Genomic DNA, 113235 nt, shown 5'->3' on the forward strand with positions numbered 1-113235 from the left:
CCCCCAGATTCCTATGGCTTGCTCTCCCCCACCAAGTTAGTGACACCACTTCTTGCACCTAGAATAGAAAAGAACAAATTGAAAGGCCAAGGAGGCCCCATTTTTCAAGGGCCATATAGTCTCAGAAGGGGAAGAAGGCCATGTAGCCTTTTGCTTAACAGCACAGTCACTGCGAGAAAGGAGTTCCCCGAGACGGAAATGCAGTGATGAGATGATGAGATGACTGAAGCCTTTTTAAGGATGTTGTCAGTTCTGGCTGTGAAACCAAACTGAAAAGTCTCCACCTACCCATATGGCCAGCCAACTGGAACCAGTTACAGAATGCATGTGGGTTCCACAGTCTCTCCAAGGCTCTTCCCTTCACCATTATCATGATTCTCTCAGAAGCCATCTCTCCAGCCTCCTCCATGTGGAAAGGTACCATTTGAGCAAATTGATGGGGTCTGCACATGTGTTAGACTCCCATTATATATAAGGTGCATGTCAGACTATGTCTGGCTTCCCTTAGTCACAAATTCTGATATTGAATGGTCACTGCTCTATAAGGTTCCCATGACTTCTTGCCAAGCAACCAGCTCCTCCTTTATGGTGAGTCATGTCCAGAATAGCCATTAACTTTGTTGGTTCACATTTTGGAATATGAAATTAAGGCAACCCAGAAAGTTATTTGCTTTCTGCTTTAGGCAGAGAGAGCCCTACAAGTTATCGAAATATTTGAAGTCCCCCATCACTACAATATCATGCCATCACTCCAATGCTGTGATCTGCCTACATCGTGAATTCATCCATTTCCTCTTTCTAGGTGGTCTATAATAATTCTATTTCTTTGTTGACTTTCACTTAAATAGTATCCATCATGCTTCCCAGACTTCCTCATAAGTTTATCGTTTTAATGTACAAGTACTAACATGTTCTCTGCTCTCCTGTTCCTTTTAAGTGATGCACACACAGGAACATTAACATGTAACACAAGCCTTTCAGATAGCCACAACAGCCTAGTGATAGGTCTTCTGCCACCAGATCTCAGTACTAGCTGTGGCAAAATTTGTCTCCTTATTTACAGATCTGTAACATCTGTAATTCACCTCCCATATTTTGTGCATGTGTCTATATAGACATCTGACCATTAATTTTATTACTGGCTCTATTTCTTGGATTTTTGCCTCCTATGGATTTCTAGGTGCCTCTATTTTCCTTCCTATAGCATAGTTTCGATTAAGCTTTGTGGATATGTGCAGTTTTCTCCCTCTCCCTTCTTTTTCAGTTTAAAATTCTTTTGATTAAATTTGTAAGACTACCAGATAGTCTTAGCAACCCTTGTTAGGTGCACTCCATCTCTGTTCAACAGTATGTCATTCCTATTTAAATGTGGCCCAAAACATCAAAATGCCCTTCTCAAATGTTATCTTAGCAAGTACCTCAGGAACTAGATCTTACTTTGCTTCCTGAGAATTCCCCTCCACACCCCCACTACCATCAGCTTTCATGAGCTTCAAGATAGTCTTAGCCTCCCTTAACCACATGGAATAGAACACCAGAAACCATGGAAGTTTGAGAAGTGCTGGTCTATGACATCCTGATCTACTTACTAAACTTGTAATACAGTAGAAAAGGAAACTATTTGGCAACACACCTTTAGCTAGTTCCTAGTAATCACTTTTTTCTACTTACAACTTCCTGTTTAATCAACTCGTGTAAGTGTTGCAGTTAACATCAAGCTTAATGACCTTCAACTTACTCTTCCCTTTTTGAAAATGGTGATGCCCATACTGAGTTTTCTGGTATCCCTCATTCTACATAACTTCTCAAAGATTAATGACACTATTTCTGAGATTGCATCTCATTTGGGATTGAAGACAATTAATTTTAAGTGCTCTCTTACTATTATCTCACCTATGTAGTTAATTTGTTCTACCTTTTCCAGTTTGAAAAACATCCTTCTTGATGGAGAAAATGGGAATTGGGATCATTTTTGTCAAAAGTAACATGACAATCTACCATATGCCCAGCTGAATCCTATCTGTAGCTTTGACTTCTGATGGGGAAGAGAAAGAACTTGAAAAGCCCTTTTAACCTGCCTCCCTCCTCATCAATGGTTTCTCTTACTTTCCTCAAAATTTGTATCATTTATGTCTCTGGGGAAAAGGAGGACTAAGGTCTGGATGGAACAGAGATCACATACAATTCTACAAGGAAGGGACTTTAATCTACCTGGACTATAGACACATTACTGGGCTACACTGGCTCATGAGCTGAGAAAGATTGTCCATTGGGAGGAAAAAGGAGGGAATGAGAATAACCTGAGCCCTAAATATTTGGCCTGGCAGCTCTGAGCAGTATGACCCACTGGCTAGGGAACATGTTCAAAAGCTCCTTCCCTCCTGCATCTGGGGCAGGATTTGGCATCAAATGGCACTATTTTTTATTCCTTTTCTCATGAATAAACAGGCTCAAAAGGGAAGTGTGTGAAAAGAGATTATTTCAATGCCAAGGACTCCCAACCTTCAGTATTCATTTTCTTAGTCTTTCACTAATGAAGAATATACCATCATCCTTGGGAATGGCTGTCTGAACTAAAGTGAACACTCGGCCAAGAGTCTATGCCAGGCAGACCAAATGGACAACATCCAGTCCACAGCACCTTCCATTTTATTGGTTTATTTACAAACAAGGTGAAATCAACAGGGAAATACAAGGGATAAGGGTGGGGAAGTGGGGTTAGTCTGGGCTATCCAGATGTGGAATGGATCCCAGGCTAATTTCTCCCATGGGCTGTTTCTCTCCTTTTTCTTTGCATGTCCTTTAGGGACATCTCCTCTGGCTCCTTGGAATGGCCTCCTCTGATGCTCCTGGGTCCCACAGTGAGAGGGGTTGGTCCTTCCTCCATGTCGGGGAAGGGAACAAGAGGGATATGAGGGCCAGGGCCCCCTCAGTTTGTGTAAACCTGAGTTCCGATCACACGCATGATTTCCTTCTGGATCTTGGGGTCCTGAGTATTAATGTTGGCATCACCTACTTGACCATCCTCATATCTGTCAGAAAGGGGGTGGTGAGAATGAATCAGTATGAATGTAAGCATGACAGGATAGGAGTATGTGGGCATGAGTGAGTAGAACTGTGAATAAGTTATGTTTAAAGGGAAGAATGGAACATGTGAGGCACCCTGCCTTTCCCCATTCCTTCTCCCTCCTCTCAAAAAAATTTATTCTCCAGTTTGATGGGGAGTGAATCCAGGGAAATGTTGGAGTCCTCTTGGCAGGCCAACTCCCTCTCTGTACTTCCCCCTCCATATAGTGGTGAAGGCCCTAGAGCGGGTTCCCTCAGATCCGAATCCTTCATGACACAAACAGATTTTCCAAGCAGCATTGTCTCCTACCATCCAACAACCCTATTCCCTCTATAAACTCCCTGATTTACCCTCTCCAACTCACACAAAGAAGAACCGTGTACAGACATGGTCAGACACAGGGCACACCCAGATGTTCCCATGTTTCTGGAGGTCCTTGGATGTGATTACTGTGGAGAAAGGGGCCATGAATCAGATACAAAATTGCCAGAGACCACAATCTAGTCATGCCCAAGGAAGGGTGGAGTAAGGAGGACGACATGAAAGAGTAACATCCTGCCAGACAAACCACACTCCTTCACTTAGTATGATTCCCACAAAACTGCTGAAAAGAGTTTCCCTGTGACCAAAATGAAGAAAAGAGAAGAACAAGAAGGTCTGGAGGGAACCTAGGGCAGGGCAGAGTCACTCACCTTCACAAAGTGCTATACAATTCAGATTCCGACTCTGAAGGAAACGGGACTGGATGGATCTGGTCTGGAAAACAGGAAACGAATATGAACAGAGCTAGGTGACCTGGAAAGCCTTCCCTGGGAGGAAAGAATAGCAACACCAGGAGCGATGGCTACACTGAATAATCTAGGCCTGAAAGCCCCCTTCCTCCAATGACCCCTACTCACCACCACCACCACCACCTTTATAACATTAACCCATACACAATTACTTAGGTGGATAAACATGTGTGTATTTTACAATGCTTAAATATGGAAATACACAATACAGGTTGTTAATTTGTATGCATATGCCTGAATATCTTGTGTTCTTGGCAAGTACTCTGTGTCTCCATAATTCAATTCAATTCAGTAAGTATTATTAAATGCTAGGTGCTAGTGACACAAAGACAAAGCAATAAGTTTTCAAGGGCTAGATCTGTACTCTCCACACAGCCAACTCCACTTCTACCCTCTGCACCTTATGGAATAACTAACTCCTCACACTGCCCCCAAAGTAACTATCATTTGTCCCCCATATACTTATAACGCCGAACCAGCCCTAAAGGGAAAGCAGGAAATAACTGAAGTCTTTGCCTGTTTGTCTACAACTATATCACTTGCAAACACATAATTTTGTCTGATCTTGGAAACTAAGTAGGCTCAGTCCTGGTTAGTACATGTGTGGAAGGTTGAATGGGAATATTAGATATTGTAAGCTAGAGAACTATGGTATGACGGATGAAGTGTAAGACTTGGAATCACAAAGACTCTTGTTCAAATTACCCCCTTACTAGCTTTGTCACCCTGAGCAAGTCCCTTAATCTTTCTGGGCCTCAGTTTCCTCATCTGTAAAATGAGGGGGCTGGAACAGATGATGACCTCCAAGGTCTCTTCTAGCTCTAAAAGTATAATCCTATGATCCTATGAATGCTGAACTGAATTGAATTTGCTCACAGCAACATCTAGCCTCCAATGCACCCCGACTTGGCCCCTGTGAAGTTTTAGATAGATTACCTGAGGGATGGTATTCATCCGGTTGTATCTCTGGACTAGCTCATCCTTAGAAGGCATCCTGTGCTGTCCTTTTCCCATTCCTGCCACAGATCAATATACCAGGTGAATAAACCCAAGGAGAATGAGAAAATGGAACATGAATTCCTGGGTGTCAAGTGTTGGGGTTCAGTGACATGAGGGAGCAAGCTCAAGAACAGAAGGAACAAGGACAGTCTCTTTGATCATAGGATGGAAAGAAATGTCTCTGGTCACAGGATATGGCAACATCAGGTTTGACCAGCAACACCCAATAGAAGCAAGAGGAAGTCCAGTCCCATATAGGAGATCATGAAATACAAATAAATCCCCCAGCAAGCCTTCCCCCAACTCCAATATACCATGCCACCCAAGACTCTATCCTCATTGATTACTCCACTAAGCAGCCCAGTGTTTGTCCAAGAATCCTAAGTGGGCTATATATCTGAGCATCCCCCACTATAGATGGGGTCCAAATCTATGGGAATGGGACTCAACTGCCTTCAAGCTACCAGAAGGTAAGAAAATGAAAACAGAAAGAGGAAGGAAGAAAGGGAGATATGCAAGATTCTTGCTAAAGGCCCTCGGGGCCCATGTAGAACGGCTCTGAACACGGAAGGGATGGGAATGGTACCAGAACAGAATCCTACCCTATTACCCATCAAGACATCCCCATGAAATTCTCTCTCCCTCTATGACAGGGCTGTCCAAAGTGCGGCCCACGGGCCACATGAGACCCACAGTGCAATTTTATGCGGTCCACCTGTGTTTTCTACGGGGTGTGGAAATTGACACAAATGCTTTAACTAAAGGATTTAACTAAATTTAACTAAAGCATTTGTGTCTATTTCTGTGCTTGTGGTGGACACAGGCAGGCCGCATGGGGGCGCACAGCCCATGTTTTGGACAGCCCTGCTCTATGACACGAATTCGGAAATAGCCATGGCCTCAGGGGAAGGTAGAGTTTATGATATAATTTTTTGTATGTTAACAGTTGAGAGAATTTTAAGGCTTGTGAAGCCCTATAAATATATATTAGATCTTTGCAACAACCCTGTGAAATAGATACAAGTATTATGATCCTCATTTTTCAGATGAGAAATTAAGTTATCATATAAACTAACACAAGCTAACCTTGGCCAATGGATCTGTATGAAAAGGCTACAAAGGCACATAAAACTATCACTTCCATTTCTCCCACTCCTACCAAGATGCCTGACCCATCATGTAATCATAATCTGAATAGAGCCCAGTAGAACAGAAACTTCGATGGCTAGACTACCTTCTCCTTCCTCTCCCTTCAATCATCTTTGGTCATCCTCTGGCCTTTGTTATATCTAGACCCTAGCTCCAAATTTTAAAAGCCCCACTGACCCTGTAAAGCACTGCTGTTCACAAGATACACAATGACAGTAGGTCTGGGTCACAATTAATACCCAAACTCCATAGGGGTAGTATATAATGAACCAGCTACTCAAGTTCCAAGTTCTGGATTCTGCTGGAAAAAAATAAAAACAACCCCCTAAGCCCTTGCAGATCTCAGAGATTACAAAGAACAGAGAGTAAGGTCACTTAAGCCCTACAGAGAGCCTTAGTAGTGATCCCTATGAGACAAGCCAGGCCTCACTCCACAGTTCATCCTAATGCATTCCACCTGTACTACCCAGATGTCTCAAATCTATCTATGATGTTTCTGCCAGTTCCACCCTCCCCCCTCCCCACCCCAATCAAGCCATGAAAACATGAAGGCCATTTTATTTAATGTTTTGATTCTGGGACAGGCACTGTCAGGGGTCCCCTAAACAGAAATGAACATAGCTATAGATGTAACAATGTAAACCTATGGTCCTGTGCTATTTATATTCCCCAAACCCCATATCTGTTCATATTTCCTTAATCTCTAATCTCTAGTATATGCCCACATAAAATGGCTAGGTCAGCAAAGGCTCCATTAACAAATAATAACCCCTTACTCCCACCACTCTTCCTATAGTAAGTGAGGGACCAAATAGGCTTTGAACTGCCTAAGGGCATAGAATAAAAATAGAATAAAAGAAGATGGAGGAAAGAAGGACATGCAAGTAGGAAGTATCACAGTTTGGGAAAATGAACATATGCCCTCGTATAAATCATTTGTGGCAAACACAGTCACAGATTGTGCTTATGTGCAATGGTACTGATAGGTGGAGTGGGGGACTGAAGGGCAGTGAACAATGCCTTCCTGCATTTCTCCACAAATTATCATAATCTCAGGTTATAGGTGTAATACCAGGAATCAGTGCTAAGAACTAGAGAGCCTGGACAGAAAGCAGGTCAGGCTGGACTACAGGCAGAAACTAGAAAACTAGATATGGAATAATAAAAACTTCTCAGAGAGAACCATGTAAAAAAGGAATTGGTCTAAGAAGGAAATGAACTAGGGGACAGAAAAATCTAGGAACAAAATATCATTAAGTCAGATTTCTCTCCTGAGCTGGACAAAACTAGGCTCTATATCTCTTCTTTATCCTTGAGATTGCCTAAATGGATAGAATCTTTGCCCTAGTCACTTCCCAAGTTTGGAAGAGAGGGGGTTTGCACTTAGTCACAACCTGAGAGAATGTGCCAATAATGAAAGTATACAGGAAATAAAGTAAAGGGCTATGTTCCTGTTCCTATAATCATCACAAAGAGACCTTGCTTTCAGGTGGTAGGAGAAAGGTGAAAGAAGCCCATATAACAGCACAAGAGGTAGATATTGCTGGAAAACTACCCTTCTTGGTATACAGGCACAGAGATATACTGTTATCACTGATACATATGTCTCTAGGAACAGAGCTTCAGGAGAAAAGCTCACTTAGTTCCCCACCCACACTCCTCAGGAGCTCACTGGTTCAAAGCTGGGCCTGTTCAGCATTCCCCTGCCTTAGGACCAAAAGGAGTGGAAGGCAGAGGCTGCCTAGGGATGAATTCATTGGAAAACAGAGGACCTACATTTTTAAAAATAGATGACAACAGATCAAGTGCCCATAGAGAGAACAGATGACAGATTGTGTGTCCATGGAATAAAGCAGGAGTGACACCACAGACCATATGTCCATGAAAGGGAAACAGACATGTGAACAAAGCTCAGGCAGCCATAGAAGGAGATGGACTACTTACCTGAGTATCCAAAGGAAATACTGGAGATGGGGCTCAGGTAGATGCCTTTGCCATACGCTGCTCCATGCAGCTTGCAGGGAAACACCAGGGTGAGCAACATAAACTGCCCCTCCCCGCAATGACTGTCCAGGAGGGAAGGACCTCCAAGGGTAGCTATCTGTCAGCCACACAGCTCATCCTCCTGTTTGTCTCTTTGTCTATCTCCTGACCCATTCCAGACTTACAAGCACCTGCTTTGGTCAGGAGTTAATTTGGTTAACTTGGTCAGAATAGTTAACCCTTCCATGTCTTAGGAGACAAGGATAGAGTGAATGAAAACACCAAATCAGTCTATGTTCCTACTGCGGACACTATAAGGGAGTAAGGCCACGGTTGAGGCAGGTGAACAAGAAGAAACAGACTCTATGTAATGATTTCCCAGAGTCACTGGGGGCAGAGATTTGACCAGTTAACATGAGACAAGTCACTGCTGAATAAATATACATAAAGGGAAAAGTTCTGTCACTTAAGGGTTTTATCACCTGCTACAGAAGTTTAGCTCATCAATCCCCAACCCTAGAACACAGTAATATTCTTAATACATCGATTTCCCCAACAGACTCTGCTTTGGATTGAGTCCACACCAGCCACAGCCTCTGTATGACCCTGACCTCCCAAATCTCTTGGATGGATATGCTGAGGCACCAAGAAAAATTAGGGTACCAAGGCTTCAATTTGGGAGTTAGTAGAAACAGACAGGAGAGTACTCTAAAGCTTCCCGCCACCACAAAGCAGGAATGGTAGAGGGGGGAGAAAGATCCTGCTCTTACCTGGAGTTTGGTGTAGGATGCATTGACCAGGCCATTGCGCAGGATTGAGTGCCAATTTTCAATGTGGGACCCACTGGAAGGCAGAGGTAGAGGACACAAACCCCCACAGTGATAAGGTCCTGGGAACAGCCCCCAAGAGCTAATAATGCCATCCACCCTCCCAGGACACACAAAGAGATGGACAGATTCATATCCACTCGTTGAAAAACTCACATATTACCAAGGCATCAGCTAGCACCTCTTTTGCATTGCTCTAAAATTTACTTCTCAACCTCCAGCTCAGACCCATATCTCCCACTATCTGCTAGACATTTCCACTCTAATCTCCTATTATCACCTGAATCTCATGGGGTCTAAACCAAATGCAATATGGTAGAAGGGAAAGAATGCTGGACTTGGAGTCAAAGACCCTGAGTCTGGACCTCTACCACTTACTACCCATATAATCTTTGGGAAGTCATTTAACTCATCTATAAAATTACAGGGTTGGACTCAGTGACCTCTAAAGTCCTTTCCAGTTCTAAATCTATGATCCAAAATCTTGATTTCCCTATTTCTGATAATGGTTCCATCATTCTCCCTGTCACCCAAGTTCAAAATCTCTAAGTTATCTTTGACTCCATCCTTTTAAACACCCCCCCAAGTCCCATTAATTCTTCCCTCAGTCTCTGCAATCTCCTTTTTATTCCCACTATTCCACCCTAGTCCAGGTCCACTTTATTACCTCTCAACAGTCTCCTAATTGATCTCCCAGTCTCTCCCATCTCCAAATCCATTTTACATACCAGACTCACACTCCCTTTAAAAAGTTTTTATTCCCCTACATTTCTGCTCAAAAATTTTTCAGTGGTTCTCCACTGCTAACAGAAAAGTCCAAACTACTTAGCTTCAGGAATTTAAAGTTCTACCACACTGGCTCCTATCTACTTTTTCAGTCTTATTTCCCGCTACTATCCCCAAAAGAACTCCCTCATCCAGCCAGACTGGTTTTCTCACTGATCTTCAAAGAAAACTGACAAGTTTCTGCCTCTGTGTTTTCACTCAAATAGTTCCAGTCTACTGCAATGACTTCACTCCTCTTCTATGCCTATATAAATCCAACCAATATTTCAAAGACTCAGGTTAAGCCCCATTTACCTTTGTGGAGCCTTCCCTGACTATCTCAGTCTTTAGTGGTCTCTTCCTCTTCTAAACTCCTCTAGAACCTGTCTACAGCACTCATTTAGCACCATAATATTATCTCTAGATCCTCCAGCACTATAGCTATATGTCTCATGTCTCCTCAACTAAACTATAAACTCCTTGAGAGTAATGACCATACATTATGCCTTGTATCTTCTACAAAGACAGCACAGTGCTTTGTATGTACAAAACACTTGGTAACAGTTTGATTACCTAGCTGATAAATCTCATGTACAGAACATATACACATATAAATAGAACCCTGACATCCATGAACCCAGGGGACAAATGTCCCCTAGTTCCTCCCCCGACCCTCCACCAGCCCTCCCCAGCCCCTACTTCCTCTCCCTCACTGGAAGGCGAAGGTGCTGCCGTAGAGTTTCTTAGCCGTCCGAAACCGGGCCTCCTTGGCAGGGGGGCTGCTCAGCAGGAGGAATTGGTGAGAGGTGTGCATGAACTTCAGCTGCTGCCCGGGGTGGGGGGAATCAGGGGAGACAGAGCAGAGATTGAGATCAGGGAGGGAGGGATGATGGGGCCAAGAAGTAAACAAGCCAGGAGCATAGACCTGTACTGATTTCCATAGGATCAATAAATATTCAGGAGCCAAGATGGTCAATGTGAAACACAAAAGACCATTGATTAAGCCTGGAGCTACTAGGATCACTAACAAAAGTAGAAGTTCCTTAACCTGCCACTCCCTACCCCATCCCTCAAACAACTTAGAGGGTTCCAAGAAATTTGGGGAAAGGGGTCGGGAGACACTTACCCTGCTGAGAGGTAGCTTGACAATATGTGATCTGTTGCTGGAGATAATCCTGAGGAGAAATAGAGATGAAGGAAAGAGCATGGAACAAGCATGGAGTCTAGGCCAGCCTAAACATAGCAGTAAAGGAGGTATTCCCTCTAAAATTGATAGGGAAAGGTACCCAAGCAAAAGATCATCTGGAAATTCAGGTGTTGGTAGCCAGGTTTAATGCATGTGAATAGTGGTGCTCGGAGGTACTAATAGGTCACACTGAAGCTATTTGATAGGCCACAGCTAATTTAACTCTTATGAATGGCAATAACTCAAATACATTCATGTGTAAAGGAGAAGCCATCAGCCAAGAGACTAACTGCCAAGGAGCTAACAATGAATGAAAGACAGACAAATGGGGTAGGGCTAAAAAGAGCACAAGAAAAGGAGGTGTGATCGGTTGGCTAAAAAGGTAAAGTTCAAGAGAGGCGACTTTGTCAGGCTGGAGACCTCTTAGACCTAGGATTCAGACTCAGAAGCCCAAAGCCTTAGGGACCATTCTGCCTCAGTCTAAATGCCTTCCACATAATAGATGTTCAGTGGATATTTACTAAATAGATAAGTGAGCCCAGGAAGAAGAATGAAAAATCATAAATTAACCTGTTCCCTTACTGGCAAACAAAGACTGAGAGAGAACAATAGCCTGGGTTAGAACTAATGGAAAGAGAAAACTAGAAAGACAAAACAGACTTTTTTAGAAATTTGGAGAAGGGTCAAATTGGAAAAGGAGCCAGATAAAAGTATCCAGATGCTTGGTATCAAGCATACCAAGAATTTTTGAAGGAGACTAGTCTCCTGAGTTAAATATAGCTGTACTGTTTCTGATCTGTTCCTGTGATACAGTCTCAGATAAAGTCTCTTTGTGATCAAGGAAGAAACTAATGTTGTACTAAATTGTGCTACTTTTGAGGAGAGGAACAGGAAAACAGGGGAGATTAGGGAAAAACACTAAGTCATTGTGGGCACAGACCAGGAAGGAGCTCCTAGGCTTTTGGGGATGTGTGGTTTTTCACAACCAGTTCTAAGTGATGGAATTTGAGAGAACATTGACTTGTAGGCCCTTTTTTAGAAGGGAAGGAGCAGCATCATCCTGAGCCCCTAGACACTCTGCTTCATACTCCAGCATTTGGGGAAAAGGCCTAGTAGGGGAAGAAGAGACCTGTGATGAGAGGGTGAGAGGGGAGGGAAGGGAGGAAACATATACCTCTCCAAGTGTGTGGGGTCTTTAAATATATGTAGTAAAGAATATTCATTTCTACCCGTAACAAGTGCTTAAACACCTATCATGTACATGATTAGTTTCAGAACTGTTGACAGCCTTTGGGAACTTATAGAAGTATGTAAGTTCCTTGTAAGAGCTAAAGTTTTGTAAATCAAACGGAGATAAAAGTAATATTTGTGCAAAGCTGGGAGCTGTCCAGTGTCGGAAGAAAAGAAAATGTATGTTTATGCTAGTCCATGAAGAAAAAGTGACCTACATCCATATCCACACCCACACCCCCAGAAAAAAGGAAATGACCACCAGATCCATCCCCCCCAAAAGGGAGTGGTCTCTGCTCTCGTACCCCCCAGGAGGGAGTGGTCACTGCATCCATACCACTGCAGGAGAGGGTGGGCCAAAGGATCCAGCTTGTCCATCTGTTTCTTGATTTCCAGATATGAGCCCTATAGAAACAGCATCCACAAGATTATCTCCCAAGGAAAGGGGAGAGCACTTCACACCAGTGAATCTATCCATAACCATAACAGAGTGATCAGTTCTCTATAGGCAGGACCCTGGGGTTGACATATGGGCAAGGAGAAATATTAAATGACAAATAAAATATATATGTTACGCTAAGGCTTTTTTATGAAGAAATTTTCTTGTAACAACCTTACAAAGTAGATAGTACAAGTACTATAATCATCTCCATCTCACAAATTAAGAAAATGAGACTAAAGTTAAATGACATTCCTAAAAGAGGAGTTAAGTTCAGGACAGAGGCTTCTGCTTATGCTTCTGAGGGTACCCTGTTCCCAAAGGCATGGGAAAAGGGCCTAGGCTTGGATCTATCTAAACTTCTTCCCTCTACCCTAAGCTGCAAATTACCCCTCATTTTCCCTAAATACTCACAGGATAATTCCATCCTTCCATTCCCTATCCTGAATACTCCTAGAGCTATGAGGAAAATGAAGAACATATAGGACTTTGAGGCAATGGAAATTATAAAATATAAGAAAAGCTGAAATAGAGCCAACAAGGCAGAAATCGAGGAAAGGCAAGGCGATAGCAAGAGCTAGATGAAAACAGTACGGAGCAATGATGCATGTGAACAAAGGATCAGGCATACCTGGGTCATCTCCCGGATGGACATGACACTGTCCAGGGCTTTCTGAAGCCGCTCATAGTTCTTCTTCTGTGAAAGTCAAGGAAAAGGGAAGAGCCAGATGTGGGAGGAAAAAAAGAGAACCAAGTGTTGGGAAGGGAAAAGTCTCAATTATATTTAAGTTCCTTAAGGGCAAGGAAAATGTTTTAGTCTTCTCTGAAGTTCTCTCTCCATACCCGAAACTGAGTGCCTACATAGAACAGATACTTCTGACATAACAGTTATCATAGATTTAGAGCTAAAAGAGACCTCCAAGGTCATCTGGTCCAATCTCCAGTTTTAGAGATGAGGAAACTGAAGGCTAGAAAGCTTAAGGGGCCTTGCTCAAAGTCATGTAGGTAGTAAGTAAAAAAGATGCATTTTACATTTGGGTCTTTTGATCCAAATCCAATCCAAACTCTTTCCACTACACCATACTGCCTCTTCAGAAGAGTTAGACAAATCAAAATTATATCCTTTTATATATGAACATATATTTGTAAGACTATATACACACATATATGTATAATTTATATACTATAACTGATTAAAGAGGAGAGTCAGATGTTGGGAAAATACCTGGGCTGTCCACAGTAGCCCAACCTATTCATTCTATGAAGCGGTTAAGCCCTGGAGTTCGAGTCAAATCTCCTCCATGGTGGGATCTGGACCTCAAATCGCATGCCCTCCCCCATGACCAGAAACATATGAAAGGAGCCGTCCCTTACACTTGCCCACTTCTGTATTCTCTTAACAATGAAGAGGCCAAACCCTCTCTCTCTCTCTTTCTACCCCCTAATGCTCTAGCAACATGGCTCCCTTAGTTCTTATGTCTTGAAATTAAGGGCAAAAAAACTTCTATCCTCAGATCCTTACACCCTGATCTCCCTGATACCCCCATGCCCTATTTCCCTCCATCTTCCTGGACACTGGATCTCCATCCTGCCCATCTCCATGGTTCATGGTCCTTTAATCCCTATGTTCCCTGCCCTGTCTTCTCCTGTTTCCAGTGGCATTTACCTTGGGATTGAAGGCGAGAGTCTTGGGGTCACTGGGATCCACAACAGAGGGATAAGGCTCAAAGATGATGCTTTTTCTGGGAGATTCTAATGCTGCCCGGCACATAGCCACCAGCAGGTCCACCACCTCAGTAGCAGAGAGAAAAGAGGGCCAGACAGCATGGGGTAACTTTTCAATATTGGGAACCACATTCCATTCTTCTCTCCTCTACTCCTGTTACATAACCTCCTGTTATTCTTTACCTCAATCCCTGTTCCCACCCATTCCACCCTTTCCTACCTCTGCTCCTGTAGCCACCTCCTCTGCAGCTCCGGACATAACTCCCAGTGTGTAGAAGGAGAAGACACAGAGCTCCCGAGTACAAACAGCTGGCTAAGAGAGTAAGGAATGTGTTAGGTAGAGATGGGGAGACTAAATTAGGGGAGGTGGGGTTCCTAATCTTGACTCTGGAGTTGGCTAAGAATTTGGAGTTCTTTTAACTATCAGCAACAAGTAATCAATAAATGGGTACAGCCATATTTAAATGAATGACTCATAGTCACAGTTCAGAAGGAGTGCTGCTGAAGGGCATCAGATGTCTACTACAATGCAATTTAGGGCCCAGGTTCGTAAAGACATATCCCAATTTAGGTCCCATTAAAACTCTGGACAAACTAGCTTCTCCAATAAATAACAGGGCTTGGGTGGGAACAAGGAACAATATAAACAATATTTGTGACAGCTCCAGGATGGGTTCATATAAGTTCCTCCAGAGACTAAAAGGTCCATTCTCAAATCCTAAAGTCCTTAGGCCAGGGCTCTAGAAGTATGTTTAGCGACATTTGTCCAAGGAGAGGGATGCAGCGCAGGGGAATTATAGAGAAGATTATACCTTGAGCATAGACCCATTCTGGAAGACATGCTGCTCATCACATACTACACAGTACTCATTCAGGGTTGGAATCCTCTGTTCAGCATATTTCATAATCTGCAGGGTAAAGGGAGCAGAACCACATCTTGCTAAGGCACTACATGTCCCTTTGTAGGCCTAAGTCTGTACATCTATTCGTGCATTTACACATTTGGGAAACAATCTGACAATGGAAAGTTTTTCTTCTTCCCTGTTTTCTACACTAGCACAGGGTCTCACACCCAGGGTGAATAAGTCTATTCCCAGTAGAGTGTTTTAGCATTTGCCCTAGAAGCCCAGTTCAACTTTCATGGGGAAAAGTCAATTTGTCTCTCCATCAGTTAATATTAAGGACTGTGACTCCCCATGGACAAAGAACTACGCTAAAAACCACTGTGGGAGAAAGCCCCATACCTCAGGAAGCTTACTAAGACAGAAGAATCGCCAAAATGTAGAGAAATTCCTTCCTCAAATTGCTTCCATAAATGCTTTTTACTTTAATGTTGCTATTCCTATTAAGAGCACTTTTCCCAAAAAGCAACATACACTGACTTCATAATTTCTGTGAAAGACTATGGCATGGAAAGAGAAAGGGGGCTAAATTTATTTAAGGAATTGTTGGATACCTACTAAGTACCCAGACACAAATTTGAGACACAAATCCTTGTCCTCACGCTATGTGCAATCTAGTGGGGGAAACAATATAATGTGGTAGAAGAAGATGTAGGTTGGAGTTCAGGCTTCCCTACTCATTAGTTGGAAAAATGAATTTGCTTCTCTGAGTCTCAGTTTCCTCACAAATAAAATGGAAGTGATAATATTTACATCTAGGTGGCGAGGTAGAAAGAGCAATGGACCTAAGATTGGGAAGACTTGAGTTCAAATCTGGCCTCTGACCCTTAATAGCTGTGTGATCCTGGGCAAGTCACTTAACCTCTGTCTGCCTCAGTAACCTTATCTGTAAAATGGGGATAATAACAGCACCTACCTCACAGGGTTTTTGTGGGGACAAAATGAGATATTTGTAAAGTGCTTTGCAAATCTTAAAGCACTATGTAAGTGCTATCATATTATTGTTGCTGTTACTACCATCTACCTGATAGGGTCACTGTATAAATCAAATGGAATAGCACTTTATTAACACTAAAGCACTATGTAAATGTACTATTTATTCCTATAGATCTGTGATTTTGTTGGTAGAGATATTTCTACCATCAATGAAGAGCATTAACTCCTTCATTCATTACTAAAAGGTCTTCATGAGTTGCTGTGGTCAAACAAAAAATTATAAGCTGATGGCAAACCTTCTGGTGGCAAGATTCTTCAAACTCTGCTACTAAGCTGGTCTTTAGATAGCTAACAGACAACTCCATCATGAAGCACATTCTTGAAGCCCTTCCAGCTTGGAAGGATCTGACAAAGCTCGCAGTCCACTAATATAATCTTTGAGAGCCAAGAGTCACCTCTACTCCATGATGAAGAATCACTAGTACTTTAGCATAGGTATATAAATGTGAGCTATTATTTATATTATTAAAAGAAATATATATATATATATATAAGTAACAGTAGAAAGCAGTACTTGGAATTAAGTATATGGACAGTGTTAGAATATTTCAGAAGAGAATGAGATCTTTTCAAGCTGATTTCCATGATTTGGAAATGGCATCTGAGCTTGATCTTGAAAAATAAGTAGAATTTTAATAGGCAGAAATTGGTAGAGAATTCCAAATAAAGGGAATAGCATTAGCAAAGTCACGGAAGCAAGAAAATTCAAAGGGACAAGATAAAAATCAAAATATGTGGCAAGTAATGATGGTTTTTGGTAAAGTAAAAAGACGCTGGAAAGTAAGGAGTCGTATACTAGCTTGTGTTATTTTCTAATTGTATCATGTGTGAGTTATGTCTCCCCAACAAAACTGCAAGCTCACTGAGAGCAAAAAAGCCCAGTACAAGAGGGGTAAAGAGGCAGGGTGGAATAAGGGGATATATAATTAAATGATGGAGTATGCAGCTCAAATATGGTAGAAAACAAGTCCAATAATGAGAAGATTTAGATGGGATCAGAGCTTGTTTACCTGGACAAGAAATCCATATTCCAGGGTGGGAATGTTCTTGCAGTGACCACTGACCTGACAATGAAAGAGAAGGTCCCTGTAAGTCCTCTCCACAGTCTAGGGTACTTACTCTAACTCCACAGAACTCCCCTTGGAACACCAGGTCCATAGCCTTAGTTCAGATCTGGACAGTTCTAAGATACTAGAGAAAACTCCAGACTTGACAGTCCAGAGAGCCTTAGGCATTTGTTTAATGGTTCTGGTGGAGAAGGAGGCATGAGCTCTACCCTTGTCCCTCTTCTAGGAAGGAAAAGATAGAAAACAGAAACCACTGACTATGAAGCTTTACCCTAATGCCACCATATAGTGATATCCTAGTTTATATCACTACCCCTCAAAAGCTCTGTCCTTTCTACCTGATAGTCTGGCCCCATGAAAATCTACCTAGGTAGGAATTAACTAGCAATAAAGATTTAACCTATTTTTCAACCTCCATGTAAATACATCCCCCACCCCTCGACCCTCTCAAACTCCAACCCTCATCATTCAATAATTCATGGCACCTCAGCAGTGAGAGATATTTATGTAGCACAAAGCCATGTGAACCTAAGAACCTTAATCCCAGGAACTACTCTCCCCATTTCCACCATTCCAACACCCCAACCAATTCCTCCCCAGACCATGTACCAAGGGAGAGGTCCGTGCTGGGGGAGGGAGGCCCACGTGCTGGGGGCAGGGGAGACCTGCCTGGGGGCTGGGAGGGTAGCCAAACACTTCTACTTTGGGGTTCTTCATAGTACAAGATATAGAGCGGTTCATGAGGCGCCCAACCCGCAGCTCTGGCACACCCAGTTTGCCCTTCAGCATGGAGTCCTGGATAATGGGAAAACTGGGGGACCTAGAGAAAGGAAGCAAAAGTAAAGTGCTACAACAGGGACCTGCCTGAACTCCAGAAGAGGAACGGAAACAATATGGACCCAAGCTGAAGGTAAAATTTGGCATGACAAATATCCCAAAGTCTGAACAGAGCCTCACTAAGTCTGAGACAATCATATCCATCTATGTCACACATATATCTTTGACTTACGTGACTATATGAGTTCATATGTCTCACACTAGAAGCCTAGGATCAGCAGGACCCATGTCTAGGTCTTTACAATGACTGCCCAGCCCTAGCTAGCCCCATATGACCAAGAGATTTCTGATAATACCTGTTGCATTTATGCAGTCAATACTGAGTGTCTACTATATGCAAGGTACAGTAAGAAATACCTACACTGTAGGTGCTAAGTGTTTGCATCCCAAAAGGCTAAGTCCCTAATTTTGCTAATAGTAAAACTAAGGGAACTATATTGAACGTGATACCAAGATTCATGTGTTTATCCCCTTAATAGTCATCTCATAGGCTCCTGGAGAATGCTTGGTTTCTGGGCATCCAGAAAGCACTAGCAACAGAAACACGAGCTTGGGTACAAGGAATGGGACACTGTGTGAGTTAACTCAAATGGACTGGTTTCTATACTCCAGGATAAAAGATGAGGGTTGGGGAAAGAGATGGGTTTGAGTACCTACTCCCAATCTCTTTTTCCCAAGGATAAGGAGGATGAGAAATGGTAGAAGAGATAGGACCAGAATAAAGAGTAATGGAGACTAGAGGTGAGGAATGGAAGGGATAGACATAAGGGACAGGTGGGTGATGTGTTAGATTATAAGTGAAAGGACAACAAAACAGAGAGAAGAAAATAGAAAGGAACAGGTACTGGGCGGGGGGAGTGGATAAGTTAAAATATAAGTTCCCTAAGAGCAAAGCTTATTTCATTTTTTGTCTCTGCATCTCCCATTAGTTAGCACAGTGTCCAGCACATGGTAGATGCTTAACAAATGTTTGTTTATTGGTTGACAGCATCAAAGAAACAAAGGAAGATGTGGAATGAATAGGCCCAAGAAGTAAGGGTCATGGAAAGATGTAGGAAAAATGAAAGTAGAGTAGGTAAAAGCACAAAGAAGGCTGGAGCTTCCAGAGCTACACTCACTTGGGAATAGGTGAAAAGATGCTGAGGCCTGCTCGAAATTTCTTGATGGTGCCACTTGCCTTGAACCAACTGTGCCGCTTCTCCTGCTGGGTCTTCAGGAAGTCGTTGCTGAGATGCTTCCATTGTTGGGATGTGAACATTCCAAGGATCCTCAGGGGAAAAGAAAGAACAGCTTTGAATAGACTGAATAAAGAAGGGATGATCAAGGACTGGATGAATAACTCAAATCAATAACACCTGGATTTCCACTTTGAGTTCCTAGCAGAAGGGTCATGATCTTAACACAAGTGGCACACAGAAAATATGCCACTTACTGAGTACTCAGTAGAAAACAGAAGGACCCTCCCCTAGTAGCCCCAACTCTGGTGGCCTCTGCCCAATGGGAGCAACTTTTAGAAGGCTATACTGTTAGAGATCCCAAGGGTAGAAGTTCTTGTGCAAGACATCTGGAAAGTGGTAGCTCATACCCTAAGTAATATCAATGAGAAATAGGGTAGAAGTGAAACACGGCCCAGAAGGAATGCCTTGCTTAGTGTCTGCATGAATAATATGGACATAAAGAATAGAGATGGGAAAGAAGCTTGAACTTTACTGAAAAGTGAAGGAAAGGGATTCGGGCATGAGGACCTTTCATTATAGTACTCTCTTTTCTTATCTAAACTCCCTGGTCACCTCCCTGAGGGAAAACCAACAACTGGCATATCAATCATTTGGCCTCTAGGATTGTGATATGCTTCAAACAGCTAAAGACAAAGTCAAAGAGAAGGAATCTGTGAGAACCACAACGAGGACACAGAAACGGTCCAAGACAGACTCCACATTCCTTACTCTCTGAATACAGGAATCAGCCTTAACAACTGGGATCAATGTCAATTGAGAAGAACTAAAGCCTAACTACTGCAAAATCCCAGCAACTCCCATTGGCTTCAAGGATTAAGAAGCAGTCAATATCTGCTAAGCCCTGATTATCTCTCAGAAGGAAATCTCTGGTCAAAAAATGGTCTCACCTGTCTGCCCATCCACCTACACCTATGTACATTTGCTCATCTGACTGTCCATCCACCACCCTCCTGTCTGGCAACAACTAGAATAGGTCAGAATTCTTACTTTTTCAACTGAAGACCCAGCCCGAACCCTTCTTTATTGGATGGCTGGAAAACCTCAATTGATGGTTCTGCAAAAATAACAAAAATATTGAAAACTGCATCCACATCCTCCTGAGGTCCCAAGAACACAACTAAGCAAAGAAGATATCAAAGTACCATTAAGTGGGCAGGACTGGAAAGTACAGAGATGTGGGAAGGCTCTCAAGGCACAGCTAAGTAAAGAGGATTTTCTCAGTCACTTAAGCAAAACTGCTTCAAGGGCCTTTAGACAATAGAGAATGAAGGGAACACATCTAGAACAAAGTCTATGAGTTATCTAATCCCAAAAGAGACCGGCAGAAGGGCTGGGAAGAAGAAACTAAGATAAAAAAGTAAGAGGAAGGAACAACCTAAGAGATTATAAATGTCCCATGCTTTAATTATCCCAGGGCCTGAAGAAAGGAAAGGAACACTGTACACAGGAAAATGCAGACTGAACCCACCAAAAGGTCCAACCCAGCCCAGTAACCACTTTTACCAGGCCCATCCAGGTACTGAGACAGTGAGAAGCGTAGCCTCAAAACAATGGGCTCTGTCCGAAGGACCTTCCAAGCTGTGGAGACTTCCTCCTGGGGGGAAGGGGTAGAGAGATTGCTTTGGTCACAGCATTGATCATGGCAACAGAAGCAGTTGAGGATTTATACATTTACATATACATACATAGACACATACACACATGAATAAACTTGATATCTGCCATACATACACATGTATACATACAAATGCAGGCACACAGACATACCCACCATTATCTGCTGATAGTCTAAGGAATGAGAGACCCCAAAGCACATGCTCTGAATGGAACACACATGTGATGTGGCCCTCCCCCTTTCCCCTACTCTCAGCTTGGGAATGCTTCCCAACATGCTCTGAACAAAAAATCAGCATCACTTACATCAAGGAAGCTGATGTTGATGTGGAGGTCAATGTCCACATCATCAATGGTTCCATATTCTCTGCAGAAGCACACATGGCTAAAAGTAAGAATCTAGGGGTGGTGAGGGTGAGAGGGAAAGCTGGGGGACAAGGAAGGTGTTGGCCTAAGAGACTAATGAAAATGGAGAGTGGGGCTAGAGGGGGTGGATTCTCTGCCCCAAGTCACTCATTTGATGAAGATCACTTCCAGGGCAGGAGTTCTTACCCCAGGTTCTACAGGACTACAGAATCACAAACCTATCTATGGATAGGTTTCAAGGGTTCTGTGAATTTGGATGGGGGAAAAAATACATCTTTGTTCAAATAACTGTTTTCCTTTGCAGTACTATGAATTTTATGCAATTAAAAGCATTCTGAGAAGGGGTAAATAGGTTTCACTAGACTGTCAAAAAGGTCTATGACACAAAAAAAGTTAAGAATCTCTGTTCTAGGGAAATTATTTGAGGAAAAGAGCCCTGCCTCCCCCCAACCCCTCAGCCCACCTGATGGACACTGAGTTTTCACTATAGATCTCTTTCACGGCTTCAATGTCAGCATCAAGCTGTGGATGTCGGTATAAATCTGCCGCACAGCTCCCCTAAGTGAGTGACATACAAAGGGACAACAAGGAAGAATAAGCAAAAGAAGAAACAAGAAAATGGTAACTCCAGGGACAAGAATAGGTAGAATCTGCTTAGCAATTTAGATCAGAAGGGATATAAATGTGGCAGACCACAGATACTGCTTAACTCAGGATGTCCAGTACTCTAGATGTGCTATCAACTCTGAATCCAAGCCTCACAACATTCTAAGAGTCCCTGGTTTCCCCTCTCAGCCTTTGATCATGACCTTGGTAACTACATCTCTCTGTATGGCCCTGGAGCAAACTAGGGGAAGGGGTGGAGATATGGGGTATGTGCTAAGAAACCCAGAAAATAATTCAAGCAGGCTCTGTATGAAGTCTCTACCACTCCCATGGTCTGGACTCTATTCAGAGAAGTGATAATTTTCAGGAATTAGTAGCAAGATGATTATTGATCCCTGTAGTTAGTGACTAGTGAGAGAAGTGATTGGTAAAACATAGATTGGTTACTTCTATATGCAAATATCACATGGCTACCTCTATAGGGACTATCCCAATTCTTCTATATCAGGCTGGGTTGGGGAGAGCATGACCATATGACCACATTTCCACAGTCATGTCTTTCAGGCATGAGCTGGCCTAAGGTAGGTCCTCACCTGTACTCCATAGAGGAATTCCTCTGACTCATTGTCCCCATCTGAATCATCATCAGTCCAGTATTGGCTTTTAATGTCCTAGAATGAAGAACAAGGGTACAGACCTTGCCTATGGCCAAGAGAGGGTACAGGCACATGAGAGACCCATATAGGCAGTATGTATGCTTGACAAAAAGACTTTTATGGAGAACTCACACAGGGCAAGTGCTCACATGGTAGTCAGAAAAAGCAATACAAGGACACTCTCAAGGTCTCTCTTAAGAACTCTGGAACTGATTGTGTGACATGGGAGACACTGGCATAGGACTGCCCAGCATGGCATGCCCTCATCAGAGAAGGTGCTGTGCTCTGTAAGCAAAGCAAAACTGAAGAAGCTCAAAAGAAACACAAGATGCACAAATTTAGAGATTCCACCCCAAATGTTCACATGGACTATTTGTGCCCGAACTGTGGTAGAGTGTTCCAAGTTCATATTGGTCTGACTAGCCATAGTCAGATACACTGTAACTTGGCTCTAACATAATGATGTCATTTTGATCCTCTTCAACAACAAAGGACAACCAACCAACCCTCAGTGGTAAAGAAATTGAGCCAAAAAAAAAGAAAGAAACTGAGCCAAGAGGGAGAAGGAGGAATAGGAATGGAAGAGGAAGGGGAAAAAAAACACAGATATCTCCTTTTCTGAGGCTCATATCCAGTCTTTCTTAATTTTGATCTAACATTCCCTAGATTCCCACTGACATTCCCTAGATTCTACTACCCCCAACCAAATTATCTAAATCTCTTCTCTAATGCTTTTCTTGTCCTTGCCATTCTCTCCTCCAGCTCCCCTTAGGGCAACCATTCAAACCCTCAACCTAGTTCTTAAAGTCTCTCTCATGATCTACCCTATCTTCTATCTTCCCCCATCCTGGGTAAAGGGAAAAATAACAGAAAAGGGTCAGGTCAACACAGCATCCACTCTGCCTGTATATCCCCCAAAAAGTTAGGGGCAGAAATTAAACGTCCATGGCAGGTGTCTATGCATCTGCATTATGAAACCAGTTCCTCACCATTGGGTCAGTGGCTCACACACACTTCCCGGTCAGCACTAGGCAGTGCCCCTCCATGCCACCAACTGAGGTCAGCAAGATGGACATTCAGAAGACCATTCAGGGAAGGGGAAAGAATATTATCAGGGGCTGACTGGATATCTGCCAGGGAGAGTAGGCTCTGCTGTCACCGTGGCAACCAAGTCACTGTCCTAAAGAAGGTAGACAAGAGTTGGTTACATCACTATTCCACAGCCAGGGTCAACATAAGCAGGCATATAAATACAACCATACTTATAAGCACCTTTATAACTGTATATGTACAAGCACATTCATATGTATGCATATCAATATGTGCACTTACAGATATACTCACATACATGCAAACAACACTTATCAATAGATAGGAAATGCCTTTGAAAAATATAAAATGCAATGAAAATGAAAAACATTGTGGCCTATTTGAGCTCAAAAGACAGGGAAAGGGTCCTAAGTACACCTCTACCAGGTTAGTATAACTACCAGCTCCAGTAGCCTAGATACCAAATCCTAAGACATATATTCTAAAGAATCACCACCTTTTATAACTAACTTAAGGGTTGGGGGGGGGAGGGGAGGGGAGAGAGGAATAGGTAAGACCAATATCAGCCTCATTACTCTAATCCCTCAGTCATCTCATCCTGAGATCTTCTTGCATCTTCACTGTCTCTATCCCAAAATCTAGAGATCCTTCACAACTAGCCAGAAGATCAGTGTTCCACATCTTTTCCTAAATAAATATTAAAAATGCTATGAACCTCTTTGCAATTTAACTTATTCTAGCGCTGATCACATTGGACATCCTCTGATGAAGATGAAAGGGCCATGCCAAAAGAGTATCCTAAGCCTACCTAAAAAGATGCTCCTCTCAGACAGCAGAGAACTCAACAGTAGTCCCTACAAAGACCCCAGAAGACTTACTCCTAGTATGTAAGTATAGCCCACTGACCCTGAAGATCCTCTATGGCCTATATTATTTCCCCTATAGGGTGGAATAGGGCCCCAAGGAACTGATAGGTACAATAGCTCCAGCCCTGTTAAAACTTTCTCTGACTAGAGCAGAAGCCGTCATTTTTTTAAATACCTAGAAGTAAAATGAGGATAGAACTAGCCTTAGGTAAGAGCTATAAAGTGTTCAATATGTTCTATGCTGATAAAGGGCCTTCTGAATCAATTTCAAAAACCACCAAAAACATATGCCCTCTATCTTGAAGAATATCTCACCCCACCTTCTTCCTTCCACTCCCATACTGTATACCTCTGGTGTGTGGTATCTGTGGTATAACCATGAAATAATGTACATAAAAATACTTTTTAAACTATAAACTACAATTAAATGTAAAGAAGTAGGACTAGATCTAAATAGTGTCACAATGAAAGGGGCTACCTATGCTATTTAGAACATGAAACATCAGAAATGCCTCTCCTATCCCAATATTTCCCAAATCACCTTTGCCTGAAATGCTACCCTTAGAACTTCTTCCTTTGGCTTAAGGATTTTTTTCTCCAAACTCCTCTTTTAAAATGTAGGTCCCTCTGAAAGGAGAACACATTATATCATTCCCTCCATTTTTTGGATTACAGTTTATCAGGCCCAAAGAATGACCAGGCTATAAGACAGCATGGGTCTTTCAGGGAGGTGCTTAAAGAAGATGTCTATGTATACATCAGGTAGGCCAGGAAGATGTCTAAGTTTCTAGAATATTAGAAGTTAATTATAAGAATCCTGAAAAAATAAAAAAAAAACCACAAAAGAGTTGAGGAGGGAGTGAATAAGCATTTATATAGTGCCAGGCATGATGCATGGGCTTTTATATACGTGTATGTGTGTGTGTGTGTGTGTGTGTGTGTATTTATAGATATATAGATATATATAAATATATATAATCTCATTCGATCCTCACAGCAACCTTGCAAGTAGGGGAGGAAAAGATCAAAAGGAAACAGAAACAACCAGGGCTTTTGTTAAAACAAAACTCATTCAAAACAAATCTAAATAATGTGAAGTTCTATATATTATTTTTAAAACTGTTTTACATGAACGATTATTAGAATCTTAAAATTTAAACTCCAACAAAAATAGGGGGGATGGGCTTAAACTGCTAATAGGGCAATCCCCCCAAGAGAAAAGGAAGAACTCTGTATACCATAATGATCAAAATGAAAGAACCCAGGCATCCTAGAAAAAGCAGAGGACAGTGAGGGAGGAGGAAAAAGAAGGAAAGAAGGAAGGAAAAAGAAAGAGGAGAGAAGGTATTTATGAAATACCAGCTATGTGAAAGAACAAGAAAAATATTCAGGTGAAAATGGACACTAGGAGGAGTGAAAAATTGTTTAGGTGGCTGAAATCATATCAACGCCAAGCAGGACCTAGAAAATAATCATATATGGAAAGAGGAAGGGAAGCTATGAAGGATCCCCAAACAAGGGGGGACACATGTTCCATCCATGTCTATGCATACGTACATCTGTTAATATTCATACATGGGAATCCTAATATCTTTTGTTTTGTTTTCTGCTCCAAGTCCCTTCCTAAGCCAGCCCTATGAGGACATCAAGCTAACATCAGTCAAAGCAGAGTTCTCAGTACACAAAATGAAAAACCTGTAAAGTATCTATCAATATTTCCCTATTATTAGACTCCCTAGAATAACAGCCAACAATAGCTATTGATATAACACTTTAAGGTTTACAAAGTGCTTTACATATATTACCTCATATTAGCCAGCCCTGTGGGTTCAGGCCCAGCATTAACCATCAATACTAGTGCTTCTACTGTAAATGTTCCCTTTTTCCTAACAGTGTAGGACAACTGTACAGAACATTTCAAGACTTCTCCAGAAAAGGGATAAATGCAATCTAAGATTGCTTTGGGTCACCCGGGAGTCAGGGAAGGTACTCATCTGCTATACTCACTGTGGACCTTAGAAATGTCCTCCCTTGTTGATGACAAGTCAAAACAAGGGCCTCCTTAGAGTGGGCAAAAACAGCCCTGATCTGGATTTCTCTATATTCAATTGAACAGCACAGCATGGTGCTATACAGTACTTAGATACAAAGATGAAAAATGAGTCTATGTCCCCAAAGAGCTTACAACTCAGTAGAAAGAAGAGACAAGTATGTACGCAAAAACAAAGTGAGGGAAAGTAGACAGAGGCACAGAATTAGAGGCAAAAAGACCCCAGAGGTCATCTGGTCCAACCTCATTATTTTATAGATGAGCAAACTGAGGCCCAAAGTAAATAAGTTAACTTGCCCAAGGTCACGTGGGAAGCAGGCGGAAGATCTGGGATTCAAACCCAGGTCCTCTAACTCCAAATCCAGTATACTCTCTCCACTGCACTAAATATAACAGAAGTCAGAATGAGAAAAGCACACAGGAGAGGTGAAACAGGGAAGCATGGAGTCTGGGGAGGGAGGGATCTCCTTTCACTGGAGGGGTCACAAGAAGGCCTCCTGGAGGAGAAAGTACCTGTGCAGGGCCTTGAGAAAAGGGAAGGATTTTAACAAGCAGGGATGTGGAAGAAGTCTCTTCCAGGGAGGAAGATGCGAATGCAAACCCCTAGCCTCGCTCACCTCCCCGAGGGGCGGCCCCCTCCCATGAGCTCCCAAGCCGCCTCCCTCGACCACCCCCGACCACCCCCAGCACCCTCGGCCTCGTGCCTCCCCCCACCCCGGTCAGTTACACAGTTACATACACACACACACACACACACACGCACACACGTCCGCCCCGTCTCCATCATCCTCGCCCGGTCTCCATGGCAACCACTGGGAAGGCCCTCCTCCCCCTCCTCCTCCTCCTCTTCATCCTCCTCCTCCTCCCCAGCGCGTGCTCACCACTCTCTTGCTCCCAACGATCCCAGGCCTCGGCCCCGCCGCTGCTCCCGGAGGATAGATGGCCCAGGGGCCCGGGGCCTGGGAACTCCCCAGGCGAGGGGGCGGGAAAGCAGCGGCGCCTCGGCCCGGCCCAGCTCGGCCCTCCCCGCCCCCTCCTCCTTAGCTCCAGCTCTCGGCTTGGGGGGAAGGGAGAGACGAGAGGGGGGCAGAACAGAGGGCGAGGCGAGCCGGGGCGGGGCGGGGAGACCAAGGAGGCCGCGGCGGCGGCGACCGCAGCCGGCGGCCAAGGAGAGTCCCAGCTCTCCAGCTCTCCCGCTCTCCCTCCCCGCGGCCACCCTCCCTCGCTCCCTCACTTCGTTGTTCCTGTCACAGGCGCGCCGGGCCGCGCCGGGCCGGGCCGGGCCGCTTTGCGCATGCTCCCAGCGGCTACGCTCGGGTCACGTGGTCTCCGCTTAGGGGAAGGTCAAGGCTGGCGGGAGGCGGCGAGAGGCTAGGCGGGAGCCGCCGGCTTCGGCTGGGGTGTGGGACCTTCGGGAGTCTCATTCGGCCTCCTGAGGTCATCCTCCTCCCGGCACCAAAGAGCCTTTACCTTCGGGGTCCAGCCCCGCCTCTTTTTGGTTAGGGAGGCGAGGAGGAGCTGTGGGCTGACACACACGCGGTCCTACTTCAGGGGAGTGTTGCGCGCGCACATACATTCTGAGCATACCATTCGGTAAACCTACACTGGGCATCTCTGTGCAAAGCACGGTTGTAGGACTTGGGAGCCGGCTGATGCTCCCTCGGCTCTCTCCGCCATCCCACCCGCTAGTCTTACTAGCGCCCCTTAAGAGTTTCCTGCTTCCTGCATCTCTCCCACCCATGCACGCGTGAGCACACAGGCACACACACACACACACACACACACCCCCCACCACCACCACCCCCATCGTGGACGAGGGGCTGCCACGCCGCATGCAGCCTTATTTTTGTGTGGGGCAATTTGCACTTTGCGAAATGTTTTCCTCACAACAACCCTGTGCGGTGCGGTGGTGCAAGTATTATCCCCATTCTACAGATGAGGAAAAGAGACTGAGATTATGGCTTGCCCAAGGGTCACGGTCCAGAGGCCAAGTTCAAATACAAGCTCTCTGAGTGAATGCTGAACTATTACACCACGTTGCCTCTATGAGACAAGCGCAGGTGAGGGTCACGGTCATGGAAGACTTGATGGCACAGGCACCTCCCTCCCTAAATCAAGGGATGTTTCAGTGGATCTGGAATCTAATCTATGTGAGCATTCCCTCGATAAGTACAGAATTCAGCCGCTCCCTTGCCTTCCCATTGCATAATTCTTGTTGGTGTTCTTCCATACATCCTCTACAGAGGATCAATTCAGCACGTTGACTTTTTTCTCTAGATTATTTTATTTTTTGTGAATGTCACTGAAGCACTTATTTGGGCTATCCGTCTCTTATCCCTTGCTCACTTCATAAGACTGGCTCACCTCCTTTTCTAGATGATTTATTTCCTCAACGACTTAAATATAGGTCATCATTGAAAATATGCTGCAGCCTCCCATCATGCTTCCTTCAACTTTGGTTCCTCTGAGATAATAGTATTCAAGAATTTACAGTCATACGGTATTGCCAAGATGGGTGTTTTTGCTAGCATTTTTTTAAAATTCATGTAGTTTTTCCTTCATGTATTTTCAGGGAAGAATTATTATATTTTGGGTCTCAGTGAAGGCAGTACACTATTATTCCCAAACAGGAATATCTGAAGTACTTTAGCATGCATAGGGAATCTGGTTTCCATTTGCCCTGGCATAACATCTTCCATAACAGTGCTGACCACCTTGGGTATACATATATCTCTCTGTCTTATGCCTCACTTGGCAGTAGAATGTTTTTAAAAGAGTTGTCTCTACGGTTGCATTTACTAAGGAATTTTATTTTATCTTTAAGTGTGTATGAGATATTCCTTAATGTCTTCAAACGTGTCTATCATGTAACCAACAAACATTAAAAGAATAAGATCTTGAATTCTCTTCATCTTTTAGTAAGTTTTGTAACAATAAAGATTTGGCTTGTTAAACCAAACTATTTGTATCCTTTTGAATTTCCAATTCTACTACAAGGCATGTATTCCAAGGTCAAGGAAGTCAAAAAACAGAAACAAAGTTCTATCATATACCAAAATATTCAGAACTACAAATATTTAGTAACAAAGAACTGGAAACAAAGTGGCCACCAATTGAGTAATGCATGAACAGACTGTAATATGGCAATGTGATGAAACATTTTTGCATTAGTAAGAAATTACAACTATAAAGACTTCAGCAAAACATGGTAAGGCTTATATCAAATGGTACAAGTGGAATAAAAAGAACCAGAAGGACAATATACACAGTGACTGCAACAATGTAAATGAAAAGATCACAAACTTACATGCCAAACTAAGTAACTGAAAACAACTCCAAAAAAACAGACATTTAAACATATCTTCATATTTCCCTTTTCTCAACAAAGTTGGGGTAGGGCAGAGAGTGAACCTGCAAAGGCAAAATGTTGCCTAAGTTGTCATTATATCAACTTTTTTTAACTATTTTTCTTTGTTCAAGTGTCCAGATTTGGAATGGGAGCCGGACAGGGAAGAAAGAACAATGATATAAAAACCACAGTTTTAAGAGAACAAAATTTTAGAAGCTTACATTTTTAAAAGATATGATATGCTACAGAGATTGTGAAAGTCTCCCTGTTCCTTTCTCATATTTTCATCAAGGTTACAGACCGTACTCATGTATCTTTTACAGAGATAATGATGGCTAGCATTTATATAGCACTTCAAGGTTTCCAGAGCACTTTATAGAGACCTCATTTTACTCTCACAATAACTTTGAGATGTAGGTGCTATTATTTTTTTCTCTTTAGACATAAGCAAATGGAGACAGCAATTAAGTGACTTATTCAGTCACATAGTTTCTAAGTGTCTGAGATTGGATTTGAACTCAAGTATTCCTAACCCAGAGTCACTACTTAACCACCTTCGGGAGTGGGGAACCTGCAGCCTTGAGTCCACATGTAGCCCTCTAGGTCTTCAAGTTCAGCCCTTTGACTGAATCCAAACTTCACAGTTCAGTTTGGATTCAGTCAAAGGGTCATGCTTGAGGACCTAGGCTCACCCCTGATCCCTAGCTAGAGTAATTACTGATGTTCTTTCAATTACAATTTTTTTAGGATCATCTGTGACCCCCCCCCCCAACTTTCTTGGGGTCTTATAAAGTATTACTTGAGGCCTTCGAGTTTATGTTGTTTCCAACACAAATTCCCTCTGAGTGTACTGGTCTGGTCTTCATAAGTGCCGTTTCTACCTTTTCATAAAACCCTTTGGAGACTGAGAGTTCAAATATTGTAGTTTCTCTGTCATTGTTGATAAAAATAGATTGTTATAGAAACATGAACATATTAACCAGAATAATACCCATGGATAAAAGAAACTATGAAATGTTTATTCCATTTTATGTCCATTTGCTTTATACTGACAATTAATCCGTGATTGTTGGGGGGGGGGCAATGTAAATTGAGTTTCATGTCAAGTTTTCTGCGGACTAATTTTTGTTTCCACTATTTTTCACTTTTATAAGGGGATATTGCTCATAATCTGCCATCCTTCTCCACGTTATTTTACAAGTGGTTTCACATTCTAAAACACCATTTCCCTTAGCTACCAGCGTTTGGTTTGCTGTTTTATATGTTTCCCTCCTCATTGTCATGTGTTTTACATCTAGTTAAACTTTTATAGGAAATAATGATAGTCAAGGTCAATATATTTGCTTTTTCCCATTTCCCACTTTCCAACATTATTGATTAATTTGAATAGGTCAGAATAAAGCATCGCAATTATTTGCAGTATTTTCTTATCTTTAGTGTTTGTTTAATTTAATATTACTTTGACCTTTGTTCTGATTGGTCAATGGCCTGACTGCACACAGATGATTCTGAAATTTCTTTCATATCAGTAAAAAGTTATTTCCTGTTAAGATACAATCAATTTCATTTTTTAAATGATATTGTTGGGTGTTTCTATGTTTAACAGCTTCATACTTCTCTTCTGGAAGAAAATATTCATGAAATACAGGTATTAGTCTTCTGAATTATCCACAACCTTTGGTCCCTTTTGTTTCTCATATCTGAACCATATTTCCCAATATATTTTTCACCATCCTCCCCTGGGACTCCCTTCACGTTGAAGTAGATATCAAATGGAGGCATATCAGGTTAGTAGCAGATCCAGCAGAGAACTTTTTATAGTTTCTTCCCTCTTTCAGCACCTAACTGACCTCAGGCATATACATATATGCACAGGCCAACACCCTTACCCCAGGCCAGCGTGTTGACTGATCCCAAAAGTCTATCTCAATCAGGATAGTCACCAGAGAATCCAAACTCTGTCTTTGTGTCTAACCAGTCCCGGGGCTATTTTACCAGTAAGGTAACCAAGGGAAGAAGGGTTCTAATCTTTGATTCTCCACCTATTCATACTATGTAAACTTCCTAGTCCTTGATTTCTTCTTTTCCCCCACAAGTTATATTGATGTTATTTGTCCTTTGGTTTTCAAAAGGACCAAAGTGACAACATGATGTTGGAATCAACGTAGCTATGGCTAATCTGTTACATTGAAGCCTTTTGTTTTAAGGACAATCAGTTCCCCTTTATCTCCAGCCCTTTATGTCCCTTTCATTGAACCTTTGCTCTAAAATTTAAATGAAGAAAAACCTCTAAACAAAATTCACAAAAAATCAAAAGGAGTTAGTCATATCAGCAGCTCTCAAGGAGTAAGTTTAGTTATTATAATTAAGCAGAGTTGATTGTGTGTATATTGTCCCCCTGGTTCTTCTTGCTTCACACTCTTAAGTCATAGAAATCTTCACATGTTTCTTTGAATTCTTCATATTCCTCATTACTTATGACACAACAATATTTCATTAGATTGAGATCATCAACAATCAATCAGCAAACAAGAATTAAGCCCCTACTATATTCTAGACACCATACTGGGTCCTGGAGATACAAAAACAAAAAAGGAATAGTCTCTGCCCTCAAGTAGCCATACATTTGTAAATAAACTTCTAATTCTCTGTGTGCATAGAGTTTATATTATAAAATTATAATGAAAAAGGACCTTGGGGGCAGCTAGGTGGCACAGTGAGTAGAGCACCGGCCCTGGAGTCAGGAGGACCTGAGTTCAAATGTGACCTCAGACACTTGACACACTTACTAGCTGTATGACCTTGGGCAAGTCACTTAACCCCAACTGCCCTGCCTTCCCCCCTCCAAAAAAAAGAAAAGAAAAAGGACCTTAGAAGTCTAAGCCAACTTCTTCATTTTATAAATGAAGAATCTGAAGTCCCCAAAGGTTAATTCACTTGCCCAAGGTCATACAGGCATTAAGTAAATGAGAAAAAAGTAAAAATCAGGTCCTTTGACTCAAGTTCAGTGCAGTTTCCACTGAACCACACTGTCTCTGCCATGTGCCGCAATTTGTTCAACTATTCAATTCAATCAAAAAGCCTTTATTAATCATCTAGATGACAGTCACCGTCTAAGACTCTAGGAATACAGAGATCAAAATGAAAACAGTTCCTCCTATCAAGGACCTGAAATTCTCCTGGCAGAAAAAAAACACAGATTGCACAATACAAAATATATAAAGTAAATACGAGGTGATTTCAGAGCAGTAGAGTAAGAAGAAATGAAAACAACTGAAGATCAGGAAAAATTTAATAGAAGTGAAGAGGTTTAATCAAAATGAATATGGTAGGGAACCATAGGTTTCTAGGGGTACTCGAGACCCCAAAATACCGACATGCCGGTCCTGTGGAAAGAATTCGACTCAAGCCTTCTCAGCCAAGGGAAAAGACAAAGTTTATTAGGGATTCACCATAATGGGTTGTCTTAAGAAATCCCACCCTTTGTGACACCTGTTTCCACAAGCGGGCCAGATTCAACCTACTGAATTATATTGAATCTGAGCACCTTCATGGCGGCAAGATGGAGATTATATACACAAGGATTGTGGGAGGGATTGAGGGGTGGTCTGAGGTGACTAGAGGAGGGGTTTAGGGAGGGACTTGAGGAGGAGTCTAAGGAGGAGCTTGATGGGACTGAGATGAGGTCAGACTCCAGGGTGGGAAATAGCTGAAGGCTACATGGAGACATACAGACAATAGAGGGCTGGGGTAACAGAGCTAGGGTATAGATATTTTGATCAGGATTAAGGGTGGGTAACAGCTGGACAATAGAGGGCTAGGCAAGGTAGGCATTTGGGCCTAATGGTTATAGTCTCAGGCCAGATCAAGTGGGAAGATTCAAGGAGAGTTCAAGGGTTCAAGGGGTTCCCAGAGACTGTGCCCTCATCAGAAGGGGCACTTAAGCCTTGAATGGCTAGGAATTCCTATAAGCAGTGATGAGGAGGGAGAACATTTCAAGCACTACCTACCCAAAGGTAGTGATGGGAGAAGAAATATCATGAACAAGAAAGTAGGCCAGTTTGGCTAAAACATAGAGTATGTGATAACATATAATGTGAAATGTGTCTGGAAAAACAGCTTGGAGTCACATCGTGCTTTAAATATCAAATGGCAGAGTTTGTATCTTACCTTAATATAGGCTATAGGATGGCACTGAAGCTTCTTGGGCAAGGAGATTGATGCAATCGATAGACAGAAGTATAATATAACAAATATCTATAGCTATGGATAAAGAGAGAGCACACAAACATGCATTTTCTAGTTTTTTTGCTACACAAAAAAAAAAGTGCTGCTATGAATATTTTGGTATAAATGGACCTTTCTCTTTGACCTCTTTGGGGGTGTATATTTAGAAAAAGTATTAATAAGTCAAAGGGCATGAATAGTTTATTGACTTTTCTAACATAATTCCAAATTGTTTTCCAGAATCGTTGGATTAATTCATAATTACAACAAGAATGTATTAATGTGTGTACTTTTCCCAATTCTTCCAACATTGACTATTTCCATCTTATATCGTTTTTACCCACTTGAAGGGTGAGAGGGTGAACTGCAGAGTTGCTTTAATTTGCATTTCTTTATTAACTACTTGAAGTGATTTTTCTTGTGGTTGTTGATAATTTGTAATTCTTTCAAATCATTTGTCTATATCCTTTGATCACTCATCTACTAGAGAACCCTCAATTTCCTAATCTAAAAGCTGAATTGAATGAGGCAGGCGAATTTCCAGTTAATTCAGTCATGATAAAGAAGTTCTGACTGAAAGGGTTCTATTATGTTAGGGGAACAGCAGAATAATTCTGGGGTTATGAGAGGTCCTTGGGACCTCTTTGCAATATCACTCCCAATATCCTAGCCAAAGCTATAACTAGGATATATAATCTAGGATATATAATCTTCAGTTGATTAGAGGTAGGGAGAGGTGCTAAGGTGTGGCCACTCCTCTGTATGGTTAAAGTAGTTTAGAGATATAAGTCATAGGAGTGGAGAGGTCATAGGAGGTCAGGGTGTTAGAAGAGAGAGTTTACTATGAGATGGAGGAGAGAAGGTGCTGCTTCTTTTGCCACCTTTCCCTGCTGATTCCAGATGTTCCAAGTAACTTAAGTCCCCAAGAAGGTAGCACAACTGGAGTAACATGACCCAGAGGGTAAGTGGGAGGAGTGGATTCGAGATTAGTGTGATAAGACATGGGTCCCTGGGAAGTGGCAGTGTTGGGGGCCAAGTAAGGATGCTAGTTGGTATACTGGTGCCCCAGGAAGCAGGAGAGAGCAAGTCCCTCCCCCATTCATGTCACTGTCTAGACTATCAGGTTAGTGTGCAAGGGTTTAAGCCTGTGCATGTCCCTCCTTTCCCACCCCTACTTTAGGGAAAAGTCAGTGGGACAAGATGGCCACTCCTAGGTTCTGCTGTTCTCTGGATCTAATTATGGGTTTAAATTCATTCCAGGTTAGTGATCTGTATGAACACCCTTACTATTCTACCAAACCAATCTAGGGAATGATCCAAGGATCCACCCCCAAGACTTTCCCCCTTAAATCCCTTAGACTTAGCACCTTTGATCTTCTCCTGGTCCTGTCTCTCTTCACCCCTGGCTCTCTAGCTATCTATTTTTCAGGTGTGCTCAAAGGGTTCGAAAAGTTCAATGTTCTCAGGGAAATAATCTTTATATGATCTGAGAAAACAGTCTGAGAGTGACTCCCTCATAGAGAATTGACTCCCTTGCCCACACTACTCACTCTTTCTACCCACACTTGAAAGAACGTTTACTGATAGATATGGAGAATTGCTAAGAAAACAAAGAGCTTGAAGACCTCTGTCTTCATATTAGCTCTCTCAAGAGTCTAGAGTATTTTTTTTAGATGGTGGAAAGATCCCTAACCCTTCAAAGGTCCCTTTCCCTTCCCTCCCCCACCACTATTGCGAATCTATGATTTTACAAGATTTGAATCCTCCAGACACTCCAGGGCTCAAGAGAAATTATCCCATACCTATTTCTTTAGCTGTGACCCATGGCGTTAGCACACTAGCAAAATTTGATTACACTCCAACCACAAACTCCAGACCTTGGGTTCAATGGATTTAATTGATCATTGCCACCCTTACAGCAGGATGAGACCAGGACATTGAGCCTTTCTACATACTCCTATCCACTTTCTAGTCCTCCTTCTTCCCAGAATTCTCAGAAATTCAAGTAGATGATAATGCAGAATGGGAGGGGTGTTGGATTGGGGAGGAGTTCTCAGTCATAGCTTTCCTTCTCCTCCTCAGTAGTTTTCCATCCAGAAAAAATAGAAGAGAGTGAGTATGACTCAGTAAAGAGACATGGGGGTGGGGTAAGGAGCCTCCTGTTCGCAGAGCTAAATCATTTTCAAGGCCCTTCAGTGTCTCTTCTCCTCAATGAAATTTGAAATTGAGGAGCTGGGAACTTTAGGTCCAGGTTTCCTCAAAGTATAGTGAAAGACCTAGTGAGACAGAGAGGGTCCCTGATGAGCAGCTCAGAGAATTTCTACAAAAAAGGAGCTAGGAGTAGAGGCAGGCTCTCTCCAGCTCATCTGTAAAGGCATCTGCTTTTCTGGAGTCCTGGGATTTGGTCCACGTCTACCTACCACAGTATCAGAAATTCTACCCTTTGGGTTAAGACATTATCTCTAGAGCAATTCTGTTAAATTTTATTATATGAGAGAGCAAACACATGGATCCATTAGCCCACTATCAGCTAGAAGTAGCAACAGGACTAATAATAATTAGTATGGGGGTCCTTAATAGGAATCCTGGGCATTAGAGATTGGTTTTGATGAGGGCACAGTCTCTGGGATCCCCCTTGAATCTGGAGTACAGTCTCTGGGAGCCCTCTCAAACTCTCCTTGAGTCTTCCAACTGGATCTGGCCTTCCCCTAAGGTCATGGGCTTGCATTATCTTTGGTCCCAACTCTCTCTAGCCTAGCCTTCTATTGTCCAGCTGTTTCTCACCCCTAATCCTGATCAAAATATCTATACCCTAGCTCTGTTACCCTAGCCCTCTATGGTCTATCATCTCCATGTAGCCTTCAGCTATTTCCCATCCTGGAGTCTGACCTCATCCTAGTCCCATTAGACTCCGCCTCAAGTCCCTCCCTAAATCCCTCCTCTAGTCACCCCAGACCACCCCCTCAATCCCTCCCATAATCTTTGTGTATATAATCTCCATCTTGCCTCCATGAAGGCGCTCAGATTCAATCTAGCCCAGTAGATGGAATGTGGCCCTCTTGTGAAAACAGGTGTCACAAAGGGTGGGATTTCTTAAGACAACCCATTATGGCAAACCCTTAACTTTGTCTTTTCCCTTGGCTGAGAAGGCTTGGGTTGAATTCTTTCGGCAGGACCTGGTGTGTTGTTACTTCGGGGTGTTGAGCACCCCTGAAGCCCAAACCTCTTCAGTCTGGCAAGTGGTGAGGGTGAAAAAGGATCTTTAAGACAAACTTGACTGATATCATATGCTTCTGTCACAAACAGTAGCATAATGTGGCATAGTAGAATAAACACTAGCCTCAGAATCAGAAGATTTGGGTTTGGATTCAGGTTCTGCCACTACCTAGCAATGTGACTGTGAGCAAGAAACCCCTATCTCTGCTCATCTGTGAAATGATGGGGTAGGACTAGATAATCTCTGAGGGCTCTTCCAGCTCTAAGATCTTATGATTCCCCAGCTAGAAAGCATACATGGGGGAGACGTACAGAGACACTGGGGGAAATGGGGTGGGGGACAGAGAGGAGAGAAAGGTCAGAGGGAGGCATAATAATCACATGAATAACTCTCTTGGTCCAAGACTATTTTAATTCAACAAAAACAAGTTTTTATTGAGATCCCTGTCTACTCAATTCTTCGAGGTCACAGAAGGCCACATGGTCTCTGACCTCCTGATAGGACTGACTACCTTTAAGAACCAGAAGTTTAAAAGTTGATGTATGTGTGCTAGTTAATAGCATTAGGAATATATATTTTCATATATTTTGTACAAATTTTCATGAGCAAGCATGTACTAAGGCATGTTTCCTGTTATATGAAGGAATAAGTAGGAAAACTGAGGCAACAAGTGATCCATTGAGCTACCTGAGGTACAGTTATATAGCACTTAAGAGTTAGGATTTGGGGGTTTAAGGAAGGGATGCTTCATTTGGCTCCATTTCCTAAATTTCTCTGTTAGAGTCAGTCTTCCTGACTGAGAGAAAGTCCAGGCTAAGCAAAAGGCAGAGCCTGGTCTCCTGGAAAACTCAGCAAGGAAGGAGTACCGCAAAGCCATGTGTACAATTTCTAGGTGGGGGGAGCAAAGAAGACACTAGCTGTGGTAGCTGCTTTAGGAGAGGGCAGTAAGTAAAGCTACCTGGGATAAAACAGAAAGACTCTTCATCTGCCTTGAAGCCTTTTGGGGTCTGCTACAAACTACCTATCTCAGGTCATTCTATAATGATATGGAAATAGGCTTAGGCACTGGCTCTGAGGCTGTCTTGGCAGACAGATAAACATCTTCAGGGTATTCTCTACAACCTTACTCCCTCCAAGAATAGTTATCCTTTTCACATGAAACTTTCCCCTTCATGGTTTCAATATGTTGTGGGTTGGCATAAGAAATTAAATGGAAATTTGGGGGGAGTTTTACATGACTTGTGAAAGTCAGCAGACAACACAGAAAAAGTGTAGAAACTCAGAAATGCATAAAATATATGTATATTATTATATAATATCAACATATTTTATCTTTTAATACCATAATAATTCAGACTTTTTCTTTGGTACAAAGGGAGGGCCAAAAAATTTTATGCGGATTTTCCAGATCATGGGGGCACCGTGATGTGAAAGGGATAACTATATTGGACTTCAACATAGTCTACACAAGATCAATCAATGAATTGCAATCCTTTATTATAAATACCTATCACGTACTTAATAAATGTACCAGGTAATAGAGATACCAAAACAAATGCTGTCAATGAGTTTACATTCTATGAAGGAGATGCCATGTACATATATAAGCATATTCAGAAAAAAAATCAAAATAAATTCAAGATAGTTTTGAAAGGGAGGGCTTTAGCAGATGAGGAGATCAGGAAAGGTTTCTTGTAGAAGGTAGAACTCTCAGGGAAACACAGAAGCCATATAAGCTCCTAGCTCTCTGTCCTCTGGGAAGCACAGACAGTGAGCACCACACTGGGGAAGACAACAGGAGAAAATATTAGGTCACTATAGTGAAGTCATTGCAAGCCTCTGAAAAGCTAATCTTTCTTCTTCCTTTTCAGTCTCTCATAGGTTGTGCCATAAAGACTGTGCCCACTCCACGAAAATAACTTGCCCCAAAGGCAGGGTGGGGTAGCTCTAAAATATTTTCTGATTCTGTGTAGCTCCTGATGCCCAGTTCTGAAACTCTCAGGTAAGCCATTTTTCTTTTTTTTTAATGGCATTTTTCCCACTTACATGTCTAGACAATTTTTAGTATTCATTTTTATATGCATATAATCATATTAAACATATTTCCACATTAGTCATGCTGTGAAAGAAGAATCAGAACAAAAGGGGAAAACCACAAGAAAGAAAAAAAGAGAGAAAATAGTATGCTTCCATCAGCATTCAGACTCCACAGTTCTTTCTCTGGAGGTGGATAACATTTTCCATCATGACTCTTTTGGAATTGTCTTAAATCATTGCATCTGAGAAGAGCTAAGTCTATCAAAGCTGGTCATTGTAGAACACTGCTGTTACTGTGCACAATGTTCTGGTTCTGCTCACTGCACTGAGCATCAGTTCATGTAAATCTTTCCAGGTTTTTCTGAAGTCCACCTGCTCATCATTTCTTGTAGTGCAAGAATATTCCATTACATTCATATACCACAACTTGTTCATCCATTCCCAAGTTGATGGGCATCCCCTCAATTTGTAATTCTTTGCTGTCACAAAAAAAGAGCTGCTATAAATATTTTTGTACATGTGAGTCCTTTTCCCTTTTTTATGATCTCTTTGGAATACAGACCTAGTAGTGGTATTGCTGGATCAATGGGTATGCACAGTTTTATAGTCCTTTGGGCATCATTCCAAATTGCTCTCCAGAATAGTTGGATCAGTTCACAACTCCACCAACAGTGCATTTGTGTTCCAATTTTCTTCTCAAATATTTATCATTTTCCTGTTTTGTCATGTTTGATAGGTGCAATGTAGTACCTCAGAGTTGTTTTATTTTGTGTTTCTCTAATCAATAGTGATTTAGAGCATTTTTTTCATTCAACTATAGATAGCTTTAATTTCTTCCTTTGAAAACTGCCTGTTTATATCCTTTGATCATTTATCAATTGGGGAATGACTTATGTTCTTATAAATTCCACTCAGTTCTCTATATATTTTAGAAATAAGGCTTTATCTGAGACACTGGTTGTAAAAATTGTTTCCCATCTTTCTGCTTCTTTTCTAATCTTGGTTGCATTGGCTTTGTTTATGCAAAAACTTTTCAAGTTAATGTAATAAAAATCATCCATTCTGCATTTTATAATGTTCTCTATCTCTTATTTGGTCATAAATTCTTCCCTTCTCCATAAATCTGACCAGTAAATTATTCCTTGCTCTCCTATTTTGCTTATAGTATCAGCCTTTATATCTAAATTGGGTACTCATTTTGACTTTATCTTGGTATTTGGTGTAAGATGTTTGTCTATGCCTAGTTTCTGCCATACTATTTTCCAGTTTTCCCAGCAGTTTTTGTTAAATAGTGAGTTCTTATCCCAGAAGCTGGAGTCTTTGGGTTTATCAAACAGTTGATTACTATAGCCATTGACTATTGTGTCTTGTGTATCTAACCTATTGCACTGATCCACTAAACACTCTGTTTGTTAGCTAGTACCAAATAGTTTTGATGATTGCTGCTTTATTATACAATTTAAGATCTGGTATGGCTAGGCTACCTTCCCTTGCATTTCTTTTCATTAATTCCTTTGATATTCTGGACCTTTTGTTCTTCCAGATGAATTTTTTTGTTATTTTTTCTAGCTCTATAAAATGATTTTTTGGTAGTTTGATTGGTATGGCACTGAATAAGTAAATTAATTTAGGTAGAATTGTCATTTTTATTCAGAACTCTTAAATCTTTCAAAGTTGTTTGACTCATTGTGTGTTGTTACTGTAAAACTGTTCTCCTGGTTCTGCCCACTTCACTCTACAATAGTTCATACAAGTTTTCCTAGGTTTCAGTGAAATCATCCCTCAAGCCTTTCCCCAACTGATCTCCAAAGTTAATTTCTCATTATTTGCCACTTCCAACAGGGCTGGTATAAAGATTTTTGTTCATACAGGTCCTTTCCCTTTCTCTTTTATCTCTTTCAGAAAGGTCAAGGTGCTGGAATTAGTCCATAAATCAAAGGAATCATGAGATTATCCATAAAGATCATCTATTCCAAATCCCTATTTTACAGCCAAAGAAACTGAGGCACAGAGAAGTAAAGTCACTTGTCCAAGATTCCTCAAATGAGTTTCTTGAGCCAAGATTTAAACCAATCTATTGACTTCAAAGACAACCCTTTTTCCTACTAACTATGCTGTCATGCACCGAGGAATCAAAATGGGATCAAGAAAAAAAGAGGGAACTAAATATAGGGGATTGATGTGGAATCAGGGCAAGTCCTCAAGGTGTACGAATGATTTTTCATTCCCTCACAGATAGGCTTCTTTTTGTCTCCTTTTAACAGTGAAGCACTCCAGAGGGGTCAAGTCTTAAAAATTACATTAAAGTGGGAGCTGAATGCACAGTACTTCCTATGGGAGGAATGAATTCATTAAATTGTTGACAGAAAGAGGAAACCTCAAGAGGTCATTTAATCCACTGATCCATTCTATTGCCTTTGGTCAAGATAGAATCTAAACTATTCTAGGGGGAAATTGGCAGTCCTTTTCTTCAAATACCTTTCTCAGATAAAATATATTAAGATCCCCAAGGGGTCTGTAGCTAGATTTCAGGGAGTCCATGAATTTGAAGGAGAAAAAAATTAAATCACTAACTGTTAACTGAAATTTAGGATCACTTCAATTATGTATTGTTATTGTTTATAATTATTCAGAGAAAGGATCCATAGGCTTCATCAAATCCTCAAAGGGGTTCAAGATAGAAAAGTAGAAACCCTACATTAAGGGCTTCTTACCTCCTAAACTACTCAGACTCTTAATTCTCTGTGAATAATACCTAAGGGTACAGTTTTAGGAACTTAGAAAGGATTTTCAAAAGGAAATCAGAGGGGAAAAAATGTCACTCAACTGGAACAGGAAATTACTTTTCTGGTATTTCCTTCTCCTCCTCTAGGCTGCTTACTTTCTTTCTCCCAGTTTATCTGGGCTAACAGGAACCTGAAGTGATTTAACCAGAGCATGGTAATCAGCAACACACAAACTGTTGTTAGCTCTGGTGCCTGATTCTCAAATTATAACTGATAAGTTTGGGGTTTAGGTCAGAGTAAAGACCATGATGTGTTATAGGAAAGTATAGTTTATTATTTTACAATTGGGACAGGATGATGGTTAGTCCTCCATTTTATAGGTGAAAATACTAAGGCCCAGAAGGAGATAAAGTGACTTGCCCAATGTTAAAGACTTGGTTATTGGCAGAGTTGGACACATAACTTGTTGATAGTGGCAGAAATGGGACCGGAACCTAGGTCTCCTAATTCTAACTTGGTGTTCCTTTTCTTGGACCTGGTGTGAAGAAGACCTGAGACCAAACCTAGCCTCAAGACAATATTGAAAGTTAGGGCAACTCAGTGATCCATTGTTCCCAGACCTGCTTGTCAATCAGGGTTGGGGGAGGAGTCACCCAGTCTATAGCTTTATATTACCTGCTCTTTGTCACCCACCATGCCAAGTCACTCCCCCAACCCCCAAACGCCCATCCCCACTCTGTACCTGATGAAAATCATGCATAAGCCAGAAGAACTAAGATGCCATCCCTTTTGCTGAACTGAACCTATCCTAATTGTCTTTGTCTTGTTACAAAAGTTATGAATAAAAGCTGGCTCAATCTAGAATCCCTTGCTGGGCTCCAGTGATCAGCCCATCAATGTAAGTACCTTGATATAATTTTAATACACTCGTTTTAATTCTCTTTGTCCCGAGTTTTGCCTCCTTAGTTAGGGCAAAATCAAGAACAAAGAATTTTCTTTTCAACATTAGGGATATGACCCTGGGCAAATCACTTTACTTCTGTTTGCCTCAGTTTCCTCATAATAGCAGGTTGTTGTAAGAATCAAATGAGATAATAATTGTAAAATATTTACCACAGTGCCTGGCACATAGTGAAGCTATGTAAAAGTTAGCTATTATTATTATTATTATTATTAATTATTCACTATGCCATACTGCAATCTAGCTCTTTCAAATTTCAATTGAAGAAGTATTGTGAGTTCTGCTTTTGAATCAAGTTTTATTTATTCAACTGCTGATTGTTGCCTTCATTAAATACTATTAACACATTAAAATGGGTAGCATCTACTGGTGTAGGGAGATGAATTATATTTGGGTTAATACCTTTTTTCAGGGCTGACTGTTTTTTATTTCCATTGATGCATTAAAAACTCTTCGTAAGGAAAGTAACTAACTTCCTTACACCGAGAATCCATTAGAGTAATAGAATATTAGTGCTAGAAGGAATCTGAGGTTAGGAACAGAAGTGTCAGCCTATACATGTAACAGTATCAAAAATATCTATGAATTACATCACCAAGTTTTGCAGAGTGCTTTACGTATATTACTTCACTCAATCTCATTTGATCTTTAATTAGCTGCTTCTTTCAGATCTGTAGTTTGATCGGTACCAGCCCTTTCTGTCCCATCTGTGACGTGGAGATGAAGAGTGACAAAGGAAGAACACTAACAATGGTGACAAAAGACTGTAGGTTGAAGTCCAAGCTCTGACACAGCAGTCCTAAGCTAGTCATTTATAACCCCTCTGAATCTGTTTCTTCATCTGTAAAATACCTACCCTATAATAGGGTCTTAAGATTCTTTAAAAGTGCTATAAATGTTGCACACACACACACACACACACACACACACACACTCACTCACACCACCCATCTTCCTATAGCGAAGGAGGAATATTCTCTAGGTTCTAGGGTTGAAATCTCACTTCCTCACGTAGGTACAGACAGACGTGCTTTGGATCACGGCGAGGGGATCAAATACTGAGACATTACTGAAGTTGTCCTAAGAGTAAGAATATCAGTTATCAATCCTGGGCTTCAAGTTTCCTTCTGACATCTGAGAACGACCCTCAGGGTCATATTCAGTAATCCAAAAAAATCCACCCACTGGAACTCAGTCCAAATCCATACATATGAGTCACACGTGGGTCTCAGATACCCATCTATGTGCCTGCTTAGTCATTGTCCACCACCACCACCACCCTCTTCCGTCACATCCTGTCCCCCAGCATAGGGCTCCAAGTTGCAAGAGAATTCTTGCTTGGGATACAGTGATGGCGAAGGAGGGAATGGGGGGAAAGTCCACACAATCAGATTTCCTGAGTCCCAGATTAAAATGGGAGAATGAATGGATGTTGGAGAAAGAACTGAGATGTAAAATTATGCCCTTTATGAACTGCTCAATGGGAAGAAGGGGGTGGGGTGAGGATGATCAGAGCCCAAGGCGCTGAGCCTCGAAGGTCAGCATTGCTGGTGGGGCTGCAGGGGAGGAGGCAGGAGGCTACCCTAGGCTATAGAATTTGTAGTTTTGGAAGAAGGGAAATTCTGAAATGGCATGCACTGGCAGGAGAGGTCACTGGAAGGACTGAAAGTAAAGGATTTTCTCCGTCTCATTGTCCATTTACACCAGACCGTAATCTGGGTTGAATCAGTACAATTCGAAGTGTCTGCGGACAGACTGCAAGGCCGCCCAGAGCTGGCCGAGAACTGGTTCCGCAACCCAGGGACCTCCCCATTGGTTGTCGTGGACTTTATTGTAGTCAAGCTGCAACATGTCCTTCCACCAGAAAATTAAATCCCTCAGGAAAGAGCTACTCTCTTTCCCCTCCCCGCTCCCTGCCTAGCCTAGCTAGAGGACACTACCAAAAGAAGGTCGAAGACGTGCAGGGCGGTGAGAATAGGGAAGGGAGGATGGGGGTGGGGGAGGGGAACGGGGGCGGGGAATGCGGATGGATCTGTGGTGGTGCTGCGACAGTGGGATCACCTTGAGACTGCAGCGTTCGAAAGCCACAGAAGAGCTTCGCTTTGGAGCAGGAAACATCGTAATTTCAGCGCTTCGGAAGGAAACGCCTGCGCCGCGAGGTGAGGCTCCCTATCGCAACCTCCTCTTTGTCCTAACCCACACTCAGACCTGTCCAGGAGATGTATATTTTTGAGAGCCATGAGAGTGAGGGGAGGCTAGGCGATTCCCCTCGCTCTACATCTCCTCCGCCTCACATTTCCCCCCCACATCTTCTCTCCTACCCTAATTCCATCTCATTCCATCTCAACTCCTCTGATTCTTCCCTTCTGGTGTACTTCTTCATTCCCAGCATTCCTCATCTTATCTGGCGTGTGTGTTCTCCCCTTTCTTGATTTTTCTCATACTTCGTAGTGTGTCTCTTCCTTACCCCTTCCCTCCAATTTCTTTAGAGTATCTCGTCCCCCTTTCCACAACCTGCTCTTATGGTGAATCCTTTTCCCCTCCCCTATCTCACTAACTCTCTTAGTGTTTGCTCTTGGTCCTAACTCTCCCCTTCCTCTAATCGCCCTTCCAATTCTGGTGTATGCTCTTCCCCTTCCCATCCTTCTCCCGGCTCTTTCCGTCTCCGTACTTGCTCTTCCCCTCCCCCATTACCTCCCTCTCAGCTCTTTTGGTGCATGCTCTTCCCCCTCCCCCTCCTTTAATCCCCCTCCCAGTTCTCCTCATGTACGCTCTTCCCCTTCCTAACTCTTACCCATCTCATTCCCCTCCTAGCTCTCTTGGTACGTGCTTTTCCCCTCCCCCATTACCTCTCAGCTTTTTTGGTGCATGCTCTTCCCCCTCCCCCTCCTTTTATCCCCCTTCTAAATCTTAGCCATCTCATCCCCCTCCCAGCTCTCTTGGTACGTGCTCTTCCCCTCCCCCATTACCTCCCTCTCAGCTCTTTTGGTGCGTGCTGTTTCCCCTCCCCCTCCTTTTATCCCCCTCCTAAATCTTAGCCATCTCATCCCCCTCCCAGCTCTCTTGGTACGTGCTCTTCCCATCCCCCATTACTTCCCCCTTTGGTGCATGCGTTTCCCCATCCCCCTCCCAACTCTCTTGGTATTTGCTCTTACCCATCTCATCCCCTTCCCTGCTCTCTTGATTCGTGCTTTTCCCTTCCCCCTCCTAGATCTCTTGGTGCGTGCTCTTCCCCTCCCCCTTTCATCTCCATCTCTGCACTCCTGGTGCATACTCTCCCCGCCCTCCACTTTAATCCCATCCCATCCCTGCTCTCCTAGTGCACATCTTTTCCCCTCCTCCCTCTCATCCTCATCTTTGGGGAATGTTTTTTCCACTTTAGTTTTTAGTTTGGTCCCCACCCTTGGCAATCTCATTGCTGGCTACTGGCTGCTTCAGAGGGGAAGTCTCCCTAAAGCAGGCAGACAGACCTCAAGGCACTGGCAGACCTGGAGATGTGAGGCCAAGTGGCCTGGTTAATTGAGCCCTCTGTGGTCCTTGAGTGAGAACATCTCAGACTCTGCCTCAGCTTTGAAGCCTGGCTCATCCGGACCCCCAATAAATGCTCCCTGCAGTACTACCCCTTACATTCAGTCATGGCAAAGATCAGGCAGGGCTTTTCCCTTTTCTCCTTCTTGAGTTTTAACAGCCACACCAGACTATGAAGTAGTTTTGGGACCTTTTGAGTTTGTGATTCACCAGATGGAGGCTTCTCTTCTCCCCCTCCCCAACTCTACCACGTGCTGCTATTACACCCAAAGAAAGCGTCCTGTCCTGCTGAAAGTTAAAGTTGGGGATGGGAGGAGGTGAAAGGAGAACTGCCCCCGATTATTGCCGGCAATATAATAGGGTACAATTACATAATCCTTTCCGGTAGAAAAAGAGAAGGGAAGGTGGGTGTGTTTTCTTAGCACTTTTTTTTCATTAAAAGTTTTCATAATTTCCTGTTTTCTTTTTTGCTCTCTATGGAGAGAAAGCACTGAGTCCAATGTCTTGCCTCTGAATCTGAGGCATAGTCTGGGCTGTATTTACCTGGTTTGAAATTCTCCTTTCACATTTTAGCTAAGTGCTGTAGAAAGAGAAAAATGGCAGCCATGATTTGGTCGTAGCACCTTCCCCTGAAGTCAGACAATAAGGCTTTTTACATAGTGCTTAAGTAAAGGCTGGCTGGACCAGACTTCTCCATCTCTCTCTGTCCCCCATGCACGTAGCTTCTGGTAACTGCCTACTGCTGACTGGCTGCCTTAGGAAGTGTTACTCATATTTTATGCATCACTCTTCACCTCATGATTCAGAAGATTAACAGCTCATAGATTTGGAAGGAGAGTGAAACTTGTGAGGGAAGGTTTTCATTTGCGTCCCAGACAAATCTATTGTCGGAGTTTACCACACATTCTCCTTACTTTCCTTTCTCCTCTTGTATATTGAATACGTTCATTTGATGCTGAGACCTACATGCATCATTTTGGGGTGAGGATAACAAAAGCAGGGAAAGAAGATAATGTATATAACCACTGGATGCCTATCCCTAATGCCATAAAGTAACACAGTAGGTCAGAGAATTTAAATGCCGTATGATTTTATATATTTTCCTTTGCACTAAAGACCGCAGATATGGATACATGTGGTGATCCCTCTTGGTATGTGATTTCCAGCATAGTAATTAATGAGCCATTACCATTGCCCTGAGTGTGTTAACAGAGAGTTAAATCTAATGTCATTCAGAACTGAAGCTTCCATATGTGTTTTTTGTTAACTGAAGAAAAGTTCAAGGAAGTCTGTTTTATCTTCCTCTGATTTAGGGCAAAAACTCAAGCTTGAACTCACTTTCCTGGAGATTGTAAGCTCCTTAAGAGCACAGACTGTATTTCTTATCTTTAGATTTCTTTATCCTGGCACATAAGTGCTTAATAAATGCTTGTTGGATTTAAGTTTCTGTGAAATAAAGTTATTTTGGTGTTTTCTCAATTAACTGACATCTTCTGGAAACCCTAGGGGACCTCAAGACAAGACTAATCTCCTGAGCTGTGCATTGTTTACAAGGCAGCTAATAATATCGGAAAAATATCTATGAAAATTCCATTGGGACATGAATTTCTTAGTGTACCTGGCATCTGTTGGGTTTGGGCAGAACAAGAATCAGGAAGGATTTGTTCTCTTTTTAAGATTACATTCCCATAATTACAGCTTCACTTATTCCACTTAGACTGGCAAAAGTGAAATTTTACTGATTTCTATAGAAGTATTCTATACAATTCTGTGTATTTTTTCTATGATATGGTAAATTGTTATTTTATAATTTTATGTGTTTTTCTATGCACAATAGAATGTGAACCCCTTGAGGGCCAGAGCGCTTCACGAGAAAGCAACCTAGATATGTTAGGATACTAAATAAATGTTTGTTTGAATTGATTTCATGTTAGTCTGATTTTAAGATAGATTTGCCTGCTTCCATAAGGTATGTAATACAGCTTTTGCTAGTAGATAAAATGAGTTAATTGCTTTGCCCCCTACAGCTAAAATGGGAATAGTGGAGTCCTAGACCCTTCTGGTATCCAAGGGTGTGTCTGTTCCTTAGGGCACAGAAGAGTGAGGGTCTGAACTCCCTGCTGCATTGTTGGTTGCTAAGGTATTATTCTCTCTGTCACAATCACCAGAGATGACGAAATAGTTACCTCAGAGGAAAGGGATGATTTTAAAATTGTCACTATAAATTTGAGCAGGAGCAATGTTTATTCAAGATGTCTCAGCCATTCAAGATAACAGCTTATGAGAGAGCATTCTTTTTTGTTGGGTAAGTGGGGAAATTTGCACATTTAAAAGCTTTCCTCTATTTCTCTTTCAGGGAGTCAGAGTGAATTATGTTCACCTCCCCAAATCACATCTTGAAGCAAAATTGTCATCCTAACTAAATTCAACCTCTGTTCTAGACTCCAAATTCCTTTCCATGTAGTAAAGTTAGTGATAAGACAGCACAACATTTTGCCCCTGCTAGTTAAAATAGGGTGGAGGGTAGTTATTAATAGCTCGATTTCATGTAAGGCTTTAGGGTTTTCAAAGAGTTTTCCTACCACATGAGGTAGGCAGTATATCATCATTTTACAAATGGGGAAACTGAGACCTAAGTAATGACCCTCTTATTTCTACTAAGTAAAGTATCTAGGTTTCATCTCCACTTTTTAAATGGATTTGAAATCTAGAAATGATTACATTAAACCTCATACAGGATCTTTTTACATCCAATAATTCAACTGGAAAAGAGAGATGGAATTGTAGGATTTAATTGCCTGAATTATGGTATATAGATTATTAATATAGGGATCTTCTCCTAATACTATTAGCATGTACTTCTGCAGTTTGGTTGTTGCATTAAAGTGAAATGATTTGGTTGATAAAGGAGAAGTTTATTATAACTGTTAAAAACGTCATCCCTTACAGTGCATAGTATGCCTTAAAAAGTTTTAAGATACAAATCCTTACAGTACCTTGAATTGTTTGCCTCCTCTCTTCAAGTACTCATAGCATTAAAGAATCCATGGAGGGAGCCTTTAACTACATTAATTTCTCAACAAGAAAATGAGAAAGCAGATTAACTGAAGCCCATGGGGGGAAATGCTTATGCAAAATTTGACTTGCAACACCCCGCTTCAATTTAAATTTTACTTTAATCTCTCCTAAAAGAAAATCTCAGGGTATATTTGACTTAATTGAGGAGAGTTAGATAAACGTAGAAGAAAATGCTTCATTTCAAATTTTTTTTTTGGTTGCCTGAACTCTTCAAATAACCCTATTTAGGGTATGGGGAGGGAGTGTTTCAGCTTTTGTTTGAATGTCTTTATAAAAGGCACCAAGTCCAGTCTTTCATAAATGAGCTTGCAAGGTTCTCAAGGTTAACGATATAGAGCATTGCTTATAGATATCTTGAAGATGTAAAGGACTAGATAGAATCTAAAATCTTAAGGGCCTACGTATCTGCTACCCAAAAATCTGGTGTCTTATTTTCTCATGACTGTCTTTTTCCCTTTTCTAATGGCCTTATTACTGGGAAATTCCAGTTCATTGAGACTTCTGAGCAATTTAATGTGCTAAAAAAAAATTGATTTTAAAATTTTGATTTTAGACTATTTTTTGTGAGGTGCAAATTGTTCAGTGACCTTTCAGTGTCTTTTCAAGCTTGGATCCTGAAACAACAGATTGCTCTATTTTGCCTCCCAAAGAGGGGAGAGGACTGAGCAGCTTTGGAGGGTTATTTTTGGCATCTGAACTGCAGTGTGGTGTGCTGAATGGCACGTAGGGAGACTGCAGTACCTACCAGTGGCCGCAAAGACAGGAAGCCAAACAATCCAGGAAGAATTTAATGAGGGGAAAGAACAGCTGATCTGTAGAAGCTTTAAATGAATGCAAACCATTTGCTTAGTAGAGCTAGGAGGTAGACTGGTTCAGAGGATCAATTAGGCATGGTTTTAAAGACAGATGTAGTGGACTGGCTATAATGAAATAGTCGTCAGATTTCAGGAAAGAGTAAGTTACTTTATTGAATTGGGGGAGAGGGTTTAATTCTTCATAGCATACGGACTACGGGGGCAAGCCAAGGAGGCTCAACTTATGCAGATACCAAACTACCCTTGATCAAGATGGATTTACCTTCCACCTTCTTAAAATGACTCCGCTATGTGTGTGGCTTATGTATATAATGGTGTTTGTGAAGGGAAAGGAGTACATAGTTGAGGAATCATACAGCTATACCAGATGTGTTCGGGGCTCCCCAAAGCAGTGGTTGGCAAATTCCAAGGCCCAAATACTATTTTTGTATGACTCTCAAGCTAAGGTGGTTTTTACATTTAAATAAAGTTTTATTGTATAAAAATATTTTTAGCTCAGAGGCCAGCCACCAACCCGAGCTTGAAAGTATAGAGATGATTTTTCTTAATACAACTATCCCTTTTGTGTGTTATCCATGACATAATTTAAGGACTGTGGGAAGGGAGGAGAGGGGCAGTATTTTTTGTCCTTGTATTTCCTTGTGCCTGCCTTATAATAGGCATTTAATATCTGCCTCTTGTTTTTTACCTTGTTAGAAATAGGAAATCCATCAACTCAGAAGCTGCTTATTTTACTGCTATTTACTTTTTTCTATTGATAGTTTCTCTGTGCTTTGCCTTGGTAAGATCCTATCTTGGATATGATATTGTGTTTAGCTCTAAACATCAGTTTGAGAAAGACATTGATAAGATTAAGGTGACAGTGAAGGACCTTGGGCCTATGTCATATGAAAAGCATTTGAAAGAACTGGGAAAAAGAAGCTCCAGGTTCAAGTTTTTGGGCAGCTATCATAAAGAAGAGGAATTTAATTTTGTTTATTTGGGGTCAGAGACCAAAACCAGGAGCAGTAGATGGAAGTTACAAAGAATTTGCGGTATGCCAAGCACTGTGCTAGGCTCTATGACTATAAAGACAAACAGGCCTTGCCATCTTTCTAGGTGCTCATGGTCCACGGGGGCAAGCATAAAATATGTACATATTAATTTCTTGGGGATAGGAAGTGAAAGATCAGGAAAGAGAAGAGGCACTTGTGCTGACCCTTGAAAGTCTAGGATTTCCTAAAAGTCTTATTGGTGGGGAGTGAAGAGCTTTCCAGGCTTGTGGGACAACCTGTGCAAAGGCAAAAGAGGTAGGTAGGAGATGGAAAACAAAGAATTGTGAAGAGCAAGTAGGCAGTTCTGGTTAGAACACTGACTGTGAAAGGCAAAGTGAAAACTGTTTGGAAAGACAGGTTAGAACTATGTTGTGAAAGGGTTGGGCATGCAGCAGGCAAGGATGTGTTGTAATATGCATCACTGGAGGGAACTTCCTAATCAGTGAGATCACAGGCTCATTTCTGAGTCCTACATTCAGGAAATAGTGATTGGAGCTGTCCAGAAGTGGAAGGGACTACCTCCGAAGGTAATGGTCAGATCTCCTTTATCAGAAGTCTTCAAGCAGAGGCTAGATGACTACTTGCTTGTTAAAATGGTGTTTGGGGAGGGAGGGAGGGAGAGGGTTAATGGAGTGGGCTGTTAAATTCAACTCTGAAGTCTAATTCAGAATTAGGCCTTAAAATTACTTGAGAAAGTTTCCTTCTGGAAGGAACATCCATATTGCCTATTGATAAAATCTGATACATAGTTGATACATACGATTAAAATCTGATACATACAAATCCTCATTTTCTTCCATGAAGGAATTGTATTATTCAGAGGGCTTAGCCTTCATTGCCACCTATATTATAAAGTTTCCCACTCTTTAGAATAGTTCCTATGAAATAGTTCTGGAACAAAGCAGGTTTCTGTTTAAGATTAGTAAGGAAAATCTGTACTTATTCCTACAAATGATACCAGAGCTAAAGCTCTCAGTTTGTCTTCCCTTGGTGAAGCTGAGCAAAATCCAGAGCAGATCCATTCTGTTGCTGAATACCTCTGGTTCCTGACCAAAATTCTGCTTGCATCCCATTATAATAGGTTTAAATCTGGAAAAGATTTAATGGATATCAGTCTAACTTTTCCCTTTTACAGATAAGGAAACTGAGGCCAAAGGGTGTGGTTAAGTGATATGTCCAAGGTCAGACAGGCTGTAAATTTCTTTGGACCAATGATTCAAAACAGTTCCTACGAATCTCACATTTTCCATTAGGCCATGCTGGATCTCAGGTTTCTGCAAGGGTGTGTCATCCTGGTTCCTTGGTGTCCAGTGTAGTGTAGTAAAAGTAAATGTATTTTTAAGTTATCTTTCCTGTTAAAAAATATGATGCTTTGGAAATTATTGTTTCCAGGCCAGTGCCACTAATTGGCAAATGGTTTGCTTAATTTCTCCAGAAGGAAAAGAAAATTATGTCTATAGGTTGGACAAAGACTTTCTGCAAGTTGGAACCAGGATTAGCCAGGCTTGTTGATTGGTGAAGAAGGTTTTGGGACTTGATGAAATGGAGCTCACAAATAGTGAGTTGAACATTCCTCACCCATTGTTAGGTTTAGAACTTAGAGTGATACAGGATCCAAGAAGCAAAAATGCTTATAATTTTTAATAATTTATTTTTTCCCCCAACTAAACAATTTTTAACTTTTTTTTTAAGTTTTTAGTTCCGAGTTTTTTCTTTCCCCTCCCACCCTGTGCAATCGTGTAAAACATTTTTGCATTAGTCAAGATGCCTATAATTTAAAAAATTCATTCCTACCTGGTGTGCAAATAAATATTTGTGTTCAAGAACAGGGAAAACATAGTTTAGAGAACGCAGGAGTATATTAAAGTGAAGTGGCAAGTTAGCCTGTAGGATACAATGGATAGAACACTGACTAGAGAAGAACTTTTTTGCAAATCTCCTTTCTGATGCTTACTCTATGACAATGGGGAAGGCACATAACTTTTGGCCCCTTTCCTTATCTGTAAATTAGGGATTGAATGAGATGACCTTTAAAACATACATTTTCTGCAGTTTTCTAAGTATAAACCTGAAGATTTAACTACTTTAACACTAACTCTGGCCTTGTGGTAGGTATTTTCAGTAAAAATTATGAATATGTGTAGGAGGGATGAGAGTGAGTCATGAGAAAGAAAGAAATGTAAGTTCTGAACAGTACCAAAATGATACCACTTACAGCCTGGACTGAGTAATTTCTATAAAGTATGGGTTTGTAGGGGGATTTTTTGGGGTGCAGTAACCAAAGTAGCAAGTAATTATATTGGGTCCTCAGTAGTTCAGGAATCTTTGAGGGTCTACCAGAGGTTGCCAAACTTATTTGGCCTACTACTCCCTTTTCACAAAAAAAAAAAAATTACCCAGTGCCCCCCTGGAAATCTACATAAAGTTTTCTTAAATCCTTTAACAGTTTTTTGAAATTTGCATCATTTCAAAAAAATATTTTTTTTAAATGACAGCTTAAATTTAATCACTTATTGTAAATTTGTCGGGTTTTTCCTGCATTAAAATTTTGATGATGCATTTTTGCATTTGTAACTGTATAGCATCATTACAGGTACGTATTCCTGTTGATGAATCCTGGACTTACTCACAGTGCAGGACATTCTCTCTTGCTAACACTTGTTTGCTAAGTCTTGACTTGACCATTGAGTTGTAACTTGCATTTTGTATGTTTATTTGGAAAATAATGTAATCACTACAACTATAACTTACACAACAGATGAAACTTGTACAAATGGTTTTTCAAAAATTTCTTATCTTTCCTTGTGCTTCCACTGCTCCCTTATTTTAATTCAATGCCCCCCAATTGCACCCAAGACTACTCGCCCCCCCATCATTCCAGCACCCCCAGGGGGTGGTATCAATCACTTTGCGAACCTATGGATACCCTCAAGAGGAGGAATTTGCTTTTCTTTGGTCTTAGTACTTGATTCAAGATCATATAGTAAATGTTCCCAATTTTTTCTGAATCAACTAGAGATTCAGAAGGAATCTTGGCTCTATCCCCCACCTCCCCAATTCTTTTTCTGCTTCTTTCCTGAGGAGCTCTGACCCTAGTTCTTAGAGTGAGTTTTGGGACAAATTAATAGGCAGCTGATTATAGTTGCCCAGTAAGTCCCTTTTTGTTATACTCCTGCATTAACCAGTCCCATTCTTGATAAGTTATTGTGGATTAAAATGACAGAACTAAATATGATAGAAGCTGGCTATAATGGAAAAATCTCATTTTTCATAAAGGTGTCTTCTCCATGGCTTTCAGGAAGATCCTGCTGCAGTGGCACAGGCTTGGGACTAGGGCATCAGTATCAGGAAAGATTCTTTGCCATTTTAAATGTAGAAGTTGGATAACTGCTAGTTGGAGGTGGATTCTGCATGTCTTTGCCTCTTGAGGAGGGTGTAGTAATGAATGAGTCAGCTGCCTGATAAGTCATGTTGCATGTGCTGGTAGGAAGCTATTCTGAAGCCTGCTTGGTAATGGGAGAGGGGAAATTAGCTACAGAGGGAACTTCTTTGATAATGCATATTTCTGGCTTCCCACAGAACTTGATTGGGGGTAGAGGAGGCAGGCATAGGAGTGGAGGGAGAGAGGAGGATGTTGGTAATTTTTCTGTTAGAAACAGGAAAGGCTAGTTAACTACTAGAAAGTCATAGCCCTGAGGACATCCTGTAGACACATCAAGTTACCCATCTTAGTAATGACAAATTTGATAGTAATTTGTTTAGTATACAAGTGCCTGAATATTCAGTACTGTGCTAAATTATGTGGGATTTACTAAATGTTGGATGATGGAAAAAACAAGGAACTTGGGTCAGATAATTATACTGTCATTTATTTACTAATTACTCATGCATGGATTATTGCTTCAGTTTTGCAATCCGTTATAAATATTACAAGAATTTGGGGAAAGGGGATCCTTTGCAGCTTTACTGAACATCAGTAAAGTCTGGAGAGGTGAGGAAAGTTTTATGAGAGATGAGAATTGAGTTAGAGCCCCAAAACATTGACAGGATTTAGATAGATCTTGGGGAGGGGAGAAGCCATTCTAGGTAGGGATACTAGCATGACAAAGATCTTGCAGGCATGTTCTACAAAATAGTAAGACTGTTAATTTGGATTAGAGTTGGAGAATAGTGAAAAATAAAGTTTGGATAGGTTGGATGGAAGTAAGATTGTGAAGTAGCTTGTAACTGAGGTATTTAGAAGCTGAGATGATATGGGGAGAAGTAGAGGGCACAGGAATGGGAGCTGAAAGACCTGTTTTCTACTCAATTCTGGTGTTAACTTGTCCTTTATTTGGAAAGTCATTCCGTTTCTAGGCCTCAGTCTCCTCAGCTGTCAAATGAGGTTGATCTAGATCTCTTAAGGTTCTTTTCATCTCTTGATTTTTTTATCCTATCACCTTAGGCTTGTTAATCCTCCTCTTAAATTTGTATGATGAAAGTCATGTCTTAGATTAGGCTGGTAGTGGGATGTAGCATTGTATATATCTATTTTGTGGTAATAGCAAAAGTGGATGAGTGAGAAGAGTAGTATGTACTTCTGTAGTGCAAAAGAAAAGCTACTAGGTGAAGTGTGATTGGTCCCCATGATGACCTGGCTTATGGGATTTATCTAGTCCAGATTTAGGAAATTATTATAGTAGTAATCAAATGAGAAATTTTATGCTGTTTGGATAATCAGAAATTTGAATACTATGGATATGTTGTAGAAACCAAACCTTAAGAAAAGCATTTGTTGAGGGATACTCAGTGATAAGGCAATAATACATCCAGCTTTTTAATACCCTAGAGATAGCTGCTTTTGCAGTCCATGGACCACCTAATTAGTAAGGCTGTTCCCTCATAATCTCAATATCTGGCTTTTAATGCATTTCAGAAACTAAAATATTGCTTCAATCCTTTTACAGCCCTTCAAGGCACAGCTCATTCTACTCTGCAGGGTATACTTTACAGTTTGGGTCACAGAGTTTACGTGGAAGCAGTAAGAAAAATCCAGAAGATCACAGGTATCTTAATTCTGTCCTTATACATACATTCAGCCACTACAACACATGGCTTATTTTGTCATCTAAATAAGATGCAAAGATCAGACAGTATGGTTGTTTTGTTGTTTGTTTTTTTAATGAGATTGCAGCTCATTGCCCATGAGGGGGAGAATTGTAAGAATGAAATTACTTATCTCAAATGTGTGCCCTTGGTGATACTAAACCATCTGTACTGCTGAAGTATTCAGGCAGGCTGCCTCTATGGAGGGTAGGGTATCAGGGCAGGCCATTCAAAGAATCACAACATTTCACAATTGGGAAGAATACCAATGTCTGTCTAGTCCAGAGGATCTCAAACCTATTTGGCCTACTGTCTCCTTTTCAAAAAAAAAAATCTCTTTAACCCTTTAATGTTTTTTTTTAAATTTGCATTTCAAAAAACAATTTTTTTAAAATGATACATCTTAGATTTAATAATTTATTGTAAATTTGTGGATTTCTTCCTGCATTGAAATTTCGATGATGCCATGTAACCGTGTAGTATTATATAGTAAATAAGTCATTATACACATATTCCTGCCAATGCATACTGGACTTTCCGAGGACCATGTGAGACACACTTACCTGCCAATACTTGCTCATTAAGACATGTTGGCAGATTTGACCACTGATCAGCTATAACTTGCATTTTGTGTGTTCATTTGGAAAATAATGTAATCACTATATAACTTTAACTCTTACACAATAGATGAAACATGGATGAATGTTTTTTCAAAATTTTCTTGTCTTTTTTCCTTATGTTTCTACCACCCCCTTTTATTCAATGCCCCCTAATTGTACCTGAGGCTACTATGCCCCCCCATCATTCCAGTGTCCCCCAGGAGGCAGTATTGCCCACTTTGGGAACCTGTGTACTCTAGTTCAGCTCATACTGGAGAAACAATCACCTTTACATTGCAATGTGTGGTTATGTACAATGAATGATCATCTGGCCCTTCCTTGAAGACCTATAAACTGGGAGGAAAACAATACATCTAGAAGATTACCATTTCACTTTTGAATAGCATTAATTGTTGGAACCTCAAGGTCAGGTATCTGTTTCAGGCCTTCATCACCTCCTGCCAGGACTATTGCAATAGCCTGCTGGTTGGTCTTCCTGCCTCAAGTCTATCCCTAGTTTAATCTTTCCCCCACTCAGCTGTTGAATTGAGCTTCCTAAATCCAGGTCTGACCACAGCCTCCACACACATACCCAATTCAATAACGTTCAGTGGCTTCCTGTTACCTCTAGGACCAAATATAAAATCCCATTCTGGCTTTTAAAGTCCTTTGTAACCTGGCACCTTCCTACCTTTCTTGTTTCTTACACTTTACTCCCTCCTACATACTCTTTAATTCAATGACACTGACCTTGCGGTCCTTGCGCAAGACAGTACATCTCCCTACTCTGGGAGTTTACACAGTCTTTGTTTTTCATGCCTGGAATTCTCTCCCTCATTCCTTCATCCTAGCTTTCTTAAATTTCTTCAAGTCTCACCTTCTGCAAGAAGCCTTTCCCAGCCCTCCTTAATCTTTGTAACTTCCCTCTGAGAACACCCCTAGTTTATTCTTTATACGTTATGCATCATGTAGATGTCTGCATGTTGTCACCCATCGTTAGACTGTGAGTTCTTCAAGGTCAGAGACTTGTCTTTTGTCTTTCTTTGTATTCCCAGTGCTTAGCATAGTGTTTGGCACACTGAATAAATGAAAGTCAACTGACTGCTCCTTATTCTGTCATTTGAGGCTTGAACAAATCTGATTTTCCCTTCCACATAACAGCCCTCCACATACTTGAACATGTTTATCATATTTACCCTGAGTCTTCTGTAGACTGTATATTCCCTTTCATTCAGTTATTTCTTGTATGACATCACCATCCTTTGGATTCCCTACTACTTAGCAATGACTTCCCCTAAATTCTGGAACTTACAGGTCTCTGAGCACAATAGTCTAGACGGGGTTTAATCAGGGCAGACTGCATTTAAGGTTTATTTTACCTCTTTCCTGGTCATGCTATGGAATCTTTTACTTTGTGGTTGTCATGTTCCATCACTGACTCATTGAACATATATAGCTCCCTACAACCAGCAGATTTGTTTCCTGCTGCCTAGTCATTCCTTTCCCATAATCATACTTTGACCTCCTAAACGCAGAGTATCAGATTTTACATTTACCCTGGTTAAATCTCATCTTAGTTGATTCAGACCAAAGTTGTAACTTAAGGTCTTTGATCCTTGGAATCAAATCCTGAAAATTTGGGAAGCATCTCTGGCTTTATTCAAGTCATTCATAAAAAATGTTAAGTAGTGTAGGGCCACAAACATACACGTGGGACACTCCATGGACAGAGACCTCCTTTCAAGGTGGCTCAAACCATTAGTGATTATTCTTTGGTCTCGATCATTCAAACAGTTCCCCCATCTACATTATAGCACTATAATCTAGTTAACTTTTCACTTTTTTCACAAGAATAGCATGAAAGACTATGGAATGTGCTCTAAGTGAGGTGGACTAGTGCACTCACTGATCAGTATCTTAGTGACCCTTTCAAAAAAGGAAATAAGGTTTTGATGAAAATAATAATGCTCTGTGGTTATCACCACCTTTTAATTAATAGGATTTAAAGTTGAAGCTTCTAGATCATCTAGTTTGTTTCCCCTGCCCCAAAATTACATTTGAAAAACTTAGAAAAAAATAAAATTTAGAAAAGTTAAGGGACTTTCCCTCAAGGTTACACAGGTGGCAGGCACAGGTAAGAAGAGAGCTGAAAATTAGGGACTGAAAAAAAAAGGGACCAAAAAAGGGACTGAAAATTAGAAAGCACTTTAGTTTTTTGGGGGGTGGAGGTGGGAGGAAAGAGCATGGGGGGGAGTCTTGAAAAATGTTTTTTTTTTTTTTAATTTTTTTATAGGCATACCTTAGATGTTGCAGGTTCAGTTTTAGACCACCACAGTGAAATGAGTTACATGAATTTTTTTGGTTTCCCAGTACATATAAAAGTTATGTTTTACACTATAGTTTATGTGTACAACAGTAGTATGTATTTATATATATACATACACCTTAACTTTTAAATACTTGATTGCTAAAAAAAATGCTAACCATCATCTGAGCCTTCAGTAGATCATGATCTTTCTGTTGGTAGAGGGTTTTGCCTCAGTGTTGATGGCTCCTGACTGATCAGGGTAGTGGTTGCTGAAGGTCAGGGTAGTTGTAGCAATTACTTAAAATAAGGCAACTTTGAAATTTGGCACATCAATTGACTCTTCTGTTCACTTGAACACTTAGAGGCCATTGTAGGGTTATTAATTGACCTATTTCACTATTTTTGTGTCTTGGGGAATAGGGAGGCCTTAGGAGAGGGAAGGCTGGTGAGCTGGGCAATCAGAACACCTGCAACATTTATCCATTAAGCTCACCATCTTATGGGTATGGTTCATGGTGCCCCAAAACAATTACAATACTAACATCAAAGATCACTGTTCACAGATCACCATAACAGATACAATAATAATGAAAAAAATTGAAATATTGCAAGAATTCCCAAAATGTGACACAGATACAATATGAGCACATGCTATTGGAAAAATGGTGCTGTCAGACTTGCTCAATGCAGGATTGTCACAAATCTTCAGTTTTGCAAACTCTGAAGTGCACTAAAGTGACCTAGACATACAATAAAGTGATAAATATATAGGTATGGCTACAGATAAAGATACATATGAAATAATGGGGTGGAGGAAAAGGGGAAGATGGAGAAAAGGAGATATGACAAGTGTCCTGAATAACACACTAAGGTGTTAAATCAATTCAGCCTTTGAAGGTAAGGAAGAAGATAATAAATTGCTGGCTTAGGCTTAGAAGTGAGTAGTCACAATCTGTTAATGAAAATAAGTTACTTATGACCATTTCAGTTCAAGAGCAGACTTGACATTGTCTTACTTGCAGAAGGATTGCTATACCACTGGAATAGTCAAAATGCTATATTGTTACTCTGTCTCTTCCATTTTAGTAACTCAGTGTTACTGTTACTGTCTCCTTCCCTGATAGTTTATCATGTATACTGTAGATAGAGTTCTACTTAGATTTTTAACCAAGCATTTCTTAGTTGTTTTTGTCAACAAGACACAGAAAGAAATAGTCTTAGAAAAATAATAGGTGGATTTGAAATGGGTTTAATAGCTAGACCTGAAGCATCATTAATGAGCCAATGTCAGCTTCAAAGGATTGTCCCAGGAATTTGGTCGGCTTTATGCTGTTTAATGTTTTTATCAAGAACTTGGATAAAGGTATAAATAGATGGTATGCTTGTAAAATTCCCAAGACAGAAAGTTGGTAGAGATAGCTAGTGCGTTAAACAACAATCAGGATCCAAAAAGATCTTGAGAGGCTATATTAAAAAGAGAGAGGCTGTGGAAGGAATGAAGGAGGAAGGCTATAGTCTTGCTGTCCTCTGCCCTGATGTCAAGCCACATCTAGAGTATTATGTTCCCTTATGGATGTCACATTTTAGGAAATATGTTGACAAAATGGAGTTAGGCCAGCTTGGAGAATAAAGAAACCGGGGATATTTAGTTTGGAGAAAAGAACACTCAGCTAGGACATGATAGCTAAATGTCTTGAAGTATTTGACAGGCCATCATGTGCCAAAGCTATACAGAAGCAAATTTATGCTTGATGCTGTGGGAAAACTTAATGACAATTAGAGCTAACCCAAAAATGAATGGGTTGCCTCAGGAGGTAGTGGAAGAATGGTTTTCAAGACTGACTCAGGTTGTTGATGCTGTAGAAGAGAGTTTTATTCAGATATGAATTGGACTAGATTACCTGAGGTCTCTTCTGACTCATTCTCTGGGGAAAAAAGTATGACTCACGATTACCCACTATATTATATTTACATATATGTGTATCTGTCCTCTTTCTCCTCTCTCAATGGTTACTACCTATAGCCAACAAGTCACAAAGTTTGCCCCCTCCCCAAAGTAAACTGGACTATTATAACAAATCAAAATCATTGTGCTCTTTGGGGAAATGGTGCTGTATTCCTAACCATAAGGGTATGGTTCAGGGGTGAGAGGCTGGTCCTAATCACAGTAACATTTCCTAGTAGAAATTGGCTCAGATTTTCTCAACAGTGCTGTCAGACTTCTGGCTTTGGAATGTTTCAAGTGCTCTTTTCCTAAATTGGGGCCTGACTACATATAGGAATAATTGAATCTATAAATGTTGGGATGTGGTTGCTGTGCTAATAGATCTAGTCCACTGTACTAACTATTGCCCAAGAAGTATGTGGAAACAACTTGAATAGAACTGATTAATGCTACCCCTTTGGAGAAATGGCCTTGAGAAGACCTCTCCTCCTGAAGCTATGACATGTAACCCTGTCTATGTCTAAGGTGCCTCATCTACTTTGTTCAAATATAGACCCAGGTATTGATAAGTCTCCCTACTGCCCATGATGAAATAGTCACTAATTTTGCAAATTGTTTTATTAAGGAAACTTGGAGTATATTTTTACTACCTTTGTAGGCAAAACAAAAGCAAACCAGAAACATTTTTCAACAAAAAACCAAGTCTTTAGAGCATTCTTTTATTTCTGCAGTGACAGTGGCAGAGTGCTGGGAAGAGATCAGTTTTTAGTAGACTGCCAATCTAAAACTTCAGTTTGACTATTGGTGTCTCTAACAAAATTATAAAGATTAATTATGATTCAAATGAAGAGATGAGAGGACACCCCCAGTCCACCCATCCCTTTATGTAAGTGGGAGGTCCACAGGTGTATTGTACAATTGCACATGTTTGGGGAATCGTTAAATGTGGTTTGATCAGTTGGGTTGGGTATTTTTTTCTTAAAAAATACCTTTTGTTATATGGGAAAACTTGAGGGAAAAGGGAGTGATGTTTGTTGGAGGTGATGATGTAAAAAAGCAAAAAATAGTAATAAAAAACTTTTATGAATGGCAAAGAATGATTTGGGAAGAAAGAATGATAGAGGCCCAAGACTTACCGAAGCTTTAGGCTTATATCATGAATGCTTTTTTTGAAGAAAGCATTCTTAGGCACTAAACATAATGAGCCCTTATTAACACTGAAAAATGAAAGCCTGCATTTTAATAGGAAAAAAAATAATTACTGATGTGAGTTATCCAGGTCAGCTATCTGTATACAGTCAGATCATTGACTCATCAGAGCTAGAATAAGATCGATAAGTAATAATATAAAGAATAATGATAAATACATGACAAATAAGTGAAACAGCTTTGAATTATTTAAATATGAAATGGGCAACAGGAATGACATTGACAGAATATAGTGATTTCATCCAGAAGTTAGTCACATAAGTTAATTGCTACAGCTGAGATCCCAAAGAAAAGTGCCTTAGCAACGAGGCACTGGTTTACTTGCCAAAGGAAAGAAATAACTGTCAAAGAGTTGGCAGGATATCCAGCTATGCCAAGCATCCCAGGTGCATTCAGAGATAGTAGGAGGACTGCATGCAAAAGAAAAATGGAAAAGATGAAAAGATTTGTAAACTGTTCCAGCAATTTTAACAGACTTGTTCATAAGAATAAAGCGTGAGATTCTAATATCGCAGTCCAAATTGAGATTTTTAGGGGAGATCGAAGTGGAACTTGAGAACAAAGATGGAAAAAGCAGCAGGATTTGGACCAAGTATAACTAGTACAGTTCTGGTTATTCAACTGTAGGAGTCTTGAAGGACCTCTATACAGGGTATCTAGAAAACAGGACACTGTTACTGGGAGGGAAAAGGTCACAGATATTTTAAGTCATCCAGGTGGTACAGTGAATGTAGTACAGACTTCAGAGTCGGGGAGACCTGGGTTCAAATGTGGCCACAAATAGTGTGGCCTTGGGCAAGCCACTTAACCCCTGCTTACCTCAGTTTCCACATCTGTAATAATAATAATAGTACCTACCTCACAGGGTTGTGAGGATGAAATGTAATTTATTTAGAACAAATGTCTTGGGTCTGAGAAATTTGCATCTCTGGAGGAATTAAGGTAGGCAGAATCTACTAGTTGTTGGATAAAAGCTCTTCTCTTTTAAATTCCTGTCAGCCTGCTCTCTCAAAGCAATTCCACTTGTATGCTAAACAGGATTCTTTGAATACAAAAACTATGTCTCCGAACTTCCACAGAGTATCTTAACAGCCTGCTTTTTGGCTCTGATCAACTTTTTAACCAACAGGAATGCTTAGTTGTAATGAAGAAAAGTAAAGGTCAGGGAAGAAGTCAATGTGACCTCCTGAGTCAATTAATGAGCTGTGACAGTGAGTTTGAGCTACGCTGCCAAAAGAGTAACTAGGATTGCTGATGCTAGTAGCTAGACTACAGAACGACTTTTGGCATTTTTTGGAGGAAACTGAGAAGGGCGAGGCGGGTAAAAGTGTTTGTTTCTAGCTTCTACTTTTAGAAAAGCTGCACATGGATGCAAATTTTAAAAACTAACAAAGTAACAATGGTCATTTCTGTTACTGAAGAATTTTGGTTCCTTGTTAATAGGAGACCTCAATAGTGCATGTAAAATAATTCCATTTTTAAAGGCAAAGTGTACAAGCTAAGGGAGGCCAATTTTGACTGGATACCCAAAATTCTTTTGCCTTGCAGAGTGACAATGGTCAAACTGATTAATTGCTTACCTGATAGGGATGTTATAAAGGAGGGGGACTGGCCTAAATAATTTATTGTTCTTTCCAAACCTAAACTCCTACTATATAAAAATTTTTTTGACCAGAACTGCTATACAAGGAGAGGTATATACACATAACCAGCACATGATTTAATTTGCTGTAATTTGGGCAGCGTAATTGCATATTCCTGTTACTATTGTAACACAGAAAGGCTCTCTACCAAGTATTATTAATCCTGCACTTGTTAGGCTATAGGATGTGGTGCCTGGGTTCTCTTCTCATTGACTTGGTTCTTCTTTCTTATGACTCAGCAACATGGATGCAGGCAGAACATCCAGTGAAATTACATACCGCACTCTTCAGGACCAGCAGCTGTTTGCTGCCATGGCTGACAGCTTTCTGGAACATATGTGTCGTTTGGACATCGACTCAGAGCCCACTGTTGCCCGAAACACCAGTATCATCTGCACCATTGGTAAGTGGATGTGATTCACATTTGAGTCCCAGTCCCTTGGCTACAATGCAGAGGCTCTCAGAGCCTGCCTTCTTTTGCCACAAAGAAGGCTTGGTAGAGCATATACTGTTAAAGGGAGAGGATTTATCTCAACTCAGATAAATAAAATTGCAAACCTCAGTAACAAAAGGAGTTTGTTTTAAATACCTGGTGAAAATAAAAGGGAATTTGAAAACTTGAAGAAGTTGAACTAGAATACTGATGTTGGAAGTGACATTTATTCTTCCCTTGAGTATTAAACATGAAAAACAGCCTGTAGACTGCCCTTTCCAAGTTACTTTTCCTAGAGGCCCTGAAAACTCCTTGAAGGAGATATTGTATACAACAAGTATTCGTGGTTTTAATTTTTAAAAATTTTTCTGTCACTTAGGCCCAGCCTCCCGATCTGTGGACAAGTTAAAAGAAATGATTAAAGCTGGAATGAATGTGGCTCGTCTAAATTTCTCCCACGGAACTCATGAGGTAAGGATTCCAGCAGAGGGTAGGAGTGGTCCCTTCCTGTAAATTGTGCTGCTCATTTCATCCAATGATCTTTTTTAAAAAGAAATGTGATGATTTATATAAAAATATGACAGTCTGCTAGATAATCACCTCTTCTTGCTTTTCCATTAAATCTTCCTATTTAACAAAGAAAACTAACAATTGATAACAGTGACTGAGTCTGACAAGTATATACGGTATTCTATCTGTAAGTCTTTCCACCGTTCTGCTGAAAAGCATGGGATATGGTTCATTATCTCTTCTGGGACCAAAATTCATCATTACAATTGAGTTCAGTATTTAGGGTTCTTTTAGTGTTTGGAGTTCAGCATAGCATTCTTTTAGTATCATTGAGTATATTTTTCTTATTAGTTTACAAGCATTGTAAACTATGTGACAGGCCACCTGCTAAGTGCTGAGTATATAAAGAAAGACAAAAACAGGGTTCTCGTTCTCAGGGACTTCCTGTTATAATGAGATAATATGCAAATAAGCATAAACATAAAAACAAAGGGAAGGTAATATTAGTGAGGAAACACTAACCTGGGGAATGGGAGTGGGGAGTGGAATTTATAAATGGCAGAGTTAGGACTTGAACTCAGGTCCTCTGGTTTCAGAGTCACTGTGTTATGACTTCACTAAGCAGCAGTTCATGTATCTTCCAATTTTTCTCTGAATTCCTTAGTAGTCTTCATTTCTTACTGAGTGGGAGTATTCCAGTACCTTCATAGACTAGTTTTGTCCAGTTATTCCCCAGTTATTGGCACTTACATTTTTTCCATTTCTTTATTTACACAAAAAGTGCTGCTATGAATATTTTGTTATTGAGGTCCTTCTTTCTTTGATCTCCTCGGGGTATCTACCCAGTAATCAGGTCATTGAGTATAAATAATCACATTTCTCAAAAAATTTTCTAATTGTTTTCCAAAATGGGCAGACCGATTCATAGCTTAACTAACAGTTTGTGGGTGTGTCTATTTCTAGAGCCTTTTCAATGTTCAGTATTTTCATCTTTTCTCATCTTTGCCACTTTGAGGTATATAAAATGAATCCTTAAGACCATTGTTAGATGTGCAGTGTCTTGTACTAAAACACTCTTGTAGTTAACTTCCTAGCTTGATCATCATAATTCCCTCTTTGGAAGGTTCTTAGACAGTGAAATAAAAGTGGTGCATTTTCAATGTACCTTTAGGAGCTGGTGTTCATGGAGCACCAAGAATCCTTTCTAAATGCATACCTTCTGATTACCTCTGGGGCTCAGAGCAGCCTAAAAGCAAATTCATTTTTCCCCTTTCTCTCTTTTACTTTCCTGGCGTCCTTGATCAGCAGAATCAGGCTGACCTATGAGTTGCACATAGCCACCCTTTGGTATTTAGAAACTGGTATTAAGTTCAAGCTAAGAATAAGATCACAAGAAAAGAAACCAGGGAAGAGTGCTCCTCCCATCTAGAAATAGGAGGTTCTTCATTGTGGGATCATTCCATAAACAGCTTATGGCCTGGCAGGCATCTGGCCTTGTAAAGGTCATGAGCCATGAGCTGTAGCTTCAAGTGATGGAGACTGAGTAGTTGTCATGGGTTACTAACAAACACAATACAGACAGAGAGAGAGAGAATCGCATGAAATCTTTCAAAGGAATACAGTTAGTTCACTGCTGATAGAAGTGTCTTTTGCATGTAAGGGCAAACTTTAAAGGCTTTACTGAGGCTTAGATCCTTGCTCCTAGAAGCTTTGACTTGTGTCTTAGCACATATATTGCATGTTAGGTGTAGGAGCTAAAATAGATTTGATATGTATGGTACTTTAAAATCTCTTCTGTTTGTTTTCCACTGATCCTAGACCTTTCCTCCTTTGTATTAGGATTTGCCTTTCTACTAAATACTAGAAATGTTTAGAGATGGAGCTAGAGCCTAATTAATGTTTTAGGGTCTAGAATCCTGGTTGCTCATTTTATAAAAATTAAAATATGATCCTTTCAATGTAAGGAGAGCTAGGTTTTATATCAAAAAGAAGTAAGGCTGTTGCTGGGGTTAGAGTTTATGATTGAACTTGGAAATTAGGCTGCACCTGCTGTCTCTTAAGTTCCTTTTACAGTTTGTCTGACTCTGCCAAAGTTCTGACCACTAGGCCACACAGAAACATGCCAAGAAACAACCGTTGAGCTGTGCCAATTTTAAATCCTCTTCTGAGCACACACTGAAGTGTCGTCGTCCCCCCCCCACTGCCTTTTTATATTAAGGAGTAACAGGTGTTCTGATCACATGTATGGTAGCATATTGCCCCTGCAGTTCATGTGAGCAGTTTCAGTGCTGAAGTTGGGTGTAGCTTAGCACCCTGTTGGTCTAAGAAGTTCTGCTTTTACATAGTTAAATGTAGAACCTGGAAGAAAATAGAGCCCTTGGTGAAGTTCTTCCTTCTATTGCTGCAAAACAAGCAGTCTATCATGATCACACAGAAGGGAGACCCGGGTCCAGAGCTGCATATTGATTTTGGGATCCACCACCGAAACTGTGCTCTTGAGGTCTCTCAGTGACTGTTCATAAAACCTTATTAGGAGTTTATTCTCATTGCATGTGAAATTTTCATGGACAGTAATAGTAAAAGATAGCAGGTGGGAAAATGCTGATTAAATGTTCTTGTCAAACAGTTTCCTTTTGATTCCATTCTCTAGAGACTCTTTCACCTTTTTATCTTGCCTCTGAGTCCCTTTCTAATCTTAAGTTCAAATGAAGTGGTAGAGGACCTGAAAAGGTAAATCAGAGGTTATTGAGCAGAAAATAACCCTTAAACCTACATAATCATGGGAACAGAATGGGATGTGTGGTTTACCTTTCTGTTACTCTGAAACCCAGTTTTATATGACTTTGATAGCTTAGCTGGTGACCTTGTTAACTCATGCAAAGTGAACGCTAGGCCTTCATTTTGATCAAAAATAAAAAGTCAGTAAAGAATCAGAAAGAATTGCTCAGATTCACTAGTCAAGAACTAGAATTTTAATACCCAATTGCTGATGACTGTCTTAGCATACAAACTTTTTTCTTTTTAATTTTATCTTTATTATGAACATATACAACTTTATGGGGTAAGGGGGTAAAGACACCTAACAAATAATTAAACTCTAATTATAAATAAAAATGGTTTTTGAGTGGAGCGAGACTTCTTAAATCAAAGCAATAATAGTGCTACCATTGTAGTGTTCCTTGTAAAACAGTTATGTAATTTATAGAATTTAGCTCCCATGTAGCTCTTTATTTTCAATTAAAGGGCTTCTTGTTCCATTGGGTTACTAATTCATAAATCTAGAGAATGTTGGAGAGGTTTTCTACTCTTGTCTAGTTTTCCTTCTACCTCCTTCAGAGGTTGCTGGCTGACATAGGAGACATTTGAGAGACATAGGATTTATTCAAGATAGAAAATTCTATGGCTCTGAGGCAACATAGAGTACATCCCCATTTTCTAAACCAAAGCATGATACATTTTTTCTATCTTTATTTTAAGCTGAAACAATGTGTTATATTTACCTAGAGATTTCCACAAAAAGGTTGAAATTGGTCACCTTTTTTCCCCTCTATAGCTTCTGAAAAGTAATCTAGGTCTCCCTCCTCCCTACCCTCACCCCTTATCCTGCGAGCTTCCCCTGTTTAAAATAAAAAAAAATCCCTTATCTGTTACATCAAAATCCATCCTGGGGAAAGGTTATTTAAGAGGCAGTGGCAACAATGTATCGTATATATTATGTTCTAATTCCTGAGTGATACACTGCCTAAAATGACCATAATTTTCACAGCCTTCAGATCCTATGAAGGTAATGGGTGTAGGGGAGAGGTAGGACATGAGAGCTAGGTAATAATGTGTATTAAGGCTCTTATTTGAATTTCTTTCATTAACTTTCCTAGTACCATGCAGAGACTATCAAAAATGTCCGAGCAGCCACAGAGAGCTATGCTTCTGATCCCATCCATTACCAGCCTATTGCTATAGCCTTGGACACCAAAGGACCAGAGATCCGAACTGGACTCATCAAGGGCGTGAGTATCCAGTGATGTGGAGGCAGTCTGAAATGGGCATTCAGTTTGGTGAATGTTTCTGTGCCGAAAAACCGGTCCCATATGGATAGACACAGAGACAGAGACAGCACTCACACTAATCTAGGGATTCATAACCTGGGGATGTGAACTTGTTTTTATATATTTCAGTAACTGCATTTCAATTTAGTTTCCTTTCCAATCCTTTTTTTATGCATTTAAAAACATTGTTTTGAGAGAGTGTCCATAACACAAGGAAGGTTAAGAACCTTTGCTTTAATCAAAATTATTCCAAGAATCCTTGGGCTTTCACTCTAAAGGATCTGATGTCCTAATGGGGGACTGGCTTTTTTTTTTTTTTAACTCTGGTAGCTTAGTAGTACCTGTGACGATTCTTAAAACATTTGTAAAGCTGGGTGAGATTTGTGACCTATAATTTACAAGTGCATTCTCAGTCTCTAGCTTACAAGCATTGTTCCCTATAGGGGAGAGAAGTGTGGGTTTGTTTTATAAGGCTCAACTACAGGGAACTTATTAATGAGTCAGTTTCTCCTACATACGTAGAGTGGCACAGCCGAAGTGGAGCTAAAGAAGGGCAACACTCTCAAAGTCACCTTGGATGAAGCGTTTATGGAGAAGTGTGATGAAAATGTCCTGTGGGTAGACTACAAAAACATTTGCAAGGTGGTGGACGTTGGTAGCAAAATCTTTGTGGATGATGGGCTCATTTCTCTTCTTGTGAAGGAGAAAGGTATGCTTTGGGTGGGCCATGGGTCTGGTAGAATACTGTTGCCATAAGCTCCAACACACTTGCCTCCAAAATAGCCTAGACCCAAGTATATGGGAAACCCTGTCATGGTATGAAATTTGTCCTGCATTTAGATGGCAGCCTATGATTTTAGACCCAAGTATATGGGAAACCCTGTCATGGTATGAAATTTGTCCTGCATTTAGATGGCAGCCTATGATTTCTCTTTCAAAAAGCCATGAGACATAACTTGATCTTAGCTAACCCGTAACCCTTCTAGTTCTTTGGGAGAGGATGAGAGATAACAATCTTTGCTGTTTATCAGCAATAAGAGAATCTGAAGGGAGGGGGTGAATGTGTCAGTGTCAGTCTTTGCGCTAAATTACTGTATAAATGATGTGTTTTCATAGTTGGGAAGAATAGCAAAAAGAAACAGTGGTCATTCTGTTACTAGACTTTATTAAAGGAAGGGCATAAGTAAGTAGACTAGATTTGGGGTGGGTGGATTCGGAGTTAGAACTATCTTCTTACTTCGTACGCCTTCTCAACATGGTGCATTGTATTCATTTTATATGTGTATGTGTTGCCTCTCCTGAGAGAATGTAACCTCTGAGGTGAGGGACTGTTGTTTTGTTTTCATCTTTGACTCCCCAGCACCTTGCGCATAGTAGATAGGAATGTTTATTGATTGGTCGATAGGTCCGAATTTCCTTGTGACTGAGGTGGAGAATGGCGGCATGCTGGGCAGCAAGAAGGGTGTCAACCTTCCCGGGGCAGCTGTAGACTTGCCTGCTGTGTCTCAGAAGGATATCCAAGATCTGCACTTTGGATTAGAGCAAGGCGTGGACATGGTATTTGCATCTTTCATCCGAAAGGCAGATGATGTCCATGCAGTTAGGAAGGTCCTGGGAGAGAAGGGCAAAAACATCAAGATCATCAGCAAGATTGAAAACCACGAAGGAGTCCGAAGGTGAGGGGAAGGAGGAGGGGCTGCTTAGGTAGGGACCCCCAGGACGAGAAGGAAACTGTCTTTTCCCTCCAAGAACAAGATCCTAGGGGTGGTTGTTTTAAGTCTCACTTTCCTGGCTTGCTTAGGATGGATTGCTAGGTGAAGGAAAAGACTTTGACTACTAGGAAAATATTTAAATAGCACCTAGGATCAATATCATTACACTTATTTTTCTCGCCCTAATAATTAACCTGAAGTTGCTGACTTACTACAGTGCCATTTTACTCCTATTGATGTTGTGGGTTGGAAGACATCTGGGGTGAATATGGTTGTAAATTCTGGCCCCCTTGTGTTTTTATTAACCCCTTCATTCTCTTTGGCCCCCATTTCCCTGGAAGTGAGGAGCCTCTTAGGAAGATTCTAATGCCTAGCCCTGCTAGCATTTCACTTTATTCACCTCAGTTTTAGCAACCTGAAGCATACGGCCTGCTAATCCTTTCCTACGAAAGGCCAGTTCATTTAGGCATAATAGGATCATAGAATTTAAAACTGGTCTCTAACGTAGTCCTACAGATGAGGAAACAAGGCCTAGCCACAAAATCACATCAATAGTAAGCTGCAGAGCTTCAAAAAGTCCTGGGCTTCTGACTCCAAATGTGTTATTCTACGATACCAGTCATAGGTTCACTCTCCAAACTCTAGCCCAGCCATATGAGAAATGCTTGCCTTTTCTCATTAATGAGCTCAAAAGGAAACACAAATCTGAGGTAAAGAATCCTCTAGTTTTAACTGATAAGAGAAAGCTCAGACTACATCTGTTCTAGAAGAAAAGAATTTTAAACCTGGTTTGGTCAGTTAATCTCTTACCAAGCATTTTCTTTTCTGTCATTTTAATAGGCCACAGATACTCAAGACTTGGCTTGGTGTGGGTGTGAGGTTTACTCTGTTTCACCAATCTGGTATCCCAAAAGGAGCCATCCTGAGCAGGGCAGTGGATAGGTAGAATGATGATGAGACCAAGGTGTTGGACCTAGCTTCAGATTGGAACCTGGAAATGGTGATAGAAAGAATGGAGATCATTTGAGTAGCTTTTAGATTCTAAAGGGGTAGGGAATCTTTGGCGACATGTGGCCCTCTAGGTCCTCAGGAGTGACCTTTTGACTGAGTCCAAATGTTGTTCTGTGAAGTTTGGATTCAGTTGAAAGTCTGCACTTGAGGACCTTGAGGCCCCAGGTTCTTCCCCACCCTTGCTTTAGAATCAGCAGAGGAAAAGAGTTAGATACTTTCAGAAATGGGGCTTAGAAACAAAACTGTAGAGGTAGCTACCATATTAATATGAAATCAGGCTATTTTCCTATCATAGGAGTGGTGGAGAAAATGACCCAATTGGATACCTGAGATAATAAAAAGAAAGAACGAATAGCTAGTTTCACTTTCTAGAGGGATTCTGTCAGGTCTACACACTTTTCTTTCTCCCTATCCCTCAATTAAGGGAGAAATCTTGTAATCTTTAGAGACTTTCCTGCCAAGTACAAGTCACCTTAGAATGTAATCCTGTTCAGGGGCATGTAACCAGTAAATGAGACCTCCTGCCCATTTGGCCCTTTTAACAGCCTTCATTGCCTTCCCCAAACTTCTCACATTCCCAGTTCTCTGACATCTACTGTCCTTTACCAGTGTACCTTCACATTGTCCTTATAGCCTTAAAAAAAATAAAACTTTTTTTTCCTTTTTTTATGATGTCAGATTTGATGAGATCCTGGAAGCCAGTGATGGCATCATGGTTGCTCGGGGGGACTTAGGTATTGAGATCCCTGCAGAAAAAGTCTTCCTTGCTCAGAAGATGATGATTGGAAGGTGTAATAGAGTTGGGAAACCTGTTATTTGTGCCACTCAGGTATTCTTCTCCCCTCCCTTTTCTTTTTTGTACTCCCACCCTCACCCTCTAGTGACAGTGAGACTAAGCACTTAGATTTTTGGTTAAATACAGACCTTACTTATGAGACTTCCTTAAAGCAATAGTACATTATTGATATTGTCTGACTCATCCCAGGTCTAATAAATTGTTTGGTCTAGAAGCACTTTTTGAGTGCTGAGTTGCCTTTATTTGGTTCAGTCTGTCTATTCTATAATTTTCTAGATATTTAGAGTGCCTGTCAAGATGGGTTTCCCCATTGACTTAACAACTTTAGCATGTTTTATTGGAGAGGCAGTATGGAATAGCATGTAGAAAGCCAGCCTTAGTGTCAGTAAGAATTAATTTCAAATCCTGCTTCCTACACAAGCTGGATGCTTGATCCTGGACAAGTCACTGGTGAAATGACTAAGTCTCTGTGCTGCAGGAAGGTCTGACTATAAGTTGCAGACTAGATACCAATCTATATTGTTTAGAGAATAGGTCCTCACCAGTGACAAAGCTCTTTTCTTTTTTCTTATCTAAAAGTTCGAACTTAGGGGAAGGGGTTTTGGGGGTAGGCAGAACAGGGACAGGTGTCACTGTTCTGGTATCTCCTCAGATGCTTGAGAGCATGATTAAGAAGCCACGCCCCACACGGGCTGAAGGCAGTGATGTAGCCAATGCTGTCCTGGATGGAGCTGATTGTATCATGCTGTCTGGGGAGACTGCCAAAGGGGACTATCCAGTAGAAGCTGTGAAGATGCAACACTTGGTGAGTGTCCTTTTCAGAGCATGGGACAGTAGTCAGAGAGCCCTTACTTAGCCATCACCCTGGGCTTGTAGATGGCAAGTCTAACAGAAAAGGGACACTCTCAAGAGGGAGGTTTACATGGATTCCTGGCTCAATCCCAGTCCAGTAACCATCATGTTCCCTTTTAACTGTTTGGGTGATACTTGCTTCTCCACAGTCCTGTTCCCATTCCTAATTTCTTCCCCCCTTCACTTTTGTCCTAGATGCTCACGGTGCTCCTTTACTGATAATTTTCTGGGTCTTCAGGGCACCTGTCAAAATGGATTTGCCTAGGGAGATTACTGGGCTTAGGCAGGCATATTAAGTTTACTTCAGCCTATTTTCTTAGAAAGGTTATTATACCCAACTTTGTCTCTAGCTTCCTGGAGTCAACTACCTGCTTCTTCTATCCCCTTGTTAGAAGGAAGTCATCTTAAGTAATCTGTGGGGCAGTAGTCAGCCCAAGCATTGTTCTCTCTATCTCTGGCCTTTGAATATAATGCCATCTGGTAACCAGTTGCTTTTATGGGCTTTTGAGTTTCACCCTGGACCATGCACCATCATTACCCTGTTTTCCAAAGACTTCCCTTGATTGTGAACAAGCTAAATTTGGGACTGTGCAGCATATAAATGTTGCTTTTCCTAATGCTACTGCCCTACATTTAATCTAATTTTCTTGGGTTTTTTGTATTATTTAATTCCTTTGGTCTAATCTTAAGCTTCATGCAGTAGGGAGGAGGGCTGGACAACATTTGTGTTCATAGTTGTATGTTAAAGATCCCATGCCAGGTCTAGGCAAAGTGAAGATGAGGCTTCTTTTTAGTACTTACTTCCCTGCCTCCCCGCAGTGGGCCCACCCTCTATCCCTCAAACGCTGTTAGGCACAATCTATAGTATAAAGTTGGGCTGTCCAAAGTGTGGCCTGCAGTGCAATTTTACATGGCCCACCTGTTTACTACGGGCATGGAAATCGACCTAAATGCTTTAACTAAAGCATCTTTGTTGATTTCTGTCCTTGTGGTGGACATAGGTGGGCTGCATGGGGCTGTACGGCCTGTGTTTTGGACAGCCCTGGTATAGAGGTATAGACTTCTTGCTGTCCCAGAGGTCCTGTTGTTTGAACTGCCCTTCCCATCTGGGAGCTTAAGCTTGTTTTTATTTTTAATTTTTAACTGCTCCAGTCTGTCTAGCACAAAATTACAAATAAATAGTACATATCCAGTGACGAGGTTAAAGGTGTCTGTGATCTGTCAGATGCTTTTTGGGGACAGCTACAAGGTGGTATGGCTCAGATAGCAATTGTCTGTCATCACCTTATTAAAAATGTTAGTTCTTCAAGTGGAGAGGTGACCGACCCTTTAATTCTGAAAAGTTCGTGGGAAAGTAGCCAGTCTGAATGGCAGCTGCTTGATTAAGCCGGAGATTTCATCTAAACTTAGCAACCGTATATCTGGTTTGTATCCTAATGGTCCCCCATTGTTTGTAGCTCACAAGTTTTCATTTTGAAAGTGCCAGCCACCCTGATGGGACTGGGATCTGGCCTGCCCTACAATCGTCCCAATTGTGTCTAATTTCAGATTCTCCATTTACCCCCTGAAAGGCAACATTTTTGTGATTTTTTTTTTCTTTTCATGTTCGTGTTCAGTTCCAGCAACCTGGGCTGCTGAACCTTACCAGGCCTCGTGAAAACTGCTGATCAGATCCCTGATTTGTATTAAGTTTTGATGCCAATAATGATACCTTCCTAAGTGTAAAGACTTTTTGTTAGGCAGTAATTTTTTTTCCTCCTTGATATGAAAAGGATGAAGAGAACGGAAAAGCTAATAACTTAACAGCATTATTTGGGCTCCTTTTATAGGGGTGAGGTAGACTAGTAAGTATCTGTACTCATTGAAAATTTTACTTACCTGTAGATGAGCTACTAATGTCAATCCAGACATTACTGAGCCTTCATGTAAAAGTTAGGAGTTAGCAAATTTAAGAGTAAGTGTTATTTTCACTCAATATTAAATACTACTTTTTCTCCTTCTCTAGTTATTCAAGGTTAATGACACATGAGTAAGGACTGAGGGAGTGCCAGGTGTAGTGAATCTCATGGATTTATCTTCCACGTTTTGGGGGTGTACACTTCTGCTTACAATGACCAGTTAAATTAGTAGAACTGATTCTTCCTCCTTCTTGCTCTCCATTCCCTAAAGTCTTTCTAATTATTAGCAGTATAATCTACAGCTGAAATTCACTTTTTAACTCTTGATTAAGCCAATCATTTAAACTAGAATTTCTCTTTCATTCAGTGCTTCAGACTTGTTAATCATTAGATCAGAATTTAAAGTTAAATGGAATATTAAACTTCTGCATGCTTTGCTACCATAATGGCTCCATAGGTGTCTCTTTACATGGTTGTTCGTAGAAGACATAAGAAAAATTCTGAACTACATCTGTGAGTCTGCCTGTAACTTACGGTCCAAACAAGCAGACTTTCCACCTCATCAAAGTTTGCTTATTACCCTTTTGAGAGCTGACTGCCCTTTTTTAACCCCAGACTTTCCAAATCTTGTGGAACCAAGAAAAAAAAAACATTTAATTAGTTTACGTGGTTGGTTTTCTAAAGGTTCTAAGAAGTAGTTTGCTAGCCTAGAAAGGAAACTCAGCAGGGAACAAAACAGCCATGTAAAGAGAGCCTGTTCCTGTTAACTATGCTTTGTCTTGAAGGCAATGTGGTAAAACTTGTCAAGAGGAAAGAAACACTTAGCCTAGCTCTGAGACTCTGTGCATCTCCAACAAATGTGTGTCCTTTCACATCAGCAAGAAGTCAGCCTGTGTTGCTGGTATGATGGCTGCAATGAGCCTCAAAGCAGGCAGCATCTTGGCTTTGGGAGAAATAAGCCAAATCCCTGCCCTAGTATCCATTCTCTTGTCCCATCCACTCCCAATCCCCAAAGTAAAATTCGACTGAGGCTAAATCACTCTGCAAAGGAGTCCTTGGAGAAAAAAAAGAAACTGTTTTTGTGACAGATAAAACAAGAATTTAAAGCTCTCCCATACTTTTTACCACCTTTTTGCTGGCCCAATGAATTCCTGAGACTGTTTCACCACGCTGCCTCTTGCGATTTTGAGGATCAAATTAGCCAATTAACTTAGGGTTGCATTATGTTTCTTTCTAACTCATTCTGTCTTTCCTTCTGTGGTCTCTTGTTGTTGTTTTTTCCCTTTATTCTCTGTCACCCTTCTCCTTCCCAACCCCCTTTGGCTTGCAGATAGCTCGAGAGGCTGAGGCAGCTGTATACCACCGACAACTTTTTGAATCACTTCTCCGATGCTCAACATGCACAGATACTGCAGATGCCATGGCAGTGGGCGCTGTAGAGGCCTCTTATAAGTGTTTGTCCCCAGGTTTGATAGTTCTGACGGAGAGTGGCAGGTAGGGCCCTAAGGGCAAGGCAGTAGCTACAGATAACAAGTTATTTATTCCTAAGAGGAAGTCTTCCAAAATGATGACCATGGCTTCCAAAAGGTCAAAGTGATGTCTTGTCTTACTCCCTGCCCTGAATTGAATTTGTGGGTGTAGCTTAGAAATGCCAGGAGAACATTCAGAGACTTTGCAGTAGAGTGAGTCCCTAGGTCCAAAGGACAATTCATTGATCTCTGACAAATATGGTAGAGGAAACAATACCACAGGCACATGTGAACTTGCTCTGGTCTTTGATCTGTCCTGCCTCTGGACTCAGATGAGAGTCCCCTTGAATGTAGAAGTCTAATTCTCACTAGAGAATGATGAATTCCTGTGTCACCATACTTCCTTTTCTCTGACACTGAAGCTCTGACAAAGATGTGGTCTGTCCCTCCCTTCTTCTGTCCCCTTGGACGGGATGGGTGTTGCTCTTATAGATTGCCCGAGAGGCAGAGGCCGCCATCTTTCACTCCCAGTTGTTTGAGGAGCTTCGCCGCCTGGCCCCCATAACCAAGGATCCCACTGAAGCTGCTGCCGTGGGTGCCGTAGAGGCTTCCTTCAAGTGTTGCAGTGGGGCCATTATCGTTCTCACCAAGTCTGGAAGGTAGGAGGTGGCAGGTCATTTGGGGAAGGTCAAGATGAAAGGAAACAAACTTGTGATGGAGGCCAAAGTCCTCAAGGAATTTCAGAAGTGTGGTAACCAACTTCTTAAAGATAATCCAAGCTCAAAATCATGGAAGGTAAGATAACATTTGAGCTGCTCCCTGGAGGACTGGATGCTTTCATCTTCAACTCAGATTTGAAAAGCTGAAACTTCGTTGTCCTTTATAATGTGAATGCCTCTGACAGTGCTTTAGGTAGTAGGAGAGGCTGCCAGTGCATTGTGGCAAACCAGTGGATGGGAGTGTATTATGGTACAGTGAAAAGAACACTGGCTTTGTTCAAAACCTGCCTCCTTTGCTTATTATGTGTGACCATGAGCAAGTCTTTTCTCTCCTTTAGGCCTTAATATTTCCCCATGTGTAAAATGAAGGGGTTAGACTAGATGGAGGTCCTTCCAGCTCTAATTCCATGATCCTATGATTCCTAAATAAATTGGACAAGAAAATCTCATTCATTCATCATCCTATGACTAGAACTTTTAAAATCTTGGACTAGAAGGAGCTAGGCTGAAAAAAAAATTATTATGCAAACCAAATTAGAAGAGGTGTAAGTTGATAACTAAAGGAAATGAGTGGGGGGGGGGTTTCCTTTCCGCTTTTTATGGCTCTCGTTTTTGTTATCACTCACTGTATCCTTGCCCCTAAAATACAGTTTTAAGTATCTACTTACATAAAAATATCACATAATGTGATGATTAGAAATGATTCCAATCCATTCATTTAAAATAGCCCCTCATCAGGCATTCTTTAGTCAGACATTATTAGGAACTTAGGTAAGCCTATTTGTAGATAGTATTGTATACTTAAGGACAGCTTGATGGTGCAGTGAATACAGCAGTGGGCAAGGGGCCTGGGGCCTGAAGTCAAGAGGACCTGAGTTCAAATCTGGCCTCAGACTCTTACTAGTCCTGTGATCCTGGGAAAGCCACTCTGACCCAGTTTGTCTCTATCTCCTCATCTGTAAAAAGAGCTGGAGAAGGAAATTGCAAACCACTCCAGTATCTTTGTCAAGAAAACCCCAGATCCCAAATGAAGTCCCAGAGTCAGACACTACTGAACAACAAATTGTATACTTAAAATTTAACTGTACTTTAAAATATTTTCTAATGTACACTTCACTTAGAGTCTCTTTCTCTTCCACCTCAAACCTATAATTAGTCTGAAATGTGAGCTATTATGATACACTGCTCTCACCTGCTCCCAGCATTCCTGAATCTTAGGAAATCCTAAGTGAAACTTCAATCAAAACAGGATGATTTCTGGCCCACTTGTTAGGGAACAGAATAGGTCAGGAAATCTGTACAGGGTCGGTTCCACATTGGTTCAACCACAAGTATCAAGGAGCTGTTTAGGGAATGCAGGAGAGAAGAGCATTCTAATGTGTCTCGGGGGAAAGACATGTTTGTTTTTCCTTTCAACCATATGATTGGTGCCTTCCCTTTTTTATTGAGATTCTAGTCATGGTTAAGTTAGATTTGACCTTTGTTGAAGATGCCTGAACTTTGCTATCTGACTATTTTTAGCTGTTAAATCTTCTGAGATTTCAGCTTCAGCCACAACCTGGGTTCCTTTACTGATGCCTGCATCTTTATAGGCTATATTTAGCCTAGTACTGCTGAGTCAGCACAGGAGCAGTGATGGAATCACTTTTCTGTGTTGACAGCCCTTGCTTATCCTCTACCCCTAGGAAAAGCCTTGACTTCTCTAACACCACTTACAACTTTCCATTTTACTAGTGGACAGAAATCCCCATAGAGTCAGGAGATGTCCTAGAAAGGCACTAGAATGGTTTCTGTACATGGCTAGTAAGGCCACTTTTTAAAAAAAATAAACAAATTTAGACTGTCACCATAACCCAGCTTGTGGCACCTATTTTTTTTTTTGACCCTTTGGAGACACTTCCACAAAGTTATGATTCTTCATGAGATTGTATTGCAGAGGGTAGGTTCCTGAATATCTTATTGACCAACTAAACTGCCCAGCACTCTAGCCTTCTAGTTTCTCTGGGTGCCTCCTTCACCTTGAGAGTTTGGAACATTCTTTCGGTCACATTTCAGTATCTAGTATGTGCCAGTGTTGGCCTTTAGGGACCCTTAGTAAACAGTCTTTTCTCCCCCAGTAGCTGGAAAGTTAAGACAAGATTTACCTATATGTGTCACCAGGGAATAACTTGAAGTAATGTACTACAGACAGTTATGGGGCAAGTAGTACCAACTGCATATATCCATGTTGATGGGGAAAAGAGCAGGGAGCTAAAGTGAGGCACTACAGTTAAGGCCAATCTGCAAAGAGGCAACGAGCCCAGTATCAGAATGGTGATGTCAAGTTTTTACTGCCTGAAGAGATTGATAATTGGTGATGTACTAAGCTGAGTGTAGGAATTGGGTTCTGTTCACATGCTTCCCAGCAGGTTGTGGTTAAGTTCCACCTGGCAGCTAGGGGAGTGAAAGGGTGTGGTGAATGAGGCCACAGGCTGGTGCAAACCAAGATGGCTTCCAGACATTCCTCCTCCTCTTGACTACTGATTCATTGGTTTGTCATTAGGGAAAGTTTCAGGAAGAACAGGAAAAGAAAGGTAGAAGAACAGAAGATGGGAGTGGTCTGAACTCAGTAGCTTGCGACATCCCATGACTTTCCTGTTAACAATCATATTTATCATATGGATTGAAAAAGAATAAATACATGGCCTGGAACTCACTTTGACCTCCTTCCTTATATATCTACACCCCTTTGAAGTCTAGTAAGAGCTTGGGGTGGCCACATGAAATGGATGGATTCACAGAAGATTTAAATGGCTTCTCATTTTAAGTTCAAAGACCTGAAGATAAAGTTCTATTATAATTTACAGAGTGATTAAGGAAAATTCATTTCCCCAACAAGTGGGGTTTGGGGTCTTTTTGAGACTTGGTCATCTCCCCATCTTGCCCAGGCTTGAAGTACACTTGCTACATATACCGTTGCTGATCATGGCGATTTGACCTGCCCCATTTGTCACCTGGGCCTGTTTGCCTCTATTTAGGTAGCCATCACTCTGGCAGGGTATGGGACCTCCCCATATTGGTGCCTGACTTAGTGCAAACACTCGATTGGTTTAGCAGATAGAATTTTAGCTCAGAACTCTCAAACTCAAACAGTCCACCAGTCTTGAACTGTTACTATATTTTTGTGCCCAGAATTGGGTTATAGTACTGTCAGGGAAGACAAGAAAAGGCAGTTTCCCTGTCCTCAAGAAACTTGTTTAGAGAGAAGAGCAATGTGTATATGAATTGATAATAGCAAGATAAACGTTGGAATGCTTGCAGAAGGGAATTTTGTGGTAGTTTGGTTTGGTTCCTAGAGGACCCTAATTAACTTCTTTTCCTTCTTCTAGGTCTGCTTTTCAGGTAGCTAGGTACCGTCCCCGGGCCCCCATCATCGCTGTTACTCGTTGTCCTCAGGCTGCACGCCAGGCTCATTTGTACCGAGGCGTTTTTCCTGTGCTGTGCAAGGAACCTGTTCATGAATCATGGGCTGAAGATGTGGACCTCAGGGTTAACTTTGGCATAGAAGTTGGTATGTAAAAGGATTAGGTTTTCTCCTTGTAACTTAGGGTTAGACTTTTTATATTACCAGGATAATTGATATGGTTACCATCCTTGGTGTAGTTGTGTATGTTACACAAACATGTTTAAAATGAAAATGAATTAAAACTAATTTTGGCTCTGAAGAGATTACGTTACAACTCTGTAATTGGAGCCTCCTAGAGTGAGACCAAACCAGGTCCCAAAATCCCATAGCTGAAGGGTAGCTTTTGGGTTTAGGGATGGAACTGAGCAGGAACGGTCCAGAGTTCAGTCTGTTCATTCTGGCCATCCCCCAACTGAGTCTCCATTCTTGTTGAAGCAATGTAGCATTGGATATTTGATAAAGGGGAATATTGATTAAAAATTAGAAATGAGAGTAAGATGGTCCAACAGTAAAAACAGAAACGACCACATACATTCACATATATATTTATCTAACACCCTGGAGAAAATTTAAGCAAGAGACCTGGTGTCAGGAAGACTACTGATTGGGAACGAGATCCACTGCTTATGGATATGTAAGTCTTTTAGCATCTCTAGGCTTCTGTTTCCCTTGGAAGATAAAGTAATTGGGCCTGATGATCTCTATAGTTTCTCTTAGTTTGGATAGTCCAAAGAGGAAACAAGAATATTCAGGAAAAACTACGTAGGGAAGAATTTATGTTTAGATTATCTTATATACCAGAAAATGTCACCTGTGTACTCTTTGGTTTTTGCCTGAGCCTTAGACCTGATGCCACCTGGTGGCCAAAAAATTTTGCTGTTGAAGGAAACTTGACTGTTTAAACTGTGAATGATAGTTCCTGAGCCCTGGATGACTGTGTGGCTGTTGGGTAGCAGTTTTACTGTCATCTGAGTTAGCTAGGATTGAGTTCTTCTGAACCTCAGTGTTGAGAGTTCAATTTATGATAGTTTCTCTCTAATCCATTTTCTTAGGTAAAGCTCATGGCTTTTTCAAGAAGGGTGATGTGGTCATTGTACTGAATGGTTGGCGTCCAGGTCCAGGTTTCACCAACACTATGCGTGTGCTGCCAGTCCCATAAAAGGGCATTTGAAGATCTTCTTGTGGGTGACTTCAACACTCTCCCTTCCCTGCCCCTGCCTGCATCCATTAGATCTGCAGCTGTTATTGGTGTTGTCCATTCCTAACTATAAGAGGCTTTAGACTGCTAAAACACCCTCCCCGCAAAAAATTAAAGTCTCGTAAAGAAACTTTGTATTAGACCTATTTTCCTCCCCACTTAGAAACATCAGTATCAGTTTAGCACATCCATGGTGGCATGTAAAGATAGAGCAACTGTGGCTTAGCTTGGGGTACTGCAGATCATCTTTGACATAGGGAATTAAAGTAACATGTATCAGTATTGTGTTTTAAATTGATCTAGATGTCCTTCATGAACACACAAGTAGGCACTAGCCACAGTCCCTCTAAGTACAAGTCCTCAATGTATATGGGCCTCTACGTCTTTCCTGATCAGAGGAACTACCCTCCCTTTCCCCACCTCCATCGTGTAAATGAAAGTGTCTTCATTTCACACACTTGCTAAAAATGAAATAGAAGCTGAATCCAGCTGCTGAAAACCAATACATTTTGGTGAATAATGTGATATTTAGCAATGGTGTCCTATGGTAAGGTACTCTTATCTTGAGGGGAGGAAGAAGCTTCCAGTCATAAGCCACTTTTTTTCCTTCATTTGGAGGAGGGAGCCTAGGATTGGAAAGGAAATTCTTCCCAAAATAGTCCCCACTGTCCCCAAGCAGCAGGCCTTACTACACGCCTTGCCCCCAGCCTTTTCACATTATGAGTGTCCATATTCCTCCAATATTTCTCTTCTATTTTCAATTTGGAACAAACCCACACTCCTATTGTACTGTATTTGGCTGTAGAGTACATCATTTGTCAATAAACACAAGCTGAAGCACTGGTGGACCTCTCTTGTCTAATTTCCAACCTTGGTTTGGGTTGGGGGGGAGGGGTGTGGTTTGGTAGGGAAGGGAACAGATAAGAGGACTATTTCCTAAACTTGTCACACATAAACCCAGCCTCCTCCCACACTCCCTCCCACGTTCATTTTTAGTGTCATAAGTCATGACTTTCCCTTATAGAAAGTCATTATCATAAATGTATCACCCCTTGTGTACTCATTGTTCATTAATAAACTATCTTCCTAGTAAAGCAGAAGTCATCTATAGGAAAAATATTTAAATCTTTTCCACTGTTTGGGATTATGTTATGGGTTTTCCATGTCACTGGCTTTTTTTCTCCTCCACTTTTTGCTATACTTCCTATTAAAAAAAAACCTGGAAATAGGAAGGGGATCTGCATCTAGGACTGAAGCCCATCCCTTCCTGAGACTTGATGTCCTTCTAATGGTTGGCCCGAACTTAAGAATGGCAATTCCTAGTTACTGTTGCCACCAGTTTTGGCGCAGGTGGTGAGGTAGTTCTTGTGGTTTTGTTTTTCAGGATTATTAGCATGTAAAGGCAAAACTTAAAATATGGGTATGAAATGTATTCTGAAGAACCAACCCAGCCAGCCAACTTAAACCCCACTTAATTTTTCTTTCAAGATTCACACCAAGTTTTGACTATAATGTGTTTTCCTATGCTTATATTGGTTAAACCTGCAACCTCCAGGCCACATGTGGCCCTCTAGGTCCTCAGGACTCTCAGTTTTACAGAACAAATCTTTTATGAAGGGATTTGTTGTGTGAAGTTTGGATTTAGTAAAGGGCTGCAGGCTCCCCAAACCGGGTAAGCCCTTTTGATAAGTTGGGAAAAACATACCAGTTGAATCTAATTCTACATCCCCCCCCCAGCCCAGCTGAAAACAATCCCACCACATCATAGCTGATAAATGACCTTTGCTTGAAAACCTTTAAGAAGGGGAACCCATTTCATTTTTTGTGTAACAAGAATTGTTAAGTTGCCTCTTGGTAGTTTTCACCCATCATTCCTGATTCTAGGGACAGACAGAACAAGTTTAAGCCTTTTTCCAGGTGATAGCTCTTCAAATTCCTGAAGATAGCTTCTTTCTGCAATCTTTTCGAGGCAAAATAGTGATAATGTATCTGTCGGAAATTATCCTTTTATCCTTAATCCCCATTGAAGAGCTTTGCTTGTAGTAGGTGTTTAAGTGCTTGTTAATGTTAAACTGAAATCGTTGGGGTTTGTTTTGTGCCACTTAGACCCTCAGGGTTAAGGTTCTCTGCTTAGTAGAGTCTACTGAGAAAGCAAAATGCTCATTTGCAAAAACAGCTAAAGAATAATTCAAGGCCAGATCTAGGCAAATGAGACTAGGTACATCTGGCTGTGCTTAGCTAGGCCTTGAAATGAGTGGGAGTTGGATAAATGAACAGGATTTTGGGGAAGGATTCAAGCATCAGAAAAATGCGAAAGGTCTAGAAATGAAAATAAGGACTATATCGGCGCTGTCCAAAGTGCGGCCCACAGTGGCCTTTATGTGGCCTGCCTGTGTTTACTGCGGGCATGGAAATTGACATAAATGCCTGAAAGCATTTGATTTCTGTGCTTGTGAGCACAGGCGGGCCATGTGGGGGTGCATGCCCCATGTTTTGGATGGCCCTGAACTATATTAAAGGACAGAAGATACACTTGCCTGGAGGAGAAACACTGAGAAGTTTATTGTATAGTCATTTCAGTTGTTTTCCAACTTCATGACTCCATTTAGGGCTTTATTGGCAAAGATACTGGAGTGGTTTACCATTTCCTTCTCCAGCTCATTTTACAGATGAGGAAACTGAGGCAAACAGTTAAGTGTCTTCCCCAAGTCATACAGCTACTAAGTGTCTGAGGCCACATTTCAACTAGTGAAGAGGAGTCTTCCTGATTCCAAGCCCAGCACTCTATCCACTTTAATGCCTAGTTACTGAAGAAGTAATAGGCACTAAGTAATAAATAGGTTGGGACCAGATTATGGAAGACCTTCAGTGCCAAGCTAAGGAGTTTGGGATTTTGGTAAGCTTTGTAGAGTCATGGATTCTGAAGGGCGAACTCTGCCATAATGAAAGTGAAAATTCATTTGGCTTCAGGAGAACGTAGGAACAATGGAAGAAGGGAAGAATACCGAAGACTGAGGTCAGTCAAAAGATGGCTGGCTGTAATCCAGTAATATTTACTATTGAAATCCCTTGCAGGATCGGGGTCATAATCTCGGTAGGTTAACACAACTGAAAGGAACCTCAGAGGCCATCTAGTTCAGAGCATACTTTAACAAGAATCCCTTCTCCAGCATCCCCAATAAGTGGTCATCCAACCTTTGAAGACCTTTAGTGAGGGGCAGAGGAAGATGTCTATCATGTAGGGCAGGGGTGGGGAACCCTCAGTCTTGAGGTCACATGTGGCCTAATAGAGCCTTAAGTGCAGCCTTTTGACTGAATCCAGATTTTACTGTAAAATTATAAAATTGGATTCAGTCGAAAGGCTGCATCTAACTATCTAGAAGGCCTTAAGGCCTTGGGTTCCCCACCTCTGATAGGGCCTCTCCTTCTATTGTAAGATATCAGTGATTGTCCGTAAGTTTTTCCTTGTATTAAACCTAAATTTGCCTTTCTTTAATCTGCCCAGTGTTCCTACTTCCTGCTGGAGCAAATAGTGACAGAGCTAATAATCCCTCCGCTACTCGAGGCTTCTTCAGATACTTGAAGACAACTATCAGCTCTCTCCTAAATCCTTAATTCTATGGGCTTAACATCTCCAGTCCCCATTCCTTCAACTAATTTTTAAAATTTATTTCTTCTTTTTTTTTATTCAATATATTTAGTTTTCAGCATTGATTTTCACTAGAGTTTGAATTACAAATTTTCTCCCCATTTCTATCCTCCCCCCCACTCCAAGATGGCATATATTCTGGTTGCCCCGTTCCCCAGTCAGCCCTCCCTTCTGTCACCCCACTCCCCTCCCATCCCCTTTTTCCTTCCTTTCTTATAGGGCAAGATAAACTTCTACGCCCCATTGCCTGTGTATCTTATTTTCTAGTTGCATGCAAAAAACTATTTTTTTTGTGTTTTTGAACATCTGTTTTTTAAAACTTTGAGTTCCAAATTCTCTCCCCTCTTCCCTTCCCACCCACCCTCCCTAAGAAGTCAAGCAATTCAACATAGGCCAATTGTGTATCATTATGTATAACCCTTCCACAATACTCATGTTGGGAAAGACTCACTGTATTTTGCTCCTTCCTAACTTATCCCCCTTTATTGAATTTTCTCCCTTGACCCTGTCCCCTTTCTAAAGTGTTTATTTTTGATTACCTCCACCCCCATCTGCCCTCCCTTTTTTTTAATCTTCCTCCTTTTTTCCTGTGGGGTAAGTTACCCAATTGAGTATGTATGGTATTCCCTCCTCAGGTCAAATCTGATGAGAGCAAGATTCACTCATTCACCCTCACCTGCCTGCTCTTTCTACAGAACTGCTTTTTCTTGCCACTTTTATGCAAGATAATTTACCCCATTCTATCTCTCCCTATCTCCGTCTCTCAATATATTCCTCTCTCATCCCTTAATTTGATTTTATTTCTTTTAGATATCTTCCCTTCATCTTCAGCTCACCCTGTGCCCGCGCTCTCTCTCTCTCTCTCTCTCTCTCTGTATATATATATATATATATATATATACACACATATACACATATATACATACATACATACATACACACTCACATATACATATATATACATAAGCACATACACACACACACACACACACACACATATATATATATATATATATATATATATATATATATATATATATATATATATATGCATATTCCCTTCAGCTACCTTAATACTGAGGTCTCGTGAATCATACACATCATCTTTCCATGTAGGAATGTAAACAAAACAGTTCAACTTTAGTAAGTCCCTTGCAATTTCTTTTTCTTGTTCTTTTCCTTCATTACCTTTTCATGCTTCTCTTGGTTCTTGTGTCTGAAAGTCAAATTTTCTATTCAGCTCTGGTCTTTTCACTGAGAAAGCTTGAAAGTCCTCTATGTTATTGAAAATCCATATTTTGCCTTGGAGCATGATACTCAGTTTTGCTGGGTAGGTGATTCTTGGTTTTAATCCTAGCTCCTTTGACCTCCAGAATATCCTATTCCAAGCCCTTCGATCTCTTAATGTAGAAGCTGCTAGATCTTGTGCTATCCTGATTGTGTTTCCACAATATTCAAATTGTTTCTTTCTGGCTGCTTGCATCATTTTCTCCTTGATGTGGGAGCTCTGGAATTTGGCGACAATATTCCTAGGAGATCTTTTTGGGATCTATTTGAGGAGGCGATCGGTGGATTCTTTCAATTTCTATTTTGCCCTGTGGCTCTAGAATATCAGGGCAGTTCTCCTTGATAATTTCTTGAAAGATGATATCTAGGCTCTTTTTTTGATCATGGCTTTCAGGTAGTCCAATAATTTTTAAATTATCTCTCCTGGATCTATTTTCCAGGTCAGTTGTTTTTCCAATGAGATATTTCACATTGTCTTCCATTTTTTCATTCCTTTGGTTCTGTTTTATAATTTCTTGATTTCTCATAAAGTCTCTAGCTTCCACTTGCTGCAATCTAATTTTTAAGATAGTATTTTCTTCAGTGGTCTTTTGGACCTCCTTTTCCATTTGGCTAATTCTGCCTTTCAAGGCATTCTTCTCCTCATTGGCTTTTTGGAGCTCTTTTGCCATTTGAGTTAGTCTATTTTTTAAGGTGTTGTTTTCTTCAGTATATTTTTCAGTACTTTTTTGGGTCTCCTTTAGCAAGTCATTGATTTGTTTTTCATGGTTGTCTTGCATCATTCTCATTTCTCTTCCCAATTTTTCCTCTACTTCTCTAACTTGCTTTTCCAAATCCTTTTTGAACTCTTCCATGGCCTGAGACCAGTTCATGTTTTTCTTGGAGGCTTTTGTTGTAGGCTCTTTGACTTTGTTGACTTCTTCTGGCTGTATGTTTTGGTCTTCTTTGTCACCAAAGAAAGATTCCCAAGTCTGAGACTGAATCTGGGTGCATTTTCACTGCCTGGCCATATTCCCAGCCAACTAACTTGACCCTTGAGTTTTTCAGCGGGGTATGACTGCTTGTAGAGTTAAGAGAACTATGTTCCAAGCTTAGGGGGATGCACCAGCTCTGCCACACCAGCACTCCTCCTTCCCCAAGAACCCCAACCTGGACTGGACTTAGATCTTCAGCAGGCTCTTCACTCCTGCTCTGATCTGCCACTTAATTCCTCCCACCAGGTGGGCCTGGGGCCGGAAGCAACTGCAGCTGTAGTTTTGCAGCTGCCCCACCTCCGCTGCCCCAGGGGCGGTGGCCGAACTGTGAACTTCTTTTTTCACTCTGTCCCCAGCAGCTTTTCCCACTAACCTTTTCTGTTGTCTTTGGTGTTTGTGGGTTGAGAAGTCTGGTATCTGCTGCAGCTCACTGATTCAGGGCGCTAGGGCACGCTCCGCCCGGCTCCTGGTCTGGTTGGTCCTCGCCACCCACGCCGGGCTCCACTCAGCTCCCAGCTCCGTGCAGGATAGACTTCACCCAGAGACCATCCAGGCTGTCCTGGGCTGGAGCCCTGCTTCCCTCTGCTATTTTGTGGGTTCTGTAGTTCTAGAATTGGTTCAGAGCCATTTTTTATAGGTTTTTGGAGTGACTCGGCAGGGAGCTCACACTAGTCCCTGCTTTCCAGCTGCCATCTTGGCTCCACCCCCCCCCCCAGTCAATTTATTTCTTCTTAATCACCAAAAATCTGCCTTATTTACCTCCTACCACCCCTACCCCGCATTGAAAAAGAAAAACAAAACCCCATCTACAAACATGTATAATCAAAATAAATTTCCACGATGACTGACTCTCTCTCTCTCTCTCTGTCTCACATACACACACACATACTCCTTTACAATATTGTCATACAAATTGTTCTCCTGGTTCTACTCATTTTACTTTGTATCAGTTCATACTAGTCTTCCCAGGTTGCTCTGAAACCATTCCCTTTATCATTTCTTACAGCACAATATTATTACATCACATTTACATACTGTAATCTAGCCATTCTCCAACTGATAGGCACACCTTCAGTTTCTAATTCTTTACCACCTAAAAAAAATGCTAATGATATTTTATTCCTCCTTTAGAGTTTATTTTGTTTAGGACTAATTTCTCCCTTAATCTGTCCTCTCCACTAATTCCCCCTTTATTCTTCCCTTCCTTCCTTGTTGAGTTTTTCTGTACCCAGAATATATTTCGGTAGCCAGCTCTGTGTTTATATTCTTCCCTCCTTTGACTAATTCAGATAAGTGAAATTCAAGTGTCAGGTATTTCCGCCACCTCTTCATCCTTACTTATATGGACTTCTACTTGAACACCCAAATTTTGTGAGATAATTTTCCCTAACCTTCTTTTACCTTCCTCCTCTCCATTCCCACTGTATTCCTCTTCCCCTCCCTTTCCATTCTTTTAAGATCAAGACATAACCACTCCTAGGCCTTCTATCTAATTAGATTCCCTATATCAGCCCTGATGATACATGGTTTTTCATGGTTATCTTTTGTTATGTTTCTCAGTATTCCTGGATTTGTACTTCAAAGATTCTATTTTGCTTTGACCTTTTTATCAGGAATGCTTGGAAGTTCTCTCTCGTTAAAGAGTCATCTTTTGGGAGTTTTTTTGTTTGTTTGTTTTTCCCTCTGTAGGATTGTAATCAGTTTTGCTGGGCAATTTTTTCTTGGTTGTAAGCCTATGCCTTTGCTTTCTGGAATATCATATCCTAAGCTCTCTGCTACTTTATAGTGGTGACTGCTAAATTGTATGTGAGCCTGACTGTTGCTCCTCAGTATTTGCATTCTTTCTGCTTTTAGCATTTTTTTTCTTTGACCTAGATGACACAGTAGATAGAGCACAGGGCCTGGTTTCGGGAGAACTCATCTTCCTGGGTTCAAATCTGGCCTCAGACACTTAATAGCTGTGTGACTTTGGGCAAGTCACTTAAACCTGTTTGCCTCCAAAATGAGCTAGAGAAGGAAATGGCAAGCCACTCTAGTATCTTTGCCAAGAAAACCTCAAATGGAGTCACAAAGAATTAGATACAACTGAACAACAACAGAAGTTCTGTATATTAGCTCTAATGTTCCTGAGTGATATCATTTTGGGATTTTTTTCAGACAGTGACTAGTGAATCCTATATCTATTTTGCCCTCTGGTGTTAAGAATCTGGTAGTTTTAGGATGTCTTGAAATATGTTTTAGACTCTTATTTTGGTCATGGCCTTTAGGTAAATTTTTTCTCATCAATCTGTTTTCTAGGTCAGTTGTTCTTACTATGTGATACCTTATATTCTAATTTTTCTTTTTTCCTGTGTTTTAATATTTCTTGTTGTCTGATAGAGTCATTAACTTTTCTTTGGTTCATTCTGATTTTCATGGAGTTTGTTTTTTGGTCAAGGTTTTGTATTTCTTATGCCAAGCTCTTAATTCCTTTTCCAATTCTTTTTAATTTTACTTAATTTGATTTTAATGTAATTAATTCAATTTCTTTTTCAATTTTTATGTCTAGCACTCTTATTTCATTCATAAAAACATTTAACTTTTTAAAAAATTATTGCTTCATCTCTTCCAAGAATTCTAGTTGAATTTCTGCTCATGCTGTGGTTTTCTTCAAGTCTTTGTACATAGATATTCTAGAATCATTCCTTCTGGGTTCATGTCTTGAGCATCTCTGTCACTAGAAGGGGTTTTTATGGTGGGATTCCTTTTTTTGTTTGTTCATTGTTCCAGTCTACTTCCTTACTTCAGACTTTGTGTTAGGACTGTTCCCTGTGGGAATGTCTGAATACTAGCTGTTCCTTTCTTGGGATACTGAGTGTTCTGCTATTCCAGGATCTCAGAGACAGCTTAACATGGTAACCTGCTATATTAGGAAGGCAGAATTTATGATTTCAAAGAGAATCTCATATGTGCCTAAAAGGTCCGGGACCGCAAGATATAAGGAATTCTGAAGGCAGAACGCAGGAGAACTAAAGCATGTATTTACACTCCACAATAACAAGCCCACAAACCAGCGTCCCCATTTTGATATTTTTATCAAAAGCTTCCAGCCCAATAAGTCCGCCTTACAAGGGTAACCAGGAGGCCACAGAGAAGCGAGATGGTATAAGGCAAAATCGTATACATGCTTCCCCTCTACGGTAAGAAGATTACCCACTAGCCTCTAGTCAGCTCTGCTACCGGCAGCTCAGCTTCGGCTGTAGGCGTCTCTGGCTCCAACCGGAAAAGGAAAGGAGGATCTTCAAGCTGTCCTCTCCCCTCTTATAGAGTTTTTGACATCATCAAGCACCTCCTGAACGACCAGGGCCAATTGGTTCTTGACTTGGCCCCTCCCCCTAGCGTAGACCACGTTAACACACCTCCCCTCAGCCAGCGCCATGACTCATCACACAGGAAGCTCTGGTCCTGCCCCGGAAGAGCAAGCCCCAGCGTCCAGGGAAGCTCAACGAGGCAAGCTGAGTCATTCAAAGAAAACAAAGTCCATTCTGGCTACACCTACAAGCTTTCAGTGTTCCCAAAAAAAGGTCTTTTCCTTTCAAAATCTGTCTGCCTGGTCTGAGCTCTTCAAATTTCTGACCTGAATTTGGGTCTGAGCAATAATGTCTGTGGGCTTGCCCCTTTGGAATTTGAATAGCTTGCTATATAAAATTCCTATTGACCAACTGGAAAATTCTACTGGTTCAGAGTAACTGAATTGCAGGCTCCCATTTGGACTGGAATTCTTGTCCTGGTTGTTTCACTGCAGGCTTCAGACTGGGCCGGAGATTGGAACTGAGACCCCAATCTGCTCCTGGGGTCCATGCCACACAGCTACTACTTGCTTCTGAACTTTTTCCTTTCCAGGTACACAACCTAGGACCCATAACTGCCCTTCATCCTGTACCCTATGTACAGGCCCCCTGCTCAGTCTGCCCTACATCTGTGACCTGAAAATGGGTAGTGAGCAACAGAACTGCCAGTTGGCACTTGTTACTGTACTATGCATATTTCAGCCCCTTTGTGATGGATCTGGGACCTCTCCTTGTCCTAGTTCTCAGCCTCTTCCCTGAAGAGCACTCCTGGCCAGACTCCATATCCCATGTCTCTAGGCCTCTCTATCTATCTCCCTATGCTGACCTGGGCTGGAAAAATTATCTATGACTTCTTCCCTTGGATTTCCCAATTGGGATTCAGTCTGTTGCATTTTCTAGATCTGTTTGGAGGAGGTTTGGCTTTCTTTGGATGGGGGAGCTTGCTATATTTCTTGCTCCTCTGCCATCTTGGCTCTACCCTCCTTAATTGATCCTTCAGTGGTATGATCTTGGGACCCTTCACTATCTTGACTGTCCTCTGAATGCTCTCCAGCTTATCTTTGTTCTGTCTAATATACGGCCAGAACTGATCATGGTGCTCCTGAAGTGATCTGACCTGGACAGAGGGCAACAGGACTCTTAGGTCTCTAATTCTAGATACTCTGCTTCTCTTTATGCAGCCTTTTGGGTAGGGGGAGGTGGTGCAGCTCTCAATCTCTAACCACTTACCTCCTTGGTTTTATAGATTATAGGCTTAACCCTCTGCCCTGACTCTTCCCTGTGAGGTACGAGAACTAGTACCTCTTTCAATCTCCATGATCCAACCTTGCTTGAATAATTGATACATTTTTAAGTACCTACTCTGTGCCAGCTACTGTGCTAACCACTAGGAATACCAAAAAAGTGAAAAGACAGTCCCTACTCTAGAGTAGCTCACAATCTAATGTACAAATAAGCTATATACCAGATAAATTGGAAATAATCAACAAAGGGAAAGTATTAGAATTAAAAGGAATTGGAAAGCAGTCCTGTAGAAGGTGCGATTTTAGCTGAGACTTGAAGGAAGCCAAGAAGTAGAGATGAAGAGGGAGAGCATTCAATACATGGAAGATAACCAGTAAAAATACAAGGAGTCTGAAGGTAAAATGTCTTATACTAGGAAAAACAAGGAGGCTAGTATCACTGGATTGAATATTGGGGGGCTGGAGGAAGAAAGATGTAACAAAGGGAGAACACAGAGGTTATGAAGGGCTTTTAATGCCAAACAGGTCTTTTATATTTTATTCCAGAAGTAATAGAGACCCACTGCAGTTTATTGGGTAGAGGGGTGACAAGATCAGATCTGCACATTAGGAAAATCACTTTGACCATGGAGTAGAAGAATGACTGGAATGGGAAGAGCCTTGTGGCAGGCAGGCCAATCAGCAGGCTATTGAAATAGTCTAGATGTGAGAAGATGAGAGCTACACAGAAGATAAGGAGCTGTAGGGAAGAGATGGTACGAAGGTATAGACAACAAGATCAACAACTGGCTGATTGGATATGGAGGGTAAGAAAGAGCGAGGAGTCGAATATGACACCTTAATTGTGAACCTGGGGTGTCCAGGAAGATAATGGTACCCTTGACAGTAATAGAGAAATTAGGAATATATTAATAGGCATCTATTCCAAGACAATCCCAAAAGATTCATAACGAAAATGCTATCTACCTCCAGAGGAAGAACTCATATCTGAACATGGACAAAGCATACTATTTTTCTCTTCCTTCCTTCCATCCTTCGTTTTTTGCTTTCTTCCTTTCTTCTTTTTGAATTTTCTTGCACAAAATGACTAATGTGGAAATGTTTTAATGTTTCATGGAAATGTTGATTGCACGTATATAACCTATATCAGATTGCTTAGTGTCACAGGGACAAGGGAAGGATAGAATTTGGAACTCAAAACTTAAAAAAAGGAACAAATGTTGAAAATTGTTTTTACATGTAATTGGGGAAAAATAAAATACTTTATTTTTTAAAAACAGATATGTATTAAGGCAATTGGAGGCATAACACTAGAGATTAGCAGAGAGATGAGGCCTGGATAAGTAGATTTGAGAGTCATCTCAGCATGGAGATGATAATTGAATCCATGGGAGCTGATGAGATCACCAGGTGAAGAACTCAGAACAGAGCCTTATGGGACACCCACGGGTGAAGATCTAGCACAAGAGACTGAGAAGGAGCAGTTAGATAGGTAGGAGGAGAAGCAGGAGAGAATAGTATTCTAAAGAGCTAAAGAGAAGAGAGTATCAAGGAGAAGATGGTGGACAGTGTCAAAAGTTGCAGAGAGGTCAAGATAAGGATTGAGGAAAGGCTATTGCATCTGTCAGTTAGGAGATTATTAGTAACTTTGAGGAGAACAGTTTTGATTGAAATTGCTGATGTGGTCAGAAACTAGACTATAGAGAATTAAGAAGCGAGTAAGAGGAAAGGAAGTAGAGGAACCTTTTATAGACAACCTTCTCGAGGTTAGCCGTAAAAGGTATAGAAAAATAATTAGTGGGGATGGATGGGTGAAGTGAGGGGTTTTAAGGGTTGGGAAAGATATAGACTTAGCTCTTTTCAGCAATACAATGATCCAAGACAATTCCAAAAGACTCATGATGGAAAGTGCTATCCACGTCCAGAGAAAGAATGTAGATAGAAGCATACTATTTTCACTTTTTTGTTGTTTTGTGATTTTTCCCTTTTGTTCCATATCTTCTTTCACAACATGACTAGTGTGGAAATATGTTCAACATGATTGCACAAATATACCCTATAATCTATATCAGATTGCTTGCCATCTTGGGCAGAAGCAGGGAGAAAATTCGAAACTCAAAATCTTATAAAAATGAATGTTGAAAACTATCTTTACATGTAATTGGAAAAATAAATGCTATTTCCTCCACTGGCTGAACACTGACCCTTTGGGGGTCATTACACGCGCGCGCGCGCACGTGCACACACACACACACTCTGTCTTGACTTCCATGCATTTTCACTGGTCATCCCAAATGCTCAAGATTTTCTCCCTCTTCGTCTCTGCCTCTTGGTTTCCTGGACTTCCTTCAAATCTTGGCTAAACTTCCACCTTCTGCATGGAGCTTTTCCCAGTCCTCCTTAATGCTTGTGCTTTCCCTCTAAGATCACCTCCAATTTATCCAGTATTTATCTGGTTTGTACATAGTTGTCTACATTTTGTCTCTCCCAGTAGATTGTGAGCTTCTTGTGAGCAGAGACTATTTTTGCCTTTCTCTATATCTCTAGCCCAGTATGTGGCACATAGCAGGAACTTAATAAATGCTTGAGGACTTGTTGATTTATACGATGAGTAGAAAGGCCTTGGGAGTGACACCTGGTAGATCCCCATGGGAGTGACTGAGAACTCTAAAGTTTTAGTGCCTCCTGACAAAGGTTTGGAGTTTGCCTGAAAATGCTTACCTTATCTCCCTCTCAGGGCTCTGTGTGGTAGCAGCTGCTGATTCCAATGGAAAAAATGATTTAGGGACTTGAAAACTTTGATTTAGCTCTGCCCCCACTCTGTTTTGGAAATTTCCTTCAATCTGATCAATTGTCTAAGTTTATATTACACACATGGTCCACTCTGTTGCCACATGGTTTATTAAAACACAATAGGGGGGGCAGCTAGGTGGCGCAGTGAGTAGAAGACCAGTCCTGAAGTCAGGAGGACCTGAGTTCAAATCCGGCCTCAAACACTTGACTCATGTACTAGCTGTGTGACCTTGGGCAAGTCACTTATCCCCAATTGCCCACCCCCCACAAAAAAAAACACAATAAATTAAAATGCCAAGCAACTATCAAGCATCATCCTCTCTTAGATCAAAGATCCTCCTCCCAAACCCCTCTTGGCCTGTAGGGAAAAGATTAAGGGAAAATATTGTGTATTTGGAACCTGTAGGAATCAGCTCTTCACCAGGAGCTGGGATTTGTCCCCTGGCCTGTTCTCACATCTGGGGCTTCCTAGCAGCAGCCAATCAAATACAATTCTATCTTTGCCTCTCTGATGGTCTGTCTGCCTTGGACTCATCTCTGTCCTAAGGTTTCCACTTCATCCACTGAAGCTTTTCAGGATTTGGTCAAATCTTGTCTTCCTTGCTCCCAGCTAAGTCTGCAGTGTGGCTTATTGAGAACAGCAGTAGGGAGGAGGAAGTAGTTGTCAACTGTTTACTTCATCAAAAGCTCTCAGGCTCATTTTCTCTGCTCTTAGCCACTGGGTGGGCAAGTAGAGCTCTCTCTCTCTCTCTCTCTCTCTCTCTCTCACACACACACACACACACACACACACACACACACACACTCGTCTCTTTAACAAATCGTTAAGCATTTTTTTCTCCCTTTCACTTCCTACATATGAAGAAGGAGGAGGAGGAAGAGAAAAAAAAGGAGGAGGAAGAGGAGGATGTTGTAACAAATAAGCATACTAAAGCAAAACAAATTCTCATATTGGCCTTGTCCAAAAATGTGCATCTCATTTTGTGTGTTCTCCTTCTTTCAGGAGGTGAGTAGCATTCTTCATCATTGGTCCTCTCTAATCATGACTGTTTTTTTTAAGACTATTCATTTTTACAATGTTGATATTATACTGTAAATTATTTCCCTGGTTCTGCTCACTTTATACTGCATCAGTCCATATACATTAAAAGTCTCTTTTCCAAACAGATGGAGAGGAAGTAGGGAACTTGGGGAACTATACTCCTACATGCAGCAACCTCCACCATAAAGTAATTCAACAACCTATTTCTCCTTGCCAGGATTTCTAGAGCTGTAACTCTGCACCAAGGTGAAATATATTTGTAGAAATATCCACTCTGCAAAAGCAGACTACTTAGGAGATGTGTCATTGGCAGGAATCCAGAAATTTAGAGCTATACCTTACCACCCTTAGGGAGACCCACAACTTGACTGTTTTCAACCACACTGATGAATGAATGAAAAGCCATTTTATTAAGTACTGGGGAGATAAGTGGAAACTGAGGAAAGACTGAATAAACTGAGTACTCTGAGGCCTGAGTAGAAAGCTCTAACCAAGTCTATGGAATCAGGTTTTTCTCAAGACTAGAGGCAGACACAGGGCTGCCTAGAGGTAGAAGTCAGCATCTGATCAAGAATCCTGTCAAGGCTTAGTCTAAACCACAGAAGAGAAACCAACCTAAGGGCCTTGAGGTCTAGAGTCACCGCCCCCCTCCAATCCCCCAATCCTCTCACACATACACACCCTGGCTGAATACTTTCTGAGAGATCATACCATGAATGGAAAAGCCTTGTGAGTGGACGTCTGCTGCTTCCCATGGGAGAAGATGGTGACAGGACCAAGTTCTCAGGTTTTGGCTTGCCTGCTGACCAAGAAATGCATTTACTGATTAAGTTAACATATTTGTTTTATTCCTAATAGTGTGAATAATATATATATATATATATATATATATATATATATACATACATACACACACATACCATACATATATATGTATATATTTACAGCTGTGTGTTTGTGAATAATCTCTTTTTTAATGCAACAGAGATTGGGGGGCAGAATTTGGAGGGGAGGGGGAACCAAGAGGCTGATTAGGTAAATATATACACAAAGCCTTAAATCTAGGTTTCCCAACCTGGGATCCGTGTACTTGGGATACACACACAAGTAAATATGCATATACATATACACATATATGTATATATACTTGATAACTTAATTTTAATCTAATTTTTTTCTTTGTAATCCCACATATTTTATTTTATATATTTATAAACATTAGTCAGAAAAGGGGTCTGTAGGCTTCACCAAACTGCTAAAAGGGTCCATGACACACAAAAAAATTAAGAACCCCTGAAACCAATTAGACTTGTTGCCACTCACAAAAGAGGCAGAGGTAAGGCAGAAGAGGTGGCGAGCTGAGAGCCAGACTTTGGTAATTGCCTCAGAGGGCCCTCTGGTGTTGGGTGGTGTGCATAGCAGCTAGAGTGGAATACTTGACAGCATTCCCCACTGCTATTAAATAAGTTCAGGAACTGGTTGTCAACGCCCTCTAGTGGTTGAATAGATAATTGGATGAGGGAGAAAGCACTAACCACACAGGAATCAGGAAAAGCTCATTTGACCCTCACAACCACCCTGTGGAGTGTTGCAAATCCATGAAGAAATTGATATTCCCTCATATACTCTAACTTCAAAGTTCACCAACTTGCTAATATCCCCATTCCTCCACCGCACTTAATCTACACAGTCACATCCTTAATCTTGCCATGACCCATGAGTGTTCCACTCCTATGTTCATGAACTCTGAAATTCCTTTGTCTAATCAGCATCTGTTGTTATTCCACTCTTCCTCTGCTTTGTACACCCTAACTCTGTTCTTCATGCTCAAGATGACCTCCAATCCTACCACCTCTCAGTTCTTTCCCAAGCTATCACTCTCACAATGCCGCAGGTGAGAGTTGGGTGAAATGTGGACCCCAAGGGTGGATGAGCAGCCCTGAAAAGGGCTCAGCAAGCCCTTGGTGAATTGCTTCAACTCTACACAGCCTTCTTCTCTCAAGTTCTTTGTTTCTTTTTCCTATCAAAGATCTTGCCCTGTCCAGTCTCAGATGATTCTTGCTGGTTGCTATCTTTGTTCCTACTAACATGCAGCCAAAAAGAAGTTGAAGAAAACCATGAAATTGTATTGACTGGGTCCACTACAAATTTATGTTGCATAATCTAGTTGAAGTCAAAAGTTTATAGAAAGTTTATAGAAAGGAGGATGTGGTGGAATGTTAATCAACAATGTTAAATGTGGTATAGAGATCAAATAGGATTAAGAACACAAATAGAAGAGACATCCTTGGTGGGTGGAGCCAAGATGGCAGAGAAAAGACAAGGAATCTCCTGAACTCTCCTCTAACCACCCCGCAACTTCTTTAAATAATTCCTCAAAACTGATTCTAGAGTGGCAAAACCCACAAAAGGACAGAGTGAAACAATTTTCCAGCCCAAGACAACTTAAAGTTGGCACTGTTGTTGCACTGTGGTGAGAGTGGCTCACAGTCCAGCACAGGCTGTGCCAGTGCAGACTAGGCCCCAGCAAACCAGGAGTAGGTCTTAGGGGTGACTGAATCAGTGGCAGTAGTGGTGGTTTCCAGCTCATAGAGAGTAAGGGGGTCAGACAGCTAGTCAGAAGGAGAGTATGGAGTCCCTTTGCTGGCACTGTGGTCAGGACTTTGTTGCATTGTCCACACCTGGATCTGGGTTGCATTTCTGAGTCTCAGTCCCAGGGTGAGGAGGAGCACTAGCACACCAGAGCTTGTGGCCACAGGAGAGCTGGGACCCTGATCACAGTTCTGGGGCAGAAAAGAATGCTTGTGGTTGCTCACAGACCAGTGCACAGTACAGGAAATTAGTAAACATGCCTCTCCCTAGATCAAGCCACCTTGGAAGAACTGAAAACTTACAGGTCCCCAGAATTATCTCTGAAAACAAGCTGCACCAAAAAACCTGGATCATGACTCCTTCACTCCAGAAGCAGAGCACTACTTTAGCATACAATTAGAAGCCAAGAAATAGGCTGGAAAATAAGCAAACAGCAGAAAAAGATCCTGACTATAGAAAGTTACTATGGTGATGAGGAAGATCAAAACAAAAACTCAGAAGATAACAAAGTCAAAAGTCCTACATCCAAAACCTCAAACAAAAATATGAACTGGCCCCAGGCCATGGAAGAGCTCAAAATGGATTTTAAAATTCAGGTAAGAGAGGTAGAAGAAAAATTAGAAAGAGAAATGAGAGTGATGCAAGAAAATTGTGAAAAAAGAGTCAACAGCTTGGCAAAGGAGATACAAAAAAAAGATGCTGAAGAAAACACTACCTTAAAAACCAAAATAGATCAAAAGGTGAAAAGAGGCACAAAAATCTAATGAAGAGAAGAATTCCTTGAAAAGCAGAATTGGTCAAATGAAAAAAAGATATACAAAAATTCAGTGAAGAAAGGAACTCCTTAAAAAGTAGAATTGGCCAAATGGAAAAGGAGGTACAAAAGCTCACTGAAGAAAGTAATTCCTTAAAAATTAGAATTGGGAAAGTAGAAGCTGATGACACCATGAGACACCAAGAAACAATAAAACAAAATCAAAACACTGAAAAAAATAGAAAATGTGAAATATCTCTTTGGAAAAATAACTGATCTGGAAAATAAAACTACAACAGATAATTTCAAAATTATTGGACTACCTGAAAGCCATGATCAATAAAAAAAGACTAGACATCACCTTTCAAGAATTGTCAAGGAAAATTGCCCTGATATTCTAGAACCAGAGGGTAAAAGTTAAAAAAGAAAGAATCCACCAATCACCTCCTGAAAAAGATTCCAAAATAAAAACTCCAAGGAATATTATAACCAAATTCCAGAGCTCCCAGATCAAGGAGAAAAGATTGCAAGCAGCCAAAAAGAAACAATTCAAATATCATGGATCCATAGCCAGGAAAACACAAGATTTAGCAGTTTCTACATTAAAGGATTGGATGGCTTAGAATATGGTATTCCAGAGGGCAAAAGAGCTAGAATTACAACCAAGAATCCATCTACCCAGCAAAACTGAGTATAATCTTTCAGGGTGGGGAAATGGATATTCAATGAAATAGAAGACTTTCAAGCATTCCTGATGAAAAAACCAGAGCTGAATAGAAAATCTGACTTTCAAATAAAAGACTCAAAAGAAGCAAAAGGTAACAAGAAAGACAAATCATAAGGGATTCAATAAAGTTAAACTGTTTGCTTCCCTACATGGGAAAATGATACTTATAACTCCTAAAAACTTTCTCATTATTAGGGCAGTTAGAAAGAGTATACATAGAAAGAGTGTATGGGTGTGAATTGAATATGATGGGTTGATTACCTAAAAAAAATTAAGAGGTCAGAAAGAATACACTGGGAGAAGAAGAAAGGAAGAGGCAGAATGGGGTAAATTATCTGACATAAAAGAAGCACAAAAGAAATTTAACAGTGGAGGGGAAGATGGGGAAGTTGGGGGAGGGGAGAATGTGAACCTTACTCTCCTTGGAATTGGCTCAAAGAGGGAATAACATGCATACTCAGTTATATAGAACTCTATCTTACCATATAGGAAAGTAGGAGGGGAAGGGAATAAGAGAGAGGGTGGTTCTGATAGAAAGGAGGGCAGATTGGGGGAGGTAACAGTCAGAAGCAAAACCCGTTTGAGAATGGACAAGGTGAAAGGAGAGAGAGAACAGGATAAACAGGGGGGAAATAGGGTGGAGAGAAATACACAGGCAATCATTACTGTGAAAAAAAATTTACAGCAGTTTCTTTGATAAAGACCTCATTTCTCAAGTATGTAAAAAATTGAGTCAAATTTATAGAAATAAGAGCCATTCCCCAGTTGAGAAATGGTCAAAGGATACAAACAGGAAGTTTTCAGAAGAAGAAATCAAAACTATCTATAGTCATGTGAAAAATGCTCTAAATCACTATTGATGAGAGAAATGCAAATGAAAACAATTCTGAGATACTATCTCATACCTATCAGATTGACTAATATAGCAGAAAAGGAAAATGACAAATGTTGGAGGGGTTTTAGGAAAATTAAAACACCAATTCACCGTTGGTGAAGTTGTATTCAACCATTCTGGAGAGCAATTGGAACTATGCCCAAATGGCTGTAAAATCATGCATACCCTTTGATCAAGTAATACCACCACCAGGTCTGTATACCAACAAGATAAAAAACAAAAAGGAAAAGGACATATATGTGCAAAAATATTTATAGCAGCTCTTTTAGTGGTGGCAAAGAACTGGCCATTGAGGGGAATTTTCCATCAATTGGGGAATGGCTGAACAAGTTGTTGTATGTGATTGTGATGGAATATTATTGTACTTTAAGAAATGATGAACAGGATGCTCTCAGAAAAACCTGGAAAGACTTACATGAACTAATACAAAGTGAAATGAGCAGAATCAGGAGCACATTATACACAGTAACAGCAATATTGTATGATGATCTACTATGAATAACTCAGCAATACAATGATCCAAGATAATTCTGAAGGACTTATGATGAAAGGTGCTATCCATCTCCAGAGAAAGAAATGGTAGAGCCTGAATACAGATTGAAGATACTTTTTCTTTATTTTTTTTGTCTGTGTTTTCTTTTTTTTTCCAGTGGGGCAGCTTTGTGGCTACCCCTAAAAGATGACTTTGTTTTTTTACTCACTGCCTTACTTTTTTTTCTTTTTTATATTTTTATTATTTAATATTTTTAGTTTTCAACATTGATTTCCACAATAATTTGAGTTACAAATTGTCTCCCCATTTCTACCCTCCTCCACTTCAAGATGGCATATATTCTGACTGCCCCTTTCCCCTGTCTGTCCTCCCTTCTCTCACCCCACTCCCCCACCCCTTATCCTCTTTCCCCTAACTTTTCTTTAGGGCAAGATAGATTTCTATACCCCATTGCCTGTATATCTTATTTCCCAGTTGCATGTAAAAACAACCTTTTTTTCTGAGCATTTGTATTTAGAACTTTGAGTTCCAAATTCTCTTCTTCCCTCCCCACCCACCCTCCTTGAGAAGGCAAGCAATTCAACATAGGCCACACGGATCATTATGCAAAACACTTCCATAACAGTCATGTTGTGAAAGACTATATTTCCCTCCATCCTATCCTGTCCCCCTTTATTCAATTTTCTCCCTTGACCCTGTCCCTTTTCCAAAGTGTTTGCTTTTGATTACCTCCTCCCCTGATCTGCCCTCCCTTCTATCATCCCCCCTCTCTTATCCCCTTCTTCCTACTTTCCTGTGAGGTAAGATACCCAAATGAGTGTGTATGTTATTCCTTCCTTAAGTCAAATCCAATGAGAGCAAGATTCACTTATTTCCTTTCGCCTGCCCCCTTCCCTTCCAGTAGAACTGCTTTTTCTTGCCACTTTTATGTGAGATGATTTACTCCATTCTATCTCTCCCTTTCTCCTTCTCCCAATGTATTCCTCTCTCACCCTTTAATTTTATTTTATATTTTTAGATATCATCCCTTCATATTCAACTCACCCTGTGCCCTGGGTCTATATATATATGTATATATACATACATACATACATACATACATATATTCCCTTCAACTACCTTAATACTGAGAAAGGTCTCATGAATTACAAATATCATCTTTCCATGTAAGAATATAAACAAAAACAGTTCAACTTTACTAAGTCCCTTATGATTTCTCTTTCCTGTTTACCTTTTCATGCTTCTCTTGATTCTTGCATTTGAAAGTCAAATTTTCTATTCAGCTCTGGACTTTTCATCAAGAAAGCTTGAACGTCCTCTATTTTATTGAAAATCCATATTTTGCCTTGGAGTATTATACTCAGTTTTTCTGGGTAGGTGATTCTTGGTTTTAATTCTAGCTCCTTTGACCTCTGGAATATCATATTCCAAGCCCTTCAATCCCTTAATGTAGAAGCTGCTAGATCTTGTGTTATCCTGATTGTGTTTCCACAATATTCAAATTGTTTCTTTCTGGCTGCTTGCAATATTTTCTCCTTCACCTGGGAATTCTGGAATTTGGTGACAATATTCCTAGGAGTTTTCTTTTGGGGATCTTTTTCAAGAGGCAATCAATGGATTCTTTCAGTTTCTGTTTTACCCTCTGGTTCTAGAATATCAGGGCAGTTCTCCTTGATAATTCCTTGAAAGATGATATCTAGGCTCTTTTTTTGATCATGGCTTTCAGGTAGTCCAATACTTTTAAAATTATCTCTCCTGGATCTATTCTCCAGGTCAGTGGTTTTTCCAATGAGATATTTCACATTGTCTTCCATTTTCATTCTTTTGGTTCTGTTTTATAATTTCTTGATTTCTCATAAAGTCACTAGCTTCCACTTGCTGCAATCTAATTTTTAAGGTAGTATTTTCTTCAGTGGTCTTTTGGAACTCCTTTTCCATTTGGCTAATTCTGCCTTTTAAGGAATTCTTTTCCTCATGGGCTTTTTGGAGCTCTGTTGCCATTTGGGTTAGTCTACTTTTTAAGGTGTTATTTTCTTGTGTTTTTTTGGGTCTCCTTTAGCAAGTCATTGACTTATTTTTCATGATTTTCTTGCATCACTTTCATTTCTCTTCCCACTTTTTTCTCTGCTTCTCTTACTTGCTTTTCCAAATCCTTTTTGGGCTCTTCCATGGCCTGAGACCAATTCATATTTTTCTTGGAGCCTTCTGATGTAGGCTATTTGACTTTGTTGACTTCTTCTGGCTGTGTGTTTTGATCTTCTTTGTCACCAAAAAAGATTCTGTAGTCTGAGTCTGAGTCCTTTTATGCTGCCTGCTCATGTTCCCAGCCAACTACTTGACCCTTGAGCTTTTTGTTGGGGTATGACTGCTTTTAGAGTAGAGAGTACTTTGTCCCAAGGTTTAGGGGCCTTGTGCTGCTGTTTTCAGAGCTACTTCTACTCCACCTTCACTCCAAGCTCTGCCACAGTGCTCCTCCTCCCCCAAGAACCACCAACCAGGACCTTCACCCAGATCCAAGCAAGGCACAGCAAAAGAACCCTGCCTCTGCACCAGCAAAGCAATCCTTGCACTCCTGCTCTGATCTGCTGCTTGATTCCTCCCACTGTGTGGGCCAGGGACTCCAGAAGCAGCTGCAGGAGTTTTCTGCTGCTACTGTGCACCACCTCTGCTGCTCCTGGGGCTAGGGCCTGACCACTCACTTCTCTCACCCAGATCCAGCAGTTTTCCCACTAACCTGCTCCATTGTCTTCAGTGTTTGTAGGTTGAGAAGTCTGGTAACTGCCACAACTCAGTGATTCAGGGCCCTAAGGCCTGCTCCGCCTGACTCCCAGTCTGGTTGGTCCTGGTGTGGCTGAGCTCTGCTTCCAGCAAGATGCGAAAGAACCTTCGCAGTGACCATCCAAGACGTCTTGGGCTGGAGATTTGTTTCCCTCTGTTATTTTATGGGTTCTGTAGCTCTAGAATTTGTTCAGAACCATTTTTACAGGTGTTTGGAGGGATTTGGGGGAGAGCTTAAGTGAGTCCCTGTTTTCCAGCCACCATCTTGGCTCCTTGTCTGTGTTTTCTTTCAAAGTATAACTTACTTGGAAATGGGTTTTGCCTGGCTACACTTGTATAACCTTGTCAAATTGCTTGCCTTCTCAGTGGGAAGGGAGGGGAGGAAGAGAGAAAATTTGGAATTCAAAATTTGAAAAAAGAATGTTAAAATTGTTTTTGCATGTAGTTGGGGAAAAGAATAAAATATTATTTTTTTAAAAGAAGAAGATGGACCTTTTTCTGTGATGTGAAGAAAGGAAAAGATGGAATGAGGGAAAGAAATCATTTTCAGTATCAATTAGAGAAGATGAGAGGGTCAATTGTGCTTAACTCAATAGAGTACAAGGAGAAGTCATATGCTAGAGCTGAAGTGAAATGGGGGAAGACTAAGGCTTGAGAATGGTGGGAAAAGTTTGTAGACCATGTTAGGTAATCAACAAGAGATACATAACAAGATTATTGAAGGCCCAGTTAAAGTTGGACAGCTTGAGTTTGTAATGTGCCAAATCAAAATGGTTTTCCATCTTCTATTGGTCCTGGAATCAGTATTGGAAAAGATGGAAGTGAGGAAATTCAAAGTGGGGAATTGTCAGAGCAGAAGGCGCAAGCCCAAATGAGTGGAGGGTAGTGGTGAGAACTGATGTATGATATAGCTGATCTCATCAAGTGCTGCCAGAAGTATCCTGTTTGGATGAAACAGGAAATTTGGAGTAATTCTAAGAGCTTTTTAGTAGCCATGGGGAAATGGGAGAGGTGATGAGAATTTTATGATCACTGAGGGCAGGGTCAAGAGTTATAAATCTTGGCAGTGGAACATGTTAAACATCACATGATAGGAAGACTCTGGCAAGGGGTGGGGAACCTGCAGCCTTGAGGCCACATGGGGCCTTCTAGGTCCTCGGATGCAGCCTTTTGACTGAGTCCAGGTTTTACAGAACAAATCTTTTTGTTAGGGGATTTGTTCTATGAAGTTTGGATTCCGTCAAAGGGCTGCACTTTAGGACTTAGAGGGCCATATGTAGCCTCAAGGCTGGCCACAGATTCCCCACCCCTGCTTCTGGACTTGGCCACCTGTTCAATTGATAAGTGTTGCTTTCTGGATTTGTTCATAAAGTGCTTTTGAATTTGAGGTGAGAGAGTGCAGGGCTAGGTAACAGATCTATTCCCCTCAGGCTTTAGGAATCAAGACACATTGACTAGGAAAGCTTAAGCTGGCCTGTTCAAAGGAAGTCCTGTATCTTTAGTTTGATTATCTTGTTTGTTTAAGCTTCGATTGAGAATGAGTGGTTGATTGAAAAATAATGGTTATTAGAATGTCAACAATATGTTTATCTCTCACATAAAAGAGGCAAGAAAAAGCTTTCACAGTGGAGGGGAAGAGTGGGGAGATGAGGGAGAGTGAGTGAACCTTATTCTCATCAAAATTGGTTCAAAGAGGGAATAATGTACACACAACTGGGCATAGAAATCTATCTTACCCTACAGGAAAGTAGAAGGGGAAGGGGATAAGAGAAGGGGGGGTGATAGAAGGGAGAGCATATTGGGGGAGGGGGTAGTCAGAAGCAAAACACTTTTGAGGAGGAAGAAGGTGAAAGGAGAGAGAATAGAATAAGGGGTGGGGATACAATGGAAAGAAATACGGTTAGAATAGTAACTGTGAAAAAAATTTTGAAGCAGGTTTCTCTGATAAAGGCCTCATTTCTCAAACAAATAGAGAACTGAGTCAAATTTATAAAAATAGAGCCATTCCCCAATTGATAAACAATCAAAAGATATGACCGGTTTTCTGATGAAGTAATCAAAGCTGTCTGTAGCCATATGAAAAAATAATCGGATTATTGATTGGAGAAATGCCAATTAAAATAATTCTGTGGCACTCATACTTATTAGATAGGCTAATGGGACAGAGAAGGTAAATGACAAATTTTGGAAGGGATGTGGGGAAAATGAGACATTAATTCACTGTTGGTGGAGTTGTGAATTAATTCAACCATTCTGTAGAGCATTTTGGAACTATGCCCAAAGGCCTATAAAATATGCAAACCTTTTGACCTAGCAATACCACTACTAGGTTTATATCTCAAATGAGATTTTTAAATATACACATATTTACATATATATACAAAAATATTTATAGCAGCTCCTTTCTGGCCACAAAGAATTAGAAATTGAGGGGATATCCATCAATTGGGGAATGGCTGAAGAAGTTGTGGTATGTGATTATGATGGAATATTATTGTAGTATAAGAAATGATGAGCAGGATGCTTTCAGAAAAACCTAGAAAGACTTACGTGGGCTGATGCAAAGTGCAATGCACTGTGTACAAAGTAATAGCAATATTATAAGATGATCAGTTGTGAATGACTTAGCTAGTCCCAGCAATACAACAATTCAAGACCACTGTGAAGGGCTTTTGATGAAAAATGCTATCTCTCCCTAAAGAAAGAACTGATGGTGTCTGAATACAGATGGAAGCATCCTTTTTTAAACTTTCTTTATTTTTCTTTAGGTTTTCTTGTCTATGTTTTCTTTCACAACATGACTATTATGGATATGTTTTGCATGACTTACACATCTGTAACCTATATCAAATTGCTTGCCTTCTCAATGCGGGGAGGAGAAGGAGGAAGGAAGAGAATTTGGAATTCAAAGTTTTAAAAAACGAATATTAAAAATTGTTTTTACATGTAACTAGGGAAAAATAAAATACTAAATAAGTAAAAAAGGAAAGAAAAAAACCAATATGCTTATCTCCTAATTACACCTTGGAGTACTAGGTGGAATCAGAACATTAACATGTTTATTTTTAAATGTTACTTTTGTGTAAACTTTCCCAATCCTCAGGTTGTGACCAGCTCCTTGGGGAACTTTAAATACAGATTAAATACAGACTAAAATTAAAAGTGTGAAATCACATTAATGTGAAAGGGAATTTTCACCTGTATGAAGCTTCTCCTCAATCTGACTCAATTCTGCATCCATGGTAAGCCAATTAATTTTTGGTCCAGATTCCTCAAGCTGAGATGGTTTCTTATATCTCCACATCTTATTTTTTATTCTCTCTTCAGCTCCTGCACTCAAAGTTTTGGGCTTTCCTTTAGTACAGGCTGTGAAAATATCAAGCTATAGTAGAAAGATCGCTAACTTGGTTATCCAAAGCTTTGGGCATCACTACTGGCTAGCTTATTAATTCTCTCCTCTAAGCCTCAGTTTCCTCATCTAAAAAATGGGGACAATAATACTTCTACAAACTGCATTATATATGTATCTGTATATACATAGATACATATATATCAGCCAATATTATTACTATTACTACCATCACCATTCTTGTCCCATGAAGACTCTACGGCATTCACAACAAAGATAGAAGTTCCCTGGGCATCACTTACAGGTCATTGAAAATCAACTTGGCATAGCAGATAGCAGTACAGTCTTAGAGTTAGGTAAATCTGAGTTCAAATCTCACCCCAGATCCTTACTTTTGGAAGCTAGATGGTGAAGTGGATAGAATACTGAACCTAGAGCTAAAATGACCTAAGTTCAAATCCAGCCTCAGACATTTATAAGCTGTGTGGCCCTGGGCAAATTACTTAAACTCTCTTTGCCTTGGTTTCCTCAATTGTAAGATGGTGCTAATAATAGCACTTACTTGGAAGGGTTATTGTGATGATCAAATGAAATAATATTTGTAAAAGCCCTTATCACAGTACCTGGAACATAGCAAGCGCCACATAGTTAGATATATAGCCATATGTTTATTCCCTTCCCCTTCTTCCCCTTTAAATATTATTGTCTTTGTACGAAGATCATTGCGTTGATCCTAAAAGCCCAGAGTCTCTGCCTGTGTGCTCAGCAAAGAACCAGACCCTAATGTTTAACTCCATGAGAGGTACCTCTGTCTAGCAAATCAGGGCTTCACCTGATCTCACCTGTTACTCAAAGAAAGATCTTCGTTGGCAGGCATGAGAGTTTCCCCTTCATTCTCCCACGATGATTTTAGTCATTCACCAGCTTAGAAATAATGATAGCTTCCACTTCCATGTTGTTGTTGTTCAGCTGTGACTGACTCTGTGACCCCATTTGGGGTTTTCTTGGCAGAGATACTGGAGTGGTTTGCCATTTCCTTCTCCAGCTTATTTTACAGATGAGGAAACTGAGAGAGACAGGGTTAAGTGACTTTCCCAAGGTCACATAGCTAGTCAGTGTCTGAGGCCAAATTTGAACTCTAGAAGAGGAGTTTCCCTGATTCCAGTCTGTGCTACATAGTGATAGTGGTGGTGGTGGTGCAGCAGCAGCAGCAGCAGCTAGATGGCGTAGTGGAGAGAGTTCGGAAGTCTTCCTGACTTCCTGACCCTGCACTCTATCCACTATATCACCTAGCTGCCCCCCTTTTACAGAGTACTTTACAATCACAAAGTCCTTTGCATCTATTATCTATTTTGATCCTCAGAATAGCACTGTGGAAGCAAGATCACCTTCTAATCTCCCATTTATAGAAGGGGAACTGAGATAGCTAGAGGTTAAATGAGTTGTCTAAAAACGTAACCCAGCAACACAATCAGGACTAATGCCCAGATCTTTGACTCCAAGTTCAGTGTTCCTTCGTCATATGACATAATCTGACCAGAGAGGTGAGGCATATTCATATTCCTATGAACTGGTTAAATTCATATGAACAAATAACAGCTCAAAGGCACACAAGTATGAAGTGATTAAGTAAAGAATGACGTTATAAGATTTAAGGGAGAGAGATAATCATTAAGTGTTACATGAGTTTAAAAAAAGGGGAGGTAGCTGGGACACAGTCTGAGAAAGCTTCCTGGGATGAGGGACTGAAGGATGGGCAAGGTTTGGCTAGATGAAGAAGAGGGGGCAGGGAGAAGACATGGTTGTCCCGATGGTAGGCTCAACAGGAGTAAGCTCAGGAAGGAGGCAGAAAATACCTGAGGATATTGAGGAGATTGCCTATGTATATCATCTAGAGAGTCTGAGAGGAGAGGTTTGTTCCTGGAACCCTCAAAGTTGGGCAGCTCTATGGCCAGGAAGACTTAGAGAGTGAAGGGTGGAGAATAGAGAGAAAACTATGTTCTGAATGCCTCTTGATACTTTCAACTTGAAAGACAAATGGTCCTTAAGAACTCTGGAAAATTAAATGCAGAGTATAAGCGGTCAATCTGAATGAACCAGGCACATAGGACATAGCCATGTCCATTTTGAGGCTTTTGCTTTCTGACATACCAATAGACAATGAGCATGTGCCTGGCCCCAAAATGGCTGCTCTTTTTGGTGCCAGGGACGGATTCTTAGATATGTGGAGGACTGAGAAACATGTTCAACCTCTGTTCTGAGTGAAGTTATGGAATTTGGAGGGTAAGAAGGGCAAAGATAAGCCTCGAGCCTTTCTTGAAAGAAAGAAGGAATTCCTCATTCCCCAGGGCCTCCTGCCCATGGATGGGAGGGATATAAAGAATGATTGAAATTAAAAAGCCTCCTCAGTGACCCAATGCATATAGTCATAGCAGAATTAGGTTTCTGCTATACCTGTTTGGACTTGACTGGAACAGCCAGGGTGTCTCTGGATTATACCTTCAGTGTTAACTTTAAAAAATTTGGGAAAGCGAGATGGTGAGCGGGAAAATGTCATGAAACAAAGCCAGATATTTTAGACAGGGTTATAGAACTGGCCTGTCTTTGTTCCTATAGAGAGGGAGACTGGGGAGGAGAAGAAGGCAGAGCAGATAACTTGCCAGGCCCACATATTCCAAGCAGGGAGGACAGAGGGATGTGCTTCCCCTAGCCCAGTCTGAGACTACGTGGGGATGAGGGAGATCCCATCCTCCAGGGAATAGTGGTGCCAGAGCCCAAATTTCTCCAGAAGCAGGTGGGGGGTGGGGGAGAAACAGGAAGGAAATAACCATTTGGAAAAACTAGAGTAAATGTGATCTTCGTTTGTAATAGGATCTGGCCATGGCTATTCTTGGCTGGGAAAAAAGAGAAGCATCCCCCTAGCTCCTGTCTGATTCCGGTCAGAGGCTGTTGGGTCCTCCGGATGCTTTGGCCCAGGAGGCCAAGACTGCCAGTAGAAGGTTAAAGATAAGAAATAAAAAACTACATAATGAAGCAGGAACCAAAGGATTAACTGTTCTGACCTTCTTCAAACAACATATATCACTCTGCAGAACTTACCCCTCCCCATATCAACACCTTTAAATCTCCCATTACTGTTCTATCAAATAAATAATATTTATAAAGCACTTGACGCAGTACCTGGCACATTGTAGGTGCTTAATAAATGCTTGTTCCCTTCTCCACTCTCCATTCCCTTATAACTTTACCTCTTTTCAATCTCGCTCTACAACTGTTCCAGCCCTCGTATATATCTTCCTAAAACATTTTCATCACTTCTTATCTTCTCCCGTAACTGTCATATTAGACCTAATAATTATAACTTCCCCATTACCTCTTGTATCAGCTCTGCCCCCTAAAAATTTCTTACAACTGCTCCATTATCTTTGATAATTGTACGCTCCCCTCATCTCATCTATATATCCCCTTAGAAGTGGCCCTACAATCCCAATAACTCACCCATCACATACTGCCCATTTGCCATAAATGCCTTTTCTCTCCCATAATTCTTTCCTTTCCATTTCTCCCCACAAATCCCCCCACAGCTCCTTTATGACTCTCTCCATCCCGCTATGACTGCTCCCTATTCACAATAGCTGGAGCTGGAGCTGGAGCCTTTAGCTCTGGGGTACTTTGAAGATAGCCTGAAGATATTTGAGCTGTTTGCTCAAATTTGGACATGGTAGTCCTGGGCCATTTCTTAAATCAGAGTCTAGAATCCTGAGGAGGTCTCTCTTCTATTAGTGGGACCCTGCCCTTCCTTCTTCCCCAGCCCTGGTCTCCCTATTCACTTTTCTTGTCCCTTTGTGATTCTCAGGGGCTAATTACAAAAGCAGGTTGGAGGAGCTTTAAGGGTCATGGGGCACTGGTTGGTGAGTCTAGATGATCTGGTTCTTGTGCTGGCTCTGCTGTTAAAGTGTAGTCACTGGGGCCGAGGGCTGGCCCTCAAAGAGCAAGTGGATCGTTGGCCTCATGGGATGGGGAAATAGAATAAAGGAATCCATAGAGGTGGCATTTTGTGCATCATTCTGCAATTCCCCCAAGATTAATCAATCAATCAATCAATAAACCAATTAACAAGCTTTAATTAAGTCATTACTATGTGACAGGCACTGAGTTAAGTGCTAGGGATACAAAGGAAGACAAAAACAGTCCCTGCCTTCAAGGAGTTTACATTCTGATGGGGGAAACGCCAAGTAAATAAATTGGTATACTACAAAATACATTCGGAGAACATACAAACGCTCTCTCCTTCCAGTAGAGTGCAAGCATCTTGAGGGCAAGGAATGCTTTGTCTTTTGTGCATCCGCTGTGCCACACACATTGCTGTTGAGTGGTTTCAGTCCTGTCTGACTCTTCCTGACCCCATTTGGAGTTTCCTTGTCAAAGATACTGAAATGGTTTGCTATTTCCTTCTCTAGCTCACTTTACAGATGAGAAACTCAGGCAAACTGGGTTAAGTGACTTGGCCAGAGTCACACAGCTAGTAGGTTTCTGTGTGTCTGCTATAAACTTAATAGGCACTTAATACATGTGGAATTTTGAATCTGCTTCTACAATATGTCAGTGTATTACCTCCACCCGTGGGGAGAACACAGCTACTCTACAAGTAGGTATTTTAGAAAGAAAAAAAGTGGGGCAGGGGAGAGGGAGAGAATGAGAGAGAAACAAGGAAGGAAAGAAAGAAAGGAAGGAAGGAAAGAAGGAAGGAAGGAAGAAAAGAAGGAAGAAAGAAATGAAAAAAAGAAAGGAAGGAAGAAAGAAAGAAAAGAAGGAAGAAAGGAAGGAAAAAAGAAAGGAATGAAGGAAGGAAGAAAGAAAGAAAAAAAGAAGGAAGAAAGGAAGGAAAAAAGAAAGGAAGGCAGGAAGGAAGGAAGAAAAGAAGGAAGAGAGGAAGGAAAAAAGAAAGGAAGGAAGGAAGGAAGAAAGAAAAGAAGGAAGAAAGGAAAAAAGAAGGGAAGGAAGAAAGAAAGAAAAGAAGGAAGGAAAAAAGAAAGGAAGGAAGGAAGAAAAGAAGGAAGAAAGGAAGGA

General features: G+C 41.0%; 2 protein-coding genes across 7 annotated transcripts; one reads left to right on the top strand and one right to left on the bottom strand.

The window, feature by feature from the left end:
- Nucleotides 1–2632: 2632 nt before the first annotated feature.
- Nucleotides 2633–27684, bottom strand: PARP6 (poly(ADP-ribose) polymerase family member 6). Of its 3 annotated transcripts, none has more exons than XM_036735638.1 (23): nt 27291–27684; nt 23433–23623; nt 22381–22458; nt 21645–21739; nt 21122–21182; nt 20705–20795; nt 20189–20255; nt 19082–19231; nt 17736–17946; nt 17070–17123; nt 14974–15069; nt 14382–14474; nt 14103–14228; nt 13068–13133; nt 12335–12402; nt 10708–10756; nt 10295–10404; nt 8760–8832; nt 7951–8020; nt 4795–4874; nt 3760–3823; nt 3432–3516; nt 2633–3032 (listed from the first exon to the last, which is right to left on the bottom strand). In XM_036735638.1, the coding sequence occupies exons 2-23, from the start codon at nt 23433–23435 to the stop codon at nt 2930–2932; spliced, it is 1893 nt and encodes a 630-aa protein (XP_036591533.1). In that variant the 5' UTR covers nt 23436–23623; nt 27291–27684; the 3' UTR covers nt 2633–2929. The 3 variants fall into 3 exon arrangements, 2 of the variants coding, with proteins under 2 accessions (XP_036591533.1, XP_036591531.1); XM_036735636.1 differs by having other exon boundaries at nt 2645–3032; nt 10295–10407; nt 27291–27394; XR_005008968.1 differs by lacking the exon at nt 7951–8020 and having other exon boundaries at nt 2645–3032; nt 10295–10407; nt 27291–27394.
- A 16753-nt stretch (nt 27685–44437) lies between these two features.
- On the top strand, nt 44438–83101 carry PKM (pyruvate kinase M1/2). 4 transcript variants are annotated; one of them, XM_036734695.1, is made up of 12 exons: nt 44654–45085; nt 56328–56426; nt 64410–64573; nt 64983–65074; nt 68989–69120; nt 69682–69868; nt 70565–70835; nt 72561–72711; nt 73331–73483; nt 76759–76922; nt 80985–81166; nt 82114–83099. In XM_036734695.1, exons 3-12 carry the CDS (start codon nt 64414–64416, stop codon nt 82218–82220), a joined length of 1599 nt encoding a protein of 532 aa, XP_036590590.1. In that variant the 5' UTR covers nt 44654–45085; nt 56328–56426; nt 64410–64413; the 3' UTR covers nt 82221–83099. The 4 variants fall into 4 exon arrangements, with proteins under 4 accessions (XP_036590591.1, XP_036590590.1, XP_036590589.1 ...); XM_036734693.1 differs by lacking the exon at nt 76759–76922 and adding an exon at nt 77390–77556 and having other exon boundaries at nt 44979–45085; nt 82114–83101; XM_036734696.1 differs by lacking the exon at nt 56328–56426 and having other exon boundaries at nt 44438–45085.
- The last annotated feature ends 30134 nt before the right edge of the window (nt 83102–113235 follow it).

This window comes from Trichosurus vulpecula, chromosome 8 (assembly GCF_011100635.1).
Source record: "Trichosurus vulpecula isolate mTriVul1 chromosome 8, mTriVul1.pri, whole genome shotgun sequence".
In the NCBI taxonomy this organism is placed as follows: Eukaryota; Metazoa; Chordata; class Mammalia; order Diprotodontia; family Phalangeridae; genus Trichosurus; species Trichosurus vulpecula.

Excerpts from the sequence above, each read along its gene's own strand:
- PARP6 (XM_036735636.1), bottom strand. Across the intron at positions 4,875-7,950 it reads TATTTCCTTTGGATACTCAG|GAATGGGAAAAGGACAGCAC; the intron begins GTAAGTAGTCCA and ends GATCTGTGGCAG. Across the intron at positions 3,517-3,759 it reads TTGTATAGCACTTTGTGAAG|TAATCACATCCAAGGACCTC; the intron begins GTGAGTGACTCT and ends CTTTCTCCACAG.
- PKM (XM_036734694.1), top strand. The coding sequence starts at position 64,414 with ATGGATGCAGGCAGAACATCCAGTGAAATTACATACCGCACTCTTCAG. Across the intron at positions 69,869-70,564 it reads TCTTCTTGTGAAGGAGAAAG|GTCCGAATTTCCTTGTGACT; the intron begins GTATGCTTTGGG and ends ATTGGTCGATAG. Across the intron at positions 72,712-73,330 it reads CTGTTATTTGTGCCACTCAG|ATGCTTGAGAGCATGATTAA; the intron begins GTATTCTTCTCC and ends GTATCTCCTCAG.